At 39.4% G+C, this 143,572-nt stretch overlaps 9 protein-coding genes across 11 annotated transcripts in view; 3 read left to right on the top strand and 6 right to left on the bottom strand.

Annotated features, from left to right (window-relative positions):
• The first annotated feature begins 447 nt into the window (after window positions 1-447).
• On the top strand, window positions 448-9,046 carry LOC146483563 (collagen alpha-6(VI) chain-like). Its single transcript, XM_085105742.1, has 8 exons — window positions 448-502; window positions 1,909-2,003; window positions 2,404-2,822; window positions 4,268-4,427; window positions 5,814-6,226; window positions 6,517-6,667; window positions 7,537-7,688; window positions 8,751-9,046. The coding sequence occupies exons 2-7, from the start codon at window positions 1,940-1,942 to the stop codon at window positions 7,650-7,652; spliced, it is 1,323 nt and encodes a 440-aa protein (XP_084961868.1). The 5' UTR covers window positions 448-502; window positions 1,909-1,939; the 3' UTR covers window positions 7,653-7,688; window positions 8,751-9,046.
• A 3,316-nt stretch (window positions 9,047-12,362) lies between these two features.
• LOC146483564 (matrilin-1-like) lies at window positions 12,363-67,959 on the top strand. 2 transcript variants are annotated; one of them, XM_085105738.1, is made up of 10 exons: window positions 12,363-12,454; window positions 21,330-21,401; window positions 22,445-22,863; window positions 24,343-24,502; window positions 39,806-40,218; window positions 41,645-41,804; window positions 46,168-46,583; window positions 47,650-47,800; window positions 49,166-49,319; window positions 67,769-67,959. In XM_085105738.1, the coding sequence occupies exons 2-9, from the start codon at window positions 21,344-21,346 to the stop codon at window positions 49,288-49,290; spliced, it is 1,902 nt and encodes a 633-aa protein (XP_084961864.1). In that variant the 5' UTR covers window positions 12,363-12,454; window positions 21,330-21,343; the 3' UTR covers window positions 49,291-49,319; window positions 67,769-67,959. The 2 variants fall into 2 exon arrangements, with proteins under 2 accessions (XP_084961864.1, XP_084961865.1); XM_085105739.1 differs by lacking the exon at window positions 67,769-67,959 and adding an exon at window positions 50,436-50,629 and having other exon boundaries at window positions 49,166-49,320.
• LOC146483565 (matrilin-1-like) lies at window positions 54,836-84,969 on the top strand. The gene is made up of 7 exons (XM_085105741.1): window positions 54,836-54,906; window positions 56,011-56,082; window positions 57,388-57,806; window positions 59,221-59,380; window positions 63,017-63,429; window positions 64,487-64,637; window positions 84,808-84,969. The coding sequence occupies exons 2-7, from the start codon at window positions 56,025-56,027 to the stop codon at window positions 84,942-84,944; spliced, it is 1,338 nt and encodes a 445-aa protein (XP_084961867.1). The 5' UTR covers window positions 54,836-54,906; window positions 56,011-56,024; the 3' UTR covers window positions 84,945-84,969.
• LOC146483566 (dermatan-sulfate epimerase-like protein) lies at window positions 70,551-73,271 on the bottom strand. Its single transcript, XM_085105533.1, has one exon. The coding sequence runs from the start codon at window positions 73,245-73,247 to the stop codon at window positions 70,842-70,844; it is 2,406 nt and encodes an 801-aa protein (XP_084961659.1). The 5' UTR covers window positions 73,248-73,271; the 3' UTR covers window positions 70,551-70,841.
• On the bottom strand, window positions 80,773-83,201 carry LOC146483567 (dermatan-sulfate epimerase-like protein). The gene has a single exon (XM_085105586.1). The coding sequence runs from the start codon at window positions 83,199-83,201 to the stop codon at window positions 80,796-80,798; it is 2,406 nt and encodes an 801-aa protein (XP_084961712.1). The 3' UTR covers window positions 80,773-80,795.
• A 3,232-nt stretch (window positions 84,970-88,201) lies between the features above and the next one.
• On the bottom strand, window positions 88,202-90,667 carry LOC146483568 (dermatan-sulfate epimerase-like protein). The gene has a single exon (XM_085105534.1). It carries the CDS (start codon window positions 90,633-90,635, stop codon window positions 88,239-88,241), a length of 2,397 nt encoding a protein of 798 aa, XP_084961660.1. The 5' UTR covers window positions 90,636-90,667; the 3' UTR covers window positions 88,202-88,238.
• Window positions 90,668-98,021: 7,354 nt separating this feature from the next.
• Window positions 98,022-101,859, bottom strand: LOC146483569 (dermatan-sulfate epimerase-like protein). Its single transcript, XM_085105535.1, has one exon. It carries the CDS (start codon window positions 100,448-100,450, stop codon window positions 98,045-98,047), a length of 2,406 nt encoding a protein of 801 aa, XP_084961661.1. The 5' UTR covers window positions 100,451-101,859; the 3' UTR covers window positions 98,022-98,044.
• Window positions 101,860-110,029: 8,170 nt separating this feature from the next.
• LOC146483570 (matrilin-1-like) lies at window positions 110,030-116,625 on the bottom strand. 2 transcript variants are annotated; one of them, XM_085105537.1, is made up of 7 exons: window positions 116,402-116,625; window positions 114,474-114,889; window positions 113,468-113,627; window positions 112,063-112,478; window positions 111,736-111,883; window positions 111,137-111,341; window positions 110,030-110,190 (listed from the first exon to the last, which is right to left on the bottom strand). In XM_085105537.1, the coding sequence occupies exons 1-6, from the start codon at window positions 116,484-116,486 to the stop codon at window positions 111,154-111,156; spliced, it is 1,413 nt and encodes a 470-aa protein (XP_084961663.1). In that variant the 5' UTR covers window positions 116,487-116,625; the 3' UTR covers window positions 110,030-110,190; window positions 111,137-111,153. The 2 variants fall into 2 exon arrangements, with proteins under 2 accessions (XP_084961663.1, XP_084961662.1); XM_085105536.1 differs by having other exon boundaries at window positions 110,030-110,193.
• A 3,895-nt stretch (window positions 116,626-120,520) lies between these two features.
• The window catches only part of LOC146483571 (E3 ubiquitin-protein ligase listerin-like), a 26,248-nt gene continuing 3,196 nt past the window's right edge, over window positions 120,521-143,572 (bottom strand). The window contains exons 4-26 of the mRNA XM_085105736.1: window positions 142,772-143,002; window positions 142,043-142,095; window positions 140,645-140,825; window positions 140,113-140,286; window positions 139,239-139,373; window positions 138,330-138,533; window positions 137,463-137,708; window positions 135,114-135,731; window positions 134,655-134,696; window positions 133,752-133,947; window positions 132,717-132,859; window positions 131,468-131,549; window positions 131,218-131,374; window positions 129,613-129,772; window positions 128,862-129,146; window positions 128,289-128,664; window positions 126,988-127,301; window positions 125,987-126,293; window positions 125,148-125,397; window positions 124,176-124,247; window positions 122,685-123,134; window positions 122,081-122,363; window positions 120,521-121,458 (exon numbers count right to left, since the gene is read on the bottom strand). Of these exons, the coding sequence (XP_084961862.1) occupies window positions 121,231-121,458; window positions 122,081-122,363; window positions 122,685-123,134; window positions 124,176-124,247; window positions 125,148-125,397; window positions 125,987-126,293; window positions 126,988-127,301; window positions 128,289-128,664; window positions 128,862-129,146; window positions 129,613-129,772; window positions 131,218-131,374; window positions 131,468-131,549; window positions 132,717-132,859; window positions 133,752-133,947; window positions 134,655-134,696; window positions 135,114-135,731; window positions 137,463-137,708; window positions 138,330-138,533; window positions 139,239-139,373; window positions 140,113-140,286; window positions 140,645-140,825; window positions 142,043-142,095; window positions 142,772-143,002 (5,187 nt within the window). The 3' untranslated portion in view covers window positions 120,521-121,230. The remainder of the gene's footprint in view (window positions 121,459-122,080; window positions 122,364-122,684; window positions 123,135-124,175; window positions 124,248-125,147; window positions 125,398-125,986; window positions 126,294-126,987; window positions 127,302-128,288; window positions 128,665-128,861; window positions 129,147-129,612; window positions 129,773-131,217; window positions 131,375-131,467; window positions 131,550-132,716; window positions 132,860-133,751; window positions 133,948-134,654; window positions 134,697-135,113; window positions 135,732-137,462; window positions 137,709-138,329; window positions 138,534-139,238; window positions 139,374-140,112; window positions 140,287-140,644; window positions 140,826-142,042; window positions 142,096-142,771; window positions 143,003-143,572) is intronic.

Consider the following 143,572-nt stretch of genomic DNA (forward strand, 5'->3'; position numbering starts at 1 on the left):
CTGGGACATAAACTCAGTGGATTATTAAGATAAAAAACACCGCAAAGTACACACAGAAAAAGATATTTACAGTCGAGACTGAATAAAAGTGTGTTTCTTTGCCAATTTATGAAGTTGCCTCGCCTTTTCATTAAGGCAAGAACTCAAGAATCTTGAGTACATACCGTAGGGATAATAACAGTAAGTACCCCATATCTTTAAGGGGAATCCCGTTTCTATATCGCCATAAGTCCTATGGTGGCAAAAGCGTGTTTTAAAGCCATCTGTGTGAAAACAGACGTCTGCATGTATTTTTATGCACGCGTGCCTTCAATCATTGTCAAATAAGCATGAATAGGCTTGAAATCACTCTCTTTCACTTAGCGCTGATTGGCTGAAGTCTCAGTCAGTTAAGACATAAAACTACATAAATTGTCATCCGTGTGATCATTCCTTGATCAACTCTGTGCACTTGCGATTGAGAGCCTGGGCTCCTTTCAGTGGTACAGTTGAACTAAGAAAGGTAAGTTGAACATACACCTGTTTAGATTATTACTGCGAAGTGTTTCTGTATAGGTATATGGTAATTGATTTTTCTTTATTTCGTGTCACCGATGATGTTCCTGTTGCTCCAATGCACGAGCTACACCAGGGCAACTTTTGGCGCCAAATAATATTCGTCCCATCCCCAACAAACGATGTGGTCACTTATCCGCCCTACTGATAAAACCAAACATCGGATTTTATTTTCCCGTCGGCACTGAGCACAGTTTCTTAAAAAAAACCTCTTATCGATTTATAATAATATCGGATGTATGATGCAAACTTAAAAGTTTGAATCAATCAATGCGACGAGTGTGCATCACGACTATCGCATGTGAGAGTTTCCATTGCCGGCCTAACTGAGGAAAAGAAGGAAGAGTTTTTCTTACTCGTTCAGTGAGAGAACACTCAAATAGAGTGCGTGTAACCAAGATTGATTACATGTAAATTGCTAACCCCTACATTAAAGAGCATGAACACAAAACTCGTGTTACTTGAAAGAGATCTTCTGTTTGGCCAGCCTTAGCGAACGATGGTTGAGTGCACTTGGCAGCCTGTCAAAGGTTTGTGTCCTTCGCCAGCCCTGATACACTAGACACATTCTGGAGCGGCTCAGTTCGCAAACAACAAGGGTTTACCAAAAGAAAAACGAAAATTTTCTATGAAATGCAGCTAAGATGCTTTGTTGGAGATTACCTCACTTATTTATTTATTTATTTATTTATTTATTTATTTATTTATTTATTAACAACATAACAATTTTGATCGCCCATGCTTGAAAAGTTGTCTGATTTTTAATAATCTATTAAGCCACCCCTTGATAAAATTGGAGCTATTAGCATATGAATCAGATGAACTTGCGCGGCTAGGTGTGTTCAAATATTTTATCGTATTCTCGTCTCTGATTGTTTGATGAATTTCAAAACATTAGCTATGATGAACTGGCCTCTATCGCTCCTAAATTAACTGTTATCGATTTTCAAGTTCTCTACTGCAGATAGAGGTTTGCGTGGTATAAGCTGAGCGGAAATTACTGACTACATAATTAATTAAGGGAAGTTATTCCAACAATATGTCGAGATGGCACCTATGCCTTTGTGTTGTAACCTTTTGTATTTGTATGCATCTACAAGTTCAATTTGCAACACTAATTATTCAATCGGCTTTTCACGGTCGCAACGCACGATTACCTTCAAGAATATACATGTGGTGTTTACTTGCGTTTCTTTTGAGATAGGAGTTACTGTTTGCTTGAATGAGTGCAGAGATTTACACTTGGTGTACAGCAAGTAAATTGTAATTTTAGAAAGAGTGTAGCAAACGGAAAGAGAAACAAGAGCCAACGACGAGACAAGTGCTTTATTCTTTTTTGTCTATTATTTATAGATTGATTTACCAATCTAAGGGGGAGCGCAAGATGAATCCAACTGTGTTGTGTTTCTTGGGCTGTTTTGTTGGTATGCTGTCCATGGCAACTGCAGGTAAGTATTATTTGCTTCTGTAAAAGTTAAACACGCCCAGGTGTTTTTGTAGCATGAAGGAACTACAAATAATCCCACTACCCCCTGGTTGGAAATGTAAATAGCCCATCGTGGGGTCACCCCCAGCAGTATATCACCGTATTCCATTCACCTGGGTGAATAGGGACACTGTGGAGTCGAGATTCTGTTCTTTTTCCAAGGAAACTGCATGACCTCAGATTCTATGCCTCGAACTACTGCCCTTCATATCAAACGTCCAATTCGCTGACTTCGCCTCCACAGAGTTACCCTTTCAAAGAGAAAAATTTGGGCTGAGCTCGAAGCTCTTTAAAAAGCAGCTATACAAATCTGCCTCACTTCATGTAAAAGAGGGGACTTAAAACATTGTTTTCTCCATCAGGTGGTGCCTGGTGTAAACTGGACCTTGGTTTTGTGGTCGATACAACTCAAAGTATCAGAGAAGAGAACATCCCTAAACTGAAGACAGCTCTAAAACTTCTTCTCAAGCAGTTTGATGTATCCGAGTACGGAACCCAAGTGTCTCTTCAGACATTCGCCAAAGAAAGCACCCTCCACAAAAAATTCAATGATGTCAACTATCCTAGCCAAAAGGCCGTTCTTGAACTGATAGACAACATTGGTCTGCTGGGTAAGCCAACCCGTCTGGACCACGCTATAAAAATGGCTGACGAGGAAATGTTCACCAAGGAAAGTGGCGACAGACCAGGAGTACTGAGTGTGATGGTGTTGGTAACAGATGGGAAATCTCACCCTAATACTGATGTTGCAGAATACATGAAACATGTTAGAGCCATAAAGGTACGACAACGGTGTATTCACGGTGTGTAAGCGTGTTAAAAAAAAGGCGTGACTAAGGGTACGTCCGATTGACCTTATTCCGGAATAGGAATACCTACAATGATGACAAGAAATCCCTTACAAGAGGTTTTTGGAGTTACTGGAGTACAAAATGGCTCTTAAATTATCGTGTACCAGCGAACGTTTGCAGAAATTTCTTCCTAAACTTACTGAAAAAGAGAAATATAGCAGCTATTTCGCTTATTCTTATTCTAGAATACAGTCAATCGAACCCAACCTAAAATATCAAAGCAAGTTGGCCTAGTACTTGCCTTAATGTGTGTTGTATGAACAGGCCGTCCTGGCGCGGACGGCTTGAAGAACCTGGATCTGAGCGGCCTATATACGGTCATGTTTGGTCAGGGTCGTCGTGAATCGGTTTTCAGGCGTGACCTGAATTTCGCTTTGTTCTCAGTGCGAAACCTCCAGTGCGTATAAAACACAGTTCTAATTTCTGATTCCGTCGATGAAACCTTCATACAGTTCTTTGTCGCGCGGCGACTGGGTACTAAAGTGACGCAAACGCGCGCAGTTTTCTAACTGATAAGGGATTTTTCATTATGCTCGCGCACGAAGCAAGGCCAGTTTTAGGCTGAAAAGTAAGGCTATTTTAACGAGTTTTACACGGTGAATTTTTCTGAAAAATGGTTCAATGTAAGGATTTAGCTGGTATTTATACTCCAAAAAATCTTAAGAGAATTATACATGGACAACTGCAATAAATGGCAAAAAGGAAAATTGCAGAAATTGACAAAACGTGTGTACAGAATTTGTTTTGACTTTACGAGAAGATACTTTGGATTTTCTCTCTTCTTTACACAAAAAAATGCGAAATTTTACCGCGCGAAATTCGGACAAACCCGTTTTGAACCTAGCTAGGAGTGGAAGGAATCAAGAGAGGTATCACCTGCTGGTTGCCATGGAAATGGGGTTCACCAGTTGTCACGGTGTTTTTGGCAAAGCACAAGAACTCAGGTACTTGAGACTATGTTTAAACCAAGACATTTTCACAGGGCTGAAAGAACCAGAACATCAAGAAAAATATGTATCACCACCAGCGAAAACTGAAGAAATGGTATAGAGCCACCTTAAGTGAGCAGTACTTTAACAGGATTCCATTTTCGTATGGTGTTCTTTGTTTCCACTTTCAAAGGATGACAGGAAAAGGTGCGACTGTTTAGCCGTTCCGGTCATCTTTTGATATTCCTCTTGACAAGCAGAGGGTTCGTGATAATAATAATGATGATACGAGTAAGTTTAGTAAAGTCACCACCTCAGAAACACTTGTACATTGTACTTTGGCAAAATGCCATCAAATTCACAATACGGCTTCAGTTCTGGTTTACTAAAGAGGGTCACGTTACTTGGTAAAATTTTTGTTTTATCTTTAAATTTCTTTATTTCAGGCAAAAGGTGTCCGTATGATTGTTATTGCAATCGGCCCTGACGCAAAAAGGGGGAAATATCGAAAAGTACTGGACAAGATTGCAGGAAAGGAAGTGTTCTTTGTAGAAGACTATAACGAACTTCAAGACGTAGTCGACGACATCACTGCCTTGATCTGCCGTAAGTATCAGTAGCTCTACGTTTGGACGTAAAAAGAGTGTTCAGACGGGTATTATTAGCCAAGGAACAGTAAACTTATTATATGTTCATATAAACGTTTACAGATTATATTATATCATCAGAAAATCAACTCGATGATATGTTTAACAAAAATTCAAGAAGCTACGCCAAACAAGCTAACAACCCAGAATCCTCAACTATAAGGGTGTTAACTAGGGCAGCTGCCAAAAAGTTATTTTTGGTCCTAAAGATTCAGAATTCGTACCATGCTTAACTGGTTGCTAAGCCGAGCATGCCCACTTGAACTTATAAACAATTTTGATTTTGATTAATGAGCCAGTCGTAAAAGAAATGTTTTTTCCTGCTTTCAGAAACATTATCATAATGTAGAATGCCCCCGATGTGAATATGTATACGGTTTAATTGTTTCCTGCAGTTAGTCTATCAGCTGTGTTAGTGGTAATCTCCCCCTGGCATATTTTCCCTTGCTTGCAATTGGTCAAAATCGTATGGTGATATGACGCAATACATTCCAACAGTAAACCTGGGAAATATGGTAAATAAACCCCTTTAGGTGATTGGTATATAGACTGACTGGCCGAGAAGCGAAGTTTCGAGGGCATTACTGCAATATTCTGGGAACATTCTTTAAGCCGAGGGCATTGTCCTCCTTTATCAGCAGCAACCCTCTAATTAATCAGTCTTAAACGCGTACGCTTTAAGCCCCGTCTACACGAGCAATTTTTATGTGGCAACTGTATGTAGCATTTTCTATTTGCCCGTGTAGATGGCTCGACAAATATTTGTTGTTAATTTGCGTCAGTAATAATTTCGCACAGCGGAGATGACCATGGAAAGGCAAAAAGCAAGATGGCGAAAGTCAGAAGACGGGCCAGACGTTGAAAAAATTATCACATTTTATGTGGCATCTCGTCTACACGGACGATTTTTTTTATATGGCAATTTTTATTTCCCCATAAAAACTAACACGCCAGCTTTTCAGCAAATGCAGTTGTCACATAAACATTGGTCATTTCTTATCATCTACACGGGCAAATAGAAATTGCCACATAAAAATTGCCATATAAAAATTGCTCGTGTAGACGGGGCTTTACTGTGGAAAAGACGATGCAGCAAGTGATGGCCACGGCATGATTGTAGGTAAACACTTGCAAGCTGACTAGCTCGTTCTATTTTATTAAAGTGTGGTAAGATTACAACATCTAAGAACTAAAATCTAAAGCAGTGCTGGTCAAACATCCTTTACATGCAATCGGTCACCAAACTGCACGCGCTTCCAAGAAAAACTATTTGAAGTATTATTAACACAGTTAGTTCTTAGACAGTGAATTAGAATACGCCTTGTTTTATTTATTGCTATTTCAGCACCAAAGCCCTGCGATGTGGATTTGGCTTTCGTGGTGGATAGAACAGATAGTGTTGGAAAAGGCAATTTTACCTTGGTCAAAGGATTCCTTATCGAAGTCTCTAACGCTTTGATAATTGGCCCTGACGCTACCCACACTGCGATCATTCTGTTTGATAAATACCCAGAGGTGCTAAACAGTTTTGCTGACAGCGAATACTACTGCAGTGAAAACGTGCAGCATTTGATAGAGAGCATACCTCCCAAACTAGGCAGACGCACTTACATTGACCGAGCACTGAAAGCAGCCGCTGTACTGTACACTGTGCAAGGAGGGGACAGGTCGGACGTTCCGAATTTGCTGATTCTGTTGACAGATGGAAGGACAAATCCTGCTTCTGAATCCATCTCGAGTATAATGCCTTCCCTTAAGGTAACCCTTGAAGTGCCTACGACATCCCCCTGTTATGAGCTATATAGCTCCTCACAGAAATGTTAAAAAAGAGAAGACACATAACGAACTGACTCTCTTCTAATAATGAAGTTTAAATAGATGTATCCTACTGACATTAATAAGGAATGCAAAGATTCCTGGCACTACGAAAGCCTGTAGCTTGATTGCAATTTTTCTAGAAATGTTCGGTGCAACTTCCGATAACAAACACTTGTTTTTTCTCTCTTCTTTTACTCAAAAGTATACTGATTGCTAATTTTTTTTGTCAGGCTAAAAATGTGATGACTGTTGCTATCGGAGTTGGGGACTATAAGAAGTTTGAAGATCAGCTGGTAGCGATTGCTGGAGACCACGTCTACACTTTAGACGATTTTGATGACCTGTCGGATGTCTTCACTGACATTCTGAAGGAAACCTGCAGTAAGCCAGTAACCCAAATTATTTCCATTTTAAATAAATTAAGAGGGTTTCTCCTGGGAAGAACTAACTATAATCAGTTTAATTTTTTAGCAATTTCTGTAAACACGCTGGAAGAACTTTAAAAAAAACTTGGCCATTTTTTCAAGTTTCAATCCCCTTCAATCTTGGCCATCTGCGGCTAAAAATAACTAACACTATATGTTGTGACACTAACTCACAATATGACCAGCTCCCAGTTGAGACGATAGCTCAGTTGGTAGAGCACTGCACCGACATCGCAGAGGTCATGGGTTCGAATCCCGTTCAAGCCTGAATTTGTTTCATGCTTTCTTTTCGAAACTGCTTAAGTTGCGTAGTACTTAACTGCGAGGATCTTTCTTCTATTTGAACTAGTTTCTGTGTAGTAGTAAGGGTACTGCACATGCCAATAAAACTGAACATTAGTTTTAACGATTTCGTTGATGCAACCTTGTTTTTTGCCCATTCAAAGTAACATCACAAATAGGTGACATCGCTCCTTTAAAAGGGACGTGGGAAAAACTGAATTGTGAAAGTCAGAATAACCACAAACTATCAGCCAAAGCAGATGTTGCCACAAGCAATGTTTTTGAAACGTTTAGAACCGACTCAGTCTATTTTCGGTGATACCAAAAGACAGAATGACTTAACCTCGTAACCAGGACTTTCTCGACGTTGCTTTTCAAGATTGCGGCTGATAAGGAGAAGTTGTTGTCATACACTTGACTAGCAGGACAATATTTCCGCTAAGTGTAAGTGTCAAATCGAAAGGCGTGGAAAATTATGTTATTTTAATACCCATAATTGTTTCCGTTCTTCTTTAAATCTCATGTCATTTTCACGTGACCCAGGGTCGTTCCAAGCTAGGCGCCGACTGCCTCAACTGGCGAGGGACTGGAACCAAGGTTACTATCGGCACCGCAAGATTGCCCGCAAACTGTGGGGAAAGTATAATGCAATGGTGTGAACGAGCTTCGAGCTCACTGAATGGTTGATCTTGAAGGTACTGCTTTCTTCATTTCTTCACAAATTTTTGCCATTTTCGCACTTGACGAGTGCATGTACTGACGTCATAAAATAGGTATTTTTAGAAACCATGACGGCAACGACAACGAAAACGTCACTCGACAACTGAAGTACGCGTTACTTGTCCTACTTCGCGATTATTCCAATTTGGTCAAGTTGAACAATGTGGCCGAACTACCCAGTAACAGAACAGGTCTGAACGACGATCAAGTTCTCATTAAATGCTGTTGTTTTACGATGTTCTTGTTGGCATCGATCTCCGTAGTAGCTTCCTAAACTCACTAATATATACCATATGTGCCATGGAACTCATGAAACACATAGCACATTCACAATGGTTCCAAAATGGACCACAGTCTAAAAATACAGAGCCATACAGCGTGCTCCGTCAAACTTCGATCCTAGACAAAACCAATGGAGACAAACATTTTTCATCTGCTCCTTAACTGATGTGCACACTGCAGCAGCTGTCGGCTTTGAAACCAGCACCATGCCGGGCACAAAATGTGCGCGTGTTTTGCCGTTTTTTGAAGTAAAATAGAGACAACATCTCATGCATAATTTGCCCTTCCCCTTCCCTCGCTTTATGTTGTTTTGACGGTCTTGGCCTACCTTTCATCACCTTTCCATTTTCGTTGAGAAAAAGCAAAGATACGAGAAAAAGCTGTAGATGCCAAATGATTAAATCTATCTGATCAAGTGTCTCAGCAGTTTTGCCCCACAGTCCACGTGTATCCTGTATTGCAAGTAACATGAATGATTACTTAAAACAGACAAACAAACTCAGTTACGGACATCCGCTTGATACAGACCGCTCGCTATTACGGACAGCACAATACAAAGCCATACAAAAATCAACCTATCCTTTAATACGAACACTATTTGCTTGTTAAATAGTGGAGTTTGACCAAGGGATAGTGTACTAAGCCTAAAATGTTCGACGTTACATTAAAGTAGCTATCATGCAATTAGACTTTGTAATTAATGATTTTCTTCCGTTTAATTTCCCTTTTTGCTTTCTCACTGTTCTGTTTTCTAGGATTCCCCGATGTCATTTACAGTCTTCAAGTTACAGCAATAAAGTAAATAGTAGATAACTTGCACTCTCATGGTCACGCAGTTTTTTTGTTACTAACCAACCTGAACTTCTAAAACAGACGACGATCTCAGTCAAAACCAACTGCACTGCAATTTTGAATCGTTATTTTGCACTAAAATCTGCAACTGACGTTGCAGGTCACAGTTTTTGTTCAGCAAGGTAAATTGGTTTCTTTGTTCAATTGGTCCCGTTTATAATACTTTAGTTGTATTGTGACTAAATAAACAAACTGATTAAAACTGTGTTTATTGGTTGTACGTTGTTGTCGCTAATACCGTGAAAGCTGGCTAAGCATTTAGTTGGGAAATAAATCGGGGGCAGGAAGACCGGGAATTACAGTCGAACCTGTATTAGCGGCGCCTTATTAATCGGTCAGTTGTCAAAGTCCAGAAAATTACGTCCCTTAATTAGTCTGATTTGTGGGGGAATGTTAGAGAAGGAACAGGAAAAGAGTGGATATTTCCCCAGTTAATTTTTCGTGCGGTGGCATTGGTCACCGGATCAACAAAACGTCTGTCGTCTGTACGTTTTCGTTTAATTCGCAAGGATACATGATTACAACGACATAAAACCAGAATGGACATTAGACACGTAAAAATTTACTATTTTCGGCCCGCGAAATTTAAAATTTTATAATTTAAAGGTCCGTTAAAAAAGACAGTGAACCCAAAAGAAGGCAATTGATTCCAAGGATTAGATAGGCAAACCTGAGCAAATCGATATTCCTAAAAAGCCAGCAACACAAGTTACGCTTGCTGCTTTGTGAATGGCCATGCTGTACCAATAACGCAGGAGATTTTTTCCGTCTTTGCCTTGAGGTAGAAGGAAGGGGTTCAACACTTTGTTTTATGTATGTGAAAGAGACACCATTTCGGTAAACGTCGATCTATTTAAAAATGGTAAGGAATTGAACCTCCGAGCAATCCCTACGCCGCCCCCCTCGTATGAAACCTCATTGGCTACTCCCCGCCCCTCACCCCTCCGGCTCCCCATGCACGCTGCTGTCTTGAAATGAATTTCTTTCACTTGGCACACTATCACTACTACTAAGTCATATACTACTCTGAACATCTCAAACTCGAACTCCAAATGTGACTTTCTGTCACCAAAACAGTGTCACGACCAGGATCCATCGATTTGCATTGTAGTTGCGTTTTGGCAAAAAAAGATAATTTATTGGAAATAATGTGATGGAATATGTTAAGTCCGGTGAATAACTGAGAATGACGTATTAATCAGTAAATGACACAGGCATACGCGAAGGCCATTAAACTAGCTTCATGGTATTCCTAGGTTTCCGAGTATGCCTGTGTCATTTACTGATTAATACATCATTTGTCATTTATTCACCAGGCTTAACATATTCCATCACATTTCCATTGCGCATATGTCACACATGACATTCCAATCCTAGCAGTATGCAGGATGTTTGTCCCATGAACCTAGTTTAATTGCCTTAGCTCCCACGAATCTCCTGTAGCTCAGTGGTAGAGCATCCAAACTAGTAATCAAAAGGTCTTAGTTTCGACTACTGATAGGAGAACTCGGATTTTTTTTCCGGCTATGCCTGTCTCAATTAGTAATTAATACATCATTCTCAAGATAATTTATTGTTGTGTAGAGCTCTAAGATTAAAGATTTATGTGCCTGTGCCTGGAAAACTAATTCAATGACAAAAAATTCAAAAAATTCAGCCGGAGCCTGTATACCTGGGGATATGTTGTGGCAGCTTTCACGTTCAGTGAATAAAACGATGTCTTTTGGGCAGATAAAACCCCACAAATTTGCTCTTCAGTCAAATTCATTAACTTTCTGTTATTCTTTTGTATTTTGTTAGGTCAGCGCGGTAGATCTTGGTCAGATTCTCTTAAACATTGCTCACGTTCACAGTCAGCTTAGAAATGTGTTTCTTTTGTTTTACTACACATTTTGAATCATTAGTCACTAAACTGACGACGGCTTAACTGCAATTCAAAAACCAGTTTTTATTTCGTTAGAAAATAACAAGACGCTAGATAATGTTTTGGTGGGCACGCCTGACTAAGTTTGCGTTCGATTGACCGTATTCCGGAATAAGAATAAGCGAAATGGTTGTTAAATTTTCATTGTAAGTAAATTCTGGAGAACATTTCTACAAACGCTCTCTGACACATGATAATTTAAGAGCCATTTTGTACTCCAATAACTCCAAAAACCTCTCATGAGGTTTTCTGGAATAGAGTCAATCGAACGCACTCCCAGTCTTCAGTTAGCCCTCGTTTGTCAGGCTCTTGCCTTTAATAGATTCAGTGCAGTGAGTCTGTATTGTGTGTGCCATGTGTGTTAGTATTGCAGCCGAGTGTAAAAAGGACTAGGCCGTTTTCGTTTTTCAAGTGAGGACAGCTTGCACATTCCTTGTATTGGATCTCCATTGATTACATCATGCAGTAAATTATCATCTACTACATCTAGAACATTTCCACCAAATGCTTGTATCGTCTGTTCGGCCAAGCATGGCTGCGTTGGCTGAGGCCAATATTTATTTTCAAACGTCGTCAAATGTTTGTATCCTTCCGTTTAAATAAATTAACACTTCCGAATGGCCAAATAATGATTGAAAAACAGCTGGCATACTTTGCTGGAGGCTACTTTATTTATACATGCATTTCCAGCATAATAATACTGATCGTTGATGCTTGAAATGTTGTCCTCTTTTTCACCTTCATTAATTTCAGTGATCATGAGTGCTCATTAATCAGTGTAACGTTGAGCCGGAGTGAATGAATGAGTCAAAAGGACTTTAAAACCGCTAGCTGTCAATCAAATTGTTATTAAATCAAGTTCTGATTAAAGGTATTAGCTCTAATAACTTGGTCTTTGCATCAATCCTCGCTGTTATTGATTTTAAATTCTTCGATTGTGTGATATAGAGGATTGCATGATGTACATATATAACTTGAAATTATCCGACTGAATTAAGCAAGGCACTCACTTATGCCCACACTCCCTAGGCTCTGTAGTTGGTGTTTGTAGACGTTCGCTTATGTAAGCTCATCAGGCGTGTTTATTCATTCGGCTTTGGATGACCGTCAAGCACAATTATCAATATACTGGGTACGTTTTCACTACCTTCTGTTCATGAAAAATAATACAAAATAAATTGATAGCGTGTCTTTAGCTTTGCTGTTCGGTCAGGCATGCCCATACGATGTTTATCTTTACAAGTAGACCGAAAACTATCAGTGTGTTAATCAAAGACCTTACCGCATATACACTTTTTGGCTAGAAATCAACTACGAGACTATAAACTGCTTTATAATGCTAACAGTGAGTAAAACAAGATTGTTAAAGGGACATTCAAATTATGTAACAAGGCTGTTTCTGCAAGAGCATCATGACACTGATCACACGGGCGTGAAATGTTGCATTGCGGCGGCAAATCCTGATTAGGCTGGTCTCGTCAATAACATTTGCCTTACAAATATGAATCGAGAGCGCAAGTTGGTGTCAATCAATCTTCATTTCTGACGGCTGATTGGTCTATGAACAATTCAAAAATTAAAGGCGTAAACTAACATAAATAGGCGGCTCTGCATTCCCGTCGGTATTGATTGTAAAATCTCCCACAGACGTGCAGAAACTTGTTGGGTATCATATCAAGCACCGTAAGTTGTATTTACCGGCAATGTGTGCCTTTTAACTTAGCACCGATGATATGTGGTTTAATTTTATTGCAGTTAATATCATTCTTTGTTAATATATTAAGTTTTCCTTCCTGAAATACACAATCGCCGGGCTTTTTGTTTAGCTTTGCAAGACAGAATTTTCTCCAGAACGACCGATCCAAACTAAATGAAACTTGATATTAAGTAATTTCTTTTGTTCGAAAAGAATTTCCATAGTTTTTTTGGTTAAGCCATGTTCGAAAATAAGATGATTTCAACTAATATTTTGCAAATTCTCAAGTGGCCATTATTACCCTTTAGTTGTCTTGTTATTCAACTTACGACAACAGGGTATGATACTAAAAAAAAGCAACATTATGCAATTCGGGAGTCGACGCTGCGCTTATCGATGAGGTACATAAGGAAGCTTTTTAAACATGGCGACGTACGAAAGAATTGGCATGTGTTTCATCCAAAAATATTTGTGGAAGTGATAGAGCATTTGCTTAAATTGCCGACTGCATCTTGAGTATGTCGAACTCAGGCTGTTCGTGTTTACTCGATGGAAGTTTAGAAATCGTCTGGCTTGGTCAGGCATAAACACAATGGCCGTGTGAGCCAATTAGAAAGCGTTTTTCCATCACCAAATAAGAAGGTTTTCGAGGGAAAAAAAAGTTATTACAATATTAGTGAATACAGGTCAGTTAAACTGATAGTTTTTCAAGGCTTGTTCCATCCACGGTAAATACCACATAAGTACGTGATTATGGTGATACTTCAAGCTTGAAGACACACAAGAAATTTGAAAACATCGCAAGATCCTGATAATACATAATTCCCAACTGTGTAAATATGCCAAAGGGCTCAAAGAACCCACCTCAAGTTGTCCATCAAACTATCTTTAGTAACTTATGCACATCGCTGATTAGTTGATTCTCCAGTGGTTAAAGGTCTACTGAATTGGGCTTCTGCTGTGCGATGAAGTGGGACTTTGTCAGTGATTTCATTTCACATTGGCAGTTTCATTTCTTTGAAAAGAATTCTAAAACGTTTACGCCTCACTGACGTTTGATAATCAAGTTGTTTTTAACATATCAGTCATTGACTATTAGCAGAATAGACTGAGTGATTTCTCTTGTTATTCAGCTAAAATGTTGACCGAGTGTATAATGATAAGGAAAGAGCAGCACTATTTTAAATGGAATTCGTATGGCGGGTCTCTACTGCACACCGGTGGGTGTAAAACAACAAGAAGAAGAAGAAGAAGAAGAATTGGTATACATAATAGGCCTCAACCTAAAGTATTCGAAATAACGATTAAATATTTGCATTGTAGTCGATTTAAATTGCCAACTACATCTAACCTTTAATTACTCTGTGGAAATTGTCTCGGCTTGATCATGCATGTATAAAATCACCAATTCAAGAGTGTATTTTCAGCACCAAATAGGAACAATTTGGAAAAGCGAAAATGGCGAAAATAAATCGGGTTTATGACACATGGAGTAGGCACAACAACTGACCCTCAGAGTATGCGAACATGGACTTAGTTGGATGAGATGTGGAAAAAGAGAGATCTCTGGCGCTCTCGCGTGTGACCGTTGGGAGGAAAATTTAGAGGCCTCGTGCGCCGCTGGGCGCTAAGAAGACTGCAGAAAATTAAAATTTTAGAATCTATAAGGGTCGCAAAAGTAGACAGTGAAATCAAGGGGTCGCGACCAATTCCAAAGATTAGAAAGGATGGAAAAAGCTCAGCAGAAATTATTGGTGGAAAAAACAACATAAAGATTACCCTTGCCACCGGCCGTGGGTATGGCCATGCCCTACCAATATCGCAGGGGATATTCTTCTTTACTTTCTTATTTGTTGAGGTAGACGAAAGAGAGGATATTCGAACGAATGATTGAATATTCGTCTTTTTGATTGATTTGAATTTCCAGCTACATCTAGGATATATCAAACTGATGTTTACTTTGGTGGCTTGGTCAGGCATAACTACAATGTCTCTGTTGGTCAATTAAACATCTCTGATTAGTCCATCATTACATATAAAGAGCTTCGAGGGATAAGAAAGAAAATAAACGGAGTTTGTGGAATATTAGTAAAATGAAAGGTGAGCTAAGCTGATACTTTGGTGACTTTCTTATTCACTGCTGCATCCGCGCCAAATGCGACATGACTACAAGATTACTTCTTCAAGTTTGATGGGCTGTTCATTGAGGCATAAGTTAAAACTTGATAATGTCATGGATTTCTGATCTGGATGATACATGCAAACAACTTCAACCTTTGTCTGCATGCTAGGTGTGTCAAACAAGTACCGCAAGATGTCAATCAAACTATCTTCCACATTGCTAATTGGTTGATTCTCCATGCAATGGATTGAAGTTGCTAGGTCTTATAGATTGCACTTTGTATCACTCCTACTCGTAATTGATTTTAGAGACTTCCCCTGTGTGATTGGGAGTTGCTCATTTTCAGTGGAAATCAACAACTGAATTCAGGAAGGTGAGTTACGCAGACGATATCCCGGTTTTCTTCACAAGGCATTAATTTTTTCCTGTGTTTCATCAGTTACAGTTCGCACTTGTTCGTGTAGCCACATTTTACATTCTACGCAATTCTACGCACAATTTCCAACTCTAAATATCCCTCGTCGAGTTTCTAGTGACAATTAAAAAAGAAACAAAACCTTTTAAGTGGGACATAGCAAGTTCGGTTCAACAATGCTAATCCAGGCGCGGATCCAGGATTTTGAAATGGGGGGTGAATTTTTGTAATAATGTAATTTTTTATAGAGCCAAAGCCTGGTTGAGGTGTTTGAGGTCTGTGCAGCGAAGAGCTCTCAAGGAGCTTATTAACGTTAACAACAAAGAAATTATTCTCAAAAAAGCAGATAAAGGCAGAACAACCGTCGTTATGAACGGAGAAAACAAAATCAATGACGGACAGAAACAATTGGATGATAGAAATAACCGGCTGTCAGCCACTAGACGAACCAATGGTTAGAGACACATCCCAGAGAGTTAAACACCTCATTAATGCCCTTCATCAAGCAGGGTGCATAGACGAAATGACGGTTAAATGGTTTAACCTAACACCAAATCCGCCTCGAAGCCCAGTGTTTTATACCCTCACAAAAATTCACAAACCGACATTAGTCGGAAGTCAAGACCTATCATATCTGGGTGTGATGGCCCAACAGAACGCGTATCATCATTCGTAGACAAACTACTTCAGCCAATAGCACAAATACAGGACTCGTTTCTAAAAGATACGACACATTTCATAAGGTTTATTGAAAGCACTAGGGTGCCTAGAAACGCTTTTCTAGTCTCAATGGATGTCACTAGCCTTTACACGAATATCCCACAGGAGGACTGAAAGAATCACTATAGTATGCAACTCATACGAGAACTTTCATGCCAATAACCCTCCTATAGCTACAAATTTCCTCAGAGAAATGCTCAGCCTTATACTGAAGGAGAACTCCTTCCAAACACACGGAACTGCCATGGGCACTAAAATGGCAGTAGCTTTTGCCAACATCTTTATGGCATCTATAGAAAAGGAGATCTTAAGGCAGAGCGTTCACAAACCACTAATGTGGAGAAGATTCATTGACGATGTATTTTACTTGTGGGATACAAACAAAGGAGAAATAGAAAATTCATTCAGCAAGCAAATTCGTACCACCCTACCATAAAGTTTACCGCTGAAGTCTCACAATAAGAAACAACATTCTTGGATACAACAGTCTATAAGGGACAGAGATTCGAGAAAGAATCGATTCTCGACGTGCGCACACATTACAAACCTACTAAAACATTTCAGGCGCGGATCCAGGATTTTGAAATGGGGGGTGAATTTTTGTAATAATGTAATTTTTTATAGAGCCAAAGCCTGGTTGAGGTGTTTGAGGTCTGTGCAGCGAAGAGCTCTCAAGGAGCTTATTAACGTTAACAACAAAGAAATTATTCTCAAAAAAGCAGATAAAGGCAGAACAACCGTCGTTATGAACGGAGAAAACAAAATCAATGACGGACAGAAACAATTGGATGATAGAAATAACCGGCTGTCAGCCACTAGACGAACCAATGGTTAGAGACACATCCCAGAGAGTTAAACACCTCATTAATGCCCTTCATCAAGCAGGGTGCATAGACGAAATGACGGTTAAATGGTTTAACCTAACACCAAATCCGCCTCGAAGCCCAGTGTTTTATACCCTCACAAAAATTCACAAACCGACATTAGTCGGAAGTCAAGACCTATCATATCTGGGTGTGATGGCCCAACAGAACGCGTATCATCATTCGTAGACAAACTACTTCAGCCAATAGCACAAATACAGGACTCGTTTCTAAAAGATACGACACATTTCATAAGGTTTATTGAAAGCACTAGGGTGCCTAGAAACGCTTTTCTAGTCTCAATGGATGTCACTAGCCTTTACACGAATATCCCACAGGAGGACTGAAAGAATCACTATAGTATGCAACTCATACGAGAACTTTCATGCCAATAACCCTCCTATAGCTACAAATTTCCTCAGAGAAATGCTCAGCCTTATACTGAAGGAGAACTCCTTCCAAACACACGGAACTGCCATGGGCACTAAAATGGCAGTAGCTTTTGCCAACATCTTTATGGCATCTATAGAAAAGGAGATCTTAAGGCAGAGCGTTCACAAACCACTAATGTGGAGAAGATTCATTGACGATGTATTTTACTTGTGGGATACAAACAAAGGAGAAATAGAAAATTCATTCAGCAAGCAAATTCGTACCACCCTACCATAAAGTTTACCGCTGAAGTCTCACAATAAGAAACAACATTCTTGGATACAACAGTCTATAAGGGACAGAGATTCGAGAAAGAATCGATTCTCGACGTGCGCACACATTACAAACCTACTAAAACATTTCAGGCGCGGATCCAGGATTTTGAAATGGGGGGTGAATTTTTGTAATAATGTAATTTTTTATAGAGCCAAAGCCTGGTTGAGGTGTTTGAGGTCTGTGCAGCGAAGAGCTCTCAAGGAGCTTATTAACGTTAACAACAAAGAAATTATTCTCAAAAAAGCAGATAAAGGCAGAACAACCGTCGTTATGAACGGAGAAAACAAAATCAATGACGGACAGAAACAATTGGATGATAGAAATAACCGGCTGTCAGCCACTAGACGAACCAATGGTTAGAGACACATCCCAGAGAGTTAAACACCTCATTAATGCCCTTCATCAAGCAGGGTGCATAGACGAAATGACGGTTAAATGGTTTAACCTAACACCAAATCCGCCTCGAAGCCCAGTGTTTTATACCCTCACAAAAATTCACAAACCGACATTAGTCGGAAGTCAAGACCTATCATATCTGGGTGTGATGGCCCAACAGAACGCGTATCATCATTCGTAGACAAACTACTTCAGCCAATAGCACAAATACAGGACTCGTTTCTAAAAGATACGACACATTTCATAAGGTTTATTGAAAGCACTAGGGTGCCTAGAAACGCTTTTCTAGTCTCAATGGATGTCACTAGCCTTTACACGAATATCCCACAGGAGGACTGAAAGAATCACTATAGTATGCAACTCATACGAGAACTTTCATGCCAATAACCCTCCTATAGCTACAAATTTCCTCAGAGAAATGCTCAGCCTTATACTGAAGGAGAACTCCTTCCAAACACACGGAACTGCCATGGGCACTAAAATGGCAGTAGCTTTTGCCAACATCTTTATGGCATCTATAGAAAAGGAGATCTTAAGGCAGAGCGTTCACAAACCACTAATGTGGAGAAGATTCATTGACGATGTATTTTACTTGTGGGATACAAACAAAGGAGAAATAGAAAATTCATTCAGCAAGCAAATTCGTACCACCCTACCATAAAGTTTACCGCTGAAGTCTCACAATAAGAAACAACATTCTTGGATACAACCGTCTATAAGGGACAGAGATTCGAGAAAGAATCGATTCTCGACGTGCGCACACATTACAAACCTACTAAAACATTTTAGTACACAAACTACAACAGCTGCCACCCAGCAGGCACTTCTGAGGACAAACGCTTCTAAAGTAGTGTTTGACGAAAACATTAAAAACTTTAAAACACGCCTGGTATCGAGAGCTTATCCTAGTAACCTGGTGGACAAAATCCTCTCCGAAGTTAACTTCGCAGAAAGGAAGAACGCTCTTACACAAAAAGAGAAAGTGCACAAGAAAATTCTACCCTTCGTGACACAATTTCAACCATCACTGCCATGTTTGAAAAATATTCTAATGGACACTGAATGGCATTTAATACAAAACCAGCCGCTACTAAGAGAGATATATAAGGAACCTCCCTTTATCTATTATAGAAAAGGGAAATCGCTTAAAGACATGCTTATTAAAGAAAAATTATAAAGGCTTTTATCAACACAATGGGCACACAGCGGGAGTCGTGTAGGTCTGTCAACCCCATTTCAACAGGCTCAAAATGAATAAATTGATTGGTAGAACCAGTCATCGCTAATGCACATTCTCCACCTCAATTAGAGAAATCAAATATTATTTCAATATTTGACGGATAAGGTAAAAAAAAAAGGAAGGCGGCTCAAAAAAAGGGGGTGAAAATTCACTCATTTCACCTCCCCTGGATCCGCCCCTGTAATCAATTTTAAATTAACTAAAGGACAGCTTAAGTCGATTTAAATTCCATTTGGAACATAACGTGATGTTTTCCTGTAGAGAAGTTTGTTGTGGGCACGCTTGACTAAGTCATCAGCTTGCCAATGAAGGCGAGACCGATTCTGCACTTAATTGAAATTGTATTGTTTTTCTGATAAAGCATGATCGGATACGACAATTGCTTGGTGACTCACTAAAACTGGGTCTTTCATCGATCTAACAAAAAAAATTTAGCAGCTAAATTACTTGTTGTACAAAGTTCACTAGTTTTAACGAGCAAAACATGTGTTTTTTAGTTTGTCGTTATACCGTAAGGGTTTGTTGCGGTGCATGACCTAGACAGCTGTAGGCTACCTTCATTTGCCATTTGTGGCAAATGAAGTTGAAATTGTCATTTTGTTGAAGTAATTTCATTTCTTTGAAAATAATTCTAAAACGTTTGTGCCTCAGCTACGTTTGACTGAATTAAGTTGTACGATTGTTTTTAACATATTGTCATTGATTATAAGCAGAATAGACTAAGTGAGTTCTCTTGATATTCAAAATGTTGATTGCGGCGCGGAATAAAGATGAGAAAAAAAGCATCACTATATTTTAAGTAAAATTTATATGGAGAGTTTCTGTACTCCACACCGGATACAAGGAAAAGCGCGGGACCTGTTAAGTTCCCCTTCTCGACAACAAAGAAGCTTTAACAGCACTAACGTTCCCTCGAACATTTGGATCTTTAATTAACAGAGGTTGTTTAAAAGTTTTGCGAATCCTGTGATGCATGATAACTGACGAGCTCTAACGTTACATCCAACTGAATTTCGAGTCCGTCTTGCGTACAAGTGGTGATGTGAGGCTCAGGGACTCTTACAATTACAGAACAAACGAAGGGAAGATTTGGCCCAATGGTTGATGCAGTACTGTGGCACTGTTTTCATCAGACAGTTTTGAACAGGCCCGTAGCGGGGGGAGGGGCAGGGGGGGGCTTGAGCCCCCCCAGAATTTCTGGAAGTCAAAAAGCAATGTGCCCAAAAATATATATTCAAAACAAATTAATGTTGAATTCTGACGCTGCAAGTGCCTTTTCACAACCTTTAATAGTCTGTCTACTACCTGTCAGTTTCCTTCGCTAACAGGCACTCCTATCTTGTGAATCGGAAATAAGAATCAAAATAGATTCAAATCAACCAATCTGAAGCCGTGAAAGCTGTCGAAATAAACTACTTGTTTTCTAAGACATCCGCTCATTTTAAGCAATACAAATATCCTTAGTTTATAACAATTTAGTGTTCCCGCGTTGTCACACAAAAAAGCCACACAAATATGTCCTCAAGACCAGAGAAAAAAAATTCTCCTGCAGTCAGATTCTTACTGCCTGATTCCAAATTTAAAAGGAGAAAGAAAAATTTTTCGTCGTTTGTCTACGTCGTCCTTCAAACGTGAAATTAGGAAACTTCACGTAGTAGTCCACGTTAAAGAAAAGGCAAAAACATGACCTGAGAGTGTCATCCAGGTGCAAAGTTATTGTTTTACTTACTAAATCTACTAGGGTTTTTTGATGTGCTCGTTGCATCTTAAACTCCTAAGTCAGTCTGTTTTTGAGTGACAGTGGGGGGAGGGGGGGTGGTAGTTTTGTTTTACCATTTTGCTAAGCCCCCTCAGTTGTTTTAGCCTTGCTACGGGCCTGTTGAAGAAGGTACTTTAGGCACCAGGCTCGACCAGTTTTGGACAACTGACTGCAAGCAGAGATAAATCGGTTAGTGTTTCGCTTCACAACAAAAGAATTACAGCCTACGACATGTTCGGTCTACAGCCGGGGCATGTGGTTCTACTGGTACCCACTCTCCAGCGGTACAACAGTTTCTGGTTGAAAAGTACAAGCTATCGTGTCAGCTAATTATCACTACGAATGTGCCCGGCTAGGGCAAATCTTTCTTCTGAAATTGTAAGAGCGGGGCAGTCCCTGACCTTCTCATCACTATTTAAACGCCGGACGGCAACGTTGGTGATCGGCAGTTATTACGCGTCACAGGATTCACAAGACTTTCTAAAAACCTCTGTTAATAAAAGATCGTCCAAATGTTCGAGAGAGTATTGGCGACTGTTAAAACATTTCTGGAGGGTCGTGACCCCGCCTCGTCATAGTTCTGTACTATTTATTAAAATGGGACGTATGAGTGTCATTCCTTTTTTTCTCGCTTTTTAGTTAAGGAATTAAAGATGGTTTCATGGTGTACCTTGATTTGCCTTCTTGGTGTGCTGACCATTTCAGCTGCAGGTGAGAATCGTTTGTTGCTATTAGATGAAGCTATAGGTCACACAAACATTGAACCAAAATTGGAGACGCTGGCTTTCACCAGAGGAGTGTTTCATTCTTCGACATGTAGATTTCCGCTATCGCGTAAATTTTACGTGCGTAAGGACGTACTAAATTTAACTTGTTTTTTGCTCGTATATGAAATAAAAAGCAACGTATTCGTGAGCCACTTGCGGAAAACATAGAGCGCTGTTCGACCTTTTTACGTTCACGTAAGCGGATCTTTCACCCCCGCCTCGTATTTTATTTAACTACTGTACGCATAAAAGGCAGTTAAATTTACGTCTGTATGCGCGTAAAATCCTCACTTTTACTTTTAAAATCCAAAACCCTTATTTACAGAAATAATAGTTCCAATGCACTGAAAATTACCTCTTGTCTCAAGATACAAATGACAGAATGGAATTTACCCCACTGAAGTGTTTCAAGATCGCGATTGTTCGCGTACATGTATGCCGGAAAAGTCCCTCAAAATAGGCCTCATCACGGTTTTCGACACCATTTTGACAAGTAGGCAAACACATCTCGAAATAGCAGTGTTTGTATGGGAATCTGATGTCAACTAATTTTCATAAAACATCGCTTCTGAAAAATTCATGAACTGGAAGCAATGTTTTATGAAAATTAGTTGACGTCGGATTTCCATGCAAACACTGTTATTTCAAGACGTGTTTGCCTACTCGTCAAAATGGCGTCGAAACCGTGATGAAGCCTATTGATCGTGGTCTTTGTCCTCTTCGTTACACTTTTTTCCGGGATCAAATATGACTACCGGCCGGGTGGATTCCATATTTGACTCCGGACAAGTGTAGCGAAGACGAAAATCAAGCGTATGTGACGCGACTCGTGGAGTATTTTGCAGCGTTTCCCAGGGTTTTCGCAGACGGCCGTTGGCCATTTTGAATCGAGATGATTGTTTCTGCTCGATTACGATCAGATTTCTGATTTCTGATCGTTTACTGTTTACGTGTGTAACTTTCTCAAAACACTGGTCTGTCTTTCAGATGCAGGTTGTAAACTTGACCTTGGTTTTGTGGTCGATACAACGAAGAGTATCAAGGAAGTGAACATCCCGAAACTGAAAAGAACTCTGAAACTTCTAGTTCAGCAGTTTGACGTTTCTGAGGATGGAACACATGTGTCCCTCGAGACATTCGCCAAAGAAAGCACCCTTCACAACAAATTCAGCGATTCCAAATATCACAGTGAGGAAGCCTTTTTCACGCTGATAGAAAAAAGCATTAGCAAGCTGACAAAGCCAACCCGTCTGGACCATGCTATACAAATGGCTGACGACGATATGTTCACCGAGGAAAGTGGCGACAGACCAGGAGTACTGAGTGTGATGGTGTTGCTAACAGATGGGAAATCGCACCCTAATACGGATGTTGCACAATACATGGAAGATATAAAGGACATAAAGGTAAGGCAGTCATTAAAGGGACTATGTCAGTTGGAACACATGCGCAGTAGAGTCCGGTTGAGCTGATTTGCATACAACTCGTCGTGGGATTTTTGCTTTTAGGCCATTGTAAAAGATTTCAAAAATAACGTAACAAACAGCTTCTGTGATTGCTAAAAAACGTTTGTAAATAAAAATTTCAGCTAACTTTCCGACGATGAACGCGATTCAAACATATGCATGAATACAGCTTCCTGAACTCTCCGACGGTATTTGAAAAAGTTGGGCCAATGATTTCAAAGTACTTCTCTTCAACGCGCGCAAACGCCTGGGGTGACATATTCCTTTTAAGTCGCGTTTTTCTTTTGTTTTGAGTCATCCTGGCTTCAGTTTAAATTAAAGCAGTAAGCTGTGTTAATAATGGCCTTGTTATTGAAGCATATCTTTCGTTGTTTCTAAATAACATTTAAATTACTGTCAAAGTCAAACCTCAGTTGCCCATCAGATGTCGCTCTCACGGTTAACTTTTGTCCCCCAAAAACTTGAAAGTATACTATTGAGCAGTTTCGTTTGTCTTTCGCTGCATTTCCAAAAATGTTTTGAATATTCATGATTTTTTATGAACGGAACTTTGGGGGGAAATACTCTCAGCTACTCTCTTTTCTTTCTTTCTTTTTTTTTTGGTTACTTTTTGGACGGGCTTATAGAATGTCTTTCAAAAGCTACAAAGTCTTCGTTAAAATTCAACCAAAATGCTTACACGATAGAGGGGTTTTCAGTTGAGTGTCGAAAGTAATTTGGCGTTTGCTTTGGTCTTGTATTACTACCCTCTGTGATTGGTTAATAAAACTTGCGCCACTTTCTCAACCAATGGAATTCTAAACCGAAAGCAATCGTGTTTTGATCGTACGCACATTTTCCCGTGCTTAACGCCAGTTAGATGTATTTTCTACGAATTTTGAATGGCCAGAGTAATTACTTTGGGTTTGGTTTTACGACACTCAATTGGAAACCGCTCTGTTGTTGAGGTGGGTTAATAAGTACGTACCAATTTACGAAACTTGCACAGCGACTCGGCCGTAATGGGTTCATTGTACCATCAACCACTTCGACAGATGTTTAATGATAAGCAAGTACTTATATAGCGCAACACATCCTAACAGTTCATGGCGCTTTACAATACATAAAATGAGAAAAATAGAAAAAAATACAAATTAAATTTATAGGACATTGACAAAAAAAGAAGGTAAGTATCAAAAGGCTTCATAAAAACATTTATTCGAAATAGTTCGTGAACTAACAATTATGAAATTATTATTACAATCAAACATTAATTATAATTACACAGTTTTGAAAGAGGAGATTAAAAATTTCTAAGAAATTGGTTCTTTGTCGAAGGTAGAATGTATGGATTTCTCGCGAACGTAAAGAGCGTTACTTACTTAAGCGCATGTCTGGAAAACAAGTATGATGTTTCAGTTTGTTGCTTGTGTTGTTAAGTCCAAAGGTGTCCGTTTAGTCGTCATTGCAATTGGTCCTAAAGCTATGGAGGATGAATACCGCAAGGTGTTAGAGGCGATTGCAGGGGAGGAATTGTTCTTTGTACAAGACTATGATGAACTTCAGGAAATGGTCACCAACATCACTGCCTTTATCTGTCGTAAGTATTACTCAACTGCAAAAGAGTAAAAAAAACCCAGTAGAACCCGACTACAACCGCCAGAGGACATAATGTAATCGCGACAACAAATTCTCTCCTTTACTGGCCAAGAATCGTTATACTGACAACTAGTGTAAACGTAGCTGGAATTTAGATGGGATAAACAGTTTTTTTTGGAGATCAAAAAGGACATTAAGAAGATCTGAACTATTTCATTTCTATTACATTTAATTATTAAGCAGTTACTCGGAGAATCAAGTGACAAGTGTTAAAAAGCAAGGTTTGCGACTGATTTAAACTTCTTAATGCAAACAGTCGACATTACAATACGCCTACCGCCTTTGGTACCACCAAAGGTTAGCTTGGTAACAACACAGGAGTAGTAAGTCTACACTCTCTTTTTGTGTACTAAAGAAAGACAGTTATCCAGAATGAAAAACTTTCAGCTAAGGCTGATTATGTCGTGGTCGTTTTTAGATGCCCTCTCTTTATTTTTCACCTTTTTATATCCCTTTTGTTTATCCCTTTGTAATTGAGGTCTTGTAAAACATACTACTTTGACTACTCTGTCTGTCATGTTGTATAACAGTCATTACGTACACCACCCCCCGTCATTTCCCCCATTTCACCTCCCATGCTTCGGCTATCCTTGCTACTTTGGGTCCCGGGGGATCTACTCCTCGGAACATTTTGGTGAGGCTGTGTGGCTCAGTCATTCAAACCCTGGCCATTGTTTAGACCAAAATATTGAATTTTCCCGTACTACTTTTTTAGACGTTAGTTTCTAGAATTCATACCCGTTTCTGCAAAATCCATCCCCGTTTTCAGAGTTCCAAACCAAAATGGTAAAGATCTACACCCTATAGAGAATAGAATAGAATAGAAAAACTTTATTTTACAAACTTGTCCAGTCATCAGCGAGGCCTTGTGTATTTTTGTGTATTTCATCCCAAAACGGCTCAAGAACTACGCCTTTGGCGCCGCAAATACAGTCAACTCCCTTTATTGCGGACACCCTCGGGACCGCGAGTTAGTGTCCTTAATAGCGAGAGTCCATAATAGCGGAAATTTATTTTCGTGAAACGTCTATACTCTATTTTTTTTTCCGGGGATTTAACTGCTGACCGTATTATCAGCTTTGCAGAAATTAGAGTCACTTATAGTTTTGGCTGATTAGATCTTTTACAGATCCTGCGTATACTTGCAGCATTTTCGTTTGCGGTCCCTTGCTTATTGTTTCCTTTTTATCGAGATATCCGTAATAGCGAGGTGTCTTCAAGGCGAGCGTTGAAAGTACCTATATGGTTATATAGGGAAGCACGAGCCAACCACCCCCCCCCCCCCTTCACCACCACCACCACCACCACCACCCCCGTCGCCCCTGCGTACTCGTTGTGTGAAATCTCTTTATAGATTATTTAAATAGCGTATTAATGAGACAGATATCTGCTATCTGTAAAGTATACCCTTCTTTATGTCATTTTATTTTAGCACCAAAACCTTGCGAGGTGGACTTGGCATTTTTGGTGGACAAAACAAATAGTGTTGGAGAAGAAAATTTTGAGTTGGAAAAAGGATTCCTAATGGAGGTCTCTAATGCTCTGGCAATCGGCCCCGACGCTACCCACGCTGCATACATTCTCTTTGCCAAAAACGCAGAGGTCCTGAATACTTTTGCAGAGAGTGAATACTACAGCAGCGAGAACGTGCAGCATTTGATAGAGGGTATACCGATCAAGTTAGGTAGTCGTACCTTTATTGACCGAGCACTGAAAGCAGCCGATGAGCAACTGTACACTGTGGAGGGAGGGGACAGGTCGGACTTTCCGAATTTGCTGATTCTGATGACGGATGGAAAAACGAATTCTGATTCCGAACCCTACTCGAGTATACTTCCTTCTCTTCAGGTATAACCGAGACGAAGCCTTGTGATAATGAATTTGAACGGATGTATATCATTTAAATGAACAGGAATTGGAAAGGAGTGCAAAAATTGCTAGCCACGCTGTCCAGAAAAGTTGTTACCCTAAACTACCTTTTCGCAATCATGAACGAGAGTAAAACATGGCAGGATGCTAGAACTATTAGTTTTGCAAGCAAATGTGTGATTTGTTTCAGTAAAAGTTTTTGTAAGAAAGCGTAAAGTTTTAAGAGTAATGGCTTATTTTAATTTTGTCCTTTTGACCCAAATAATCATGTAAAAAGAAGAAGGATAGTTTGAGATTTCCAAGGTGAAAATATGTTCACATTGAAGTTGGCTTTTATTAAACTTATTTCAATTTTTTTTCGAACCTTCTTTGCTTGTCTCGTGATATTTTGTTTCAACAACGTATACAATTGAAATTTTCCGTAAAGTTGCGCATTTAGCGCCAAAAATAGGTAATATTGTCAAAGATCAGCTTAAATCCACAAAAGCTCACGAAAAGAACCACAGTGTGTGAATGTGCAAAATTGCGTCCCAAACGTCCCTTTTAAACTCTTTGGCAACCCCGAAGTAAAATCTGCTGAAGGTGACACCTCAGACCATTTTCACTAATAATGCTTTACTAAAGTAACAGACGTGGAATTTGAGCTCGAAGCCTGATAAAAACTTTTGCGAATATTTTCGGAGCAAAAAAGATATTACAGATACTTTTAGATACTATCAGATACTATGTACTGTTGATCATTTTATTAGTGAATTATTACTCGATATAATATATATATATATATTTAACAATTATTCCACGAGCGCGCGTTGGATATGAGATGATAGATAGCCAACGAGGCGCGTAGCGCCGAGTTGGCTATAATCATCTCATATCCAACAAGCGCAAGTGGAATAATTGTTTTATTAAAAACAACTGAGAAATATTGCTAGATCTTACTGATTTCGCTGTGCAAGAACGACCAGAAGGCAACTTAATGGTCGCCATTTCTCGGCCATGGTATAATTGCTCATATACCATGGCCGCTAAGCCAATCAAATCCCTCGAATTGCATTATACAATGATGCAGTTTTTAATAAAATATAATATACTGTTTTATTACACATAAATTTTATATCATATTATAGAGTATTTTAATACATTAAGATTCTGTTGTTGTATTTTTTTTAATTTTTGAATTTTTCTTTGTAAATTTAGGGATACAACTTCAATATGGGGATTTGGTTCTGCTTTGTTGTAATCCATTTGACGTTTTTCGTTTTTTTTTTGTTTTTCGATAAAGTTTTTATATATAAATAATTCAAAAAAATAACGCTCTTTTTTTCCTCATTTGTCTGAACGGCAGACTGACAAACCACTTCCAATTTTTGCAGGAAAAAGAAGTAAGGATCGTTGCAATCGGAATTGGCAATTATGAAGAGTTTCTAGATCAGCTGAAAGAGATTGCAGGCGAGAATGTTTACACTTTGGAAGACTTTGGTGACCTATCGGATATGTTCACTAAAATACTGGAGGAGACATGCAGTAAGTTATCAACAAGCTAAGTATCAGCTAAGTTCTAATACATCTAAAATGGAAAGTGGGTGCTGAGAGCTCTAGTCTGGCATAGTGCAATAAGTCAGAGAAGTATGACTGTTTCGAAAGCAATCTAGGAAATTCCTTCCTCTTCTTCTTCTTCTAGATGCGCAATGAAACTTTTCTATTACCTTTAGTAAATAAATTTTGAGATAAAAGAAAACAATGGATAGATTAATAGATCTTGCTGATTTCGCTTTGCAAGAACAACTAGAAGACAATTTAGTGGTCGCTATTCCTCGGGCATGGTATGATGACTCATAAACCATGGCTGCTAATTCAGATTTTTAATAATCTACATTAGTGCAGCTAACGTTTATCAGAATGCTATTTTGTCAGATCCAAATAAACTGCACTCTGAAGGGCTAGGATAACATGTCTTACTAGAGAAAAATAGAAAAAGAAATTTGTGATTTGCTCTTTGTCTATAGCTAAATGTCGCGACTTTACCGACTTAATTAAATGTAGATGTAGATGTAGGTTTAAACGGCTGCCGTACGCGCGTTTGGACGATAATTTCCCTGCAGAATATTTCTAGGGAGATCTCTTGTTTTGATGTTAGAAATGCAAAACTATGACTTAAATCATTTGGCCCATCGATCATGACATCATGTAAAAAGTTAAATGTTACAATCTTCTCATAACATATCTAAAAAGGAAAAGGACATAAGATTTAACTAGCACAATTTTGAACCAAAGGCGTGGAAAACAAAGCTTTTAACAACGGGTTCTATCTTTTTTCCTCCGTTCTTGTTGTCTAATTGGATGTAATAATATAATTTTTTTTCAGAGCCGTACGAACAAGTCAAGCGCCGGTTGCCTCATCTGAGGAGGAAGTGGAACCGTGGCTACTTCCAGGGCCATCATACTAAAGTTGTCCGCAAACTGCACAAAAAGTATGATGTAATGAAGTGAACGAGCTTAGAGCTCGAAGACTGATTGATCATCTTTCAAGGTATTTTTTTCATTAAAATTTAGCCTGCGTGAGATAACTAATTAGTTATTTCTCTTCACTCTGTACGAACGAACATGACTGCAAATGTTGATCATATGCTCTGCAAAATTCTTTACCTAGGTCCTAAATCTTGGAATTTTCTTAGTTCTCTTCCAACACATATCACAGATTCATTTAGATTCCCCACCTTAACGAAACAAATGTACAAGTTTTTATTGAAATAATTCTGATTTTTTCATGTCCCACATACGCAGCACTATTTTGTATTTATTGTGTTTGGAGGTGACGATGGCCCGGGGGCTGGGGGGGTACTAAATTCAGTTTTGCTGGGTATGTGCCGCTGGCCTCTCAGAGCCCCTGCCCCATTATAGTCTATTTTGTAGCCAGTTATACACCCCATCTTAGGCACTTTTGAGAAAATATAATTTTTGCGATCCCAACTAAATTCCTTTCTATTTATGCATCTCGCTTTATCAATCCTTTAAATAGGCCATTCTAAAATGAATTGACACATTTTTTAAATTGAATGAAGAACACTTTACTTTTTACATACAGTACGACAAGCATTCTGGTACGTTTGCTGACCGCAAATCTTTATAAACGTACCGTCATAAATAGTTGAAAATGAAAACATTCTTCTTCAAACGGGAACGTTATAATAGAGTTTTAAATATGGATAAAAGCAATTTGATTATAAGGAATTATAGATGAGAAGATTCCTAACTCCAATGAACATGTATGGGCAATACCGTTTTATCAGCAATTGTACAACTGTTTAAATATTATTGTTAAAACACTCGTCCAAAATTTTATGCAAATTATTGAAGGAAGTTTAGAAAAGGATCAAGCGAAGAAACCTATTGTCCAATCTAATTTTACAAACTTTTTAACTGAGACCGTTTTGAATCCCTACTTAATAGCATTTTCTTACCCCAAAATTCCGAAAATGTGCGACCCCATTCTGGTAACTCTATTGAAAATGCAACCCCATTCTAGTCAACCCAGTCGTGAAAATGCGACCCCATCCAGCGGCACATCCCCATTAGCCTCTTATAAGAAAGTGCTCCCCCCCCCCCCCCAGGGACGATGGTTTCTTGATTTCTCCTCGCCATATCTTTATCGCTACTTTCGCTACTTTTGTATTAGATTATTGTGTTTTATGGCAAAGAAAGAGGAATAGCATCATTCAGTCTTCCGTTAAGCTTCTCAACTTGCATGTGAAGCACACCAGTAGCCCCTTCACAGTGTTCTCAAGTAGTGGATAACAGTCTACTGAAACAAAATAGAAAGCTTCAGTGCTACTTTTAAATCTGCCACACTGGACAGACTGGAGCGACCTGTACCGCTTGCAACGTTTTACATGATTGGTCGAGAGGACAAAAGAACGAAATTGAATCCAATGTTCCCAGCCCTAACAAACAAGGCAGCTGCAGGTTGTCACCTTTCAAAAGCTCTATTTTCACTGGACCCTGTAGGTCTACTGAACAAGCTCAGCATGTCGAGAAAAAAACCTAAAAGCTCGATGAAGACGCGCGTCTTTTCAATGTTTGTCCAGTTTTCTGAATGAAACAAAAAAAAAACAGATAAGATGGCAGTGAATTAATTTAAGGGTCTGGCGTTTCACGAGTATTCGTGAGTTATCGGAATAAAACAACACTGATTTGGGGCCCAGAGGAGATTAATATTATCATTCTTTCGCTGGTTAACGTCTGAGCATTTAATTTCCCAGAGGTACAAGCAGTGGGGCGACTTGCACCATTTGCAACGTCTGACGTGGTTGGTCAAAAGGACAAAAGATTGAGCAAGATAACAATGCTCCCAACCCTAAAAGACAATGCAGCTGCAGGTTATCAGGGTCCAGTGAAAATAGAGCTTTTCAAAGGTGTAGGTCTACTTACAAGAATATTGGAAGACATATTGAAAAATTTTGTGCCCTTTCTGGTTTTTATTTTCTAGGATTAATTAAACGATGTCAGTTACAGTCTCCAGGATACCGGCAATAAAGAAGCACTCAAATTAGAATCTGTACTGCAACCACACAAGGAAACAATAATAAGTAATTTGCACTTTCAGGAAAGCGCAATTGCATTTGTAAAATTTTTAACAGTATGAGAGACAGGTCATAATTAAATCAATAAACATCCGTTTAAACTTTGCTGTTTGTCTTTGTTTATGACACCCGCATACTGAAATGAACACATAAGAAAGGGAAAAGACAAAAACAACGTTTCCTCTAATACGAAAATGAGCCAATGAAAATGTCTGGAAATGAACAACCTAGCTACACTTCTAAGACTCTTCAACGGCTTCGATTCGTCGAGACCAAGCCAGTTCCCGCACAGCCGTTAAATGGGATTCAGTAACAAATTCCTTCCCCACAAAAGTTTACTCCAGGGGAGCACGAGCAGAATGTTTGAGTAAAGAGGAAATTAAGAATCTCAATTGTTATTTCGGTCAGTTGTGAACGGATAATGATTATCAACAACCAGAGCGTGCGCTAATCCCAACTGATGCTGAGGCATCATGCTTAAGCGAACTGCAGGTATGGAGATCGCTTCTGAACCTGAAAAAAACTGCCACAGGAGCAGATCAGAAACCTTTTCGGATATGGAAAGACCATGCTGAAATTCTCACTCCAGTAGTTACCAAGATTTGGAACCTGTCCCTTAAAACCCACGCATGGCCTCGTTCATGGAAGAGTGCTAATATCAACCCCATACCAAAAGTTGAGGTTTCCCAGGGAAATGGTGACTTCAGAGGAGTTAATGTTACAAATGTTATTGCAAGAGAATTCGAAAAGGTTATCTACAAGCATCATGTTAACAAAATTGTCGAAAGCAGATTAAGCCCCACTCATTTTTCTTATAGAGAAGGTAGAAGCTGCACGGACGCCTTGCTAACAATGCAACATCAAATTCTTAAGCTTATGGACCACAAGGAATGCAATGCTGTAAGGCTGTTTGCTATGGATTTCAGTAAGGCCTTTGATACCGTGAAACACTCTCTTCTGTTTTCCAAACTTAAACTTCTATCACTCAATCCCTATATTTTAAATTGGTATCCTACTTTTCTTACTGATAGGAGACACCGGGTCGTCTGCGATGGTCTTTCCTGTGATTGGATTAACGTTAACAAAGGTACCCCCAGGGGAGTTTTAGTGGCCCTTATTTATTCAATATATTTATAAACGATCTGAAAATAGATCCTGTGTATGAATCTTCCTTGTTCAAATATGCCGATGATCACATCCTAATTATTCCTGTATGGAAGCAAAATAATAACACTACCTCAGTTGATGTAGAAAATTCCTACTTGAAATGGACTGACGATAATCGCATGAAATGCAATCTTTTCAAATGCAAAGAGTTGATTTTTCGAAAGATCGGCTTCCACACAGAACTGGAGAGTGTACAGGATATTCCACAATTTTCCGAACTTACCATCTTAGGGGTCACTTTTCAGGAGAACTGTAGGTTTTCTGTCCATGTCAAAAATACGCTGATCGCAGCAAATAAATGTCTATATGTTTTACACACCCTCAGGAGGGAAGGGTATAGCCAGCCAGAAATAGACAAACCGTTCAGCGCCTTGGTGGTGACTAAGGGAGTGTTCATTATTTATGGAGACGGGGGCTTGCAAATGGGAGAGGGGGACAAGCGAGCGCTTTAAAAACTCTTTTATTAATAGACTTAGTTTCAATTATAATCAAGCTATTATTAACTGATAGACAAAAAAATGTTAATTTTTGCTCCTTTGATTTTTTATTCACCATGTAACTTTTGATATGTATCAGTGAAATAAAGAGTATTATTTATTTATTTATTTATTTATTTATTTATTTATTTATTTATTTATTTATTTATTATTTGTGTAGTCATGATAGCTTGCGCGAAGCTAATGTTTCTGAGAGTTTTGGAGGTTTCAAGGTTTTAAGTAATGTTTTGGCTTGTTATTTTAGCTTTCCGAAATTGCCGGCTGAAGGCCTGGCCATGTTGATTGCAACATCATCCAACATTGTTGGCCGAATGCAACATGTTTGATGATATGCAACACTTGAACTCAAGGGTCTGGGACCAAAATCTACCCACGATCCTTAGAAAACAAGCCCGCGCTATATTGGTTTGCCAAAAAGATTACGTAAGACTGATCGACTAACACGTCGGATCATCTTCTCGCTCTTCCTGGTACTAGTCTTACAGTTTCGCTTACTCCTTTGCTCTTTTTTTTCTATTTGAAGAGAGATTGCTTGTATTTAAGTTTCCCTCGATGAGACTTTCAAAACTGTAGTCTTCCTCATATACGGAACACTCACGCGACAACGCGCGAAGCACGTAATAAAGATATCCGCAAAGTCAGCTTAGTGGGCATGCGCGCGTTCAACAATGTTGGACACGATGGCCGAACGAATGCAACATCGTTGTTCATACCCGCGAACAAAAGAAATATTGGACAATGTTGAAGACGGTGTATCCAAACGAGTGCAACATGTTGGACCTAACAAGGTTGGACGGTGTTGCATCAACAATGTTGCATAACTGGCGAGACCTATTTTCTGTTCTATAATAGGTGTTTCAATATAGTCACTTTCGTTTACCAAAATATTTATTTCCCCACTAAATGTTTAGCCAGCTTTCACGGTTTTAGCGACTACAAAGCCGACAAACAATAAACACAGTTTTAACCAAAATTTTTTTTATTTATTTTTAATGCAACTATTGCAAACATGACCAATTGAACCAATCAACCTAGCCTGCGAACGCAGACGTATTTCCGGCTGTCGCTTCTCTCCGCCGAAAAATAACGTCTGCGTACCCGAGCGGCCAAACGATTTCCGTGACGTAGCGACTTTTGTTTTCTCGTTGGCCAATCAGATTACATGATAGATTGAAACTCGAGTGGTCCACGCGACGGGACAAACGCCACAAAGCTAGCATATACAATGGCATATCGAAAATTAATCCTAACGGCTCAGAATGATCAGTAAGAAAACCTCCATTCGGTTTATTTGAGTATTTCCCTTCATGATCAAGATAAACATCATTAAGCAGAGCTAGGCTATGAATGCTTTATTATCAATTTATTTGCGAACTGCAGGAGTCGTACGTGGAGCCGGGCCGGCCCGTCAACATTTTTTAACGCCCGATGCGCGCTAAGCCACAAAACAATGGAGATACAAGCATGAAATCACGAGTAACGAAATCACGGATCCTATATGTCTTCACAGATAACATTTATTAAGCGCTGCCTGAAATCTTGCAGTTAATCCGAGCCGATAAAGCTAAACAAATGCCACAGAACTAGCATACACAATTGCATATCGAAGATTAATCCTAAAGGCTCAGAATGATCATTTGAGCAAGCTATGAATGCTTCTGATACCAATTTATATGCGAACTGAAGGAGTCTTGTAGGTCCGACAACACACTTTTGAACTTGGTAAGGCCACTAACTTGATTTTTCATCTTGCTTGTCAATGGAGAAATCACGACCACGATATTTTTCGCACAAGTGGACTGCACAGACGAAAACACTATGGGCAACGCTTGATAAATCAACAACTTGCTAAACCCCGTCGGCAAATTGACAAAAATATCCTTTTCTTTTCTACAACATACTTGATTGAATCCTCCTGGTACTTATTTAACTTTTCAATACCGAAAACCTCGCAATGCAAACTTTGCTAAACGCGTCCTCCATACTGTCCGCCATTGTTTTTCATGAGTTAACGTGTACACCACACACGATTCTCGTGTGGTGGTTCTGTGATTTTATGAGCTAAACGGTGATTGGCTTAGAATTTCTACGTCACGGAAATCGTTTTGCCGCTCGGGTACGCTAGCCTGTTCCAGGCTCCTAGAGAGAAGCGCGAAGGAGAGGGCGAGGGAACGAAAACGAGGGGGGCTGGGGAGAGAAAAAGAGGGAAAGAAGAGGAGCCTGTAATCATTCTCTTAAACACCTCATGCCGGTATACCAGCTCCCGGTATACCCTCTGATTGGTCAGTTTTGACAGTTAAGACATCACTCAAAAGATATCGCGAAAGAATCTGAAAGAGTTCAAAGTGGCGAGTGTGTCACGCGCGTGGTTTTGATGAGACTGAGTTTAACCCAGTTTTAGAGAATTGTCTTCGAGATTTTCCGCAAGTTAAAGTACTCAGGAAGGAGCAAAAAGCGTGCCTCTCAATCTAGCCCGTGGGAAAGACGTTTTCGCCATTCTGCCCACCGGTTTCGGGAAGAGATTGATATTTCAACTGTTTCCTCGAGTCTCGAGTGCTTTGTGCTCAAGTGAAGTCAAGCCGTTGTCAACCATTATAGTGGTTTCTCCGTTAGTTTCAGTGATGAGAGATCAGGTCGAGCAGTTAAAACAACTAGGGATCTCGGCCGCAGCAATAGGAATTGGCGACGAATGTATAACAAATGCTATAGCTCTTGAAAGCAAGAGACAACAATGATAAGTTTTGAAAGACGAGGATCTGTTAGACACTTGTATCCGTGATAAACAAACATCCTGCGGCAGTTTCAATCTTCCCGCAGTGATATGCAATAGCATAAGCATGAATTCACGAGTAAAGAAACCCACGGATCCTGTATCTTCACAGATAAAATTTATTTAGCGCTACCTGAAATCTTGCAGTTAATCCTAGCCGCTTAACTTTAACAAATGCCACAGAGCTAGCATACACAATGGCATATCAAAATCTAATCCTAACGGCTCAGAATGATCAGTAAGAAACTCTCCATTCAGTATATATGAGAATTCCCCCTCACGATCAAGATAAACACCATTAAGCAGAGCGGTCGCATCACGTTTTGATCAAAAAGGAAGAAGCTCTTATACAAAAGGAAAATCGCTTAAAGACATGCTTGCATTGTAAAAGCTTTTATCAAAACAACGCACACACAGTGGGAGTCGTGCAGGTCTGTCAACCGCATTTTAACATATTTAAACGTGCCATAAATTCTGGCCAGGATCCTCGCACAAATGAGGCAGCTGACGCTGGAAAGCTCTTCGTTTCTTAAAAGCTTGCGAAGATACAACCAAGCGAAGACACAACATCTGCCAACACTTGAGTCTCGTCGCTCGATAGCGTCGCGTTAATAAGTTCCTTATTTCGAATGGCGTTGAACAAGTACACCCGGGGAACTTTCGTTCCAAGACACGTCAAATTTTTTTGGCAAAATCTACAGGATTTTGAGGGTTGAAATCTCAAACCCGGAGAACCTTTCGGTGTCCGCGACATCGAAGCGATGTAAGAACAACCGCGCGAACTCGAGAACTCGCGTGAGTAATAGAAACCCGGACAATGAAAAGTTTGACATTTTGACATGTTGACGCATTTTGGAAAAAGTGGGCGGCATGAGGTGTTTAAGAGAATGATTACAGGCTTCTTCTTTCCCTCTTTTCCTCTCCCCCACCCCCGTCGTTTTCGTCCCCTCGCCCTCTCCTTCGCGCGTCTCTCTAGGAGCCTGGAACAGGCTAGGGTACGCAGACGTTATTTTTCGGCGGAGAGAAGTGACAGCCGGAAATACGTCTGCGTTCGCAGGCTACAATCAACCTTGCTGGTTAAAAACTGAACTCCAACTTCAGTTGCAGATTTAAGTCAAATATAACGATTCAAAATAGCAGTTTAGTTGTTTTTGGCTGAGATTGCCGTCTGTTCTAGTATTTCAGATTGCATAGATTGCCCCCCGTTGCCCTCTTACAATTATTGGTTAGTAATTAAATAATGCGTGTATGTGACAGTGCAAATTATCTACTATTTGCTTTTTTGGTGTAACTTGAAGCCTGTAGATGACATCGGGGAATCCTAGAAAACAGAACAGAGAGAAAACAAAAAGGGAATTTATAAACGGAAGAAATTCTGGCATGGTGTCATGAAAGCTATTTCTACTTTAACCTCTGCATGCTCGTCGGTATTGGTTGTAAAATCTCCCACTGACTTGCAGAAACTTGTTGGGTATCATCTCAAGTACCGTAAGTTGTTTATACAATGTGTGCTTTTTAGCTTAGCACCGATGATATGTGGTTTAATTTTTCTTTGTTAATATATCAAGTTTTCCTTCGTGAAACACACAGTCGCCGGGCTTCTTGTTTAGCATTGTGCACAAGACAATATTTTCTCTAGAACGACCGTTCCAAACTAAATGAAACTTGACATTAAGTAATTTCTTTTATGTCTTCTCTCTGCAGTTGCGAGCAACATTTAAAGAGATCAATTTTGATTGCTAACAGCCGATTTTCTTGAAATCTGAAGTTTAAGGCTTGCAGACTGAGAGGGCGAACTAATGGATACGCCCTCTTATAAAGGGTCTTTGCCTAACTATGAAAGCGAGGCTAAGTATTTTTACTGTGAGTGAACATTTGGCCAAAAGCCTCGTGATGTTGCGAAAAGGTTATTGTCCGGAGAGTCTCGTGATAATCATACGATGGTGACCTGTTTTAGTACAGATCCAAGGTTCAAACGAGGAACCATGAGCCATTGTCTCACAACCAACTCATCCCTGTCACCTGTGACAAACCTAATAGAGAAGGCACCCTGGAGGGAGACATAAAAGCTTTTATTTGGTCGAAATAAAATCCATTTGTTCGAAACGAATTTCAAAAGAATAATTATTTTAAGTAAAAAATTTATATGGCGAGTTTCTGTACTCACCGGATACAAGAAAAAGCGAGGGACCTGCTAAGTCCCCCCAGTCACGATAACAAAGAACCTTTAAGAGTCACTAGCACACCCTCGAACAGTTGGATCTTTAATTAACAGAGGTTGTTTGAAAGTTTTGCGAATCCTGTGATGCATGGTAACTGCCGAGCTCTAACGTTACATCCAAATTTCGAGTCTGTCTTGCGTACAAGTGGCGATGTGAGGCTCAGGGACTCTTACAATTTCAGAACAAACGAAGGAAAGATTTGGCCCACTGGTTGATGCAGCACTCGGGCACTATTTTCATCAGACAGTTTAGGCACCAAGCTCGACGACTTTTAGACAATTGACCACAAGTGGAGATAAATCGGCTAGTGCCGGCTGTTCGCTTCACAACACAAGAATTTCCGGCTACGACATGTTCGGCCTACAGCTGGGGCATGTGGTTCTACTGGTACACTCTCTCTAACGGTAGAACAGTTTCTGGTTGAAAAGTCTAAGCTATCGTTTCAGCTAATTGTCACTAGGAATGTGCTCGGGTAGGGCAAATCTTTCTTCTAAAATTGTAAGAGTCTCTGAGCTACACATCGTTACTTAAACGCCGATTCGGACGGAGTCAACGTTGGAGCTCGGCAGCTACCACGCATCGCAGGATTCCTTTCTAAAACCCTCTGTTAATAAAAGATCGTCCAACTGTTAAAGAGAGCCGTTGGCGACTGTTAAAACATTTCTGGAGGGTCTCAACGGGTACCTCGTCGTTGTTCTGTAATAGTTATTAAAATGGGACGTATGAGTCATTCTTTGTTTCTCGCTTTCACTGTTAGTAGAGGAATTTAAGATGGTTTCATGGTGTACTTTGGTTTGCCTTCTTGGTGTACTGACCATTACAGCTGCAGGTGAGAATCGTTTGTTGCTATTAGATGAAGCTATAGGTCACACAAACAAAAATTTTGCACCAACATTGGAGACGCTGGCTTTCACCAGAAGAGTGTTTCATTCTTCGACTTGTAGATTTCCGCTATCGCGTAAATTTTACATGCATAAGGACGTATTAAATATAACTTGTTTTTTTGCACGTAAATGAAATAAAAAGCGATGTATTCGTAAACCACTTGCGGAAAAAGTAGGGCGCTGTTCGACTTTTTACGTTTACGCAAGCGACTCTTCCACCCCGGCTCGTATTTTATTTAACTACTGTATGCATAAAAGGCAATTAAATTTACGTCTGTACGCGCGTAAAATCCTTACTTTTACTTTTAAAATCCAAAAGCCTTATTTACAAGAAATAATAGTTCCAATGCACTGAAAATTACCTCTCGCCCAAGATACAAATGACAGAATGGAATTTACCCCATTGAAGTGTTTCAAGATCGTGATTGTTTGCATACATGTATGTCGGAGAAATCGCTTAAAATAGGCATCATCACGGTTTTCGACGCCATTTTGACGAGTAGGCAAACACGTCTTGAAAAAACAGTGTTTGAATGGAAATCGGATGTCAAATAATTTTCATAAAACATCGCTTCTGAAAAATTCATGAATTGGAAACTTTTTCACCAGGAAAACGATTTTAAGAAAAAAATCTTGGAGGAATGTATCTGTGCCAGAAAACGTCCAATCGTGTTTTAAACTTACCATACAATTCCCTGTATTTTTTCCCCGCGAACTATTTTTAGCAGCAGTTCACGACTGGTTTTCTACACAGACAAACGGTATGGAAAGTTCAAAACACGACTGGACACTTTCTGGCACAGCTACATCCCTCAATTTTTTTTTCGTCAAATTATTTTCCTAGTGCCAAAAGCTTCCAATTCATGAATTTTTCAGACGCGATGTTTTATGAAAATTATTCGACATCGGACATTTCATTCGACTTTTCAAGACATGTTTGCCTACTCGTCAAAATGGCGTCGAAAACCGTGATAAGGCCTATTGATCGTGGTTTGTTGCCTCTTCGTTACATTTTCTTTCCGTTATCAAATATGGCTGCAGAGTGGATTCTATATTTGATTCCGGACAAGTGTAGCGAAGACGAAAATCAAGCGTATGTGACGTGACTCGTGGAGTATTTTGCCCCGTTTCCCAGGGTCTTCGCAGACGACTGTTCGCCATTTTGAATTGGGATGAATGTTTACATCGATTACAATTATTTTGTTTGCTGTTCGAGGCAGCTTTCTCAAAACACTGGTCTGTCTTTTAGATGCAGGTTGTAAACTTGACCTTGGTTTTGTGGTCGATACAACGAAGAGTATCAAGAAAGTGAACATCCCGAAACTGAAAAGAACTCTGAAACTTCTAGTTCAGCAGTTTGACGTTTCTGAGGATGGAACACATGTGTCGCTTGGGACATTCGCCAAAGAAAGCACCCTTCACAACAAATTCAGCGATTCCAAATATCACAGTAAGGAAGCCTTTTCCACGCTGATAGAAGAAAGTATAAACAAGCTGAGAATGCCAACCCGTCTGGACAAGGCGATACAAATGGCCAACGATGAAATGTTCACCAAGGAAAGTGGCGACCGACCAGGAGTACTAAGTGTGATGGTGTTGCTAACGGATGGGAAATCGCACCCTGATACGGATGTTGCACAATACATGGAAGATGTAAAGGACATAAAGGTAGGGTAGCCGTTAAAATGACTAAGTAAGTTGGAGCACATGCGCAGTAGAGTCTGGTTGAGACTGATTTGCATACAACTCGTCGCAGGATTTTTGCTTTTAGGCCATTGCAAATTCAAAACAACATCGTAACAAACAGCTTCCGTGATTGCTAAAGAACGTTTGTAAATAAAAATATCACAGCTAACTTTCCGAAGATGAACGCGATTCAAAAACAACATGATACAGCTTCCTGAACTCTCCGACGGTATTTGAAAAAGTTGGGCCAAGGATTTCAAAGTACTTCTCTTCAACGCGCGCAAACGCCTGGGATGACATACTCCCTTTAACTCGCGTTTTTCTTTTGTTTTGAGTCATCCTGGCTTCAGTTTAAATTAAAGCATTAAGCTGTGTTAATAATGGCCCTGTTATGGAAGCATATCGTTCGTTGTTTCTAAATAACATTTAAATTACTATCAAAGTCAAACTTCAGTTGCCCATAAGATGCATATGTCGCTCCCACGGCTAACTTTTGTCCCCCAAAAAACTTGGAAGTATACTTTGAGGTAGTGTCGTTTGCCTTTCGATGCTTTTCCAAAACTGTTTTAAACATTCATGATTTTTTATGAAAGGAACTTTGGGGGGAAAACTCTCAGCTAGTCGCGTTTGCTTTGGTTTCGCATTACTACGCTCTGCGTTTCTTTAATAAAGCTCGCGCCGCTTTCTCAACCAATAGGAATCCAAACCAAAACCAATCCTGTTTTGGACCCCCGCGTTTTCCCGCGCTTGGCGCCAGTTGCGTGTATTTATTTTTGAATTCTGATTGGCTCGTTGTGTTGTTTACATCTGTTGCGATTGGCCGAAGTAATTACTTTTGTTTTGGTTTTGCGACACTCAATTGGAAACCGCTCCAAATGTTCAGGTAGGTTAATAAGTACGTACCATTTACGAAACTTGTACAGCGACTCGGCCGTAATGAGTTCATTGCACCATCAAAGTCAAACTTCGACACATCGGTTTAATAATAAGCAAGTCCTTATATAACGTAACATACCCTAACAGTTCATGGCACTTTAAAATACTTAAAATTAGAAAAATAGAAAAAATCAGTTACAAATTAAATTAATAGGACATTGATAAAAATGAAGATAAGTATCAAAAGGTTTCATAAAAACATCTATCCGAAATACTTCGTGAACTAACAATAATGACATTATAATTACAATCATACATTAATTATAATTGCACAATTTTCAAAGATGAGATTAAGAACTTCTAAGAAATTGGTTGAAAAGACAAGTCTTAAGGGATTTCTTAAACACGTCTATTGAAGTTAGAATGTATGGATTTCTCGCAAAGTAAAGAGCATTACTTATGGTCACTTTAATTTTAAGCGCATGTCTGGAAAACAAGTATGATGTTTCAGTTTGTTGCTTGTGTTGTTAAGTCCAAAGGTGTCCGTTTAGTCGTCATTGCAATTGGTCCTAAAGCTATGGAGGATGAATACCGCAAGGTGTTAGAGGCGATTGCAGGAGAGGAATTATTCTTTGTACAAGACTATGATGAACTTAAGGAAATGGTCACCAGCATCACTGCCTTTATCTGTCGTAAGTATTACTTAAAGAGACACAGTCAGCTGGTGTACATGCGCATTAGATACCATTTCTTGGCTGATCTGCATATCGCACTTCATCACAAGTCTCGCGCTGAGAAGCGCATCCTTTGAAAATTTAAGCAAACCTTGTCGAGTCGAAGTATTTACCAGTCAAAATAGTGATTATAGACCTAATGTCGTATTACAACATTCATTTGGGAAAGCCAAACGTCAACGAATACCTCTGAAGTCGAAGAATCATTTAATCATTAAATTCTGCTTTCAATCAGATATTTTGTTTTTATAATTTCATTTCTACAACTTCTCCGCTATCTAAATTTAGGAACCAAACCTATGTCATTGCAAGAGCGCTTGCTTGAGCCGTAGAAAACAAGGTTCTACTGTACTATAGCTAGAGGTTGTCCTTGTCGAGGAGATAATAGACTCAAAGCTTGTCTTCGTCTGAGCTCCAAACCAATTGCAAGCAGCCATGACGCGAAGTTCGAATCGTTTACGAAGGTTCCCTCCACACGAACCTTTCGCCACGTTGAGAAAATGCGATTTTCCAAATATATATAATGGTGATTTGCTGTCCAATGTTTTTGATTGATTTCTCTCGTTATTTAAGTCAACGTAGGCGATTTCTTCTGCCCGGCGCCTTCACGTTTCCCACTCCTTACAATACAATACAATATCTTTATTCTACGTGGTAAATGTTCTTAGCTCATCAGCTACTTTACAGACATACCACGAAAAAAAATTCATGTTCCTTTGGAGACGCGACCCATACTGTTTTAACCAAATATGATAAAAAAATGCCATAGAATGAACAAAAGCATACTCAGAAACAGGTTTTCAGTAAAAAATTGAAAATCCAATAAAACACTGGGAAGATTGAGGTGGATATCTAGATGTATTCGGCAAGTACCTTTGATTTCAGGCTGAGATAGACGTTTTTCAAACTGACAAAACTATTGTCCAGGTCGGCGCGGTCACAAAGCTGACTGTGTCCCTTTAACTACAACGGAATAAAAACAGGTTCAGTAGGCATGTACTAATACCAGGAACACCGGAACACTCCGGAACACCGAATTTGACGGTGTTGTTTTTTTTCCCATTACAGACCATGTAAAAAATAAAATGTCAATGTAATTTGTTTACCCACGTAACACGAAAGAGCTTAGAAGCAGGCTCTAAAAATATTGCAAAAAAGTAAAAAGGAAGACAGCAAGAAAGAAAGAAAGAAAGAAAGAAAGAATAAATAAAAAAGAAATAAATAAAGAAATAAGTAAATAAAGAAATAAGCAGGTAAAGAGGTCAAAGAGGTAAAGAAAGGAACAAATAAAGAAACGAAAAGGAAGCCACCCCCCCCCCCCCCCCCCAATCTCAGACGCAAAATTCCACTCCCGTAGAAGGAAGTTGTAGCTTTTAAAGAAATATTTAACTTTTTCCAATTACAAGCCCCTATTGTCAGGCTTTTTTGTTACTGTTTTGAGAAGCCAAAGGGGACGTTGAATTTGACGGTGTTGTTTTGTTTTCCCATTAAAGACCATGTTAAAAATAAAATGTCAATGTAATTTGTTTACCCACGTAACACGAAAGAACTTAGAAGCAGGCGCTAAAAATATAGAAAAAAAAAGGAAGACAGAAAGAAAGAACGAATAAACAAAAAATAAATAAAGAAAGAAATAAGTAAATAAAGAAATAAGAAGGTAAAGAGGTAAAAAAAAGGAACAAATAAAGAAAAAGATCCCCCCCTCCCCCACACCCAATCTCAGACGCAAAATTCCACTCCCGTGGAATGAAGTTGTAACTTTTAAAGAAATATTTAACTTTTTCCAATTACAAGCCCCTATTGTCAGGCTTTTTTTATTTTTTTTACTGTTTTAAGAAGCCAAAGGAGACGTTAAATTAGACGGTGTTGTTTTGTTTTCCCATTACAGACCATGTTAAAAATAAAATGTCAATGTAATTTGTTTACCCACGTAACGCGAAAGAGCGTAGAAGCAGGCGCTAAAAATATAGAAAAAAAAATAAAAAGGAAGACAGAAAGAAGAACGAATAAACAAAAAATAAATAAAGAAAGAAATAAGTAAATAAAGATATAAGAAGGTAAAGAGGTAATAACTTTTTCCAATTACAAGCCCCTATTGTTAGGCTTTTTTACTGTTTTAAGAAACCAAAGGGGACGTTGAACAAATTAACAAGTTTATTGCTTACCGTTATAAACGCAATACAGATTTCAGCGGTTATACACCAAAATGACCGTCGTGCATTTCGGGTAGCTTTAATTGTAATTTTAGCTTTTTAAAATCATTGTAATTTACTATTAATTGTAATTTTAGTTTTTTAGTTTTTTCATTCCTTTTTTAATCTTGTCATGCGCATTTCAACATTTTATGAAATTTGCGCATTAGAAATGTTATTATTATTATTATTATTATTATTATTATTATTATTATTATTATTATTATTATTATTATTATTAACGCAACATGGCGGCAATCCGCAATGCATAGTTATAGTTGATACTTAAAGTTACGTACTGGCCGGTTACAAGTTATCGCCCTTTTTTCGCTTGGTCTTTGTTTTCCCATTACAGACCGCGTGTTATTCTCTGGAGAAAAAAAATTATTCATTCATATTCACGCGACTATTTGAAAATTTATTAAGACTATGATCACATAGTGGGAGCTGGAATGGTGGAATGGCACTCACCTCCCACCAATTTGACTCGGGTTTGCTCCCCGGACCCGCCGTCATATGAAGGTAGAGTTTGTTGTTTGTTTTTCTCCGGGTTCCCCGGTTTTCCTCCCTAACCTTAAAACTAACACTTCTAAACTCTAATTCGACCTCATGCACGCACACTTTATAACGAGCTCTAAGCTCTTTCGTTATACGTGGGTAAACAAATTACATTGACATTTTATTTTTTTACATGGTCTGTAATGGGAAACCAAAGCAACACCGTCAAATTCGGTATTCCGGGGTGTTCCGGGGTGTTCCGGTGTTCCTGGCTTTAGTACATGCCAGTCCAGTAGCACCCGACTTAGATTTTTAATGTAGTATTGACGACTACAAACGCTGGAAGACATAAAATGTGATCTCGACTACAAATTCTCTCCTTTACTGGCCAAGAATCGTTATACTGACTACTAGTGTAAGCATAGCCGGAATTTAGATGGGATAAACAGTTTTGTTTGGCCAAAAGGCGATCAGCTCAAGAACATTAAGAAGATCTGAAATATTTTGTTTCGATTATATTTAATTATTAAGCAGTTACTCGCAGAATCAAGTGGTAACTGAAAAATTTTGTCGAGCGTACATTTAATCAGTATGTTAAAAAACAAGGTTTGCGACTGATTTAAACTTCTTAATGCAAACAGTCGACATTACAACACGCCTACCGCCTTTGGTACCCCCAGAGGTTAGCTTGGTAACAACACAGGAGTAGTTAGTCTACCCTCTCTTTTTGTGCACTAAAGATAGACAGTACTCCACAGGGAAAAACTTTCAGCTAACGCTGATCACGTCGTGGTCGTTTTTATATAGACGCCCTCTCTTTTATTTTCACCTTTTTATATCCTTTGTTTATCCTTTTCGTAATTGACGTCTTGTGCTACTTTGACAACTGTGTCTGTCATGTTGTATGCCAGTCATTACGTACTCCCCCCGCCCCGTCGTTTCCCCCACGTCGGCAATCATTACTACTTTACGTCCGGGGGGGAGCTACTCGTCGGAACATTTGGTGGGGCGGTGTGGCTCAGTCATTCAAACCCTGACCATAGTTTAGATCAAAATATTGAATTTTTCCGTACTCTTTTTTAGACGTTGGTTTCTAGAATTCATACCCGTTTCTGCAAAATCCATCGCCGTTTTCAGAGTTCCAAGCCAAAATGGTAAAGATCTACACCCTATTCCGAATAGAATAGAAAAATTTATTTTAAAAGACTCGTCCAGTCAGCAGCGAGGCCCTGTGTATTTTTGTGTATTTTATCTCAAAACGGCTCAAAAACCAGGCCTTTGGCGCTGCAAATACAGTCAACTCCCTTTATTGTGCACACCCTCGGGACCGCGAGTTAGTGTCCTTAAAATAGCGGGAGTATATTTCAGGGAAACGTCTGTACTCTGATTTTACCGGGGATTTAGCTGCTGTCCGTATTATCGAGACGTCCGTAATAGCGAGGTGTCCGCAAGGTAAGAGTTGAAAGTACCTATATAGCTTACATGGGGAAGCACGCCCCCCCGCCCCCTCCCCTACTCCCCACTCCCCGCCCCAGCGTTCGCGTTGTGTGAAATCTCCGTACATATTATTTAAATAGCGTATTAATGAGCTATCTGTAAAGTATACCCTTCTTTATGTCATTTTATTTTAGCACCAAAACCTTGCGAGGTGGACTTGGCATTTTTGGTGGACAAAACAGAGAGTGTTGGAAAGGAAAATTTTGAGTTGGAAAAAGGATTCCTTATGGAGGTCTCTAATGCTCTGACAATCGGCCCCGACGCTACCCACGCCGCATTTATTCTCTTTGCCAAAGACGCAGAGGTGCTAAATACTTTTGCAGAGAGTGAATACTACAGCAACGAGAAAGTGCAGAATTTGATAGAGGGTATACCGGTCAAGTTAGGTAGTCGTACCTTTATTGACCGAGCACTGAAAGCAGCTGATGAGCAACTGTACACTGTGGAGGGAGGGGATAGGCCGGATTTTCCGAATTTGCTGTTTCTGATGACGGATGGAAAAACGAATCCTCTTTCCGAACCCTTCTCGAGTGTAATTCCTTCTCTTCAGGTATAAAAGAGATTAAGTTTTGTGATAATGAAATTTTAACGGAGGGATATCATTTAAATGAACAGGAATTGGAAAGGAGTGCAAATATTGCTAGCCACGCTGTCCAAAAAATTGTCACTCTTAACTACCTTTTCGCAATCATGAACGAGAGTAAAACATGGCAGGATGAAAGAACTGTTAGTCTTGCGAGCAAATGTGTGATTTTTTTTTCAGTTAACAGTTTTGGAGGGAAAAACCCGTTTTGTTTTAACCTGTAATGGCTAATTACAGTTTTCTCCTTTTGACCCAAATAATCATGTGAATTGAAAAAGGATAGTTGAAGATTTCCAAGGTGAAAATATGTTCATATTGAAGTTGGCTTTTATTAAACTTATTTCAAATATTTTTTAGGACCTTCTTTGCTTGTCTCGTGATATCTTGTTCCAAGAACGTATGAAATTGAAATTTTCTGTAAAGTTGCGCATTTAGCGCCAAAAAGGGTAATATTGTCAAAGATCAGCTACAAAATACACAAAAGCTCACGAAAACAACCACAGTGTGTGAATGTGCTAAAGTTGCGTCTCAAACGTCCCTTGCAAACTCCTTGGCATTGCCATGACAACCCCGAAGTTAAATCTTGAAGTAGCTGAAGGTGACACCTCAGACACCATTATAATTTTAACCAAGAGAGGATTAATGCTTCACTAAAAGTAACAGACGTGGAATTTGAGCTCAAAGCTAGATAAAAGTTTTTGCAAACATTTTCGTTACCAAGATACCAAAGATAACATAGATACTACCAGATACTATCAGATATGATGTAACGTTGATCATTTCATTAGTAAATTATTACTCCATATAATATCCATAATATAATATAGTATTTTTGGATTCTTTAATTTTTCTTTGTAAATTTAGAGGTACAACTTCAATATGGGGATTTGGTTCTTCTTTGTTGTAACCCATTTGAAGTTTTTGTTTTCTTCTTCAATAAAGTTTTATAAATAACTAATTAAAAAAAAGATTATGCTATTTTTTTCTCATTAATCTGAAAGGTAGACTGACAAACCACTTCGAATTTTTGCAGGAAAAAGACGTAAGGATCATTGCTATCGCAATTGGAAATTATGTAGAGTTTCAAGATCAGCTGAAAGAGATTGCAGGCGAGAATGTTTACACTTTGGAAGACTTTGGCGAGCTATCGGATATGTTCACTAAAATACTGGAGGAGACCTGTAGTGAGTTATCAACAAGCTAAGTATCACCCCTTAGTTTTAATATATCGAAAATGGAAAGTGGGTGCTGAGATCGCTCAGGGTAAGGCATAGCGTAATAGTATGACTGTTTCAAATGCAATGTAGGAAATCCCTTCCTCTTCTTCTTTTTCTTCTTCTTCTTCTAGATGCGCAAATGAAACTTTTCTATTACTTATAGGCGATAAATTTTGAGAAAAAAGAAAAAAAATGTGGTAGATCAATAGATCTTGCTGATTTCGCTTTGCAAGAACAACTAGAAGACAATTTAGTGGTCACCATTTCTCTGGCATGGTATAAATAAACAATAGCCTCCATTTGGCGCGAAAATATGCTCAGATATTTGTCCGCGGTGATTATCTGTTCCGAGAAGCGAACAGTTTTCCGAGAGCGAAGCTCGAGGAAAACTGTGAGCTTCGAAGAGCAGATAATAACCAAGGACAAAGATCTGAGCATATTTTTAAAGCCAAATGGGGGCTATTGTGGTTATTATCCTTCAAATACTTTTCGCAACATGTAGCAACGAGCTTGAGTATTTGAACATTTCGTTTAAGAAAAGTTTATCGTCAAAAACGTTTAGAGCCTATGTTGTTTTCTGATACTGCTTTATCGACCAGCAGGTTTATCTCTCCTTCTGTCACAAAAGCAAACCGTTCCCCAATCTTGACATTAATCTTAATTGTAAACAAGACACGCCTTGAAGTTTTTGAAATTGGGGAATATCACTTGAGGAATATCATTGGATATTCCCCAGTTTTAGCTGGGGTTTATTCGGTCACATGAGGCGTTTAGACCAATCGCGCGCGAGCGAAAATATTTAATGGATTATAATGGCCCATATACCATGGCCGCTAATTCAAATTTTAATAATCTACATTAGCGCAGCTAACGCTTATAAGAATGCTATTTTGTCAGATCCAAATAAATTGCACTGTGATGGGCTAGGATAACATGCCTTATTAGAGAATAATAGAAAAAGGATTTGCTGTTTGTCTAAATGTCGCAACTTTACCGACTTAATTAAATGTAGATGTAGATGTAGATGTAGATGTAGATGTAGCTTTAAACAGCTGCCGTTTTGACGATATTCCCTGCAGAATATTTCTAGGGAGATCTCTTGTTTTAATGTTAGAAAATTAATGCAAAACTATGACTTTAATCATTTGGCCCACCGATCATGTAAAAAGTCAAATGTTACAATCTTCGCATAACATATTTAAAAAGGACATGGGATTTAACTAGCACAATTTTGAACCAAAGGGCGTGGAAAACAAAGCTTTTGACAACGAGCTCTATCTTTCTTCCTCCCTTCTTGTTGTCTAATTGGACGTTATAATACAACTTTTTCAGAGCCGCACGAACAAGTCAAGCGACGGCTGCCTCATCTGAGGAGGAAGTGGAACCGTGGCTTCTTCCAGGACCATCATCCTAAAATTGTCCGCAAACTGCACGAAAAGTATGATGCAATGGAGTGAACGAGCTTAGAGCTCGCCGACCGGTCAAGGTAATTTTATTCATTAAAATTTAGCCTGCGTGAGACAAGTAATCACACTTTACGAACGAACATGACTGCAAATGTTGATCATATCCTCTGAAAAATTCTTTATCTAGGTCCTAAGGCTTGAAACTCTCTTAGGTCTCTTCTAACACATATCACAGATTCATTTAGATATCCTACCTTCACGAAACAAATGTACAAGTTTTTATTAAGATAATTCTGATATGTTCATGCCGCACATACGCAGCACCATTTTGTATTTATTGTGTTTCGAGGTGACTCCTTTAAATAAGCCCGATCGTTTCTACCGCCATATCTTTATTGCTACTTTTGTATTAGATTATTGTGTTTTATCGCAAATAAAGAAGAAGAAGCATCATTCAGTCTTCTGTGAAGCACACCAGTAGCCCATTCACAGTGTTCTCAAGTAGTGGATAAGTCTACTGAAACAAAATAGAGGGATGCAGTGCTACTTTTAAATCTGCCACACTGGACAGACTGGGGCGACCTATACCGCTTGCAACGTTTTACATGATTTGGTAAAGAACGAGATACAGAACAATGTTCCCAGCTCTAACAAACAATGCAGCTGCAGGTTATGAGGGTCCAGTTAAAATAGAGCTTTTGAAAGGTGTAGGTCTCTTGAACAAACTAAGCATGTTGAGGAAACGTAAAATCTTGATGAAGACGCGCGTCTTTTCAATGTTTGTCCAGTTTTCTGAATGAAACAAAAAAAACAACAGATAAGATGTCAGTGAATAAATTAAAGGTTCTGACGTTTCATGAGTATTCGTGAGTTACCGGAATAAAACAACACTGATTTGGGGCCCTGAGGAGATTAAAATTATCATTCTTTCGCGGGTAATCGTCTGAGCATTTAATTTCCGAATGATACAAGCAGTGGGGGGGACTTGCACCATTTGCAACGTCTGACGTGGTTGGTCAAAAGAACAAAAGATTGAGCAAGAGAACAATGTTCCCAACCCTAAAAAACAATGCAGCTGCAGGTTATCAGGGTCCAGTGAAAATAGAGCTTTTGAAAAGGGAAGGTCTACTTACAAGAATATTGGAAGACATATTGTAAAATTTTGTGCCCTTTCTGGTTTTTATTTTCTAGGATTAATTAAACGATGTCAGTTACAGTCTCCAGGATACCGGCAATAAAGAAGCGCTCAAATTAGAATCTGTACTGCAACCACACAAGGAAACAATAATAAGTAATTTGCACTTTCAGGATAGCGCAATTGCGTTTGTAAAATTTTTAAGAGTATGAGAGACCGGTCATAATTAAATCAATAAACATTCGTTTAAACTTTGCTGTTTGTCTTTGTTTATGAAGAGCTGTTAAAAGTCGGAAAAACTGGTTAGACACCCGCATACTAAAATGAACACATAAGAAAGGGAAAAGACAAAAACAACGTTTCCATCTAATACGAAAATGAGCCAATGAAAATGTCCAGAAATAGTCAACCTACACTTCTAAAACTCAACGGCCTCGATTCGTCCAGACCAAGCCAGTTCCCGCACAGCCGTTTTATGGGCTTCAGTAACAAATTCCCTCCCCACAAAAGTTTACTCCAAGGGGGCACGAACAGAATGTCTGAGAAAAGAGAAAATTAGGAATCTCAATTGTTTTTCGGTCAGTTGTGTACGGATAATGATTATCAGCAACCAGAGCCTGCGCCAATCCCAACTGATGCTGAGGCATCGTGCTTAAGCGAACTGCAGGTATGGAGATCGCTAATGAACCTGAAAACTGAAAGACTGCCACAGGACCAGATCAGAAATCTTTTCGGATATGGAAAGACCATGCTGAAATACAACATTTGGAACCTGTCCGTTAAAACCCACACATGGCCTCGTTCACGGAAGAGTGCTAATATCAACCCCATCCCAAAAGTTGAGGTTCCCCAGGAAAATGGCCGGTGGCTTCAGAGGAGTTAATGTTACCCCTGTTATTGCAAGAGCATTCAAAAAGGTTATCTACAAGCATCATGTTAAGAAAATTGTCGAAAGCAGATTAAGCCCCACTCATTTTTCTTATAGAGAAGGTAGAAGCTGCACGGACGCCTTGCTAACAATGCAACATCAAATTCTTAAGCTTATGGACCACAAGGAATGCAATGCCGTAAGGCTGTTTACCATGGATTTCAGTAAGGCCTTTGATACCGTGAAACACTCTCTTCTGTTCTCCAAACTTAAACTTCTATCACTCAATCCCTATATTTTAAATTGGTATCCTACTTTTCTTACTGATAGGAGACACCGGGTCGTCTGCGATGGTCTTTCCTGTGATTGGATTAACGTTAACAAAGGTACCCCCAGGGGAGCTTTAGTGGCCCTTATTTATTCAATATATTTATAATCGATCTGAAAATAGATCCTGTGTATGAATCTTTCTTGTTCAAATATGCCGATGATTCCATCCTAATTATTCCTGTATGGAAGCAAAATAATAACACTACCTCAGTTGATGTAGAAAATTCCTACATGAAATGGACTGATGATAATCGCATGAAATGCAATCTTTCCAAATGCAAATAGTTGATTATTCGAAAGATCGGCTTCCACACAGAACTGGAGAGTGTACAGGATATTCCACAATTTTCAGAACTTGCCATCTTAGGGGTCACTTTTCAGGAGAACTGTATGTTTTCTGTCCATGTCAAAAATACGCTGATCGTAGCAAATAAATGTCTATATGTTCTACGCACCCTCAGGAGGGAAGGTTATAGCCAGCCAGAGATAGACAAACTGTTCAGCACCTTGGTGATGACTAAGGTAGTGTTCATTATTTATGGGGAGGGGGGGCAAGCGAAGTTTACTCGTTTACTCTCCTATCTAGGGGGGTCAGAAAGGTTTAACTCTGGATCTGGGGAAGAGGGGGGGGGGGGGGGGACAAAAAAGGTTTGAAGGTTGATATCATTAGTTTTGGGTTTTTTTTTTCTACTAGAACCGCATGACATTTAATGTACTTGTACCACAGTAAATCAAACCATATTTTTATTTGTCCATTACATTATAAATACAATCAAATAGAATCTTATGACTGCTAACTTAGATATAATGGCAGGAGATCTTAGCAAGCTCAATGAGCTTTTCTATGAAGATCCCTTTATTCACGCTTAGACTAATTACAGAGCAGATGGTGATTTATTATAATTCTAGATAGATTACTTCTAAAGAGTATTTCCAAATGTAATCTCACACCAATAGTTTACACAGCAAATGGGTTCCATTCTATGGATTTGCTAGTCAGATATGTTTGGATTTCACTGGCTGCACCAACAGATAGGCCGCCCTCAGAAATAAGTTGATCTAGGCCTTTCACCAGAACGGTTGGGTGAAGGCTGTCAGTGTTTTGCAGGCAGATCATGTCATCTGACAGTGGCAATATAACTTCTTCTGCACTTTCCTCAGTCAAGGACTCCACAACTGCAGCTTGGCACAGTCTTTTTTTTTCTCTTTTCTTTCCTCTGCTTTGCCTTTCTCTTGGCCTTTTTTCTGCCTCCTAGTCACTCCTTTTTTTTTTTTCTTAATGTCTGCCCGTTGCACAAACACCCTCTTTCGCTGCCTTGTGGTATTTTCCAGACTAGTGATTACACTCTGTATCACTTCAACCTGTACATTAACATACGTAATAGTTTCCGCTACTGCTAGTGGAGCAAGCAAAAGGCAGGCGAATAAAGCGCTAAGTGGAGGATGAGAGTATGGTTTGATAATAAATGCATCATTTTGGGGAGGGGGGAGGGGTCAAAAACGTTTACATGTTCTAGCTGGGGGTGTCCAAAAAGTTCCAAACCTTCCGTTTCCCCATTTGCCAGCCCCCCCCCCCCCCTCCCCATAAATAATGGACACTCCCTAAGCTTGAGTAAGGTATCAGTCTATGGAGCATCTCCACAAGAAATCACCTCTATACAGTGTTTTTGGATCGTTGCCATAAAAGGGGGGAAAACCTCTTTGCCCTTTTCCATTTTAAATTGGTGGAAAAGTCAGATAAGCGCTTTTTTAACAAATTAAGCAAGGACAAAGATCACCCCTTACTTCAATCACTTCCTAGAATCAATCCAGCTACACTTAGGCTTAGAAGGGTCAAACCTATACTTTTCCATACTGCATTACTGAGAGCTTTAAAAACTCTTTTATTAATAGACTTAATTTTAATTATTATCAAGCTATTAGTAAATGTTGATTTTTGCGCCTTTGGTTTTTCATTCACTATGTAACACTTGATACGTATCTTTATCAGTGAAATAAAGATTATTATTTATTATTTTATTTATTTATTATTTATTTATTTGTGTAGTTATAGCTTGCGCGAAGCTAATGTTTCTGAGAGTTTTGGAGGTTTCAAGGTTTCAAGTAATGTTTTGGCTTGTTATTTTAGCTTTCTGAAATTGCCGGCTGAAGGCCTGGCCAGATGATTGCATCATCATCCAACATTGTTGGCCGAATGCAACATGTTTGATGATATGCAACACTTGAACTCAAGGGTCTGGGACCAAAATCTACCCACAATCCTTAGAAAACAAGCCCGCGCCATATTGGATTGCCAAAAAAGATCACGTAAGACCGATCGACTAACGCGTTGGATCATCTTCTCGCTCTTCCTGGTACCAGTCTTACAGTTTCACTTACTCCTTTGCTCTTTTTTTTTTTTCTATTTGAAGAGAGATTGCTTGTATTTAAGTTTCCCTCGATGAGACTTTCAAAACTTTAGTCTTCCTCATATACGGAACACTCACGCGACAACGCGCGAAGCAAGTAATATAGATATCCGCAAAGTCAGCTTAGTGGGCATGCGCGCGTTCAACAATGTTGAACACGATGGCCGAACGAATGCAACATTGTTGTTCATACCCGCGAACAAAAGAAATATTGGACAATGTTGAACACGATGTATCCAAACGAGTGCAACATGTTGGATCTAACAATGTTGGACGGTGTTGCATCAACAATGTTGCATAACTGGCGAGACCTATTTTCTGTACTATAATAGGCGTTTCAATATAGTCATTTTCGTTTACCAAATATTTATTTCCCCACTAAATGTTTAGCCAGCTTTCACGGTTTTAGCGACAACAAAGCACAACCAATAAATACAGTTTTAGCCAGGATTTTTTTATTTATTTATAATGCAACCATTGCAAACGGGACCAATTAGACTAAGAAAACCAATCAACCTTGCTGGTTAAAAACAGTGAAGTCCAACTTCAGTTGCAGATTTTAGTCAAATATAACGATTGTTGTTTTTGGCTGGGATTGCCGTCTGTTCTAGTATTTCAGATTGCATAGATTGCCCCCCGTTGCCCTCTTACAATTATTGGTTAGTAATTAAATAATGCGTGTATGTGACAGTTCAAATTATCTACTATTTGCTTTTTTGTGGAACTTGAAGACGTTAAATGACATCGGGGAATCCTAGAAAACAGAACAGAGGAAACACAAAAAGGGAATTTATAAACGGAAGAAATTCTGGCATGGTGTCATGAAAGCTACTTTTACTTTAACCTCTGCATGCTCGTCGGTATTGATTGTGAAATCGTCCACTGACGTGCAGAAACTTGTTGGGTATCATCTCAAGTACGGAACCGTAAGTTGTATATACAATGTGTGCCTTTTAGCTTAGCACCGATGATAATTATGTGGTTTAATTTTTATTGCAGTTAATATCATTCTTTGTTAATATATCAAGTTTTCCTTCGTGAAACACACAATCGCCTGGCTTTTCGTTTAGCATTGTGCACAAGACAATATTTTCTGTAGAACGACCGTTCCAAACTAAATGAAACTTGACATTAAGTAATTTCTTTTGTTCGAGACGAATTTCAAAAGAATCACTATTTTAAGTAAAAAATTTATATGGCGAGTTTCTGTACTCACCGCCGGGATACAAGGAAAAGCGAAGGACCTGTTAAGTCCCCCCAGTCACGATAACAAAGAACCTTTAAGAGTCACTAGCACTCCGTCGAACAGTTGGATCTTTAATTAACAGAGGTTGTTTGAAAGTTTTGCGAATCCTGTGATGCATGGTAACTGCCGAGCTCTAACGTTACATCCAAATTTCGAGTCCGTCTTGCGTACAAGTGGCGATGTGAGGCTCAGGTACTCTTACAATTTCAGAACAAACGAAGGAAAGATTTGGCCCACTGGTTGATGCAGCACTGTGGCACTGTTTTCATCAGACAGTTTAGGCACCAAGCTCGACGACTTTTAGACAATTGACCACAAGTGGAGATAAATCGGCTAGTGCCGGTTTCGCTTCACAACACAAGAATTTCCGGCTACGACATGTTCGGTCTACAGCTGGGGCATGTGGTTCTACTGGTACACTCTCTCTAACAGTAGAACAGTTTCTGGTTGAAAAGTCTAAGCTATCGTTTCAGCTTATTGTCACTAGGAATGTGCTCGGGAAGGGCAAATCTTTCTTCTAAAATTGTAAGAGTCTCTGAGCTACACATTGTTACTTAAACGCCGGTTCGGACGGAGTCAACGTTGGAGCTCGGCAGCTACCACGCATCACAGGATTCGTTTCTAAAACCCTCTGTTAATAAAAGATCGTCCAACTGTTCGAAAGAGCCGTTGGTGACTGTTAAAACATTTCTGGAGGGTCCTAACGGGTACCTCGTCGTAGTTCTGTAATAGCTATTAAAATGAGACGTATGAGTCATTCTTTGTTTCTCGCTTTCACTGTTAGTAGAGGAATTTAAGATGGTTTCATGGTGTACCTTGGTTTGCCTTCTTGGTGTGTTGACCATTACAACCGCAGGTGAGAATCGTTTGTTGCTATTAGATGAAGCTATAGGTCACACAAACAAAAAATTCGAACCAACATTGGAGACGCTGGCTTTCACCAGAGGAGTGTTTCATTCCTCGACATGTAGATTTCCGCTATGGCGTAAATTTTATTTGCGTAAGGACGTGTTAAATTTAACTTGTTTTTTGCACGTAAATGAAATACAAAGCGATGTATTCGTGAGCCACTTGAAGAAAAATAGAGCGCTGTTCGACTTTTTACGTTTACGCAAGCAGCTCTTTCACCACGCCTCGTATTTTATTTCACTACTGTACGCATAAAAGGCAATTAAATTCACGTCTGTATGCGCGTAAAATCCTTACTTTTACTTTTAAAATCCAAAAGCCTTATTTACAGAAATAATAGTTCCAAGGCACTGAAAATTACCTCTCGCCCAAGATACAAATGACAGAATGGAATTTACCCCATTGAAGTGTTTCAAGATCGTGATTGTTTGCATACATGTATGTCGGAGAAATCGCTTGAAATAGGCATCATCACGGTTTTCGACGCCATTTTGACGAGTAGGCAAACACGTCTTGAAAAAACAGTGTTTGAATGGAAATCGGATGTCAAATAATTTTCATAAAACATCGCTTCTGAAAAATTCATGAATTGGAAACTTTTTCACCAGGAAAACGATTTTAAGAAAAAAATCTTGGAGGAATGTATCTGTGCCAGAAAGCGTCCAATCGTGTTTTAAACTTACCATACAATTCCCTGTATTTTTTCCCCGCGAACTATTTTTAGCAGCAGTTCACGACTGGTTTTCTACACAGACAAACGGTATGGGAAGTTCAAAACACGACTGGACACTTTCTGGCACAGCTACATCCCTCAATTTTTTTTTCGTCAAATTATTCAGTTTCCTAGTGCCAAAAGCTTCCAATTCATGAATTTTTCAGACGCGATGTTTTATGAAAATTATTCGACATCAGACATTTCATTCGACTTTTCAAGACATGTTTGCCTACTCGTCAAAATGGCGTCGAAAACCGTGATCAGGCCTATTGATCGTGGTTTGTTGCCTCTTCGTTACATTTTCTTTCCGGTATCAAATATGGCTGCAGGGTGGATTCTATATTTGATTCCGGACAAGTGTAGCGAAGACGAAAATCAAGCGTATGTGACGTGACTCGTGGAGTATTTTGCCCCGTTTCCCAGGGTCTTCGCAGACGACTGTTCGCCATTTTGAATTGGGATGAATGTTTACATCGATTACAATTATTTTGTTTGCTGTTCAAGGCAGCTTTCTCAAACCACTGGTCTGTCTTTCAGATGCAGGTTGTAAACTTGACCTTGGTTTTGTGGTGGATACAACGAAGAGTATCAAGAAAGTGAACATCCCGAAACTGAAAAGAACTCTGAAACTTCTAGTTCAGCAATTTGACGTTTCCGAGGATGGAACACATGTGTCCCTTGGGACATTCGACAGTGAAAGCACCCTTCACAACAAATTCAGCGATTCCAAATATCACAGTGAGGAAGCCTTTTCCACGCTGATAGAAGAAAGTATAAACAAGCTGAGAATGCCAACCCGTCTGGACAAGGCGATACAAATGGCCGACGATGAAATGTTCACCAAGGAAAGTGGCGACCGACCAGGAGTACTAAGTGTGATGGTGTTGCTAACGGATGGGAAATCGCACCCTGATACGGATGTGGCACAATACATGGAAGATATAAAGGACATAAAGGTAAGGTAGCCGTTAAAATGACTAGGTAAGTTGGAGCACATGCGCAGTAGAGTCTGGTTGAGACTGATTTGCATACAACTCGTCGCAGGATTTTTGCTTTTAGGCCATTGCAAATTCAAAACAACATCGTAACGAACAGCTTCCGTGATTGCTAAAGAACGTTTGTAAATAAAAATATCACAGCTAACTTTCCGAAGATGAACGCGATTCAAAAACAACATGATACAGCTTCCTGAACTCTCCGACGGTATTTGAAAAAGTTGGGCCAAGGATTTCAAAGTACTTCTCTTCAACGCGCGCAAACGCCTGGGATGACATACTCCCTTTAACTCGCGTTTTTCTTTTGTTTTGAGTCATCCTGGCTTCAGTTTAAATTAAAGCATTAAGCTGTGTTAATAATGGCCCTGTTATGGAAGCATATCGTTCGTTGTTTCTAAATAACATTTATTTATTACTATCAAAGTCAAACTTCAGTTGCCCATAAGATGCATATGTCGCTCCCACGGCTAACTTTTGTCCCCCAAAAAACTTGGAAGTATACTTTTAAGTAGTGTCGTTTGCCTTTCGATGCTTTTCCAAAACTGTTTTAAACATTCATGATTTTTTATGAAAGGAACTTTGGGGGGAAAACTCTCAGCCAGTCGCGTTTGCTTTGGTTTCGCATTACTACGCTCTGCGTTTCTTTAATAAAGCTCGCGCCACTTTCTCAACCAATAGGAATCCAAACCAAAACCAATCCTGTTTTGGCCCCACGCGTTTTCCCGCGCTTGGCGCCAGTTGCATGTATTTATTTTGAATTCTGATTGGCTCGTTGTGTTGTTTACATCTGTTGCGATTGGCCGAAGTAATTACTTTGGTTTTGGTTTTGTAACACTCAATTGTAAACCGCTCTAAATGTTCAGGTAGGTTAATAAGTACGTACCATTTACGACACTTGTACAGCGGCTTGGCCGTAATGAGTTCATTGCACCATCAAAGTCAAACTTCGACACATCGGTTTAATAATAAGCAAGTCCTTATATATATAACGTAACATACCCTAACAGTTCATGGCGCTTTAAAATACTTAAAATTACAAATTAAATTTATAGGATATTGATAAAAATGAAGATAACGGTATCAAAAGGTTTCATAAAAACATCTATCCGAAATACTTCGTGAACTAACAATAATGACATTATAATTGCAATCATACATTAGTTATAATATTGCACAATTTTCAAAGATGAGATTAAGAACTTCTAAGAAATTTGGTTGAAAAGACAAGTCTTAAGAGATTTCTTAAACACGTCTATCGAAGTTAGAATGTATGGATTTCTCGCAAAGTAAAAAGCATTACTTATGGTCACTTTAATTTTAAGCGCGTGTCTGGAAAACAAGTATGATGTTTCAGTTTGTTGCTTGTGTTGTTAAGTCCAAAGGTGTCCGTTTAGTCGTCATTGCAATTGGTCCTAAAGCTATGGAGGATGAATACCGCAAGGTGTTAGAGGCGATTGCAGGAGAGGAATTATTCTTTGTACAAGACTATGATGAACTTAAGGAAATGGTCACCAGCATCACTTCCTTTATCTGTCGTAAGTATTACTTAAAGGGACACAGTCAGCTGGTGCACATGCGCATTAGATACCATTTCTTAGCTGATTTGCATATCACACTTCATCACAAGTCTCGCGTTGAGAAGCGCATCCTTTGAAAATTTAAACAAACCTTGTCGAGTCGAAGTATTTACTAGTCAAAATAGTGATTATAGACCTGATGTCGTATTACAACATTCATTTGGGAAAGCCAAACGTCAACGAATACCTCTGAAGTCGAAGAATCATTTAATCATTAAATTCTGCTTTTAATCAGATATTTTGTTTTTATGATTTCATTTCTACAACTTCTTCGCTATCTAAATTTAGGAACCAAACCTATGTCATTGCAAGAGCGCTTGCTTGAGCCGTAGAAAACAAGGTTCTACTATAGCTAGAGGTTGTCCTTGTCGAGGAGATAATAGACTCAAGGCTTGTCATCGTCTGAGCTCCAAACCAATTGCAAGCAGCCATGATGCGAAGTTCGAATCGTTTACGAAGGTTCCCTCCGCACGAACCTTTCGCCAATTTGAGAAAATGCGATTTTCCAAATATATATAATGGCGATTTGATGTCCAATGTTTTTGATTGATTTCTCTCGTTATTTAAGTCAACGTAGGCGATTTCTTCTGCCCGGCACTTTCACGTTTCTCACTTCTTACAATACAACACAATATCTTTATTCTACGTGGTAAATGTTCTTAGCTCATCAGCTACTTTACAGACATACCACGAAAAAAATTCATGTTCCTTTGGACACGCGATCCATACTGCTTTAACCAAATATGATAAAATAATACCATAGAATGAACAAAAGCATACTCAGAAACAGGTTTTCTGTAAAAAATTGAAAATCCAATAAAACACTGGGAAGATTGAGGCGGATATCTAGATGTATTCGGCGAGTACCTTTGATTTCAGGTTGAGATAGACGTTTTTCAAACTGACAAAACTAGTGTCCAGGTCGGCGCAGTCACAAAGCTGACCGTGTCCCTTTAACTACAACGGAATAAAAACAGGTTCAGTAGGCATCTACTAAAACCAGGAACACCGGAACACCCCGGAACACCGAATTTGACGGTGTTGTTTTTTTCCCATTAGAGACCATGTAAAAAATAAAATGTCAATGTAATTTGTCTACCCACGTAACACGAAAGAGCTTCAGAAGCAGGCGCTAAAAATATAGAAAAAAGTAAAAAAGAAGACAGAAAGAAAGAAAGAATAAATAAAAAAGAAATAAACAAATAAACAAATAAGCAGGTAAAGAGGTAAAGAAAGGAACAAATAAAGAAACAAAAAGGAAGCCCCCCCCCCCCCCCCCCCTTTAATCTCAGACACAAAATTCCACTCCCGTAGAAGGAAGTGGTAGCTTTTAAAGAAATATTTAACTTTTTCCAATTACAAGCCCCTACTGTTAGGCTTTTTTACTGTTTTAAGAAGCCAAAGGGGACGTTGAACAAATTAACAAGCTTACTGCTTACATTATAAACGCTTACATTATAAACGCAATACAGATTTCAGCGGTTATACACCAAAATGACCATCGTGCATTTTGGGTAGCTTTTAATTGTAATTTTAGCTTTTTAAAATCATTGTAAGTTTACTGTTAATTGTAATTTTAGTTTTTTAGCTTTTTTATTCCTTTTTTAATCTTGTCATGCGCTTTTCAACATTTCATGAAATTTGCGCATTAGAAATGTTATTATTATTATTATTATTATTATTATTATTATTATTATTATTATTATTATTATTATTATTAACGCAACATGGCGGCAATCCGCAATGCATAGTTATAGTTGATACTTAAAGTTACGTACTGGCCGGTTACAAGTTATCGACCTTTTTCGCTTGGTCGTTGTTTACCCGTTACAGACCGCGTGATATTCTCTGGAGAAAATAAATTATCCATTCATATTCACGCGACTATTTGAAAATTTCTTAAGACTACGATCACATAGTGGGAGCTGGAATGGTGGAATGGCACTCACCTCCCACCAATGTGACCCGGGTTTGCTCCCCGGACCCGCCTTCATATGAAGGTAGAGTTTGTTGTTTGTTTTTCTCCGGGTTCCCCAGTTTTCCTCCCTAACCCTAAAACTAACATATCTAAACTCTAATTCGCCCTCATACACGCACACTTTATAACGAGCTCTAAGCTCTTTCGTTATACGTGGGTAAACAAATTACATTGACATTTTATTTTTTTACATGGTCTGTAATGGGAAAACAAAACAACACCGTCAAATTCGGTGTTCCGGGGTGTTCCGGTGTTCCTGGCTTTAGTACATGCCAGTCCAGTAGCACCCGACTTAGATTTTGAATGTAGTATTGACGACTACAAACGCTGGAAGACATAAAATGTGATCTCGACTACAAATTCTCTCCTTTACTGGCCAAGAATCGTTATACTGACTACTAGTGTAAGCATAGCTGGAATTTAGATGGGATAAACAGTTTTGTTTGGCCAAAAGGCGATCAGCTTAAGAACATTAAGAAGATCAGAAATATTTCGTTTCGATTATATTTAATTATTAAGCAGTTACTCGCAGAATCAAGTGGTAACTGAAAAATTTTGTCGAGCGTACATTTAATCAGTATGTTAAAAAACAAGGTTTGCGACTGATTTAAACTTCTTAATGCAAACAGTCGACATTACAACACGCCTACCGCCTTTGGTACCCCCAGAGGTTAGCTTGGTAACAACACAGGAGTAGTTAGTCTACCCTCTCTTTTTGTGCACTAAAGACAGACAGTACTCCACAGGGAAAAACTTTCAGCTAACGCTGATCACGTCGTGGTCGTTTTTATATAGACGCCCTCTCTTTATATTTTCACCTTTTTATATCCTTTGTTTATCCTTTTCGTAATTGACGTCTTGTACTACTTTGACAACTGTGTCTGTCATGTTGAATGCCAATCATTACGTACTCCCCCCGCCCCGTCGTTTCCCCCAACTTCGGCAATATTACTACTTTACGTCCGGGGGGGAGCTACTCGTCGGAACATTTGGTGGGGCGGTGTGGCTCAGTCATTCAAACCCTGACCATCGTTTAGATCAAAATATTGAATTTTTCCGTACTCTTTTTTAGACGTTGGTTTCTAGAATTCATACCCGTTTCTGCAAAATCCATTGCCGTTTTCAGAGTTCCAAGCCAAAATGGTAAAGATCTACACCCTATAGAGAATAGAATAGAAAAATTTAGTTTAACAGACTGGGTCAGTCAGCAGTGAGGCCCTGTGTATTTTTGTGTATTTTTTCTCAAAACGGCCCAAAAACCAGGCCTTTGGCGCTGCAAATACAGTCAACACCCTTTATTGCGCACACCCTCGGGACCGCTAGTTAGTGACCTTAAAATAGCGGGAGTTTATTTCAGGGAAACGTCTGTACTCTGATTTTTCTTGGGATTTAGCTGCTGTCCGTATTATCGAGGTGTCCGTAATAGCGAGGTGTCCGCAAGGTGAGGGTTGAAAGTATTTATATATCTTACATGGGGAAGCACGCCCCCCCCCCCCCTACCCCCCACGCTCCCGCCCCCGCGTTCGCGTTGTGTGAAATCTCCGTACAGATTATGTAAATAGCGTATTAATGAGCTATCTGTAAAGTATACCCTTCTTTATGTCATTTTATTTTAGCACCAAAACCTTGCGAAGTGGACTTGGCATTTTTGGTGGACAAAACAGAGAGCGTTGGAAAGGAAAATTTTAAGTTGGAAAAAGGATTCCTTATGGAGGTCTCTAATGCTCTGACAATCGGCCCCGACGCTACCCACGCCGCATTTATTCTCTTTGCCAAAGACGCAGAGGTGCTAAATACTTTTGCAGAGAGTGAATACTACAGCAGCGAGAACGTGCAGCATTTAATAGAGGGTATACCAGTCAAACTTGGTAACCTTACCTTTATTGACCGAGCACTGAAGGCCGCTGATGAACTGTACACTGTGGAGGGAGGGGACAGGCCGGATTTTCCGAATTTGCTGTTTCTGATGACGGATGGAAAAACGAATCCTCTTTCCGAACCCTTCCCAAGTATAATTCCTTCTCTTCAGGTATAAAAGAGATTAAGTTTTGTGATAATGAAATTTTAACGGAGGGATATCATTTAAATGAAGAGGAATTGGAAAGGAGTGCAAATATCGCTGGCCACGCTGTCCAGAAAAAATGGTTGTTACTCTTAACTACCTTTTCGCAATCATGAACGAGAGTAAAACATGGCAGGATGAAAGAACTGTTAGTTTTGCGAGCAAATGTGTGTTTTTTTTTTTTTTTTTTTTTTCAGTTTTCAGTTTTGGAGGGAAGAACCCGTTTTGTTTTAACCTGTAATGGCTAATTACAGTTTTCTCCTTTTGACCCAAATAATCATGTGAATTGAAAAAGGATAGTTGAAGATTTTCAAGGTGAAAATATGTTCATATTGAAGTTGGCTTTTATTAAACTTATTTCAAATTTTTTTGGAACCTTCTTTGCTTGTCTCGTGATAACTTGTTCCAAGAACGTATAAAATTGAAATTTTCTGTAAAGTTGCGCATTTAGCGCCAAAAAGGGTAACATTGTCAAAGATCAGCTAAATTACAAAAGAGCTCACGAAAACAACTACAGTGTGCGAATGTGCTAAAGTTGCGCCCCAAACGTCCCTTGCAAACTCCTTGGCATTGCCATGACAACCCCGAAGTTAAATCTTGAAGTAGCTAAAGGTGACACCTCAGACACCATTATAATTTTAACTAATAAATGCTTCACTAAAAGTAACAGACGTGGAATTTGAGCTCAAAGCTTGATAAAAGTTTTTGCGAACATTTTCGTTAACAAAAAGATAACATAGATACTACCAGATACTATCAGATATGATGTAACGTTGATCATTTCATTAAGAAATTATTACTCCATATAATAGTATTTTTGGATTCTTTAATTTTTCTTTGTAAATTTAGGGGTACAACTTCAATATGGGGATTTGGTTCTTATTTGTTGTAACCCATTTGAAGTTTTTGTTTTCTTCTTCAATAAATGATTAAAATATAAATAAATGGTTAAAAAAAAGATTATGCTATTTTTTTCTCATTAATCTGAAAGGTAGACTGACAAACCACTTCGATTTTTTTTCAGGAAAAAGACGTAAGGATCATTGCTATCGCAATTGGTAATTATGAAGAGTTTCAAGATCAGCTGAAAGAGATTGCAGGCGAGAATGTTTACACCTTGGAAGACTTTGGCGAGCTATCGGATATGTTCACTAAAATACTGGAGGAGACCTGCAGTAAGCTATCAACAAGCTAAGTATCACCTTAGTTTTAATATATCGAAAATGGAAAGTGGGTGCTGAGATCTCTAGTAAAGCATAGCGTAATAACTCAGAGAAGTATGACTGTCTCAAATGCAATCTAGGAAATCCCTTCCTCTTCTTCTTCTTCTTCTTTTTCTAGATGCGCAAATGAAACTTTTCTATTACCTATAGGCGATAAATTTTGAGAGAAAAGAAAAAAAAATGTGGTAGATCAATAGATCTTACTGATTTCGCTTTGCAAGAACAACTAGAAGACAATTTAGTGGTCACTATTTCTCTGGCATGGTATGAATTAACAATAGCCTCCATTTGGCGCGAAAATATGCTCAGATATTTGTCCGCGGTGATTATCTGTTCCGAGAAGCGAACAGTTGCTCGAGGAAAACTGTGAGCTTCGAGGAGCAGATAATAACCAAGGACAAATATCTGAGCATATTTTAAAAGTCAAATGGGGGCTATTGTGGTTATTATCCTTCAAATATTTTTCGCAACATGTAGCAACGAGCTTGAGTATTTGAACATTTCGTTTAACCCTTTCCCGACCAAGAGTGCCATATGGCACAAGATGCAATTATGAGCTCAGTATTTGGTTAATTTGTGTGAAATTTGCACAACCAAAAGATCTTTGAAAGATCTACAAATTGAAGGCATAAAATCATGCCCCCCTCCTATATGAGACTTGATTTACCACCCCTCAAACTTTTGGATTTTTTTTCCTTTGTGCGTTAAGGGTCCAGTTGATATCTTACAACAAGCAGTGCTCTGAGAGCTGTACATTAAGCTATAGTTTAGGGGGATACCCAGTATGTACAACGAATAAGAAAATTTTCAATGTTTTTCTTCTTTCGTTTTGGACTTTTCTCACTCTAATATGTGACCTCCTCCATCTTTGTTGGTGTGATTTATAGCACACTCCAGAAAATACTTTTTAAATGGTATATCACATGTAGTCTACCAGTTCATAGTTAGCGATTTAGAAAAATTCGCCATTTCCCTCGGACGGGAAAGGTTACCGTCAAAAACGTTTAGAGCCTATGTTGTTTTCTGACCAGGAGGTTTATCTCTCTTTCTGTCACAAAAGCAAACCGTTCCCCAATCTTGACATTAATTTTAATTGTAAACAAGACACGCCTTGAAGTTTTTGAAATTGGGGAATATCACTTGAGGAATATCATCGGATATTCCCCAGTTTTAGCTGGGGTTTATTCGGTCACGTGAGGCGTTTAGACCAATCGCGCGCAAGCGAAAATATTTAATGGATTATAATGGCCCATATACCATAGCCGCTAATTCAGATTTCAATAATCTACATTAGCGCAGCTAACGCTTATAAGAATGCTATTTTGTCAGATCCAAATAAATTGCACTCTGATGGGCTAGGATAACATGCCTTATTAGAGAATAATAGAAAAAGGCTTTGCTGTTTGTCTAAATGTCGCGACTTTACCGACTTAATTAAATGTAGATGTAGATGTAGAGGTAGCTTTAAACAGCTGCCGTTTTGACGATAATTCCCTGCAGAATATTTCTAGGGAGATCTCTTGTTTTAATGTTAGAAAATTAATGCAAAACTATGACTTTAATCATTTGGCCCACCGATCATGTAAAAAGTTAAATGTTACAATCTTCGCATAACATATTTAAAAAGGACATGGGATTTAACTAGCACAATTTTGAACCAAAGGGCGTGGAAAACAAAGCTTTTGAGAACAAGCTCTATCTTTCTTCCTCCCTTCTTGTTGTCTAATTGGACGTTATAATATAACTTTTTCAGAGCCGCACGAACAAGTCAAGCGACGACTGCCTCATCTGAGGAGGAAGTGGAACCATGGCTTCTTCCAGGACCATCATCCTAAAATTGTCCGCAAACTGCACGAAAAGTATGATGCAATGGAGTGAGCTTAGAGCTCGCCGACCGTCTTTCAAGGTAATTTTATTCTTTAAAATTTAACCTGCGTGAGATAACTAACTAGTTATTTCTCTTCACACTTTATTATTATTTTTAATTACAAACGAAGATTACTGCAAATGTTGATCATATCCTCCGAAAAATTCTTTATCTAGGTCCTAAAGCCTGAAATTCTCTTAGGTCTCTTCTAACACATATCACAGATTCATTTAGATATCCTACCTTCACGAAACAAATGTACAAGTTTTTATTAGAATAATTCTGATATGTTCATGCCGCACATACGCAGCACTATTTTGTATTTATTGTGTTTCGAGGTGACTTCTTTATATAAGCCCGATCGATTTTACCGCCATATCTTTATTGCTACTTTTGTATTCGATTATTGTGTTTTATCGCAAATAAAGAAGAAGAAGCATCGATCATTCAGTCTTCTGTTAAACGTCTTAACCTGTGAAGCACACCAGTAGCCCCTTCACAGTGTTCTCGAGTAGTGGATAAGTCTACTGAAACAAAATAGAGGGCTGCAGTGCTACTTTTAAATCTGCCACACTGGACAGACTGGAGCGACCAGTACCGCTTGCAACGTTTTACATGATTTGGTCGAGAGGACAAAAGAACGAAATAAAGAACAATGTTCCCAGCCCTAACAAACAATGCAGCTGCAGGTTATGAGGGTCCAGTTAATTAAAAATAGAGCTTTTGAAAGGTGTAGGTCTCTTGAACAAACTAAGCATGTTGAGGAAACGTAAAAGCTTGACGAAGACGGGCGTCTTTTCAATGCTTGTCCAGTTTTCTGAATGAAACAAAAAAAACAACAGATAAGATGGCAGTGAGTAAATTTAAGGTTCTGACGTTTCATGAGTATCACGGCGTGAGTGATCGGCATTAAGCAACATTTGTTTGGGTCCCAGAGGGGATTTACATTATCATTCTTTCGCGGGTAATCGTCTGAGCATTTAATTTCCCAGAGTTACAAGCAGTGGAGCGACCTGCACCATTTGCAACGTCTGACGTGGTTGGTCGAAAGGACAAAAGATTGAGCAACAGAACAATGCTCCCAATCCTAAAAAACAATTCAGCTGCAGGTTATCAGGGTCCAGTGAAAATAGAGCTTTTGAAAAGGGAAGGTCTACTAACAAGAATATTGGAAGTAATAATAATATATCTTTTCCCCCTTCTGATTTTTTTCTAGGATTAAACGATGTCAGTTACAGTCTCCAGGATACCGGCAATAAAGAAGCACTGAAATTAGAATCTGTACTGCAACCACACGATTAAACAATTATAAGTAATTTGCACTTTCCTAATAGCACAATTGTGTTTGTAAAATTTTTAAAAGTATGAGAGACCGGTCATAATTAATTCAACAATCGTTCATTTAAACTTTGCAGTTTGTCTTTGTTATTGAAGACTCGTTAAAAATCGGAAAAACTGTTTAGACACCCGCATGATAAAATGAACACATATATAAGCGAGGGAAAAGACAAAACCCTTGTTTCCTCCAATACGAAAATGAGCTGAATGAAAATGTCTGGAAATGGTCAACCCACACTTCCAAGACTTTTCATTGGCTTCGATCCGTCCGGACCAAGCCAGTTCCCTCACAGCCGTTTTTGGGCTTCAGTAACAAATTCCTTCCCCATAAACTTTTGCTTCTGGGAAGCTCGGGCGGAATGTAGTTATAGCTTGCTCGAAACTAGTTGTTCTGAGAGTTTTGGAGGTTTCTGGACAAAAGAAAGAATGCCAAGACCTTTTTCATTAGGAATTAAATTGTTTTGTTTTTGCCCGAGGCACACGCAAAATAATTGCATCACGTATTCGCTATAAATTTCATTGTTTTGTTAGTCGGATCAGATCTTGTTGTTTCTCTCGTGTTGTACGAGATGTTTTTTTGGTAAATTCAAAGAGGAGTTTTACGGACAATACTGAAATACAAATCCTGTACGTAGTGGAGTCTTGTGGACAGTTTCAAGGTTTTAAGTAATGTTTTGGCTTGTTATCGGTAAGCTTTCTGACATTTCCAGCTAAAGGCCTGGCCAGATGATTGCAACATAATCCAACATTGTTGAATCCAAAATTTTTGGCTTAACGAATGCGACATGTTTGATGCAGCACTTGAATTCAAGGGTCTGGGACCAAAATCTACCCAGAATCCTTGTTGAACGTGTGCACAGCCAGGCCTTAACAGTTTTCCATTACGATATTTTGTTCATATTTTTAGCGTCCTTAGAGCGTTTACTTCTCGTGGTGGAAATCTCGGGATTAACTAAGGAAAAAATGTTCTCAAAGAAAAGTTTCGGGGTTTTAAATCACCCTTAATCTATAATAAAAGGCGTTGAAAGTAAAAATTATAGCTCATCCCGAATCCCACCACTGCCAAACTGTCAGTTTCGTCCTGCATCCCTTACGTTCTTAAAGTTCACAGCAACTCTAATCCAATCTCGGTCGCGTGGTTAGGGCAACGGAATTGGAATCCAGAGAAGGGTGTTCCGGGTTCAACTACCTGGCCGCCATAGTTATATGTAAAAGTTGTATGCCCCCTGAAAGTTAGGAGATTTTCACCACTTTCATTTTTAATTTGAATTATTCGTGTATCATGTTTGAATAAGTGGTTCCCGTTTGTGCTTTGCTCTGTACTCACAGCCAGCCCAAGCTCAACATAACAGAACCGTTGAATTATAAGGATTTGTATAGGAATGCAACGGATTTGTGTAAAATGGCCGAAACTAACAAAGTTTTGTCTATAAAGTCCACTTAACTTGCTGCTTCTTATATTCTTTGTCATTTACTATACCCGCTTTTCAAGCCCATTCGAAGCGATTTCAGCGAGTTAGCGTCATCGGTCTCCACTGCTAAGTGTAACGAAAGGCCATATTCTGACTCAGTTGTAGCCGTAACGCGTTTGCTAAAAAGATTTTCGCCATGGACACGTTAAACGTTCGTAGCACGCTGGGTAACAAAGAATACAAGAAGCAGCAGGGCAAGTTGACTGTATTGACAAAACAATGTTAGTTTCTACCGTTCTACACAAATCTGTTGCATTCTAATACAAATCCTTATAATTCAAAGGTTCTCTAATATTGAGATTGGGTTGCCTGTGCTATATTCAGTTTCCAAGGGTGAACAAAAGACTTTTATGTATATGTCTTTTTCATTACGATATTTATCATTTAAGTGACCCATCCGACAAACTTACGTTCCTTGACTCTCGTTAGTAAACTGTAAGCGTTGTTTGAGACTATGCCGGAAATAGAATACGCGGAATATTCGGTATTCGTGTTCTTTTGGGACCAATTCTGTTTTCGAAATAAACACCGTGACATTAGTATTCCCTTCATTCCATTCTGCTCCAAATATCAGATTTAACGGAATGAACAGAATCCGGTTTACCCGGGATGTGCAGAATATGCATTGTTTTAAGAAAGTTTTGGGTGGGAAAATTGTTCGCGGCCGGCCAGGGGTCTCCTCCACAAACTCTCAGGATTGGAACTTGTTTTCCGCGGCTTCTTGAGTAGTTTAAAAGCATAAAAAAGCTACCTTCTAGCGCTTTTAATTTCATCCTACGCTCTTCACATTAAAGTTAAATTGATTGAAACACGTGCGCATGTGTTTTACCCTGGCATTTCTGCCTGGGTCATTAAAAGACCCACTTATGACACTACTGTCAGTTTCGTCTTCGATAGGCTACAGCACGAACAAGCTTTCAACAAAACGGATAAAGACTACCCCGGCGCCAATGTTTAATAATTAAAGGACTTTCTCCAAAATAGGCGGTTTGCATTGCCGCCATGTTGTTGGACAATACAAAGAAAATTTGTTAACATAGTTTGCATAAAAATGGAAGTTAAGTGCAAGAGAAGAAAAATTATGTTTATCCTGTACAACGACATGGCCGCCATGACGTCACATGCGAACCATCAATTCTTGTAAAATTTATTTACGATCCGTAACTCGCAACATAACCCAAGGGAGACGAAATGAAACTAGCAAACTAGCTAAAAAGCTATCTCAAACAAAGTTTTAGCTAAAACAGGTGATTTTCTGGAACAGCTTGCCCGAAAACCTGCACACAATAGACTCACTTGGGAAATCGACATGTTTTACGACGATGGTCAAACAAGCTCCCACACGGCAACCTTGTTTTTATTTTCCCCACGTATGAATAACAAGAACTATACCGTTGTTATAAATTTACTGGAAGGTTGTAGAGTAAAAATAAACGAAAAATATATTTTATAGTCACCTGTTAAAACAATCATATTTAATTAACAGTTTTGGCAAGTAAATAAACGAATAAACAACATGTTCGAGACATGTATTTTCTTTAGTATGACAATCATGAGCACCAACAATGCTATCCATAACAAAGTGTTCCATCTTACTCGTTTTGGTGCTGAAAAGTAAGTTAGTGCCTTAAAACGTCTGTTATTGCGTTTACAGGCGAAAAAGAGCACGAGCAAGCCACTTGCCCAAACAAACAGTATCAGTATATTGATGGCTGATATATGCAATGTATGTTTAGTTGTCTTTGGGACGCCATCGTCTCGTAAGGGAAATAATATCTCACTGCTGCCGCTCACTTGAACCTTTGCAAATCCGTCAAAACCGAGAAAACGCCTCCTTGCTTCGGGTGTTTTGTAATTGGTTGTTATGGAAACAAGATGCCTAATGCTGTTTATTCTAAGAGATACTTGCAAGCCTTCACTTTGGTCATTCAACTGGGGTGAGGTAACGTCGATTCCTGGTGCTATAAAGACATATGCAAATCTGGTCTGCGTTGCCGTTAGGTTTGATGTGATGTTCAGGTAATAAGTCTTTCGTTTTTTATATTCGGCTGGGTACTCGGCGCTTTGGGATCTCGCTATGCTTTGTTGGTTACCTGAGTTAGACCATAACACCGTATACGTTTGTCCGTGTAATACAATCTCGCCAATCTCTTGTCCGTGTCGTCCTTGTTTCAACGAAAAAGCTGCATCTCTATTGTGAAAAAACGCACCAACATAATGAGTACGACTCTTCGGCGATTTTGCCACGTGATCCACGACAAGCAGCACTCCCGGATGTAAGAGAATCACAGCCCGATACACGCTTGTCAATCCAAGAGCTGGACTGTACCACTTGGAAAACTCACCACTCATTAAAACCATTCCTCCACTGTCAAAAGCAGCAATAATCTCAGCGTTAGCAAGCCAGATTTCTTTGTTTTGATAACGTAGCCACTTCTCGCATTCTCCTAGTTGGCCTTTATAGGGAGCAGAACAAGACAGGTTGGTTGTGGGTCCAAACAACAGGACGTTATTTAGCCACGTATACTTTGGGCCATAATAGGCTTCGGTGATAAAGGGTACTCCGTAAGGAGCAAAAACAAAGGAACCTTGATCCGGGTGCTCGTGGCCTGGATTAAAGTTCGAACGGCCATTTGTCCCGCTGTAAGTCTTTTTCCTTACAATCTGGTTCACTGCTTTGCCATGAAGAACGCTCGATTTGAATGACAAAAATGTACTTCTTTCGCCGTTCATGTCTAAGGTTCCCCCTCCGAAAGTGGCGACACCCCAGTCGCTAAAAACATGTAAATGAGGTGTGTGCGCATTAGGGGGCTCTTTCTCTGGAATGCTAGCATCATAAAAAAGGAATTCGGTGTGTAGCGTACAGTAACGCGGGGCAGTTGCCGTTAAAGGTTCATCATTCAGTCTTCTAATCTTACCCGCGAGCCAGTTGCCATAACCATTTCGCATGACAAATTTATCCAAAAAGACAAGTTGGCTTTCGGGTCCGAACATCCAGTTAAAGTTTGAGTCGGCGATACCAACTGTGTCACGAAATCCCGGAAGGATGGTGCGGTACATGAACCAAAAGTGTTGATGCAGCCACAAATTATTTGTGTGGTCAATTCCAAGATGTCTCTTAGCCAAGAAGATGTACTGCGTTAGAGACCTCGTAGTGTAGGATCCATAAGCGACACCTTCATTCATTGACCCATCTTTGACTAGGCTTAAAATGAACATCGTTCTATTAAGAACCTCGTTGGCCTTCTCTTTCCACTGGTTGGCCTCCTTTCTATTGTCGTGTTTTTCAACAACCAGTGCACTTGTGAGAAGTGCAACAAAAATAGTCGGCACGTGATTATGAATGTAATAGTTCACTCTAGCCTTTTCTTGGTCGTAGATTTCTCTTGAAACTGCAGTAATATTGGCCAGAATTTGCACTCGGCGCTTGGAATCTAGATACTGATACAAAAAGTCGTAGACTGTTGCCAAACCTACCAGACTATGAGCCACAGGCACGTTAGCGCTCCAAATCTTTCGTACGCGCCAGTTGGGTAACGAGATGAAAGCGTCAATAATTTGAATTGCGATCCCTCTAGCTTCAACGTCGCGATCTTCTAGCACGCAGTACATGGCTAACACCGCAAGATTGTTTCCATATTTTTCATTCCATCTGCTGGAGAATTTAAACCAATCTCTCGGAGGTATGTAGTTCAATGGCGTCTTCTTAATCAGTGCGGCTGCATTTGTGATGCGAGCAAAAATTTCTTGGTGAGTCGTTTTCGACTGTTGCTTTAAACCGTCCACGTCGCTGCCTGAAAAATACAAGAACGGGTGCAAGTCCTGTTCTTTTGACATCCGGACGCAGATAAGAAGAATTGCTAGCATGAGTTTGTTGCCGTCCATGTTAAAGCAGTGTTTCGTGTTGTTAGCTTAGGAAAAATGCTAATTTTAACCTGATAAAACACCGCATACTAATAAGGAGAAGGTTTACCAATAGAAATTCACTGCGTGTTATGTATATTGTCGAGCTTTTTTTTTTTTTTTTTTTGCGAACCTTCTTTGCTTGTCTCGCGATATTTTGTTCCAAAAACGCATAAAAATTTCAACCTTGATGAAAATTTTTGCGAACATTTTCGTTGCAAAAAGATATTATAGATATCAGATTTTATGTAACGTTAGCCATTTGTTTAGTGAACTATTACTTTATAAAATATATTTGTATTTAATATAATACATGTATGGTAATTTATTACGTATAGATTTTATATTATATAATAGAGTATTTTTTTTACATTTAGATTCTAGTCTAAGATTTTTTTGGAATTTTTTTTTTTTTTGTAAATAGTTTAGGGATACAACTTCAATATGGGGATTTGCTTCTGCTTTGTTGTGACCCATTTGAAGTTTTTTTTGTTGTTGTTGTTCTTCAATAAAGTTGTTATAAATATATAATTCAAAAAAAAAATTATGCTCTTTTTTTCTCATCTGTCTGAAAGGCAGACTGACAAACCACTTCGATTTTTTGCAGGATAAAAAAGTAAGCAGAGTTGCTATCGGAATTGGCGAACATGAAGAGTTTCTAGACCAGCTAAAAGAGATTTCAGGCGAGAATGTTTACACTTTGAAAGACTTTCCGAGGCTATCGGATATGTTCACTAAAATACTGCAGAAGACCTGCAGTAAGTTATCAAAATGGAAAGTGGGTGCTGAGATCTCTAGTAAGGCATAGTGCAATAAGTCAGAGAAGTGTGACTGTTTCAAAAGCAATCTAGGAAATTCCTTCCTCTTCTTCTTTTTCTAGATGCGCAAATGAAGAAACTTTTTTATTACACATAGGTGATAGATCGTAATACATTTTGAGAGAAAAAATGATAGATCAATAGATCTTGCTGATTTCGCTTTGCAAGGAAAACTAGAAGACAATTCAGTTGTTGGTATTTCTCTGGCATGGTATAATGGCTCTTATAATCCATCAAATATTTTCGCTCGCGGGCGATTGGTCTAAACGCCTCACGTGACCGAATATACCCCAGCTAAAACTGGGGAATATCCGAGGATATTCCCCAAGTGATATTCCCCAATTTCAAAAAGTTCAAGGCGCGTCTTGTTTACAATTAAAATGAATGTCAAGATGGGGGAACGGTTTGCTTTTGTGACAGAACAAGAGATAAACCTGCTGGTCGATAAACCAGTACCAGAAAATAACATAGTTACGCTCTAAACGTTTTTATTAAAAACTGGATCATTGTATAATGCAAGTCAAGGGATTTGATTGGCTGAGCGGCCATGGTATATGAGCAATTATGCCATAGCCAAGAAATGGCGGCCATTAAATTGTCTGCTGGTTCTTCTCTCACAGTGAAATCAGTTAGATCTAGCAATATTTCTTGATTGTTTTTAATAAAACAATTATTCCACTTGCGCTTGTCGGATATGAGATGATTATAGCCAACTCGGCGCTACGCGCCTCGTTGGCTATCTATCATCTCATATTCAACGCGCGCTCGTGGAATAATTGTTAATGACGGTAAGCTGTTCGTAAACGAAATGTTGAAATACTCAAGCTCGTATTTGCGACATTTTCTCTTGGTTTGAACTCTGTTTAACAGTCCTTGGATTAAAAATGTGGTAAAACTGAAAAATATGAAAGGCGAAAAGTTTTAGCCCATCTCATTTAAGAGTATTTATGGTTTTCTTTCAGTCTGGCGAAATGAGAAAGCCATCAACAAGCTATTTTAATAAAATTTTAAAAACCAGTTTTATTAATAAGCTCGAAGCTCGCTCACACGACGGCAAATATTACAGTTGTAATTCAATGAGAGCAATTCGTGCTGGCCTGGATATAAGGAATTTAAATAACGAAAACATAAATTTCAGTACCATTACTGACAGAGTTCAAACAGGTAAATGATGCTATCTATGCTCACCTGGTCGAGATCGCTCGCGAACATAAAATTTTGTCCACGAAACAAAAACCAGCCATGATACCCCGAGATGTCGAAATTCTCTACGAAGAGAAGCAGCTTGTCCTACTCTCGAGCAACAAGTTTAATCCTCAGCCCGGGTCCTCAGCGATGGTGAGCGACTTCGTTGCTGGCTCCATTCAATGTCAAGTTAGCAAAGAAAGCGCTTTGACGGAATCCAGCAAAAACAACCGGTGGCGTCGTATTCGACTGCAGGTTCAGCTTCGATTTCTTCGCAGGTCGTTTTCGGCTAGCAAATTCCACAATTGTATTTTCGATATAAAGTGCTGCTCCAATTGAACACGAGATAAAGGAAGAGAACGACAAAGAGCCGGCTGTTTCGTTGACGGCAGTTTACACTTTTTACGGAATGCGATGCTTTACAGTTTTTCGCTTTCAGTGATCTTTACCTTGTTTTTGAGAGGTAGTTAGATTCCCTGTAGCCTTATCCGCCACTTGTATCTTGCTTTTGTCTTTCACGGAATTAAACAAGTTTACTTTCCTTTCAAATGTTTTACCTTTTCCCCAAACAAACGCTTTCGACCTGAAGCGAAATCTGACGTGGAGATTTTGGAAGCCAACTGACAAACTTTGACGTGATTGACATATGACAGAATGGCAGATCCTGCCGATTCCCGCGAGATTCCCGCATGTTGCGAAAAATATTTGAAGGATAATAAACACAATAGCCTCCATTTGACTTTAAAAATATGCTCAGATAGATATTTGTTCTTGGACATTATCTGCTCCTTGAAGCTCACAGTTTTCCGAGAGCAACTGTTCGCTTCGCGGAACAGATAATGTCCGCGGACAAATATCTGAGCATATTTTCGCGCCAAATGGAGGCTATTGTTTATTTATAATCCATCAGATATTTTCGCTCGCGCGCGATTGGTCTAAACGCCTCACGTGACCGAATATACCCCAGCTAAAACTGGGGAATATCCGAGGATATTCCCCAAGCGATATTCTCCAATTTCAAAAACTTCAAGGAGCGTCAAGTTTGCAATTAAAATGAATGTCAAGATGGGGAACGGTTTGCTTTTGTGAGATAAACCTGCTGGTCAATAAACCAGTACCAGAAAACAACATACGCTCTAAACGTTTTTGACGGTAAACTGTTCGTAAACGAAATGTTGAAATACTCAAGCTCGTATTTGCAACATTTTCTCTTGGTTTGAACTCTGTTTAACAGTCCTTGAACTAAAAATGTGGTAAAACTAGAAATATGAAAGGCAAAAAGTTTTAGCCCATCTCATTTAACGCTTATAAGGATGCTATTTTGTCAGATCCAAATAAATTGCACTCTGATGGGCTAGGATAACATGTCTTAGTAGAGAAAAAAAAGAAAAAAATATATAATAGAAAAAAAATATGTGATTTGCTGTTTGTCTAAATATCACGACTTTACCGACTTAATTAAACTAGATGTAGATGTACCTTTCAACGGCTGCCGTTTGGACGATAATTTCCTTGCAGAATGTTTCTAGGGAGATCTTTTGTTTTAATGTTATAAATGCAAAACTACTGTGACTTAAATCATTTGGCCCGTCGATCATGATATCATGTAAAAAGTTAAACGTTACAATCTTCTCATAACATTGACTTAATCTTTAAAACGGACATAGGATTTAACTAGCACAATTTGAACCAAAAGGCGTGGAAAACTAAGCTTTTGACAACGGGTATGTTTCTTCCTCCTCTTCTTGTTGTCTAATTGGATGTTATAATATAATTTTTCCAGAGCCACACGAACAAGTCAAGCGATGGCTGCCTCATCGGAGGAGGAAGTGGAACAGTGGCTACTTTCAGGACCGCCATCCTAAAATTGTCCGCAAACAGAGCACGAAAAGTATGATACAATGGAGTGAACGAACTTAGAGCTCGCCGACTGGTTGACTTTCTTTCAAGGTCAAGGTATATATATTCATTAAAATTTACCCTGCGTGAGATAACTAATTATAGTTATTTCTCTTCACACTGTGCGAACTAACATGACTGCTGATATTGATCAATAAAAATTCAAAAAAATTCTTTATCTTGTAGGTCCTAAAGCTTGGAATTCTCTTAGTTCTGTTCCAACACATATCACAGATTCATTTAGATTTCCTACCTTCACGAAACAAATGTACAAGTTTTTATTAAAATAATTCTGATATGTCCATGCCGCACATACGCAGCACTAATTTGTATTTATTGTGTTTCGAGGTGACTTCTTTATATAAGAGCGATGGTTTCTTGATGTCTCCTCGCCATGTCTTTATTGCTACTTTTGTATTAGATTATTGTTTTATCGCAAATAAAGAAGAAGAAGCATCATTCAGTCTTCTGTTAAGCTTCTTCACCTATGAAGCACACCAGTAGCCCATTCACAGTGTTCTCGAGTAGTGGATAACAGTCTACTGAAACAAAATAGAAAGCTGCAGTGCTAATTTAAAATCTACCACACTGGACAGACTGGAGCGACCTGTACCGCTTGCAACGTTTTACATGATTTGGTCGAGAGGACAAAAGAACAAAATACAGAACAATGTTCCCAGTGCTAAAAGACAATGCAGTTGCAGCCGTAAGTTATAAGGGTCCAGTGAAAATAGAGCTGTTGAAGGGTGCAGGTCTACTAAATAAACTGAGCATGTCGAGAAAAACGTAAAAGCCCGATGAAGGCGGGCGTCTTTTCAATATTTATCCAGTTTTGTGAATGAAACAAAAAAAAAACAGATAAGATAGCAGTGAATTAATTTAAGGGTCTGGCGTTTCACGAGTATTCGTGAGTTATCGGCATAAAACAACACTGATTTGGGGCTCAGAGGGGAATAACATTATCATTCTTTCGCGGGTAATCGTCTGAGTATTTAATTTCCCAGAGGTACAAGCAGTGGAGCGACCTGCACCATTTGCAACGTCTAACGTGGTTGGTCAAAAGAACAAAAGATTGAGCAAGAGAATGATGTTCCCAACCTTAAAAAACAATGCAGCTGCAGGTTATCAGGGTCCAGTGAAAATAGAGCTTTTGAAAAGGGAAGGTCTACTAACAAGAATATTGGAAGTCATAATAATATATTTTATGCCCTTTCTGTTTTTTTTTTCTAGGATTGAACGATGTCAGTTACAGTCTCCAGGATACCGGCAATAAAGAAGCACTCAAATTAGAATCTGTACTGCAACCACACGAGGAAACAATAATAAGTAATTTGCACTTTCCTGATAGCGCAATTGCGTTTGTAAAATGTTTAACAGTGTATGAGTCCGGTCATAATTAAATCAATAATCATTCGCTTAAACTTTGCTGCTTGGAATCGGAAAAACTGGTTAGACATCCGCATGATGAAATGAACACATAAGAAAGGGAAAAGACAAAAACCATGTTTCCTCCAATACGAAAATGAGCTGAATGAAAATGTCTGGACATGGTCAACCTACACTTCTAATAAGACTTTTCAAAGACTTCGATTCGTTTAGACCAAGCCAGTTCCCTCAAAGCCGTTTCTGGGCTTTAGTAACAATTTCCTTCTCCACAAACGTTCGCTCCTGGGCATCTCAAGCGGAGTATAGTTATAGCTTGCGCGAAACTAGTTGTTCTGAGAGTGTTGGAGGTTTCAAGCTTTGAACTAATCTTTTGGCTTGTTATCGGTAAGCCAGTTCTGAAATTTAAAGGCCTATCCAGATGATTGCAAGATAATCCAACATTGTGGAATCCAACATTTTTGATGCAGCCCTTGAACTCAACGGTCTGGCACCAAAATCTACCCAGAATCCTTAAGTCCTGTTCAACATTGTTGAATGCGCGCATGCCCGCTAAGCTGACTTTGCGGGTATCTTTATAACTTGCTTCGCGCGTTGTCGCGTGAGTGTTGAATCTATATGGCGAAGAAACAGTTTTGAATCTCTCAACAAGGGAACCTTAAATACAATCAATCTCTCTTCAAATAGAAAAAAAGTGAGAGCAAGGAAATATCATCATGCAACATCGTGCTACATGATGGCCAAACGAGTGCGACATGTTGGACTCAACAATGTTGGACAATGTTGCATCAACATGTTGCATCTGTTTGGCCATCGTGTTCAACATTGTTGAAAGCGCGGACGGCCGGGCCTTAACAGTTTTCCATTACGATATTTTGTCCATAATTTTAGCGTCTTTAGAGCCTTAACTTCTCGTAGTGGAAATCTCGGGATTAACTGAGGAAAAAAGTGTTCTCAAAGCAAAGCTTCGGGGGGTTAAGGCACCCTTAATCTATAAAAAAAAGGCATTGAAAGTAAAATTTATAGCTCATCTCGAATCCTACCACTCTGTCAGTTTCTTCCTACATCCCGTACGTTCTTAAAATTCACAGTACCTATACTCCCATCTCAGGCACGCGGTTGGGGCAACGGAATCGAATTCCGGAGAAGGGTGTTTCCGGTGCAACTACCTGGCCTCATCAAGCTGGTCTTCAGTGTTTGAATGCGTGGTTCCCGTATGCGCTTTCTTCTGTACTCTTTTGCCAAGGGTGAACAAAGGACTTTTATGTATATCTCTTTTAATATCGAAATGAACGCAATAGTACTCCCTTCATTCCATTCTTCTCCAAATAGCAGATTTAACGGAATGAACAGAATCCGGTTTACGCGGCATACGCAGAATAAGCATTCTTTTGCAAAAAGAGGGAACGTTTTTGGTGGAAAAATCATTCGCGGCCGGCCAGGGGTCTCCTTCGGCGGCCTCTTCAGTAGTTTCAAAGCTTGAAAAAGCTACCTTCTCGCGCGTTTAATTTCATCCTACGCTCTTCACATTAAAGTTAAATTGATTGAAACACGTGTGCATGGGTTTGCAAAATCCAAAGAATTTCTGCCAGGGTCATTAAAAGACCCACTTATGACGCTAGTACCAGTTTCGTCCTCGATAGGCTATAGCACGGACAAGCTTTCAACAAAACGGAAAAAGCCTACCGTGGTGCAAATGTTCAATAATAAAACGACTTTCTCCGAAATAGGTGGTTTGCATTGCCGCCACGTTGCTGGACAAAACAAAGAAAATTTGTTCACATAGTTTGCATAAAAATAGAAGTTAAGTCCAAGAGAAGAAAAATTATATTTATCCTGTACACCGACATGGCCGCCATGACGTCACATGCAAACCATCAATCCTTGCAAAATTTATTTACGATCCGTAACTCTCGCAACATAACCTAAGGGAAACGAAATTGAACTTAGCAAACCCGATAAAAAGCTATCTCAAATGAAGTTTTAGCTAAAACAGGGGATTTTATGGAACAGCTTGTCCGAAAACCTGCACACAATAGACTCACTTGGGAAATTGACTGATTTTATGACTATGGTCAAACAAGCTCCCACATGGTAACCTTGCTTCTAAACCAGTATTGTTACTATTTACCCCACGCATGAATAACAAGAACTATACCGTTGATATATATTTACTGGAAGGTTGTAGAGTAAAAATAAACGAAAAATATATTTCATAGTCACCTGTTAAAACAATAATATTTAATTAACAGTTTTGGCAAGTATATAAACGAATAAACAACATGTTCGAGACATATATTTTCTTTAGTATGACAATCATGAGCACCAACAATGCTATCCATAACAAAGTGTTCCATCTTACTCGCTTTAGTCCTGAAAAGTAAGTTAGTGCCTTAAAACGTCTGTTATTGCGTTTATAGGCGAAAAAGAGCACGAGCAAGCCACTTACCCAAACAAACAGTATCAGTATATTGATGGCTGATATATGCAATGTATGTTTAGTTGTCTTTGGGACGCCATCGTCTCGTAAGGGAAATAATATCTCACTGCTGCCGCTCACTTGAACCTTTGCAAATCCGTCAAAACCGAGAAAACGCTTTCTTGCTTCGGGTGTTTTGTAATTGGTTGTTACGGAAACAAGATGCCTAACGTTGTTTACTCTAAGAGATACTTGCAAGCCTTCACTTTGGTCATTCAACTGGGGTGAGGTAACGTCGATTCCTGGTGCTATGAAGACATATGCAAATCTGGTCTGCATTGCCGTTAGGTTTGATGTGATGTTCAGGTAATAAGTCTTTCTTGTTCCATATTCGGCTGGGTACTCGGCGCTTTGGGAAGTCGCTATGCTTTGTTGGCTACCTGAGTTAGACAATAACACCGTATACGTTTGTCCGTGTAATACAATCTCGCCAATCTCTTGTCCGTGTTGTCCTTGTTTCAACAAAAAAGCTGCATCTCTATTGTGAAAAAACGCACCAACATAATGAGTACGACTCTTCGGCGATTTTGCCACGTGATCCACGACAAGCAGCACTCCCGGATGTAAGAGAATCACAGCCCGATACACGCTTGTCAATCCAAGAGCTGGACTGTACCACTTGGAAAACTCACCACTCATTAAAACCATTCCTCCAATGTCAAAAGCAGCAATAATCTCAGCGTTAGCAAGCCAGATTTCTTTGTTTTGATAACGTAGCCACTTCTCGCATTCTCCTAGTTGGCCTTTATAGGGAGCAGAACAAGACGGGTTGGTTGTGGGTCCAAACAACAGGACGTTATTCAGCCACGTATACTTTGGGCCATAATAGGCTTCGGTGATAAAGGGTACTCCGTAAGGAGCAAAAACAAAGGAACCTTGATCCGGGTGCTCGTGGCCTGGATTAAAGTTCCAACGCCCATTTGTCCCGCTATAAGTCTTTTTCCTCACAATCTGGTTCACTGCTTTGCCATGAAGAACGCTCGACTTGAATGACAAAAATGTACTTCTTTGGCCGTTCACGTCTAAGGTTCCTCCTCCGTAAGTGGCGACACCCCAGTCGCTAAAAATATGTAAATGAGGTGTGTGCGCATTAGGGGGCTCTTTCTCTGGAATGCTAGCATCATAAAAAAGGAATTCGGTGTGTAGCGTACAGTAACGCGGGGCAGTTGCCATTAAAGGTTCATCATTCAGTTTTCTAATCTTACCCGCGAGCCAGTTGCCATAACCATTTCGCATGACAAATTTATCCAAAAAGACAAGTTGGCTTTCGGGTCCGAACATCCAGTTAAAGTTTGAGTCGGCGATACCAACTGTGTCACGAAATCCCGGAAGGATGGTCCGGTACATGAACCAAAAGTGTTGATGCAGCCACGAATTATTTGTGAGGTCAATTCCAAGATGTCTCTTAGCCAAGAAGATGTACTGCGTGAGAGACCTCGTAGTGTAGGATCCATAACCGACACCTTCATTCATTGAACCATCTTTGACTAGGCTTAAAAGGAACATCGTTCTATTAAGAACCTCGTTGGCTTTCTCTTTCCACTGGTTGGCGTTCTTTCTATTGCCGTGTTTTTCAACAACCAATGCACTTGTGAGAAGTGCAACAAAAATAGTCGGCACGTGATTATGAATGTAATAGTTCACTCTAGCCTTTTCTTGGTCATAGATTTCTTTTGAAACTGCAGTAATATTGGCCAGAATTTGCACTCGGCGCTTGGAATCTAGAAACTGATACAAAAAGTCGTAGGCTGTTGCCAAACCTACCAAACTATGAGCCACAGGCACGTTAGCGCTCCAAATCTTTCGTACGCGCCAGTTGGGTAACGAGATGAAAGCGTCAATAATTTGAATTGCGATCCCTCTAGCTTCAACGTCGCGATTTTCTAGCACGCAGTACATGGCTAACACCGCAAGATTGTTTCCATATTTTTCATTCCATCTGCTGGAGAATTTGAACCAATCTCTCGGAGGTATGTAGTTCAATGGCGTCTTCTTAATCAGGGCCGCTGCATTTGTGATGCGAGCAAAAATTTCTTGGTGAGTCGTTTTCGACTGTTGCTTTAAACCGTCCACGTCGCTGCCTGAAAAATACAAGAACGGGTGCAAGTCTTGTTCTTTTGACATCCGAACGCAGATAAGAAGAATTGCTAGCATGAGTTTGTTGCCGTCCATGTTAAGGCAGTGTTTCGTGTTGTTAGCTTAGGAAAAATGCTAATTATCACCTGATAAAACACCGCATACTAATAAGGAGAGGGTTTACCAATAGAAATTCACTGCGTGTTATGTATATTGTCGAGCTTTTTTTCTTTTTTGCGAACCTTCTTTGCTTGTCTCGCGATACTTTGTTCCAAAAACGCATAAAAATTTCAACCTTGATGAAAATTTTTGCGAACATTTTCGTTATAAAAAGATATTATAGATATCAGATTTTATGTAACGTTAGCCATTTGTTTAGTGAACTATTACTTTATAAAATATATTTGTATTTAATATAATACATGTATGGTAATTTATTACGTATAGATTTTATATTATATATTAGTCAAAAGAGTATTTTTTTACATTTAGATTCTAGTCTTAGATTTTTTTGGAATTTTTAATTTTTCTTTGTAAATAGTTTAGGGATACAACTTCAATATGGGGATTTGCTTCTGCTTTGTTGTAACCCATTTGAAGTTTTTTTTGTTGTTGTTGTTCTTCAATAAAGTTGTTATAAATAAAAAATTCAAAAAAAATTATGCTCTTTTTTTCTCATTTGTCCGAAAGGCAGACTGACAAACCACTTCGATTTTTTGCAGGATAAAGAAGTAAGCAGAGTTGCTATCGGAATTGGCGAACATGAAGAGCTTCTAGACCAGCTAAAAGAGATTGCAGGCGAGAATGTTTACACTTTGAAAGACTTTCCGAGACTATCGGATATGTGCACTAAAATACTGCAGGAGACCTGCAGTAAGTTATCAACAAGCTAGGTATCAGCTAAGTTTTAATATATCGAAAATGGAAAGATCTCTAGTAAGGCATAGTGCAATATAATAAGTCAGAGAAGTGTGACTGTTTCAAAAGCAATCTAGGAAATTCCTTCCTCTTCTTCTTTTTCTAGATGCGCAAATGAAGAAACTTTTTTATTACATATAGGTGATAGGTCGTGATACATTTTGAGAGAAAAAAATGATAGATCAATAGATCTTGCTGATTTCGCTTTGCAAGGACAACTAGAAGACAATTCAGTGGTCGGTATTTCTCTGGCATGGTATAATGGCTCATATACCATGGCTGCTAATTCAGATTTTAATAATCTACATTAGTGCAGCTAACGCTTATAAGGTTGCTATTTTGTCAGATCCAAATAAATTGCACTCTGATGGGCTAGGATAACATGTCTTAGTAGAGAATAATAGAAAAAAATATGTGATTTGCTGTTTGTCTAAATATCACGACTTTACCGACTTAATTAAACTAGATGTAGATGTACCTTTCAACGGCTGCCGTTTGGACGATAATTTCCCTGCAGAATGTTTCTAGGGAGATCTTTTGTTTTAATGTTATAAATGCAAAACTACTGTGACTTAAATCATTTGGCCCGTCGATCATGATATCATGTAAAAAGTTAAACGTTACAATCTTCTCATAACATTTACTTAATCTTTAAAACGGACATATAGGATTTAACTAGTACAATTTGAACCAAAAGGCGTGGAAAACTAAGCTTTTGACAACGGGTATGTTTCTTCTTCCTCTTCTTGTTGTCTAATTGGATGTTATAATATAATTTTTCCAGAGCCACACGAACAAGTCAAGCGACGGCTGCCTCATCGGAGGAGGAAGTGGAACAGTGGCTACTTTCAGGAGCACCATCCTAAAATTGTCCGCAAACAGAGCATGAAAAGTATGATACAATGGAGTGAACGAACTTAGAGCTCGCCGACTGATTGACCTTCTTTCAAGGTCAAGGTATATTTATTCATTAAAATTTACCCTACGTGTGATAACTAATTATAGTTATTTCTATTCACACTGTGCGAACTAACATGACTGCTGATATTGATCAATAAAAATTCAAAAAAATTCTTTATCTTGTAGGTCCTAAAGCTTGGAATTCTCTTAGTTCTGTTCCAACACATATCACAGATTCATTTAGATTTCCTACCTTCACGAAACAAATGTACAAGTTTTCATTAAAATAATTCTGGTATGTTCATGCCGCACATACGCAGCACTAATTTGTATTTATTGTGTTTCGAGGTGACTTCTATATATGACCGATGGTTTCTTGATGTCTTCTCGCCATATCTTTACCGCTACTTTTGTATTAGATTATTGTGTTTTATGACAAATAAAGAAGAAGAAGCATCATTCAGTCTTCTGTTAAGCTTCTTCACCTGTGAAGCACACCAGTAGCCCATTCACAGTGTTCTCGAGTAGTGGATAACAGTCTACTGAAACAAAATAGAAAGCTGCAGTGCTAATTTAAAATCTACCACACTGGACAGACTGGAGCGACCTATACCGCTTGCAACGTTTTACATGATTTGGTCGAGAGGACAAAAGAACGAAATACAGAACAATGTTCCAAGTGCTAAAAAACAATGCGGTTACAGCCGTAAGTTATAAGGGTCCAGTGAAAATAGAGCTGTTGAAGGGTCCAGGTCTACTAATTAAAATAAACTAAGCATGTCGAGAAAAACGTAAAAGCCCGATGAAGGCGGGCGTCTTTTCAATGTTTATCCAGTTTTGTGAATGAAACAAAAAAAAAAACAGATAAGATGGCAGTGAGTAAATTTAAGGTTCTGACGTTTCATGAGTATTCGTGAGTGATCGGCACAAAGCAACATTTATTTGGGTCCCAGAGGGGATTTATATTATCATTCTTTCGCGGGTAATCGTCTGAGTATTTAATTTCCGAGAGGTACAAGCAGTGGGGTGACCTGCACCATTTGCAACGTCTGACGTGGTTGGTCAAAAGAACAAAAGATTGAGCAAGAGAACAATGCTCCCAACCCTAAAAAACAATGCAGCTGCAGGTTATCAGGGTCCAGTGAAAATAGAGCTTTTGAAAAGGGAAGGTCTACTAACAAGAATATTGGAAGTAATAATAATATATTTTATGCCCTTTCTGTTTTTTCCTTGGATTGAACGATATCAGTTACAGTCTCCAGGATACCGGCAATAAAGAAGCACTCAAATTAGAATCTGTACTGCAACCACACGAGGAAACAATAATAAGTAATTTGCACTTTCCTGATAGTGCAATTGCGTTTGTAAAATGTTTAACAGTGTATGAGTCCGGTCATTATTAAATCAATAATCATTCGCTTAACCTTTGCTGCTTGGAATCGGAAAAACTGGTTAGACACCCGCATGATGAAATGAACACATAAGAAAGGGAAAAGACAAAAACCATGTTTCCTCCAATACGAAAATGAGCTGAATGAAAACGGTCTGGAAATGGTCAACCTACACTTCTAATAAGACTTTTCAAAGACTTCGATTCGTTCAGACCAAGCCAGTTCCCTCACAGCCGTTTCTGAGCTTTAGTAACAATTTCCTTCTCCACAAACGTTCGCTCCTGGGCATCTCAAGCGGAGTGTAGTTATAGCTTGCGCGAAACTAGTTGTTCTGAGAGTGTTGGAGGTTTCAAGCTTTTAACTAATGTTTTGGCTTGTTATCGGTAAGCCAGTTCTGATATTTAAAGGCCTATCCAGATAATTGCAACATAATCCAACATTGTTGAATCCAACATTTTTGATGCAGCACTTGAACTCAACGGTCTGGCACCAAAATCTACCCAGAATCCTTAAGTCCTTGGTTCAACATTGCTGAATGCGCGCATGCCCACTAAGCTGACTTTGCGGGTATCTTTATTACTTGCTTCGCGCGTTGTCGCATGAGTGTTCAATCTATATGGCGAAGAAACAGTTTTGAATCTCTCAACAAGGGAACCTTAAATACAAGCAATCCCTCTTCAAATAGAAAAAAATTTGAGCGCCTAAGGAAATAACAGCATGCAACATCGTGCTACATGGTGGCCAAACGAGTGCAACATGTTGGACTCAACAATGTTGGACAATGTTGCATCAACATGTTGCATCTGTTTGGCCATCGTGTTCAACATTGTTGAACGCGCGCGCGGCTGGGCCTTAACAGTTTTCCATTACGATATTTTGTTCATAATTTTAGCGTCTTTAGAGCCTCTACTTCTCGTGGTGGAAATCTCGGGATTAACTGAGGGAAAAAAAGTGTTCTCAAAGCAAAGCTTCGGGGTTGAAGGCACCTTTAATCTATAAAAAAGGCATTGAAAGTAAAAATTATAGCTCATCTCGAATCCTACCACTCTGTCAGTTTCTTCCTGCATCCCGTACGTTCTTAAAATTCACAGTACCTCTACTTCCATCTCAGGCGCGCGGTTGAGGCAACGGAATTGAAATCCGGAGAAGGGTGTTCGCGGTGCAACTGCCTGGTCTCATCAAACTGGTCTACCCCTGGAAGTTGGGAGTTTTTTCGCCACTGTTATTTTTAACTTTAGTGTTTGAATGCATGGTTCCCGTATGCACTTTGTTCTGCACTCTTTTACCAAAGCTGAACTAACTAAGGACTTTTATGTATATCTCTTTTAATATTTTAAGTGAGTCAACAAAACGGAAGAAGCCTACCGTGGTGCAAATGTTCAATAATTAAAGGACTTTCTCCGAAATAGGTGGTTTGCATTGCCGCCACGTTGCTGGACAAAACAAAGAAAATTTGTTCACATAGTTTGCATAAAAATAGAAGTTAAGTCCAAGAGAAGAAAAATTATATTTATCCTGTACACCGACATGGCCGCCATGACGTCACATGCAAACCATCAATCCTTGCAAAATTTATTTACGATCCGTAACTCTCGCAACATAACCTAAGGGAAACGAAATTGAACTTAGCAAACCCGATAAAAAGCTATCTCAAATGAAGTTTTAGCTAAAACAGGGGATTTTATGGAACAGCTTGTCCGAAAACCTGCACACAATAGACTCACTTGGGAAATTGACTGATTTTATGACTATGGTCAAACAAGCTCCCACATGGTAACCTTGCTTCTAAACCAGTATTGTTACTATTTACCCCACGCATGAATAACAAGAACTATACCGTTGATATATATTTACTGGAAGGTTGTAGAGTAAAAATAAACGAAAAATATATTTCATAGTCACCTGTTAAAACAATCATATTTAATTAACAGTTTTGGCAAGTAAATAAACGAATAAACAACATGTTCGAGACATGTATTTTCTTTAGTATGACAATCATAAGCACCAACAATGCTATCCATAACAAAGTGTTCCATCTTACTCGTTTTGGTGCTGAAAAGTAAGTTAGTGCCTTAAAACGTCTGTTATTGCGTTTATAGGCGAAAAAGAGCACGAGCAAGCCACTTGCCCAAACAAACAGTATCAGTATATTGATGGCTGATATATGCAATGTATGTTTAGTTGTCTTTGGGACGCCATCGTCTCGTAAGGGAAATAATATCTCACTGCTGCCGCTCACTTGAACCTTTGCAAATCCGTCAAAACCGAGAAAACGCTTTCTTGCTTCGGGTGTTTTGTAATTGGTCGTTATGGAAACAAGATGCCTAATGCTGTTTATTCTAAGAGATACTTGCAAGCCTTCACTTTGGTCATTCAACTGGGGTGAGGTAACGTCGATTCCTGGTGCTATGAAGACATATGCAAATCTGGTCTGCGTTGCCGTTAGGTTTGATGTGATGTTCAGGTAATAAGTCTTTCTTGTTCCATATTCGGCTGGGTACTCGGCGCTTTCGGACCTCGCTATGCTTTGTTGGTTACCTGAGTTTGACCATAACACCGTATACGTTTGTCCGTGTAATACAATCTCGCCAATCTCTTGTCCGTGTTGTCCTTGTTTCAACGAAAAAGCTGCATCTCTATTGTGAAAAAACGCACCAACATAATGAGTACGACTCTTCGGCGATTTTGCCACGTGATCCACGACAAGCAGCACTCCCGGATGTAAGAGAATCACAGCCCGATACACGCTTGTCAACCCAAGAGCTGGACTGTACCACTCACCACTCATTAAAACCATTCCTCCACTGTCAAAAGCAGCAATAATCTCAGCGTTAGCAAGCCAGATTTCTTTGTTTTGATAACGTAGCCACTTCTCGCATTCTCCTAGTTGGCCTTTATAGGGAGCAGAACAAGACGGGTTGGTTGTGGGTCCAAACAACAGGACGTTATTCAGCCACGTATACTTTGGGCCATAATAGGCTTCGGTGATAAAGGGTACTCCGTAAGGAGCAAAAACAAAGGAGCCTTGATCCGGGTGCTCGTGGCCTGGATTAAAGTTCCAACGCCCATTTATCCAGCTGTAAGTCTTTTTCCTCACAATTTGGTTCACTGCTTTGCCATGAAGAATGCTCGATTTGAATGACAAAAATATACTTTTTTGGCCGTTCATGTCTAAGGTTCCCCCTCCGTAAGTGGCGACACCCCAGTCGCTAAAAATATGTAAATGAGGTGTGTGCGCATTAGGGGGCTCTTTCTCTGGAATGCTAGCATCATAAAAAAGGAATTCGGTGTATAGCGTACAGTAACGCGGGGCAGTTGCCGTTAAAGGTTCATCATTCAGTCTTCTAATCTTGCCCGCGAGCCAGTTGCCATAACCATTTCGCATGACAAATTTATCCAAAAAGACAAGTTGGCTTTCGGGTCCGAACATCCAGTTAAAGTTTGAGTCGGCGATACCAACTGTGTCACGAAATCCCGGAAGGATGGTCCGGTACATGAACCAAAAGTGTTGATGCAGCCACAAATTATTTGTGAGGTCAATTCCAAGATGTCTCTTAGCCAAGAAGACGTACTGCGTGAGAGATCTCGTAGTGTAGGATCCATAAGCGACACCTTCATTCATTGAACCATCTTTGACTAGGCTTAAAAGGAACATCGTTCTGTTAAGGACCTCGTTGGCCTTCTCTTTCCACTGGTTGGCCTCCTTTATATTGCCGTGTCTTTCAACAACCAGTGCACTTGTGAGAAGTGCAACAAAAATAGTCGGCACGTGATTATGAATGTAATAGTTCACTCTAGCCTTTTCTTGGTCATAGATTTCTTTTGAAACTGCAGTAATATTGGCCAGAATTTGCATTCGGCGCTTGGAATCTAGATACTGATACAAAAAGTCGTAGGCTGTTGCCAAACCTACCAGACTATGAGCCACAGGCACGTTAGCGCTCCAAATCTTTCGTACGCGCCAGTTGGGTAACGAGATGAAAGCGTCAATAATTTGAATTGCAATCCCTCTAGCTTCAACGTCGCGATTTTCTAGCACGCAGTACATGGCTAACACCGCAAGATTGTTTCCATATTTTTCATTCCATCTGCTGGAGAATTTAAACCAATCTCTCGGAGGTATGTAGTTCAATGGCGTCTTCTTAATCAGTGCCGCTGCATTTGTGATGCGAGCAAAAATTTCTTGGTGAGTCGTTTTCGACTGTTGCTTTAAACCGTCCACGTCGCTGCCTGAAAAATACAAGAACGGGTGCAAGTCCTGTTCTCTTGACATCCGGACGCAGATAAGAAGAATTGCTAGCATGAGTTTGTTGCCGTCCATGTTAAGGCAGTGTTTCGTGTTGTTAGCTTAGGAAAAATGCTAATTATCACCTGATAAAACACCGCATACTAATAAGGAGAGGGTTTACCAATGGAAATTCACTGCGTGTTATGTATATTGTCGAGCTTTTTTTTTTTTGTTTTGCGAACCTTCTTTGCTTGTCTCGCGATATTTTGTTCCAAAAACGCATAAAAATTTCAACCTTGATGAAAATTTTTGCGAACATCTTCGTTATAAAAAGATATTATAAATATCAGATTTTATGTAACGTTAGCCATTTGTTTAGTGAACTATTACTTTATAAAATATATTTGTATTTAATATAATACATGTATGGTAATTTATTACGTATAGATTTTATATTATATAATAGAGTATTTTTTTACATTTAGATTCTAGTCTAAGATTTTTTTGGAATTTTTATTTGTTTTTGTAAATAGTTCAGGGAACCAACTTCAATATGGGGATTTGCTTCTGCTTTGTTGTAACCCATTTGAAGTTTTTTTTTTTGTTGTTGTTCTTCAAAAAGGTTGTTATAAATATATAACTAAAAAAAAATTATGCTCTTTTTTTCTCATTTGCCTGAAGGGCAGACTGACAAACCACTTCGATTTTTTGCAGGATAAAGAAGTAAGCAGAGTTGCTATCGGAATTGGCGAACATGAAGAGTTTCTAGACCAGCTAAAGGAGATTGCAGAAGAGAATGTTTACACTTTGAAAGACTTTCCGAGGCTATCGGATGTGTTTACTAAAATACTGCAGGAGACCTGCAGTAAGTTATCAAAATGGAAAGTGGGTGCTGAGATCTCTAGTAAGGCATAGTGCAATAAGTCAGAGAAGTGTGACTGTTTCAAAAGCAATCTAGGAAATTCCTTCCTCTTCTTCTTTTTCTAGATGCGCAAGTGAAGAAACTTTTTTATTACACATAGGTGATAGGTCGTAATATATTTTAAGAGAAAAAATGATAGATCAATAGATCTTGCTGATTTCGCTTTGCAAGGACAACTAGAAGACAATTCAGTTGTTGGTATTTCTCTGGCATGGTATAATGGCTTTTATAATCCATCAAATATTTTCGCTCGCGGGCGATTGGTCTAAACGCCTCACGTGACCGAATATACCCCAGCTAAAACTGGGGAATATCCGAGGATATTCCCCAAGTGATATTCCCCAATTTCAAAAACTTCAAGGCGCGTCTTGTTGACAATTAAAATGAATGTCAAGATGGGGGAACGGTTTGCTTTTGTGACAGAACAAGAGATAAACCTGCTGGTCGATAAACCAGTACCAGAAAATAACATAGTTACGCTCTAAACGTTTTTGACGGTAAGCTGTTCGTAAACGAAATGTTGAAATACTCAAGCTCGTATTTGCGACATTTTCTCTTGGTTTGAACTCTGTTTAACAGTCCTTGGATTAAAAATGTGGTAAGACTGAAAAATATGACAGACGAAAAGTTTTAGCCCATCTCATTTAAGAGTATTTATGGTTTTCTTTCAGTCTGGCGAAATGAGAAAGCCATCAACAAGCTATTAAACGAGTTTTATTAATAAGCTCGAAGCTCGCTCACACGACGGCAAATATTACAGTTGTAATTCAATGAGAGCAATTCGTGCTGGCCTAATATAAGGAATTTAAATAACGAAAACATAAATTTCAGTACCATTACTGACAGAGTTCAAACAGGTAAATGATGCTATCAATGCTCACCTGGTCGAGATCGCTCGCGAACATAAAATTTCGTCCACGAAACAAAAACCAGCCATGATACCCCGAGATGTCGAAATTCTCTATGAAGAGAAGCAGCTTGTCCTACTCTCGAGCAACAAGTTTAATCCTCAGCCCGGGTCCTCAGCGATGGTGAGCAACTTCGTTGCTGGCTCCATTCAATGTGAAGTTAGCAAAGAAAGCGCTTTGACGGAATCCAGCAAAAACAACCGGTGGCGTCGTATTCGACTGCAGGTTCAGCTTCGATTTCTTCACAGGTCGTTTTCGGCTAGCAAATTCCACAATTGTATTTTCGATATAAAGTGCTACTCCAATTGAACACGAGATAAAGGAAGAGAACGACAAAGAGCCGGCTGTTTCGTTGACGGCAGTTTACACTTTTTACGGAATGCGATACTTTACAGTTTTTCGCTTTCAGTGATCTTTACCTTGTTTTTAAGAGGTAGTTAGATTCCCTGTAGCCTTATCCGCCACTTGTATCTTGCTTTTGTCTTTCACGGAATTAAACAAGTTTACTTTCCTTTCAAATGTTTTACCTTTTCCCCAAACAAACGCTTTCGACCTGAAGCGAAATCTGACGTGGAGATTTTGGAAGCCAACTGACAAACTTTGACGTGATTGACATATGACAGAATGGCAGATCCTGCCGATTCCCGCGAGATTCCCGCATGTTGCGAAAAATATTTGAAGGATAATAAACACAATAGCCTCCATTTGACTTTAAAAATATGCTCAGATATTTGTTCTTGGACATTATCTGCTCCTTGAAGCTCACAGTTTTCCGAGAGCTACTGTTCGCTTCGCGGAACAGATAATGTCCGCGGCCAAATATCTGAGCATATTTTCGCGCCAAATGGAGGCTATTGTTTATTTATAATCCATCAGATATTTTCACTCGCGCGCGATTGGTCTAAACGCCTCACGTGACCGAATATACCCCAGCTAAAACTGGGGAATATCCGAGGATATTCCCCAAGCGATATTCTCCAATTTCAAAAACTTCAAGGAGCGTCAAGTTTGCAATTAAAATGAATGTCAAGATGGGGGAACGGTTTGCTTTTGTGACAGAACAAGAGATAAACCTGCTGGTAGATAAACTAGTACCAGAAAACAACATACGCTCTAAACGCTTTTGACGGTAAGCTGTTCGTAAACGAAATGTTGAAATACTCAAGCTCGTATTTGCGACATTTTCTCTTGGTTTGAACTCTGTTTAACAGTCCTTGAACTAAAAATGTGGTAAAACTGAAAAAAATGAAAGGCAAAAAGTTTTAGCCCATCTCATTTAACGCTTATAAGGATGCTATTTTGTCAGATCCAAATAAATTACACTCTGATGGGCTAGGATAACATGTCTTAGTAGAGGATAATAGAAAAAAATATGTGATTTGCTGTTTGTCTAAATATCACGACTTTACCGACTTAATTAAACTAGATGTAGATGTACCTTTCAACGGCTGCCGTTTGGACGATAATTTCCCTGCAGAATGTTTCTAGGGAGATCTTTTGTTTTAATGTTATAAATGCAAAACTACTGTGACTTAAATCATTTGGCCCGTCGATCATGATATCATGTAAAAAGTTAAACGTTACAACCTTCTCATAACATTTACTTAATCTTTAAAACGGACATAGGATTTAACTAGCACAATTTGAACCAAAAGGCGTGGAAAACTAAGCTTTTGACAACGGGTATGTTTCTTCCTCCTCTACTTGTTGTCTAATTGGATGTTATAATATAATTTTTCCAGAGCCACACGAACAAGTCAAGCGACGGCTGGCTCATCGGAGGAGGAAGTGGAACAGTGGCTACTTTCAGGAGCACCATCCTAAAATTGTCCGCAAACAGAGCACGAAAAGTATCTGATACAATGGAGTGAACGAACTTAGAGCTCGCCGACTGGTTGACCTTCTTTCAAGGTCAAGGTATATATATTCATTAAAATTTACCCTGCGTGAGATAACTAATTATAGTTATTTCTCTTCACACTGTGCGAACTAACATGACTGCTGATATTGATCAATAAAAATTCAAAAAAATTCTTTATCTTGTAGGTCCTAAAGCTTGGAATTCTCTTAGTTCTGTTCCAACACATATCACAGATTCATTTAGATTTCCTACCTTCACGAAACAAATGTACAAGTTTTTATTAAAATAATTCGGATATGTTCATGCCGCACATACGCAGCACTAATATGTATTTATTGTGTTTCGAGGTGACTTCTATATATGACCGATGGTTTCTTGATGTCTTCTCGCCATATCTTTATCGCTACTTTTGTATTAGATTATTGTGTTTTATGACAAATAAAGAAGAAGAAGCATCATTCAGTCTTCTGTTAAGCTTCTTCACCTGTGAAGCACACCAGTAGCCCATTCACAGTGTTCTCGAGTGGTGGATAACAGTCTACTGAAACAAAATAGAAAGCTGCAGTGCTAATTTAAAATCTACCACACTGGACAGACTGGGGCGACCTATACCGCTTGCAGCGTTTTACATGATTTTGTCGAGAGGACAAAAGAACGAAATACAGAACAATGTTCCCAGTGCTAAACGACAATGCAGTTGCAGCCGTAAGTTATAAGGGTCCAGTGAAAATAGAGCTGTTGAAGGGTGCAGGTCTACTAAATAAACTAAGCATGTCGAGAAAAACGTAAAAGCCCGATGAAGGCGGGCGTCTTTTCAATGTTTATCCAGTTTTGTGAATGAAACAAAAAAAAAAACAGATAAGATGGCAGTGAGTAAATTTAAGGGTCTGGCGTTTCATGAGTATTCGTGAGTTATCGGCATAAAACAACGCTAATTTGGGGCTCAGAGGGAAATAATATTATCATTCTTTCGCGGGTAATCGTCTGAGTATTTAATTTCCCATAGGTACAAGCAGTAAGGCGATCTGCACCATTTGCAACGTCTGACGTGGTTGGTCAAAAGAACAAAAGATTGAGCAAGAGAATGATGTTTCCAACCTTAAAAAACAATGCAGCTGCAGGTTATCAGGATCCGGTGAAAAAAGAGCTTTTGAAAAGGGAAGGTCCACTAACAAGAATATTGGAAGTCTTAATAATATATTTTATGCCCTTTCTGTTTTTTTTTTCCTTGCATTGAACGATGTCAGTTACAGTCTCCAGGATACCGGCAATAAAGAAGCACTCAAATTAGAATCTGTACTGCAACCGCACGAGGAAACAATAATAAGTAATTTGCACTTTCCTGATAGCGCAATTCCGTTTGTAAAATGTTTAACAGTGTAAGAGTCCGGTCATAATTAAATCAATAATCATTCGTTTAAACTTTGCTGCTTGGAATCGGAAAAACTGGTTAGACACCCGCATGATGAAATGAACACATAAGAAAGGGAAAAGACAAAAACCATGTTTCCTCTAATACGAAAATGAGCTGAGTGAAAACGGTCTGGAAATGGTCAACCTACACTTCTAATAAGACTTTTCAAAGACTTCGATTCGTTCAGACCAAGCCAGTTCCCTCACAGCCGTTTCTGAGCTTTAGTAACAATTTCCTTCTCCACAAACGTTCGCTCCTGGGCATCTCAAGCGGAGTGTAGTTATAGCTTGCGCGAAACTAGTTGTTCTGAGAGTGTTGGAGGTTTCAAGCTTTTAACTAATGTTTTGGCTTGTTATCGGTAAGCCAGTTCTGATATTTAAAGGCCTATCCAGATAATTGCAACATAATCCAACATTGTTGAATCCAACATTTTTGATGCAGCACTTGAACTCAACGGTCTGGCACCAAAATCTACCCAGAATCCTTAAGTCCTTGGTTCAACATTGTTGAATGGGCGCATGCCCGCTAAGCTGACTTTGCGGGTATCTTTATTACTTGCTTCGCGCGTTGTCGCATGAGTGTTCAATCTATATGGCGAAGAAACAGTTTTGAATCTCTCAACTAGGGAACCTTAAATACAAGCAATCCCTCTTCTAATAGAAAAAAATTTGAGCGCCTGAGGAAATAACATCATGCAACCGCCGCATCGTGCTACATGGTGGCCAAACGAGTGCAACATGTTGGACTCAACAATGTTGGACAATGTTCCATCAACATGTTGCATCTGTTTGGCCATCGTGTTCAACATTGTTGAACGCGCGCGCGGCTGGGCCTTAACAGTTTTCCATTACGATATTTTGTTCATAATTTTAGCGTCCTTAGAGCCTTTACTTCTCGTGGTGGAAATCTCAGGATTAACTGAGGAAAAAAAAGTGTTCTCAAAGCAAAGCTTCGGGGTTTAAGGCACCCTTAATCTATAAAAAAGGCATTGAAAGTAAAAATTATAGCTCATCTCGAATCCTACCACTCTGTCAGTTTCTTCCTGCATCCCGTACGTTCTTAAAATTCACAGTACCTCTACTTCCATCTCAGGCGCACGGTTGGGGCAACGGAATTGAAATCCGGAGAAGGGTGTTCCCGGTGCAACTACCTGGTCTCATCAATCTGGTCTACCCCCTGGAAGTTGGGAGTTTTTTCGCCACTGTTATTTTTAACTTCAGTGTTTGAATGCGTGGTTCCCGTATGCACTTTGGTCTGTACTCTTTTACCAAGGGTGAACAAAGGACTTTTATGTATATCCCTTTTAATATTTTAAGTGAGCCACCCGACAAACTTATGTTCCCAGGCACTTGTTAGTAAACTGCAAGTGTTCTTTGGGACTATGCCGGAAAAGGTGTTCTTCTGGGACCAATTCTGTTTTCGAAATGAATGCAATAGTATTCCTTTCATTCCATTCTGCTCCAAATAGCAGATTTAACGGAATGTTTACCCGGGATACGCAGAATATGCATTCTACTGCAAAAAGAGGGAACGTTTTTGGTGGAAAAATCATTCGCAGCCGGCCAGGGGTCTCCTCGGCAAACCCTTGTATTGGAGCTTCCTTTCGGCGGCCTCTTCAGTAGTTTCAAAGCTTGAAAAAGCTACCTTCTCGCGCATTTAATTTCATCCTACGCTCTTCACATTAAGGTTAAATTGATTCAAACACATGTGCATGGGTTTGCAAAATCCAAAGCATTTCTGCCAGGGTCATTAAAAGACCCACTTATGACGCTAGTGCCAGTTTCGTCTTCGATAGGCTACAGCACGGACAAGCTTTCAACAAAACGGAAAAAGCCTACCGTGGTGCAAATGTTCAATAATTAAAGGACTTTCTCCGAAATAGGTGGTTTGCATTGCCGCCACGTTGCTGGACAAAACAAAGAAAATTTGTTCACATAGTTTGCATAAAAATAGAAGTTAAGTCCAAGAGAAGAAAAATTATATTTATCCTGTACACCGACATGGCCGCCATGACGTCACATGCAAACCATCAATCCTTGCAAAATTTATTTACGATCCGTAACTCTCGCAACACAACCCAAGGGAAACGAAATTGAACTTAGCAAACCCGATAAAAAGCTATCTCAAATGAAGTTTTAGCTAAAACAGGGGATTTTACGGAACAGCTTGTCCGAAAACCTGCACACAATAGACTCACTTGGGAAATCGACTGATTTTATGACTATGGTCAAACAAGCTCCCACATGGCAACCTTGCTTCTAAACCAGTATTGTTACTATTTACTCCACGCATGAATAACAAGAACTATACCGTTGATATATATTTACTGGAAGGTTGAAGAGTAAAAATAAACGAAAAATATATTTCATAGTCACCTGTTAAAACAATCATATTTAATTAACAGTTTTGGCAAGTATATAAACGAATAAACAACATGTTCGAGACATGTATTTTCTTTAGTATGACAATCATGAGCACCAACAATGCTATCCATAACAAAGTGTTCCATCTTACTCGTTTTGGTGCTGAAAAGTAAGTTAGTGCCTTAAAACGTCTGTTATTGCGTTTACAGGCGAAAAAGAGCACGAGCAAGCCACTTGCCCAAACAAACAGTATCAGTATATTGGTGGCTGATATATGCAATGTATGTTTAGTTGTCTTTGGGACGCCATCCTCTCGTGAGGGAAATAATATCTCACTGCTGCCGCTCACTTGAACCTTTGCAAATCCGTCAAAACCGAAAAAACGCTTTCTTGCTTCGGATGTTTTGTAATTGGTTGTTATGGAAACAAGATGCCTAACGTTGTTTACTCTAAGAGATACTTGCAAGCCTTCACTTTGGTCATTCAACTGGGGTGAGGTAACGTCGATTCCTGGTGCTATGAAGACATATGCAAATCTGGTCTGCGTTGCCGTTAGGTTTGATGTGATGTTCAGGTAATAAGTCATTCTTTTTTTATATTCGGCTGGGTACTCGGTGCTTTGGGACCTCGCTATGCTCTGCTGGTTACCTGAGTTTGACCATAACACCGTATACGTTTGTCCGTGTAAAAATATCTCGCCAAACTCTTGTCCGTGTCGTCCTTGTTTCAACGAAAAAGCTGCATCTCTATTGTGAAAAAACGCACTAACATAATGAGTACAACTCTTCGGCGATTTTGCCACGTGATCCACGACAAGCAGCACTCCCGGATGTAAGAGAATCACAGCCCGATACACGCTTGTCAATCCAAGAGCTGGACCGTACCACTTGGAAAACTCACCACTCATTAAAACCATTCCTCCAATGTCAAAAGCAGCAATAACCTCAGCGTTAGCAAGCCAGATTTCTTCGTTTTCAAATCGTAGCCACTTCTCGCATTCTCCTAGTTGGCCTTTATAGGGAGCAGAACAAGACGGGTTGGTTGTGGGTCCAAACAACAGGACGTTATTCAGCCACGTATACTTTGGGCCATAATAGGCTTCGGTGATAAAGGGTACTCCGTAAGGAGCAAAAACAAAGGAGCCTTGATCTGGGTGCTCGTGGCCTGGATTAAAGTTCAAACGGCCATTTATCCAGCTGTAAGTCTTTTTCCTTACAATCTGGTTCACTGCTTTGCCATGAAGAACGCTCGATTTGAATGACAAAAATGTACTTCTTTGGCCGTTCATGTCTAAGGTTCCCCCTCCGTAAGTGGCGACACCCCAGTCGTTAAAAGTATGTAATTGAGGTGTGTGCGCATTAGGGGGCTCTTTCTCTGGAATGCTAGCATCATAAAAAAGGAATTCGGTGTATAGCGTACAGTAACGCGGGGCAGTTGCCGTTAAAGGTTCATCACTCAGTTTTCTAATCTTGCCCGCGAGCCAGTTGCCATAACCATTTCGCATGACAAATTTATCCAGAAAGACAAGTTGGCTTTCGGGTCCGTACATCCAGTTAAAGTTTGAGTCGGCGATACCAACTGTGTCACGAAATCCCGGAAGGATGGTCCGGTACATGAACCAAAAGTGCTGATGCAGCCACAAATTATTTGTGAGGTCAATTCCAAGATGTCTCTTAGCCAAGAAAACGTACTGCGTGAGAGACCTCGTAGTGTAGGATCCATAAGCGACACCTTCATTCATTGAACCATCTTTGACTAGGCTTAAAAGGAACATCGTTCTATTAAGAACCTCGTTGGCCTTCTCTTTCCACTGGTTGGCCTCCTTTCTATTGTCGTGTTTTTCAACAACCAATGCACTTGTGAGAAGTGCAACAAAAATAGTCGGCACGTGATTATGAATGTAGCGGTTCACCCTAGCCTTTTCGTGGTCATAGATTTCTCTTGAAACTGCAGTAATATTGGCCAGAATTTGCACTCGGCGCTTGGAATCTAGATACTGATACAAAAAGTCGTAGGCTGTTGCCAAACCTACCAGACTATGAGCCACAGGTACATTGTCACTCCACATATTTCGTACGCGCCAGTTGGGTAACGAGATGAAAGCGTCAATAATTTGAATTGCAATCCCTCTAGCTTCAACGTCGCGATTTTCTAGCACACAGTACATGGCTAACAACGCAAGATTGTTTCCATATTTTTCATTCCATCTGCTGGAGAATTTAAACCAATCTCTCGGAGGTATGTAGTTCAATGGCGTCTTCTTAATCAGTGCGGCTGCATTTGTAATGCGAGCAAAGATTTCTCGGTGAGTCGTTTTCGACTGTTGCTTTAAACCGTCCACGTCGCTGCCTGAAAAATACAAGAACGGGTGCAAGTCCTGTTCTTTTGACATCCGGACACAGATAAGAAGAATTGCTAGCATGAGTTTGTTGCCGTCCATGTTAAAGCAGTGTTTCGTGTTGTTAGCTTAGGAAAGATAAAAAATGCTAATTTTTAGGTTCGAGCTCAAAACCATATTTACATGCACCGTGAAAATTCCTTAGGGAGAACATAAAAGTTGTCAAGTGCATGTAAATACGATAGCTCTACCCTCAAACTTAGCATTTTTTTATAATTCATGGCAGTCGAAGAAATTCGCGACAAGGACAATTTCGGCAATTTCATGAAAACAAAAGTAATATTAGTCCATAATTTTACGAGGAAAGATTCTTTTACTAATTAATAACATAGAGGGCAATATTTTTTTTTCGCCTGAGCGCGCTGATGCGTGATTTCTTAGGAAACCGACAGCGGTATTTTGCATAACGCCAAACGCCGAATCCGTAGAAGTCCTTTTCTGCAATGGCTGCCATAACAACTTAAAGCTAACCGTCTGTATAGTCAGTGCTCAACCCTAAACAGTATAAGTTCTAGTATAGAACGGCGTAAAATGTGACGTTCGGCGTTCTGCAAAACACCTCTGCCGTTTAATACGAGACCGTTTTTAAGGCTCAACCAACCGTAAACAGCGTAAACGCACCATAGAATCTTAGTGTTTTGAATCCGTATGCAAATACTAGAAAAATGTCATTTATGTCAAATTATGGGAATAATAAGAAATTTAACAGGAGCGAAAACAGCTGAAAAAACGTCGAAAACCAACGTCAAAGCCGTAGGCGCAGCCATTGTGACGAACTGAACTTGAAATAAAAACCACAATCACAAATAAATAACAATAGTCCTTTTCACGGTTGATTTTTTCATTTGCATTACAATGTTATCCAACGTGGATGCGAGACAATTTCGGGCTAAAACTACAAAATAGCCCGAAACTGCCTCTCAGACATGCTAGATTTCATTGTAATTCAAATCAGCAGAGTTAACCGCGAAAAGGGCTATTATAACTAAAAATACAGTTTACACTACACACTGCCCCTGCTGTTAAGACTAATCAGGAGATCGGAGGCATGAAGGTTTCCGTTATTTAAAAAAAGACATGGTGGCTTTTCGCATTTTTACAGTAATATGAAAGGCGACAAGATTCGTCATTCGTGTGGTAATTAGCGTCTTTGTCTAAACTCCCTACTAACCACCAAACCCGTGCGTGACCACAGGCAGCCCAAGCGCGGAATAAGAGGAATAAATGACACGTACGCGAACGTGACTCTTGCCTTCAAACGGTGTTGTGTTACAAAGATTCGATGTACAAAGGTTTGTATGGGAACTTTACGGGTTTGATTTAAATATCTAAAATGTAATGTTCTGTGAATAAAACTGCCTTACCTTGTATCCGTGTTGTACTCTTTGTTGTTTCCCGGCGTTTGAGGCCGTTTTGAAGCGTTTTCAGCGAGTTAGCGCTGGTGGTAGATCACCACCCACCAGGCGAAAATTGAGGGTAACCACACATTTTTTAGAGATAATTAAGAAACAATTATTCCAGAAAGCAGCAAAATACAAAGCAATGTATGGCGCTTTTTTTTTTTTCCAAATTGAAGCTTTATTATAAGTACGTAAATTATGATCATTCGGGTGAGTGTAGTCCTGAGAAGGACTGTTTGTGGTGACTTTGACTGACGTTTCGACAACCTGAGCGGAAGTCATCTTCAGAGTCAAGTGAATTGTGGAACGTCAGTTACTACTGTAAAATGCATGGGCCCCCAATTTTCTTTTTGGTTACCAAAATCAATTGCTAAGTTCTGCTTTCTCCGCATAGTTTTAAAGCGCGCTAAAATATCCCTGTATTAGTAGGTACCACCCATAGGAACCCGAGTATCTCGAGATGCGCAGAACGTATGCGCAGTAACAATAGTAGGCACCGTCCATAAATCAAACCCGTACAGTCAAACCTTTGTAAATCGAATCTTTGTAACACAACACCGCTCGAAGTCAAGAGTTACGTTCGCGTACGTGTCATTTATTCCTCTTATTTCGCGCTTGGGACGCCTGTGGCGTGACAACAACAATGACACCCTATTTGCTCACTGGAGGCCGCACATTTCTTGAGTAAATTAAAGCAACAACTACAAAGGTGAATACGATGATAATAGCTTATGAAACAAAAAAGGGAAACTGAACTTGGGAGAGTTCGAACGAGCATCCAGAGGATGAAAAGACCTCGCCGCGCTCGTTGCGGCAAAAACTGAGGAATAGAATCCTCCAGACCTGCCGGGCACGGTTCAGGAAACAATAAAAAATAACAACAATAATATTAGAGTTCCTAAAGACTTCATGACTGATAGGCGAGAATAAAAAATCGTCCTTAACGTAGTCATCCTTGGTGTTTTCGCTCGCCCAACGGCCATGGCGCTTGAAAAGTCTATCAGGGATACCGGCCTTAGCTGCAGAGGTGGCTCCTCCAGCCCTAAGGCTATATGAACGCTAATCTTTGAAACGTCAGTAACATCTTTAAAGGCGTCCTTAACGAGTTCTCTAGTTCTTGTATGGATAATCCCTTGGCCTCGTACTTCATCTTTTGACCGAGGGGTAGCAAGGGCCCTGAACAGCGGTAAAGCCTCGAGAAGTTGATTTGAGCCGCCGAGATGTAGTCCTCCAAGGCCTTGACAGGACAAGTCGGCAGGTCTGACCTCGCGATAACGGTCCATGCCCCGTCTCGGAATTGATCACACTTCGATGATTCTGGGAAAAATGACACATTAAAGGGAAAAAACTTAACATCGAAGGCCTTTATACGACATAACTCGCTAAAGCGGAAAAACCCCGCGTAACCAATAAGGCATAGGGCAACGGATCTAAGATCCGAAAGAGAAGGAGACTTATCTGTTATCTTCGATTCCACGAGGACTTATAACATCTCAGAAGTCACAGGATCTTTTTGACCTTTGGCTTGCCCAAAATCCTTTGAGATGCACTGACCATTGTAGAAACCAGGGGATGATTGAAGATTTTTGATGAGCCAACCATCTAGCTGTTGCGCCCAATCAATGCAGTAGACCGACTAGAGAAGGAGAATGAGCTTCATTAAGCAAGCACTGCACTGTAGACTGCGACCTGAAACGGATTTGCAGAAAGTGGCAGACGTAATTGGATGAGGCCCAACGTTTCCATCTTTTAAAACCTCCAAGGTAGGTACGCACAGTACCATCCGCTTTAGATGCAAGAACGGTGCTCTTAACCAAGGAGGCATGCAGAGGATTGAAAATCCTCGAGTATTGAGGAGAAAAATCCTGACCACATTTCAGACTGGAACACATCTACAAAGAGACTAAACTAACAAACACCAAAAAAAGGGAAAATACAATAAACCATCCGCCCAACAAACAAAAAACTAACAAGCTAAATAAACCATTCAATAAAATGAACAAATCAATTAATTAATCAAATAACAATGAAAGAAGATATAAAAGCAAATAACACAGGTGACCCCGAAAATGAATTAAATTATGGAATAAAGATAACAAGAATGAGAAACTAATAAACAACATTTAAAGGTAACTAGACGGAAATCAAATTGTAAGTCAAGACATGATGGCACCGTAAGAACCATGTTCTTGCGCACAGATGGTTCTAGATCTTGTAAAAGAAGTAAAAGAAAACAGATAGTCCCTTAGCCAGGGCTTAACCACAAATCTGAAACGTGTAAAATAAACATACGAAACGGTCGACACTTCAAATTAAATAAATGAAAAATTATTCGTCCAAGTACAAGACAAAAGGGGCACAACTTGGCCCCATAGGGACAACAAGAGACCCTGTCAAAGCTTTGCAATTACGCATATGAAGCAAAACGCACAGAAAGAGGCAGATAGGCAAACAAACATAGTTATTTTTCCCGGCCCATACCATAACAAAAGCAGCAATGCCTTCAGCACCCGGATCCCAAAATCTGGAATTTAAACGCGGGTGTTTAGCGTTCAAATGATTCGCGAAACGATCTATGCCGGAATAAGGACCCCAAGCTAAGTCAATAATGTGGAAAGAATGAGGTGAAAGGCCCAAATCGTCCGCGTCATAAATACGACTAAGAAAGTCTGCCTGATCATTCTGAGATCTCGGGATCCATTCCATCTCAACCAAAATGCCATGATTACAGTAGATGTTAAATATCGACAAAGCTTCGCACTGCAAATGGTCTTTACTACTTCCAGATGAAGTAATTCGAGGTACATTCTGATTGTCTGTGAACCATTTAACAGTCATGCCCGATAGCTGGTTAAGTAACGAAAGTAGAAATTTAACCGCCAATATCTCCCTGAATGTAGAGCTAGAACGGACCACCAATCCTGGAAGCATTATTTCGCAAAGAAACAGAAGTTGAAAATTTGGCGCTAGATTTCCTCCTTTTCTCTTGCAAAGATTTAAACTTAGCTGCGGCTATTTTCTCAGCCTTTTTAATATTTGAGGCGTCTGCGTCATCGTCGGCCAAATCGTCACATACATATTCTTGAACAGTGGCCCAACAAAATTCAGATTTGTCCGCTAATTTAATTATTTTGTGCCTGTTATTCAGTAAGGAAAGACCTTCATTCAGTTCCTCCTTCGCTTTGCCAATGTTTCCACTCTCCAAAGCTTTTACCGCGGCGCGGCAGTACTCGTCCTGATCACCTTTCGCTTGAATTTAAAATGACGTTCATTTCCTTTCTTCTTGAAGACGTGGTTTTCTGGTTGTACCTCCGAAGCTCTTTGCGACGCCAAGTCAGTCTGCACTTTAAGCAAGTTGCTTTGAAGACCTTGAATTTGCGTATATACGGCGGATAAGATAGCGTTCTTCTGTGCCTCCAAGATGGCATTCACATCGGGACGAATGGAAGAAGACGATGAAAAGTTCTGCTTGCCCATAAATCTACAAAATCAGAAAGAACATATTAAAAAGAAAGCGCGATAGTTCATAACATCGAGAGCAAATTCTTCCGCTAATTTTTGAAAAAGGCGGAAAAATCCGAATTTTGTCGCCAAAGGCGATGGGGGTGGGCGGAGCGGGCTTATTCAAAGACGATCACTTAGTCGAGGAGGGAGGCCTTATTAAGTTATTCTTTCAACGAACTGGGACTTTATTTTGGCTAAATCTTTATATGGAAAAAGGTCTAACACGTTATCCGGTGTAAACGCAAGTACACGGAGATAGAAGTGATCTATCGGTCTCATATTGATTCCGGTGTACTTGAAGTTTAAAAGATCATAAAGAAAGTGACAATAGACGAGAGGCTGTCGGAAATAGGACAGGCGTTCGTAAGCTCAATTTTTCGGTTAGACAATACTAACCTTCTTCAGGGGCGGCAAAAAGCTAAGTAAAAATTGGAAATAAACGGTTACAATATTTAAAGATGATACAAATGAAAAGTTGAGATGTGATTGGCTGATAAATAAAGAAAGTTGAACCGTGTACAGTAGACAGATTAAGTTTCATCGCGTCTGTTTATTTCATAGGGTTCAAGAGTCTTGCCCTTGGAAATTAGAATTGCTTCTCTGGCTTTCCGAATGCCGTCTCTGTTACAGTTAATGAGTTCTAGGGGAATGAGTTCTATGTTTTTAATTGAATGGCCAGGAAGAGTGAAGTGATCTGAAACGGCGGTAGGTTGATCTATGTGACGTTGTTGAAGGGCTTTTTCGATTGCGCGTCTGTGTTCGCCAAATCTGTCGCTTAGATGTCGCTTAGTCTCTCCTATGTATTGTACCTTGCATTTGGAGCGCTGTATCATGTATATGAGATTTGAAGATGAGCACGTGGTGTGATGTCGTATGGATCTGTGTTCGTTTGTAGAGAAAAAGGCGTAAAATGCGGTTCCCTCCGTAATGAAGGGACACGTTTTGCATCTATTTCTGTTACAACGGAAAGCTCCCGGTAAGATAATGAGCTCGACATTTCTATCGCGTGATAGTTAATGAGGGCGAAGCCCGCAGAAATTGAGAGCGAATAATCTAATTGTTTTAGTATAAATCTACTACTCGTTTAAAACTTAACAACAAGTCATTTTTATTGAATAATGATATAAATAGGTCACGACAAGCACTACTCACTATACTCACTGTATATAACAGAATACATAGTGAGTAGCGTAGCCAATAAGAGAACAGCATTGCTGATAGAGCGCCTGGCAAAGTCTGTTAATCATCGTTACGTATTTATCATTCCTTCCCTCGTTGTGACAAATTACAATCAAACCGTTATTTAATTTTCATAACCTCAGTATATACATACATGCATACATCACGTTTATTTAAACCTCGGATTTACAGAGTAGCTGTAGAAGCTAATTTCTCCGACTAAAGAAAAAGTAGCTTGTCTTAATACATCTCGCTCTTCTGATGTGGTGCTGGCCACAAAAGAAAACTTAAATAGGCAACGGCCTTTATTCGAAAGCGTTCAGACGACACAGAGAATACAGAAGAATCAGTAGCGTTAGTATCTAAAATCTTGGCTCACGGCGTCTTACAAAAATATTCGGCTAAACAAAAGAAAACAACTGAAAATTTCACACTAGCATTCAATTGTTCGCTTAAAATGTCGCAGAAATTTTATAATTGCATTATCTGGGGCAACTTTTACTAGTTTTCTACTTTATTCTATTATCTAAGTCGCTTGTAGTAAAATAAAAATATATTTCATTTTTTTATTTTTTTGTTATTTCCCAAACTTGGATTTTCTAATGCTAATAGCTTAATTTTTGAGTTTAACTTCCGTTGAAGGAGAAGTACTTTCTAATGGTCCCAATGAAATTTCGAAAATCCCCTTTGTAATATTGTGAATTTTGGCACCTAAGGCCGGGGAGAGAAAGGGAAAGAAAAAAATCTAGGGAAGAAAAGGCAACGGACGAGTATCCACTTCATTAAATAGAAGAAAGATCCTCGCAATTAGTACGCAACTTAGGCAGTTGCGAAAAGAAAGCCTTTTTTCAGGCTTTTTTTTTTCGGAACTGCTTAAGTTGCGTACTAACTACGAGGATCTTCCTTCTATTAAATCTTTCATATATGTTTTATATATCTGAGCTGATTTTCCAAAAAGTGACCACAAAGTGAAAGGACCTACATCTAGCAGTTACTCCTTCCCTGACACCCACCGCTGGCTGGACTGCTGCTTCTGCTACTTCCAGAATACACTGGACTGTGACAGGCTGCGTGAGATTAATCTTTTACCCTAAAAGAAACCGGCATGTTGTTTAAAGACCTCGAAAAGAAGTCTCTTTGGCTGGAGATCAGAAAGAGTGAAAAAATTCAGTCGGGACAACATGACCAGCCATTTTCTCCCCACCCCTTATCCCTCCCACTTTAGACTCCTGACCCCTCTATTGCCATCGGTCATAAAGGCCAGTCCCTGACCAGTGTGCTGTTCTATCAGGTGACGCAGCCCCACCTCAAGTTTAACCCAGCGCAAGGCGTTGAACGTCTTGGCTGTTTTCAACTCAAAGGTAGACGAAGTCCGCCTTTGAGCAAAAAATCTCTAGCTACCTTGTGGAAAATCAGCTCAGATAATATCCACTTCACTGCCGCAAACAGAAACATAATGCGAGCGAGTCATGTAAGGTTAAGGTGGTCGCACACAGTTTGCGCGAGCTTGACAGGTTCATTTAATGATGCTAGTAAGCGCACGCAAGGATTGTGGTCAGCAAATATGGCTTCGATAAAGCGATCCCCCAATTTTATATCAAATGGATCACAAAGTTGAGTTTTGTTTATAACGGAGTCAAGAAATGGAAAAAATCTAACGATTGCATTTTCTAAAAAAAAATAAGGAAACTATTATTTGTGAACAGTTAATAGCCCGCTGCGCTACCATGGCAACGGCACCTAGCTCAACAACAAGTATGAAAATTTATTTTTTCTAACTGTAATCTTGCACCATGCTAATTTCGGACACCCAGAGGTGCGTAGTTTGCAAATAACGTTTACTAACACCTGTATACTAGAAAACTGTGTTCGGCCAACTTAATGTATTACCTTTATATGATTGGACATAAAGTTCTTGTCACTTGTTATATCTAAAGTTAATGAGGAAGTAAGAATTGATCGTCGCAAGTCGTAAGTCCTCTTTTAGGTCTTTAAAATACTGAAAAAGCGATTTTTTCCCTCTTAGCAACTACTTCGTCATCAATCGAAGAATTGTTTTATTCTACCACTCATGCATTTCCAATGTTTCCAAAAAGAGATATAGTTCGGGTCGATACACTCACATGCATGCATATAAAATTTCCTTAACAACTACTTCGTCATCAATCGAAGAATTGTTTTATTCTACCACTCATGCATTTCCAGTGTTTCCAAAAAGAGATATAGTTCGGGTCGATACACTCACATGCATGCATATAAAATTCCCTCAAGTAATGTAGATGTCCAAATGCTTTCGCCTGTTCGCTATATGTTACTTCTGTGCGTTTAAGTTATGCACTTCTTTATTTCCTTTCCAGAATTGAAACCAAGATGAAGATAATTAAATCAGTCACAAACTTTATTTCCATGCTTTTCTGAGACCGAACATATTAATAGCAAACTTTGAAATAATTTAAATTTATACACACTTCAGAGAGTAAATTTACCCAAGGCGAGGCGAATTTAGAATAATCAGAAGCTCAGAGCGACAAAGTCCTCTCTTATTCGATCGGAATATAATTGAACTTCCTATAAGCAACCCCCCAAAATGCTTAAGTGGTATCACACGGTAGGTGATCGCTTACAAGAAGCTAGAGCACAACTGGTCTAAGTTTTGAGTCGTTATCCTGTAGCAGTTGCATGGGAAGAAATACTTGTATAACGTGGGAGATAACCTAAACGTCAATGGAGTATCATTTTCGGCTGTCTCAAAAACCAGTCACGGTGGTGATTGTGATGATCAGGGTGGTGGTAATGGTAATGGCGACGATGACGATGGTTTTTTGTGATGGTGATAAAGATGGTGACCGTGACAGTGGCAATAATGGTGATGACAAAGTCGATGGCAACGATAACGGTGATTGTAGTGGTGGTGATAATGGTGGTTTTGGCGATGGTGATGATGATGATGATGGTTTTAGCAATGGCCATAGTCATGGTCGTGGTCATGGTCATGGTCATGGTGAAGGGTTAGGTGATGGTCATGGTGGTGGTGGTGGTGATGTTGGTGGTGGTCATGATGTGATGACGATGGCAATGGCGATGGTGATTGTAGTGGTGGAGATGATGATGGTGTTAGCGATGGCCATGGTCATAGTCATGGTGGTGGTGGTGGTGGTGATGTTGGAGGTGGTCATGATGTGATGGCGATGGTGATTGTAGTGATGGATGATGGTGTTAGCGATGGTGATGGAGATAGTGATAATGATGGTGATGGTGATGATGATGGTGGTCATTATCACGGTAATGGAGATGACGATGACGGTGGTATTGGCGATGCTGATAAGACGATGATGACAATGGCGATGCTGATGCTGATGGTGAAGGTAATGGTTATCGTGGTGGTGGTGGTAGTGGTGATGGCGATGGCGATGATGATAGCGGTGACAATGACATTGGTGATTATTATGGCGATTGGCGACGGTGGGTTTAATGGGGATGGTGATGGTGATTGCGTAGCAATAAAATAACTTATGCAACACAGAAATTCAAAACAGCCTGTCACCCAGCATTTTATAGTTTATTTTTCATTCACTGCAAGATATGTTTTAACATTTCTGATAACCGCAAGTACTATCAATACTTCACTTATCCCTATTTCTGTCATATCTAGAAGGTTCTTTCATCACTTTATTGCTGAGCAATCCACCAATGACAGGTCTGCTATATCAGAAAAAGAAAAAAATAACATCTGAATTCATAAAAGATAACAGTATTTTCACTGATCCTGAAAGTTGGGCTTTCGTTTTAACCACTGAGATTCTAAAGGTCTCTGATATGGTAACTTTTTTTCACTACATCTTTCAAATGATATGCTATCCATCATTTTAGAGGTACCGGTTGTTTGATTTATATTTGGGTTTCAAAATTTGTAAAGAGCTTCCATAAATTGTTTTTGAATATAGACCTAGAACCAAATCACACCGAGAATTTCTTATCAGCCACATAACAGGCGTTACTTAAGCCAAGCACAAAAGGAGAGGGAAAGAAAAATAACGATGTTCGCCAGTTTATTGTTCTAGCTCTTCGCCCTATCGAGCCAGCCACCAACATTTTCTGACAGTACGCTTCTGAATAAAACTGACCAATGAAAGGGAAATATGCCAGATTTGTGTCGCCAAGCGTGTCTGCATATCAGACCCGGTGAAGAACGACGAGTTTCAGTAATGGTTCGAAAAGTTTGAAATTTTTTGTGGATTTTGTAGAAGCCCTTTTCTGTCAAATTCTGCGTGACTCCTAACTTATGTAAGCCGATTTCCATCTCGTACTTTTGACCAATTCAGCTTCGTGCGTTTGTGTATTGTCTTCGCTTTCATTTGGATGAAAAGCCCGTGTTTAACCATCGCATGCTTCCCGTTTTGATCTCAAAGGTCGTTTCTGTATTCGAGTTTCGTGGCTTTTGCCTATTTAATCTCTTCATTTTGAGTTTGAAGGAAAAATCAAAAGCATATTTGATCGCTTCCTCGAAACGCCTGAGTAATTGCTACCTTGTTTTACGATCACCAGATAATCAGCTGGAAGAGCTAGACCTTATTCAGTCTCGTCTCCGGCGCACTCCCCTCCCGGCTTAATAAAACCAGTTACGCAGCCTTCGCAATAATCTCACCCACATTCCTTGCAGTTTTACACTGGGGTGCATGAGTGTACATTGCAGCTCCTGGCCTCAGACATCTCATCATCTGCACATTGTTCTCCATGCGGCCCCTTGGGAGGAGGGTTAGTACAGGTTCTAATCCGCTTCTGTTTTCCACCACCACAAGTCGCAGAGCAGGGAGAGAATTGCGTCCATTCGGAGAACCCACCATCAACACCTAAGTAAATACAAAGAACCAGGTTATTAAAATCAGAGCACTTTTATATACCTTTATAAACGTGGTCAACGTCAATATACCACTTGGTGTCCGTTCCAAGCTTTACTCTGAAGGCGGTGTTATGTTTTGTGTAACCTGATACCTTTTTTTGTCCTTTGCCACACAACGGATGAATAGCATGTCATTGTGATGTTGATTTTGACCTATAACGTTTAGTTTTAAACGTTATCTGTTTGTATCTGTCGTCTTTCGACCATCTGCACTCCTTTACTATTTCTGTTGTTTTATGTTTTAAATCATTTTAGAAAATATTCAGAAGGATTCATTGATTAAATGAAATTTTTTGCGTTTTCTACCCGGCCCTCGCACACTCATTTCTTAGTTTACAACGTACTGCAGATTTCCTCCATTAATATTGTATACAGGTTCGACAAATCATCAAAGTCGTCCGCCAAGTACACCCTGTCCCCTGCAATTTTCTTCAACTCTTCTTCAAAGACTTCCTTTCCAATTCCAACTGCAATGGTACGAACGTTCTTCGCCTGGGATATGTCAAGGATTAAAATAGAATTAATACAATGAATAGCATGTCATCGTAAGTTGGTGTTAAAACTTCGTCTCGTTTATAATACTAATGTAATAATATTAAAAATATGATAATGATATAACCATTCCAATGATAGTGATAACAGTGAATCTACCAACTGATACCAATTCCTACCTCCAGAAGAGGGACGATCTGATCATAAGGTGTGGAGTCAGGATGGGTCCTTCCGTCCGTGAACAGAACCAAAGAGTTTGGAAATTGAGGCCTATCCCCTCCCTCCGTGGTAAAAAGTTGATCATTAGCCGCCTTCAAGGCCCTGTCCGTTCTGGTTGGACTGTTTAGATTGTCGTTAATGCCTTCTATGAGCATATGCATGGCCTCGTTACTGTGGTATTGGTTGTCACCAAATGTGTTAAGTACTTTTGAGTTATTGGCAAATGTAATCACGGCTTCATGGGTAGTTTTAGGAGAGATATCCATCGAACCGGTTATTTGAAGAAGAAAACCTTTCAGGAGTTGAAAGTTATCTTTCCCAATACTTTTCGTTTTGTCCGCAACCAGTGCTAAATCCACTGCACAGGATTCTTCAGCTGTAAAACGAACAGAAAGACACTGATTTCGCTTTGATTGTCTAAAGGTAGTAAAATTCTGTTTCTAAGACCGGTTTCTATATATGATGGTCAATGAGGCTCAGCCACTGTAAGGCTTACAAAATTGATAGTGAACAACGATTGTAACATTGTAACAATCACATGGAAACATGATGCAGCGTTAAGCCAGATCGCATACATACAGACGTTTGTGTAGCATGACTAAAAATTAGCAAAATGGTACCGAATACATTGGATTAGAGTTGATCATTCAGGAAATCGCGACGTGCTTATTCTCCCGGGGAAGCTCGTCGTATCGCTTAGTGGTGTAACTTTCCGATTTTGGTGTCACTTAGGGTGTTCAGGACGGAGTAGTAATATTTTCAACCATCCAGGTATCTCCCGTGAGGGCCGCAAGTGAAGAATTAGTTTTCTGTCTTTTCTGGAATGGCATTTTCTAGGGTTGAGTAAAGCTAGTCCACGCCCAGATTGGAGGGGTTTGACTGAAATTTTCCGACAAACATCCCCGTACTTTTTACAAGCGAGTTCCCCAGGATAATTCTGCATCTTTCTAATTGATGAGGAAGCGCAAAGTGCTCTGCGGCTCCCGACAGCTCAGTGAATTGAGCGTGCATCCAACCGGTACACGAAGGTTAGGGGTTCCATGTCCGTTAAAATATAAAAATAAGATTTGTTCCACGTTCGTGGCATGTTGAGTGCCACATCCTTCATAACCGATCTTAAAATTTGCTTTCGTTTTTTTAATTAACTGTCCAGGCTTTGCAAAACATTAAGGAATTAGTACAGAAAAGTACAGAATAATCGCTTTTGTTTACTAATTCACATTATGAGATCTCACAGATCGATCAATGGCGCACAAGCCACAGGCTCAAAAGCTACACCATATAATCTGCGACCGGCATCCTAGTCTAAGATTCCTTGGAGGTAATCGCACAAAAGATACACTGCAAGAGAAATAAATTACTTACGACAAATCACTGTTGCCAGGCCATCAAACAAGGCTTCAAGATCTTCATAATCTGAAGAATAATAAACGTCGTCACCACCGATGCTTCTCAGTACCTCTTGATATTCTGGTTTCGAAGATTTCGGACCATATGCAACCACTAACAAACGCACACCTTTGGCCTGAAATATGAAAATACATGTTTAAATGATCACGCATACTGCTCGAGGAAGATACTCATATTGATAAGACCGATAATAGTCCATTGCATAGTTTGGGTGTTTTTGATATTGAAATCGATTGAAAATATAAACATCAAGTTGAAAAGGGTGACAATAGAACATAAATACAGTCAGCCTTCTCGACAACAACCATTCTCAAGATCAAACACCCCCAAAGAGATTGCTCGCCGTATTTACTGTAAATGTGGAATCCATTAAGCTGTCACCTCTCTCTCTCTCTCTCTCTCTCTCTCTCTCTCTCTCTCTCTCTCTCTCTCTCTCTCTCTCTCTCTCTCTCTCTCTCTCTCTCTCTCTCTAAATTTAACGGCTGTGGTCACCTTTACAAAGTCCAATGGGGGGAATTTTCATTTTCTTTGCATATATTAATTTAGTGTAGACAAACTGGTGACTAAATTCCACAATTTCTCTTGACAATTGAATCGTAACAGAGGTATTAATAAAAGGCTGAGTGTATTTTCAATCGCCTTTATTCATTAGATGTTTCTCTCGTTGAAAGTTCAGAAATCAAACCAGTTGTACTAATGTATTTAGCATCGAGCATTGAGGGATCGTTTTGACTTTACTACAAAACTGCAGCAGAGAAAGAACCGATAGTTGGCCCAAAGTAGAGAAAATGGCGAAAGTGCTCCAGTGGCTAACTCAACCCTTGTGCGGCTTATGTCGACCATTTTGGGTTAAATAGTCCTGCATTGTAGTCACAGAAATGGTTAATTACAGTCTTCAACAGATCTCTTAAATTCAGTGTCACAGCGAGTCACAAACAAAGATTAAAACGAGAAGGTTAACCTTTAATGAATTCACAGCAGACGAAAAATCCTCTGTGTTCGGATGCGATTTTCCATCGGTCATCAACACCATTACACTTTGCACACCAGGTCTGTGGCCACTCTCTCGGGTAAACATTTGTTGATCGGCAGTGAAAAGAGCTCTGTCCAGACGAGTGGGTTTGGAAAGTCCATTCAGAGAGCCATCTATCAAGTCCAACACGGCCTGCTCGGAATGGTAGGCTGGGTCATTAAACTTATTGTGAAGCGTGCTCACTTTCGCAAACGATTCCAAGGACACGTGGGTGGCCGGTGGCGCGATGATGAATTTTTGCACAAAGTGCTTAAGGGATGCCTTCATTATTGCAAGGTTAGCGGAACCAATACTTTTAGTCAAGTCTACCACTATGCCAAGGTCTAATCTGCAAGGGAGTTTATCTGAGGAAAATATAAAATGTTATCAGTGTAGAACAAGGATTATGGTGCTAAACAGGTATTCCAATGTTTGTCTTTCCAGGGCCGTACATAGCGCGGGGGCAGAGGGGGCAGCTGCCCCCGCCAGAAAAACTCATTTTTTTTTTCTAACATAGTGTTTGAGTTTGCTGAGCTATTTCTTGTAGCTATACTGCTCCGAAATCACACGAAAATCGACTAATTTGGCTGAAAACAATCTTTCTTCAATTTGAATTCCAAAGATTTATTTTGGAAAATCTTCCGAAGTAAAAGCCAGTACGAGTTTTCTTATGAAAATAATGATTTTGTAATTTGGGCTCGGCCTGTGGTATAGAATATGGCGTGCAAATAATGACTGACGCTACGCGACTCCCTGGCGCGTGTTTTAGCCTTTTTGCATCTAGCTTATACGAGTATGTTTTTTCAGAGCTAAATTGGTCTTTAAGGCCTGTGCTACTCTCAAATATTTGTAGCGGTTTTGGAGGATTTGATAGAGCCTTGGATTTAACCATCGTTTATTCAACAAACAAAAACTTCCAACTAGAAACCTTCTCTGTAAACGGGAGAACCCTGTGAGGGGTGTGCAGAGTTTGCCCCCTCAGACAAAAAATCCTACGTACGGCCCTGCTTTCTCTCAAAAAGCTGGCGTGAAGTAAGTCGGTTTCCAAAGTTTTAGTCTGGAAAAAAAATGTTAAGACGTCTTTTGGGTGCACATGGCACATTGCACACTCAATGTTTTGCGAAATAAATCTGCTGAAAAATCTCAAAGACTAAATACAGAAAAAAAAAATACCACCACGCTATCAAATAACATTATAGAGATAACAGTCGATGAGTGAGATGATGCAAAATCAAATAACTGGTCGACTGGCGATATTCTTGCAAATCATGCAAATTGGGATATCTTCCCTTGGCCAAGATCAAACCTTAAAAGACCGGTAATTATTTACTACCCGGGGAAGGGGACAGGATTAAGGGGAAGCACAGATTTTTCAGAAGAACGAGAAGGGGCATCACAACCACCGGGACCACCAAAGAGGTAAGGGGCGGGGTTGGAGGCGGTTATTTACTAGTTTGTCCGAGGGGTTGGGCGCTTATTCGGGGATGGCGCTTATAAGAGCCTGTGTGCTTACTCGAGGAAATACGGTAATACGTTATGAGGGACTAGGTGAATGTTATGGTGTCGCAGCAAAATATCAGGCGATAAATAATGACCAGCCCTAATATGCTTATAAAAATACCAAATGAAGATAGATGAGCAAATGGCACTTAGTAACTGCATAATGAAAGACTTTGGAATCATTTGGAGAGTTTCGATACAATGGCGTTTATTGGAATTAAGGCATCCAATGAAAAAATCGAGCAGGAAACCTTAGGCAAGAACTAGTTAAGAAATCAGGAGAGTCGCGAAATATCTATATTTATCTTCCTCACCCATTATTTTGAGAAAAGGATATTGTCTATTTATGTATATTATTATCGGATTCTAGCTCTTACCGCCCGGACCAATACCACTTGTTTCCATAGCAGATCCTGACAAAATTCCAAGTGTGAACGCAAAAAACCACAGTGAAAAAGTCATGTTGTTACCTGCAAAGAATCAGTGTGTTAAAACATGCTTTAGTAACAGGTATCATCTCGGTACTTAAAAGTTGATAAGCTCAAGTGACGTGAAGTTCATGTCTTGAATATTTTACCGTTGGCCATGGTCGAATTTTCCTTCAAAATTGATTAAAAAAAATCTGGTAATGAAGACCAATAGAAGAGCACTAAAATGATCTAAACACATGGAAATTATTACGTGGAAGTTTATTTCTGTTCGTTAACAACAGGAATATTCCTAGTAGTATCCAACAAACCTAAGAAACCTTCTATATTAAGGAATATTCTTCAATGGAATAAATGTGATGGTATATTTTGCAATGTTCCTATTTCTCAACACTGCCAGTCAAAGTTTGGTTACCGTGGTAACAAAAAAGTCTCTCAGCACTTGCCTAATACACCAAATTGTTCCCAAATAAAATTATAACCAAAAAGGGTCCACAATATTCGATGCCGTTTGCTCAATTATGAGCGTTCAAACTCGGCGCGAGAATAATCAGGTGTTCACCGTCAAACAATCCAAAACCAGCTTACTACAAATTACGATCCTGAAAACAAAATATTTGTTGCTTCCCATGGCAAGCAAATACATTGTAAAGCTCACCTTTAATTTAGGGTGCACGACCTGACCACGTGGGAGTCTAAAGTTAAAGTTATTATTTCCCTGGAAGTTTTGGAACATAGCACGTGATTCGCTCTCGGAAGTTGGTTGAGGTGAAAACTTTCCTTGTTCAGATTGTTCCACAAAATGATTTTTTCCATTTTAATGATACTGGTAAATGCTATCCTATCATTTTCCGTGTTTACTGTGTCCAAATGCGATTGTCATTTCAAAATTTTAGGCAAGAGCTAATCAATATGCGCTTAAAAATATGTAAACAGACTAAAATATAGTTTCTAAAATTACCTCCAAATATCATGCTACACCAGTAGCTCAGAATAGAAGGAGATACTTCTCGCAAGCTAGGGATGATCGATCTATTTACACCTACAATCGTCGTCAAAATTTGTTGGAAGGCTTTGATAAAATAGACGATTGGAAAAATCGTCTAAAATAAAAAAAATAAAATAGCAGACAACGACATTTTGACTATGGCTCCCTGGTCGTCTTAATTTTGGAGTTTCTGGGGACAACATCGGCTTAGCAAGAGTTTTTCGAAATCACAACTTGTTAAATGGCCAGAGGGGAACTTCTGTCCAAGATTGAAGAAACACTAATCAATGGTAGGTTCAACATGTAGTTCATTTATCGTTTGATAAGCGCGTTGTTCGAACTTTTTATTATCGAGTTTGTTGGACGCTTATTTTTTAGGAAATCTATATAATCTTTTAACGGTCAGAATTTCTTTTACTTCTATAGTGAGTCGTTTACTGAGGAGTTACATCGCAAGTGTTTATTAAATGATCCAAAAACGTCTCATTTCATTTTACCAATGATACAAGATCAAGATGATTAAAAGACGTTGTTGTTGTATTTCAAATATGTAATTTAAAAAGTTCATTTTTCGAATTTTTCTTTCTTTCTCTGTAAATGCAACATAGAGAGAGTAAATTGACACGAGTCAAGTTCCAGTAAGATTAAAACAGTGAGAAAAATTCCAGCTTCTCGACTATTGTTTTTTTTTTTTTTTTTTTTTTTTTTGTTTCAGTTTTTTGGTGTGTTCATTCCGAGGTACGTATGGATTGTCTTCTGTCGATGAATTGGAGACGACTCAGAAAAAATAAATCTTTTTACAACCCTTGTACTTTAAACGCTAGTCATTCTCGTAAGAGTGGCCTCTTCACTTATTGACGCATTTAAGTTAAAAATTGCTAACTACTTTTAAGATCAAGAGTTCAAAGCAAGAGCTCAGTTTCTTGCCGACGTTACGTTGCTGACAAGTTTTTACCCCAACCCTTTTATAAATGATATGTACAACGACATTTTAACTTACCAACGTTTACCCGAATGGATCCAGCAATGTGGGGCTGAAAAGTGATGGATTGGAAAACTACACGAGCCGATATTATGGAATCTATTCAACGAATCCCATTTGAAGTTTACCCAGCTGGAAAAATTGATTGACTTACCAAAGTTTGGCTTCAGTAATTTAGAGCAATAATTTGCACGCAATAAGATTCTAGAACGCTTTATTTTAAACATTGTCGTGTTCGAAAATAGGTAAGCTTCGGAGTGTTGCTTAAAATAAATACTTGTAGGACAGCATATCAGAATTCTCGTGGAAACGATAGAACAGTGCCTAAAATAAATTTGGAAGGCCTTGTTGTAGAACTGTACTATTTCAAGATACATTGAACGAAGTTTTAAACTGTTAGCCCTGCAAGGAGTAGTTGTTAGACAAGGTTAGAGTGATAACTCACAATTTGAAAAGAACAGGCAATAAATTCAGTTATTTATCAATGACACTGTCAAACGGACGAAGCTAAAGAAAAAAAAACGAAAGATACTATCGTTTGTTTAGCTGTTTAGTTTAACATGTTAAAAGGATTTCTTGTCGGAGAAGTTTAAACAACGCGTTCAGTTTTGCATGTCAAGCTGTCAATCAGTCAGAAATGTCCACACAGCTGAGCTAAAAGGTTAACAGTAACTGTTTAATTAACCACTTAAAAAACACGGAGTCGAATAGTCTTAAAATTGGACACCGTGAATCTCGTGATCAATACATGAATTTTTCTGGAAAGAATTTTCACTAACTTTTCTCGAGTAAGTACTTCCAAAAATCGGCAAAACGACAATCCAGTTTTCTATCTCCACGGATTTGGCCACTTGTACTTAAGACCTACAAAATGTAAATTGTCCTTAAATATTCACATTTTTCAATAAATATCGATCCCAAACGCTCTATATACGCCCGAGGGTTGTCTTTCTTTTCGAGGCCTTACAAGGCGCAATTATGGATTTTAGGGTATGTTACACTGAACTCAGCCTGGGCTTAGATTGTTCTCTTGTTGTTGTAAATAGACAATCACATGCTCAGCCAAACCCCACCTCCACCACAACAAATATGTTACTGGATCATCGTATAATGCAATTCCAGGGATTTGATTGGCTTAGCAGACATGGTATATGAGCCATTATACCATGCCCGAGAAAAAGCGACCATTAAATTGTCTTCTGGTTGTTCTTGCAAACCGAAAGTAGCAAGATCTTGCTATACTTTTTATTGATTTTAACAATTGAAAATAATTATTCCACTCACGCTTGTTGGATATGATATCATTAAAGCCAACGAGGCGCGTAGCTAGGGAGCTTAAGCAACGACGATGGCGACGGCAACGACAACGCCGCAAAACAATAGGTTTAATGAGTAAAAACAATCGTTCTGCATGCACGTGCGTTTTAAATTTTGCTACATTTCTTTGCCATCCTCTGGAAAACATTAACGTTAAATGACCAAATTCATGGTTTTTTGGAGAACGTGAACCGCACACGACCGTGAATTTTTCATTCTCTCTGGTAACTTAAAAGCCACTCCTACCAATTTGGTTCCTGGGTAGTTCGCCGTTTCTGTAGAAGTTGAACGAGTTGAAATAATAGCAAAGTAGTACGAATGAAGTATAGATATTTTCAGGTGACGTTTTCGCTGGCGTTGCCGTTGTCGCTGCTTAAGTTCCATATCCAACGCGCGCGCGCTCGTGGAATAATTGTTAATTAGCCTAGCATGTCTTGTTACGTTTGGCAATGACCGAAATCTTGCGATACTTACACGTTACAAGTTTGCAAGATGTTTTTCGGAGTCAATTTATCAATTTGTCAATTTACATCTTTTGTGACATCTTTATTGGGAACATATTGGCAAAGTTATATCTTCTACAGGTTTGCATAAATTTCATACTATGCCTGTGCTTGCAATTTGCATTTAGGTCATTCGATATACACCAATGAAACACTCAAAAACGTTAGAATAAAGTTAACATAACTGGAAACAGCTGTTCAGTCCTACTTTTGACTCATATTTTCTGAGCTTTTTCGTTTTTCAAAACCTTAATTTAACTTAACCACAAGAACACGGGCCGGACGAAGAGTTTTTTATTTGTTCTTTAACCACCCTGTAAACGTGTTGCCAGTTGTCCCAAATGTCACCTCGTGTTTTGTGTGTGTGTGTGTGTTTTCGTGTTTCCAGCGGAGCGCTACACGTGATATGGCAAGTACTGAATAAATCAATTTTACATCACAAGATGATTTCCTGTGCTTTTTTTTAATTATTATTATTACTATTTAGACAACGAATAATTGTCTAAAACTATGATATTGAAATCGAAGACGGCTCGTATTGCGGTTGGCATCCTACATGTCACCATTCCACCGAGGTGGTGTTTGTTTATATGCGGCTCAAACCGGTTAAAACGTTTGAGTCTATGGACAGAATCACATTCTAAAAGTGTGATTATAAAATGAAAGCGAATGAGCAGAGTGATGCTCTGTGTTGCCCTACATCTTCATACAGACACGTTCTACACAGAAATGAATGAGACGATTTTATTTTCTTCTTCATTAATTTGGGCATGCACTTGAGTGTGAAGACCTTAAAACCCTCCAATATCAAAATGCAGATTCTTCTCAGTATTCTCTATGTACTTCTTATGGCACTAGTTGAGAGAATCTGTTTAATCATCAAGACGTTTTACCCTTGGTGGTCATTCCCTTGGTGACGTTTGATTTTAGCAATGGTATTGCAAGGAGAAAATTACATCTTGGTCACCATTGTGGCTTTAAGGGGTCATCAAAAGAGATTTCGACACAGAGGACATGTCGCATTGTTGCTGGTGCTAAACCACTTGTACAAACACGCCGAGTGGAATTTCTTCTTGCAGGTTTTGCAGCTCAGTTTCGGAAGAGAATAGTTACTGCCGTGAATCACGGAGAAGCAAATCATGCAGTCCTCTACACCCTCAAAGCGCTTGTCGACATTTCGCTTCCACAGAATAAGCCCATCCATTATGCTTCCATTCTGAAATGAAAGGGGAAAAAAGAGGTCAATCAATGTTTCTTCCCCCGCGTTTGAGGCGTATAAGAATTTCACTTCTGGTTGGGTTCAATGCCGCTCAAGAAAGGAGATTTTACATTTATATTTACATTTACACGTTATTTGGTCGGTAAAATCATTAGATATCACAGCAACCGTAAAAATAAATAAAAGGGCTGTGACATCAATACAGGAACGCTTGTCTCGTGATTTCTCAATTCCTCAGTTGTTTTAGCGTGCAGAGGAAGAAAGCTGTGTGGACGAAAGTGTGAATGGGATTGTTGAATACTCAGAATGAAACAATTGAGGAAGAGAGAAACAGCGAGACTAAGCATTCCTGCAATGACGCCTTAAACGCGGGAAGAAAAAATTGAGAAGGATTTTCTACTACTATTCGATACACTGGTCTGTAAATTCCAAGGGAAAAATTTACGGACCAATACATTTGATTCATATCGCATATTTTAATGTTTTCAGAAATTGATTCATACGGAAGTATCTGTCACCTGGATTCTCACGCGAATACTGTCCTTTGCGCTATGTTTTGACAAATTCAGAATGCCAGCCAATTCGCTATTATCGTCGGCTTAAAGAGTTTGCTTCGAACCTGATGTGTGAGGAATGTTGTCATCTGAAGCATCCAGCTCCTCCATTGCGCTGCCGCCACCCCTATCTTCCTTCCACTTTCAACCGAAACCACCCCCAGAGGGTGGTTTGGCGCCAGTTTGACCACCAGCTCCATAGACATATCTTCAACAGTGTACACTGCAGCAACCTCACGGGCACTTCGACGAGTCTTGACTTGCATGTTGTCAAACCGGACTGACGAGTTTTGAACCAGTTCCATTTCTCTCTGGCATAACTGAGGAGTGATGCTGGAAGTTGTGAATCTGAGTGAAACAAGTGGGTGCGGTGTATTAAACAAACAGGTCAAACTGGTTCTAAGTATACCTAAACTGACCGTGCAGCACACAGCTGCTAATTCTTAGTTCATACAGGGCGAACAAAACTGAATCAAACTGCGTTCCTTTGAAACTTACCCCTACTATCGGTACAATTTGTTATATGTACACTGTGCAAAGTTGTTGTTCCTTTTAAATCTGAAGATTAAATACCAAAGTGTGCACACTCGAGTAAAAACTCAGTATCGAGACGGATTTTCCACCTTTCGATTTTCGTTCTTACAAAAGAACAAAAGAAATCCTCCTTACTTGTCTACTATAGCAGACTGACGTTTATCCAGACCATTCCACCACTGCCTAACAATGGCAGGCATCCACTGCAACAAGGAATAACACACACCGCATGCCAGCTCATGGATAGTACGCTGACCAACAAAGCGTCCGATCTCTGGCTCGCAATCGATCACAGTCCCTATTGTCCTGAGCGGAATCAATCGAAACAGCACACCAAGAAGAACGTCCACCATCTTGTTTTGCCTAATGTACTTAGCATATTCAACGCGCTTTTCTTGAGTTAAGCCTCTAAAGAACTTTAGTAGGAGTTTCCAGGCAAGCATGAGAGCCATGCTGACAGTTTGTGCCTCTGTGTCCCCTGTCATGTCCAGGTGCTCGCCAAACGGCACCTTAGCTTCACTCACCATCTCGGCCATATGTGCGCATGTCAAATTTATCAGTTCTATCAGAGGGGTGGGTGGGGACCTGTAAATATAAAAGTCAAACGCTTGAACGCCTCCTACAACAGAAACAGTAGTACACCTACTGACAAGACAAACACACAACTTTATCTAACGACAAAATAACTTGTTAACCCGATATAGTTTCCATTCGTGCGTCCAGTATTTCTTCCCAGAGGCGGATGTCAAAAAAATACATAAATGGCAACACAGTTAGGCTCGATTTCCGCCGCTCTCTTGAGTCCGGTCTTCGTTCCTCCCCGAGAGAGACTTTTCGGGGGAGGAGCGCGGGCTCGTTTCCCGAACAGCGGCTGGAAATCGAGCCTACAACAAAGTTTGGTTTGACGGAATTAAATGTAAGTTATTTAATCTTTTCAACCTCATATTCTAAGGCGAAAAATGAAAATACAATCTCTTGTTTACGAAAACTGCCGAGCACTAAAATTACAATGAAAACAATGAAACATCTAATATTTTTCAGCATGGTTTCAACAACAAGACGAATTTGAAGAAATGACACTGTAGGAATTAAACAATTGTCTCCAAAAGTTTTATTTGTCTGCAAGAAAGCGAGACGGAACTTTCTACAATAAGAAATCGCTTACCGCCTGGCACGCGAGATTTTAAAATTTCATACCATTTGTCGGTACATTGTCAGAAATAAAATAATTTTTTTGGTCCGCTAGTTATTCAGCTTGTGTGTTATATACTAAAAATATCCATCACTATTCACCTCCACTTCGGTGAATAATTGTTAAATATTAAAGGGAAAAATTTGAGGCTGATCACTGTTAGAGCTTAAAGGGTTCAACAGAACACGAACATAAGACGACCGTATAACTGATGAATGCAACTCGTGGTACTGTCTCTGGATACAAGTCAGCGTTGTTTTCTTTCTTTCTTTATTCTTTTATTTGTTCATTTATTTTTCCTGTTTACATTCGCAATCATCTGTTTGCCTCTTTTCCAGAACCTGCATGTCGACTAGTTTAAGATTCAGAGCCGAAACATGGAAAATATTTCACATAAAAGATTATTTGTGAGGTTAACGTTTACAACCAATTACCTGACTGGTTCGTCTTCACTTTCCTCAGAATCAGCGTCCTTGTCACTCAGCAGAGTGAACTCCTCCATTACTCTGCGAAAAGGCAACGGCAAAATCATTAATAAGTAAGCTAACGCCGTTATTTTCACGAAATTTACGAGTCGTTGTTTTAAGATGGCGTTATGTAAATCCAGAGATGCTTATTTCGGGGTAATCGATGGATTTACGAACTTCTACTGCAAGTTTGTGTAAGACTGTCACATGCAAATAAAAAAGGAAAAAAAGAAAGACTCTTCTTTAGTCCATTATCTATGAGACAAAATTAAAAACAATTCTTTTTTCACATCATATACCGAGTAGTTTCCTGTGTCACTTAAAGTCTTGCTCCTATTTATAATTACGAAAGACTATAGGGCGCCACCGGAGTCCATAGTAGCCTTAAATAACTTCCACTGACTTAGATCGACAACTTGGTTGTACCGCGTAGAAGGTCGCACTTGCTAATGACTGTGTTTGACGCCGTTTTTCTCGACGAATAAACATGCTAAGTTTATACAAAGTTTCAGAGGCTGTACTTGTAATGTGTAAATGTAAATGCATTGTAATTTATTTACCCACGAAGCACCAAAGAGCTTTAGGAACTCGTTCAAAGGTGTCCGTGCGTTTAGGTTGAATTGGAATTTGGAAATGTTGGTTTTTGTGGAGGGAGGAAAACCAGAGTACCCGGAGAAAAACCCTCGGAGCAGGGACGAGAACCAACAACAAACTCAACCCACATATGACGTCGTGACCGGGAGATGATAGGCTTGAAGATGATAGGAAAGAATCACAAGAAAAAAGGGGGAAAGGGGGGGGGGATTGAAGCTGCCTTTGGGCTCTCTTCTCGATTGTGATTGTTAGCAGCATCCCCCTCCCCTCCTCCCTCCCTTCTACCCCGCGAGGCAAGCTGCCAAGGCTGCATTGTGACACACTGTGTAACAGTTATTAACTTACTTCGAAAGCAAGTGATACGCAGCAAACTGAAGTCCATGCACGCTGCATTTCAAAAGAGGTAAGCAATACTCCATGAGATCCCCCATCCACTGGGGCACGTTTGAGGATCCTCTTGAGCTTGCAAGTGGTAGTCCCTCAAACTTATGCTCCTTCAATAAAGCCACCGGAGTGTAGACCACCGCTGACCCCAGTGACACGCTGACGCGATTGGACCAAAGGGAGGCTTCAAAATGGACGCTTTGACACTTAGCTGAAATGAGAAAAGGTAATGCATGTTGCTATTGAGAGGACGATGAAGAACAAAATGACTCATCTACCATCATTAAAGAACGGAGAGGTTCCAGTGATCAACCCGACATCCGTAAAGAGCATTACAGTCAACCTTCGTCAAGCTGACTGGTATTTTTGAAATTTGAACGGAGTTTTGAAACTTTCGTGTTAGTTTTGAACATCGCCTGCGATATTTGAGAGTTCCCGTAGAATTTGCCCTAGTTTATTGACGGCATAAGGCTAGGAATTTTTCTTTTCATTACAGCATTAAGTACAAATGTTTCCCGAATATTTGACTTTCAGTTAATGTGTCTTTTTTCAGAAAGATTTCCGGAAAAATGTTCAAGATTCCATTCAAATGTCGGACATTACAAAGAGGAATTCGAATTTTTCATTCTCGGGAATATCGGTCATTCGTGACGTAGGTTGACCGTAATATCGCTGAAGATCAATAATCCGGTATTCCGTAAAGGTAACAAGCAAGATAAAATTTAAGAAAAAAAGAGACACGACAAATTTAAGGTTTCCAAAACATGGTTGTCGTGGGTGCTGATAAACGCGTTTGTTACCTGCATGACATACGAACAGTTGTAACACCGTGTTAAACAGCGTTCCACTGAAGAACTCCAACCATTCAGCATAAAGATTTGGAGGGAAGTCGGCCACATCACCAGTCAAACTCGATGAAGTTTCTGAGGATGCACTTTCTGCTTCAGGTGACGCATCACTGGAGTGTTCCTCACTAACAAGTTTGGGAAGTTTAGAAGCGTTCTCTTCAAAGAAGCGTGCCACTGTACAAAAGAGGGAACAAACTTGGCAGCAGAGAGCCACGCATTTCAACGAAGTTGTCAGGTTTGAACGATTTTCTTCACAGGTCTGTTGAAAGGCAACGAATGAATGGATGAGCATGGTGCACGGTTTAATATCAACTGAGATGTTCACATGTTTGTCTTAAGGTCTTAACCTTGTCTCGTCCTGAAGACTTACTAGTAAAAGTTTTTGGCAAGCCCTGGTGCTAGCAGCTGTTTGGGCGTGACCTAGCCCGCCTTATAAGATGATGCAACTGGAAGTATTTCTATCCTTCCCTACATAAGTGTCATGCCGGTCCACCGTAGGGTTCTCCCTGTACCATTTTCCCTGAAAATGTTTTTGCTATAAACCTGGGCGAGGCAGTGCAGAGTAAAGTTTCTAATCTCAGGGAACACGGTGACACAGGTGAGGCAGGCTAAGCATCACCGAATGTATAATAAAGGGAAACTTTGGTTGGAAAATCAAATGGAACTCAAATCCTCTCGAAGCTGGTTTTCATCAAGAAATATTGCTAGATTTTGCTGATTTCGCTTTGCAAGAACAATTAGAAGACAACTTAATGGTATCTGTTTCTCGGGTATACCATGGCCGCCAAGCTAATCAAATCGCTCGAATTGCATTATACAACGATCCAGTTTTTGATAATGAACAATATACTGCTTGATTTCATCTTTCCCATGTTGTCCTCATGATAATAACCTGAGTTTTCACGATACAACTGTACGTTGACATCGCTAGTCAAGAACACTCTTGGAATTACCTGCAACCAACCAGCCAAACTACAGAGCACAAAATCCCAATGCTTGCTGTTCATTTTGTCCGGACAGTGAAGAACAGCCATCTGCAGAATCCTAACAAGTGACAAGTTTACGGTCAACACGCTCATGGAAGCACTGTCATCTAGCGGACTGTTTATGAGGATAATGCTGTCATGAGTCTTGTTCCACTCTACCAGCTCGTCTAGGATCTCTGTTACAGTCAACTGATACTCCAGCAGTGCTTCTTCAATGCCTTTGGCCTGTTTGAACCACTGCTGCAGAGAGCCGCAAATGATAGCAAACACGCGAGCGAACCCTGGTCAGATAAATAAATAAATAAATAAATAAATAACGAATAAATTTCTAAAACACTAAAACTTTTTAAAAATTCCAAAGCGCTACCTTATTTACGTAATGTTTAAAAAGCGAGCAGGAGTGTTTTATCGGGTTTTAGACCCGATAAAACACGTGCTGCGAGTTTTTTGAACGGCTTCAAGAAAAAAACATTCCTGGAAAAGCGTGTGTCAATAGAGTACATAACAGTTATGCTTTTGCGAACAGTTAGCATACGAGAGAAACACCGCATACTAATAAGGAGGAGGTTTATCGATATAAAGTCACTGCACGTGATGTATTATGTATTGATAGCAAACACGCGAGCGAACCCTGGTCAGATAAATAAATAAATAAATAAATAAATAAATAACGAATAAATTTCTAAAACACTAAAACTTTTTAAAAATTCCAAAGCGCTACCTTATTTACGTAATGTTTAAAAAGCGAGCAGGAGTGTTTTATCGGGTTTTAGACCCGATAAAACACGTGCTGCGAGTTTTTTGAACGGCTTCAAGAAAAAAACATTCCTGGAAAAGCGTGTGTCAATAGAGTACATAACAGTTATGCTTTTGCGAACAGTTAGCATACGAGAGAAACACCGCATACTAATAAGGAGGAGGTTTATCGATATAAAGTCACTGCACGTGATGTATTATCGACCATTTGATAGGTCAATGGGCTTATGAATTATTAACGTATTTTAAAAATCTAATCATTCAGTTCTAAAAGCTTTCTCATTAAGGTAAGTTTAAGGTAAGGCATTCCATATCGATGGCTCTGAATTCTGTTTTCGGGGCTTGCAGCAATCTCTGGTTGTCTGATCTTATAGTATACCTTCTAGCATCTTTAGGTTTAAGGAGATCTCAAACAAACACAGTATCATTGACAGAGATTCATAAATTGTTGCCATTATTTGTGTACCCATTGACGAACGTTCGCCAAATTCGTCAAAAGGAACACAACTCACCACTTTCGTCCTTCTCTGCGGATAACAGTCCAGCGTACTGTTCAGTGATGACTTTTAGTTCGTAAATTCCATCCACATGAGGTAATAAGGAATTAAGCGTCTGGCATTCCTTTTCCTCTAGGGCAGCTGATGCTTGTACTTCGGTTAGCAGCAAAGTAGAGTCGCAAGAGACGCTGAGCTGTTGCAAGTCCTGTAAGATGCCTTCCAACACTTGACACCACAAGAAGCCTTCAGTTCTGGAACGTGTGAGTGCGTCTGTGAGAAGAGCCCCACACCAGTCTTTGTTTTTGATGTATTCCAGCAGATGACTACTTGTCTTTTGAAGTTTCAGTAGAAGATTGTAAATAGCCTGGTCAGAGATGTCCGTGCCAAATTCCTAAGAAAACATCAAAATAACTTTACCAACCCTAAGTACAATCTGGCGACGGGATCACTGGTCAAACATCTTTCCATACAAGTCCTCACATGTATCACTAAAATACCCAATTCAAGACAGCGACAGCTAACAACCATTCGCGAAGTGATTGTATTCAATAATAATTGTTGAGATAATTGCTTTCTTCATTCACTAACCTCTGTGATGTCACTGCTTCCGAAGACACAGGTACACCAATGTCGCAGCCAACTCATCTCCAGCCATAGTCTAACTAAGAAATCCCTTGTCACGATTACACTGTTAGCAAGAGGTGATTCATCAGAATCTGAGAGGACTTCTTTGAGCAAAGTCGAGGAAAACAAAATCGTTTTCTGGTGATTTGTAAGAGTGTTCAGTGTGGTCTGACATTCATCGAGCTGATCATCAACGATTGACGTGACTGGTAGGTTTCTTTCTAACAGCGGAGGCAACAACCACTGACTCTGTGAAAGGGAAAATGGTCACGAATGTTAGTTGTACAACTACTATCTTTCGTGTCGACTGGGTCGCCGGTCGGACGCCCTTCCATTGTGACCGTCTCAAGTCTCAAAGTCTCTCTCCCTTTGTATTTCCAGACATTTTCCTTGTCAAACGACCAATCTCCTTCACGCCTAGTGGCATGACAGTAAATATTGTTATACAATATATCGAACACGAGGAATAGTGTCATCCGATTTCCAAACACCGAGGTACTTGTTCGACAGAGCTTCTCAAACCACTAATAACACTTGGAGAAATTTAAAGCAAAAGCCCACCAAATTTTATGATAATAAAGATCACATTTCCAAACCTTCTTCACGGTAGGGATTTCGTTTGTTTTCCCTTTATGAATTACCTTTTTTTTTTTTAGACATAGAGAGCATGGGACACAATAAAAAAGGCGCGGAATGCTGCTCTTTAAAGACTCACCGTGGAACATTCATCTCTAAGAAAATTTAGTTCCTGTTCATTTGGTGCTAAGGAGTCAAAAACTCGCTGTGATAAGGGCTCGTGTACTGATTCATCTGCGTCATTCGCGAGGTTCGCATCCTTCAGTAGACAAACAGCTTTAACCACCATGTTCTCCACTCTAAAGGGAATAAAATTAACAATGCCGTTCAGACACAAAATTGCAATCAGGCCAGTGTGAATGATTTTGAGACACTTAACCTACAATTAAGTTGCGTAAAAACTGCGAGGATCTTTCTTCTATTTGATTAACCTACAATTGTAGTACTAATTTATAAATAACTAACTGGCTTTATAAGGACCCAGTTTTGTACAATAGAGAGATTTAGCATCGCGTTTACGGCAAGCGGCAAACGCCAGGATGAAATTTTCTCTTTGATGAAAAACAAGGAAGCTTTTTTGGTTTAAGCTTATCTCCACCCAGTCGGCGACAGCTATCGAGCAAACACAAAAAAGAGAGAAGTGAGCACGAGAAACACAAGTTTATGCACTTTAGAACAAACAGCGGCTTGACGTTTCCCGTTTGGCGTTAGCCGTAAACGCGACGCTAAATCTCTCTAATAAGATATTTAAGCGCTGAAGGAATCGGCTACCATTTTCTTCATGTTGAAGAATTCAGGTAGGGTTTGTGTCACTACGAAATCCGCTGCATGAGCGCTGTCTCTCGTTGGACGTTGCCCTTAGTGGTGCACTCAGTCATGTGGACAATTTAGCAGGCCACAGTTCTGTTTGTGTTTCTAGAGATTCCTATAATCCTAAACATTTTCTAAAACTAACACTTTTAAATTTTTTCTAGATTCAGATAGGAAGCAACACAAATGTAGATTGCAGTTTATTTTTCACATAGTTAGCAACACAATTTTAATACTTTTATCCTGTAAATACATTTTATTTACCAGTAATAACCAAACATTAGGGAGTGCGTTTCGATTATCTCGATCCCAGGCTCTCTCTCCTTTGCCAAGTTGGTGATGATGTCATCCGCCCCTGCAAAATCTGCCGGGGATGCCAGATACGCGTCCCAACATCCATTTATTCGTTGATTGATTGTCCCATACAATCTCGACTCTACGTTCTTTCTACGTCGAACGCAATTATTATTTTTTATGGTTGACCACCGGTTGATACCAGTGCTTTTTCTTTACATTTGCTGATCGATATTTATCAGGTTAAATAAAGCTTTCCTTTAACGTTTAAGCTGTTTACTGGTCATAGGAAATGCGAATAAAGATGTGAGTAAGAGGAGATAACGGCTGGCTGAGCTCTGTCATTTTTCAGCTCGGTCAAGTACAAGTAAACTATACGCATTTACAAAACTATAGTTTCCAAGAAGTTATTCTCAGTTGAAAATGATGTATTATTCAGTGAGTGACACCGGCATACTCGGAAAAAGGAAATCCAAGTTCACCCAATAGGAGTCGAACCTATGACCTTCAGTTATTCACGAAAATTATGACTAGAATTGTCTGAGACTGTAAGATCGTTCTTAACATCTCTAGTTACGTAAGACATTCTTCTAGAATGATTATGCTCAAATGGAAACAATACAAGTCAATTGAGGAATACCTCTCAAGTGTATCAACCTTTCTCAACTTGTCATGACAAACTGCAGCTGCTTTTATCAAAAGGGTCTGACACGGTTTTAAATCCACATCACAAGGCAAAAGTCTGAACACCTTCAATCCTGCTTGCCACGTTTTTGTCAAAGACTGCGATACATTTCCTGCAAAAACAAAACACTCAACCGTGATCGGTGATCTTATATAACTGGAGTTTCAGCCAACATTATGAGCTGCTGGAAAAAGAAACGACTTACCAGAAATATGAAGCGCGTCAGACAACTGTAATTGAAAGACAGCAAGAAGAAGATCCTGTGTACAGGGTACAAGATCGCCAGGCTGAAAAGTAGAAACAGATTACAGATAAGTACGTGTACCACAACCATAGGACTATCACGAAACAATTCTTATTCCGTGGCGGGACAACACATGTCGGTTGGATACTCTAACCACTGAGCCACAGGGACACCCACTGTATATCGGGGCATTTACTAGGGGGTTCTTCCATTTGTCAGAATTGGCTTGCCAGACTGGTCGCTCCGTAAATGGAGTGTGCAAATTTGAAGGACTGATTCTTCGAATTCTTCAAAATGGCACATTCTGAGAACAGTGTGTGTTATTGTGAAGGAATTCCAAAAAATTGCATATAAACTGTCGTTCAAATAGACCCTTCCCCAAAATGGTGGCAACAGATTTGAATGAGTTAAAATTAAACTGAATGAAAAACTGATAGCAGCACTGGAAAGAGCACCTTTACTTTAGTAATCTTGCAAAGTTTCAGTATATTGGGTGTTATGTCAGCTTGGGAAATGTAAGATGAAATTGACAAATTTACAGACGTTTGTATGACTGGGGGTATACGTCAAACCCCAGTCATGCAAACGTCTGTAAATTTTTCATTTTTCAACTTACATTTTCTCAGCTGATATTACACCTGATATGCTGAAACTCTACAGGGTTATTAAAGTAAAAGTGCTCTTTCTAGTGCTGGTAAACGTTTTTAATTCTAACTCATTTGAATTTTCGGCTGCCATTTTGGAGAAGGGTCTATTGGTGCATTCCGTTTGGAAAATGATCGATCAGGCAGGCCAGTTCTGAAAAATGGAAAACGCCTTAGGTTCATGTTTGACACACCTGCATACTTCCAAAGGTAACTAAGGTTGGGGGTCTTGGGAGTGTCTGGTCAATTTAATTTTGATGAGAACGTGAGAAGAAATCACAATGGTTGATGCATTCATTATCTGAGAATGGTTCTGTGCTTACTGGTTCCTACGGACCAATGCTTTTTATTAAGTCGTCTGGCGACAGAAAGCTTCTGGCAAGGCGAAAACTAACAACCCAACCCACATAAGGCAATGGATCTGGGACTTGGACCAGAGACACACTGGTGGGAGCTCTGCCTCTCATTTTGAAACCCTCATCCTAAAGCAGCTTGAGGTGTTCAGGTCTCTGCTGGGATAGAATGTTGTTCCAACTTATACTAGCTAAGGACAACCTAGGACTTACATTTGTTTCACAATTAGAAAGGAACGTCTCCAATATGTCCAACAGCAGCAACAATTCTTGTTCACTTCCTGGATCTGACTGTCTAAGAATCCTCAGGAAATGCTGAAAAATCTTCTCAACTAAGTCGGTCTCCAACATCAGAACTGCAAATACAACACTGAAAGGTCAAACATTATCGAAAATGCACCAGCCAATAAATGTCTTGTAGTTTGAATGACACTTTCTGTCCTCTTCAAAGGCAGCCCCAGGGTAAGAATACTTGATTGTGGGCTGTGATTGGCTGTCTACGGTAGGCTATCAGCTAAAACCGTACAAGAATAGAAGTCGCCCAAGTATGTAGTGATAACAATTGATTCATAAACAAGAGATGGTTTTCTTCATTGCTAAGTAAAGTTTCTCACAATCCGCTGCTTATTCAGTAAGCAATCATTTTACTCAGCTGTGTTGTAAATGAGTTGGGCTACTGTAATCGCCAACAGAACATTACAGGAAAGAGGAAAGACAGTAGCAAACTTTATAGCAATGACAATGAATAGTCTCCACCTCACATGCTACAAAATATAGAAAAATATCAGTGTAACTACAGGCGAAGTTCTCGTAAGCGACCACCACGAGAATTGGAAAAAGCGGTCGTAACTAGAGCTGGTCGCTTACGAGAATGCAATCTCGTAAGAGACCAAAAGCTGAAACAATAGAAGCTGGTCACTAACCAGAGCTTTTAGCATAAAGCTTTCTACCTCGGTCTCAGGCCGACGCTCTTGATCCAGAAGTAAATCATCTATTAATACGTATCAGAATCTTTGAGTGGTCGCTTACGAGAGCTTAAAAATAAAGGAAAAGACCAGTTGGGAATTCCCAAAATTGGTCGCAGTCGCTTATGGGAGCGGTCGTTTACGACAGCTTTTGATTACAGAGTTTTAGTGAGAATTCAAACGGGAAACGAGAATTCAATAGTGGTCGTAGCTAGAGCTGGTCGCTTACGAAAGTGGTTGCAAGGAGAGCTTCGACTGTAGTACATTTATCAACTGAACTGACCACTTCTTGTTGTTACAAGACACAATTTAAGCAGTTTCCAAACAACTCTACGGTCTTCTAAAGGAAGGGCTGCTGTGATGTTTGAGGCATCATGTCCAACATGAAGAACTAAACGTCTTGACAAGTCAAGCAGTTTTTCATTTCCTTCTGCACACTGAAGCCACCTGATGACACCAGAGACGTCAGCGAGAAGACCCTAAAGTAAGCAGAAACAATTGCACCACATTTGAGAAATACTGACATAACCCTGGTGTCTATCGTAAGTTCGTTCATTCACAATCATAAAAAGGGGTGGGACCAACAAATGTACTGATAGCAGCCATCGACGCCTATCTAAGCTGACGTCTGGTCCTATTTCCCAGTAATGGAGATGTATGTTGCCCATTCATCCAGACCATCATCATCATCATCATCATCATCATCATCATCATCATCACCAACAACCCTCAGAATTGTCAGAATAATTATAATGGGAACTATTATCACTAAATCTATTTTTAATCAAACGGCTCACAGCCTACACTCCATTTATTGCATAACTGTAAGTGCCTTGAATCCCTCCCACTAGAATCCTTGGGTGAATTGCAAAGAAGTCAATTAATAAGGGGAAGTTAATATTAGGAACAAATGCCCTCCACTATGATCAAACATCAAGTCCGGCATTAGCAGCTGCACACAGCATTAAGTTCTATGCAATACTTTACGTCAAGGCTGTTATATGTGGCTATATAATTTTCTCGCGCCCTACAGCTGAGTGCTCCACAAGAGCATGCAAGAAATACCAATAGTACACAGGGGCCAATTGTATAACACCTCCAAAATTGCGGTTGTTCTGTTCAACCAGTCACTGGGTTTTCCTTATAAACTGGTAAATTTGGTCATTATGGTATCTAATGGTCTTACCTGATGCACAAGTTTGTACACGAAACTGACTCCTGAGTTTTGCTGTTTGGAAAAATACCCATATACATGATGTGTTAGTCACTGAACTATCACTAAACATGTACTAGTTTATTGCATGGTGCCTCTATCAAAATAATTGTTTCCTTTCACTCACTTATCTATTTTAATACAGACAAACCTCCTTGAGCAACCACCTGTTGTAAGGGATTTCTTCTCTTAAACAACCATTTCTTTTGCTCAGCTATCTAGTTATATTATATTCGGAATTTCCACAAGGGACAACTTCTCCAAAAGGCAGAAAAAAGTCTAAGTCAAAACTGAAGGGTAAAATCTTAGTTTATTCATTAGTAACTAAACTGGAATCAAAGGTCATACTAACCCTGGATTAGCTTAATCATGCTTTAAACAAACTGGCCCAGAACAATTTCAAGTTATTCTAGACTAGACAATTAAACTCACCTGAAGAGCTCTTGAAACCAGACCTTCCTGTTTCTCAACTGGTAGTGTTGTTATGATTCCACAGAAAATAGCGATAACATATTCAGCAGATTTGCTCTCTGTAAAGACACTACTCACATCATCCTTGCTCTGATCACAAGAGGAAAACTGTTCAGACGATAACTTCATCCAAGGGAACAAGGTATGAGAAAGAAACTGTCCACTAAGTGTATAGTAACTATTGTCATCCATTGAAAGTGAAATTGAAGACTCTTCTCTGGTTTGAATTAAGGTCTTGAGAAGTTTTGTTGATGTAAAATGAGGAATGAGCAATGAGAGGAGGCTTAGATGCATCAGCGAATTCTCTTGTGTTATCTCATCTATACACAAAGTACAAACATTGCAAACCAAGTCCAACAGACAACCGTTATAAAGTTTTTCCACATCGTCAGGCCTTGGTGATAAACTACTCAAAGAATGGCATTTTTCACTTGGTAAAACACTTTCAAATGAACTCCTGCTAAACTGTTCAGACAAAGATTCCATAAATGCAACCTTCTGTTGCCTTTTGTTCTTTGTAGTTGGGCTTTTAAGAGTAATCAAACAATGTGAAACAGCAGAAATATGTTCCATGTCAACCTATGGGGAAAAATACAAACATTGTAATTAATATTATAATATTCACTACAACACCACAAGGGCCTATCTTTCAGATGGATATATATGACCACTTCATACATTCAGGTTCTTTCAATCATTTACTTTAATTATATAATACGTTTCTCTGTATTCTTAATGAGGCCCGGGCCATTGGAGAAGTAAGAGAAAGATCAAACTTGCATTGTTCTTCAGAACGTGACTGGTGCATTACAAAAACCAAAGGGAATCACACAGAAAGATCCCTCAAGGGTGCCCTTTTTAACTCGTGAATGCGCGCATGCGCAATGAACGAGTTATAGCGATAGCTGGCTTTTTTTTTTGACTTGGTCGATCAGTCGGTCGGTTTTGTCGTTAACTTTCGGGCGTGCGCAGTGAGTGAGTTTCAAATTCAATTAGTGGGAAAAACACGCGAACATTTATTGTTCACGGCGCATCAGGAAATTCTTATTCAATATGTAGAGAATAATTTGACGATCATTTAGTGCAAGAATGGAGATTTTTCGTTCAATCTGAGCAAAGTTACAAGTTTTTTCAGTTTTTCAGAAAGTCCGGGGTCGTAAACTCAATTAGTGAAAAAAAAAAACGTGAAATTTTTTTTTCACGACGCGTCAGAATTCTCTCATTCATTCTGTAGTGAATAATTTGACAATCATTTCAGTGTAAGAATGGAGATTTTTCGTTGAATCTGAGCAAAGTTATAGGTTTTTTTCGTTTTTTTCTACAAAGTGCGGTTTCTTTTAAGAATTAAAAATAATTTAATTTAGAAATAATTTAATTAAAAATAATTTAATTTGTCAGTTTTCACGCGAAAGCGGAACGTGCCATGTCACGCATCATTGACGTCGTAAACAAAATTATGCAAATTTCTGGTGAAATGAACACTTTAAGATCTTGTCAGCTTTCATAGAGGTTTCACAGGGGAAAAATGTTTCATTTTCGAAATTTACAACTGGTAATTTATGGGAAAGCAAAAGGACGCGGTCGATAAATAATCCTTATTTAGCAAGAGCTTGTCATAGTTCATTATTTTTACTTGAGGATTGCGTGGACTGAACTTTGAATAAAAAAAACACGTGATTTTTTTTAATCGGCGCATCAGAATAATCGGCTTATTCAATCTGTACAGAATAATTTGACAATCATTTTAATAGTACAAGAATGGTCATTTTTCGTTACATAATCGGGCAAAGATATAATTTCTTTTAGCTTTTGAGGAAGTTTCCGTAGCCGTCTAAATTTCAATTACTATGTGTCATCTGCATTCACGAGTTGGCTCACAGGAGCCTTTGATTGAAGTGAGGGTGTAAGCGAAGTTTGAACTACATGTTAATATCAAGACAGAGTGCTGTCTTTAAAAGGCGAAAAGGAGTCCTTTCCAATGATGTTATTTAGCTTCTAAAAATCCACACAAAAACGCAGTCATCTGTCTTACCTAGACGAATCTAAGAGAGCCTTGTGCCGAAATATGGTCCAACCACCCCTTTACTACATATATCTCTCCTCCCACTTTTTTACATTTGGGTATAAAAACGCTCAATTCCACTTTATTTGTTAATACAATTTCTTGCTTTTTTAGATAACCGGTTGACTGTACTTGCAACTGCCTGCATTTTTGGACATGGATGAAAGTAAGGGACCAACTTTTTGTTTCGTTTCACACACTGATTATAGACAAATGAAAGCAGAGAGAATACTGCAATTATTTCCTACCTTCTGACCAGCTGATTTGAGATTTTTCAAGCAGAGACAACTCAGACCTTCCCAGAACCAGTTTAGCATTTCCCTAAATTGCTGTGGCGTTTTATGCTCTTCTTGTTCACAATCCTCCACTGGCTTGCAATCAGTTTCGGACTTGACTGACAAGTACGTCAGTAGATCAGCAACAACAACATAAAGACTGGACTGCACAGTTTTGCTCGCATGCTTTTCTAAGGAGGTTTTCATCAGTGCGAGCAGCTAAGAGAACACAAAAATAGTTACTCTTAATCTTATGGCCACATACATAATCCTGCACACGTACATTGTAGCAGTAGCCTTGATTAAAATGTAGCCCTTACTTCTCCCCTATCCTATAATATATTTATTTCACTTAATTGATATCTTGTATTAAATGCATGAGTGGGGCAGTACAAAAAAATCTTATTCTTATTCTTCTCAAGCTGGGCATGAGAAAAGGCTTCTTACCGTACATTGAAATTTCCTTTCTGGGCATTGCTTTCAAGCTGAATCTTAACCTAGTCGATCCTATCATTACAGGTATGGCTACAGTATGGACATTTATCACATTAGATAGTTCATCTGTTCCCAAGGACTCCCCATTAAAGAGGAAGGTAAAAGAGGCATATTATGGATGTCCTTTGGAAGTAATTCCAACTTGATGGCTGTATTTTTCAGGGATTGAAAAAAGGCATACTCAGAAAAAGAAAATGCAAGTTCTTCCAACTTCTCATTTACAATGGAAAGAAATGGGTGACAATCATTGAGAGGAAGTTAAAATATTTATGTTTTCTGCTAATCAGGATTGAATGAGTTAAAACAAAAATGAATCCTAGTTATAGTCTGTCACAGTTCCTTTACCTGTTCCTTGATCAAGTATTCTTGAACCATGGCATGTGGCTCTTTATCATCAAACTCGTGTAGAAGACAAAACCTCATACACTCCATAAATGCAGAAACCACTGCAGAACATTCACTTGGGCTGCTCTGTACACGCTCCTTAGACAAGCCCTCCTGCAGACTAGTAAAGAGTTCTTGGTAGAATCCTAGTCCACTACCAACTACCTGTAAATAATGAGCTGTTTATTTAATTGGGTGTTCTACTGTATAACTCTAACTACAATAAATTGCGCTGAAATACAAGTTTTCTTAACAGATAATGTATTTGGGCATCCACTAACATGTAAACTTTAGATCTGAAGCTCAAAACTTACACAATGGTGCATTTTATATTGTTTTAGGAAAAACCTTTCAAGAAACAACATTAAAGTAAAGTAAAGTAAAGTAATACTATTTAATGTCAATAAAACAGGGAGTGCTTGCACAATCTCCAGAGCCAGAGGCTCATGAGAAAGTGCTTGACAATAATCCAGATCAAATTGGAATTTGCAAATGTTGGTTTTTGAGGAGAGGGAAAAACTGAAGTACCCAAAGAAAGAACCTCTCGGAGCAAGGACGAGAACCAACAAAAAAACTCATCCCACATATGACGCCAAGTCCAGGAATCAAACCCGGGCCACATCGGTGGGAGGCGAGTGCTCTCATTACTGTGCCATCACTGCTGCCCTCGTAAACGTTTTTTTTTTAATAATTTAATTATCTTGGGTGAATTTTCTTCCCCTTATTTGATTCTGTTTTCATGGGGACAGTGGATTGAAAATTAAATCATAATTATGACTAACAATAACAAAGTCAGTGAAATACAATATGTTTAAACTTTAGAGTTTGTATTGAAACATGTGTAATACATATGCACTTTATTTCACAAACCTCTGAAGGAACTTTGCTCAAGAAAGGAAGCAGGTTTGGAAAGATAACTGTAGCATTGCCACTGCCTCCATCTTTTAAGACAGACCACAATTTTGGTAAAACAGCTTTGCGGACATTGACTTGCTTCCAACAGTCCTGATAAGAAAGAAAATTCAGACTAAAAGAACATGATAAAAAACAGAGCATACTTGCCATTCCAGTGACAGATTGCTTTGATATTTTAGACATTAATAATGTGATGGAACAACCTTAGCTCCCAGCTTTTAAATGCATTTATTTCAATTAGTTTAGTCAAAAATCTGTACGTGACTTTGCAAATGCCAGGTAATGTGGTCGCCTGGGAGAGGTCTCAGATATGATGATGGAAAAAAGAAATTATTATTAAGCTTCTAGGGAGGCGTTCACTTCTTAGTCAAAAAAGCAATGTGACATAAGGAGTTTGGACTGTGTCAGAAAATCCCTGTTTATCAGACAACATTAAAATGACACACTGAACCTCTCAACTGAAAAAAGGATAAAAAAGCTCACTTTACAATGGTTTGCTAATTTAAGCCAGAGGTCAACATGCTTGACAGATTGACACTGAGATTGAAAAGAGATTGCAAGCAGCAGTAGCTTGTAAGCATGAGAAGCAACATTTTTTGTATTTTATTCATTTTTTCACTTCTTGAAGTTACAACATGAAGCATTATGGATATCCCACTTTTCCAGTCAACATGTTACAAAGGGCGCAATTTTTTAATGATATAATAAAGCCGTCTAGTCTACTATTTTCACAAAAGAACACTCCAGGTATAAAGTCCAGGCGAAAAAGCAACAGGTCGCTACCAGTAATTAGAATTAGCCCATTTAGATAAAAAAAAACTCTCCTTACTGTGATATTCCTCAGCACAGATAAAACAGCATTCCACACGTGTTGACACACAGCAGGATCTGAATCATCCAGTGCTGACAGCACAGTCGGGGACACTTGGCAGCTCAAGGAACTCATCATAGAGGGAAGAGTTTCACAGGCAATGCTAACCATGGAAAACACTGCTCCTCGTACCTAAAGCACACATGTAGTGTGACAGAAATAAATGACAAAACAACAGAGAGGTCAAGGTAAGGTGGCACTTGGACCACAGAGGTTTGCATGTCTGCTATCCTGGTTTATCAGCATCAGGTGGGTATGGCTGTAGGAACACTACTACTATTTTTTTCTTCTTGGGCGCATATTCTTCCTTTCCTTAACCTACGAATGTAACATCTGATAGGTACTTTTATCTGATGAATTAAAGACTTATTTATTTATTTATTTATTTACTTATTCATTTATTTACAGCTGTAAGATGTTATTTGTTTGTTTAACATTGAATAGCACTCTTGAAATACACATGTCCCTAGCTAAAACACGGTATACTTACATTTGGAGATTTGTGTCTGGCATATTTCCAAAACTTCTTTTCCCTTAATAAGTGCAGGTAAAGCTCTTCCATCTCTTCTCTGGCCTTGTCTGATGTTACAGATATGAGCTTTCCAAGAGCCAGGATTGACGACGAAAGGACCCTGTTGTACTTGGCCTCCCTTTCCTCTTCTGGAACAAATCTAGGTAAAGAAAGGTTGTCACACATAACAAAGCCAATGGAGGCCATGCTGTGGTCAGTCAGTTTCAAATAAACAGCATCTGCCATGGCAGTACAGTTTGAGTCTGGTGCAGCAGACAAAAAGGCTAGGCTATTGATATATGTACATGAACTAGGTTGTAAATCCAATCCAGATAATACAGACTTAATCTTACACATTAGTACGGTTGGTAGGGCTGTCTTGCAAGTGAAAACCAGAAAGAAGGAAAGAAGGGGTGGATACAGAGGAGAAATGTTTTTTGATGGGATTTAAATGTTTTGCCCTTCATGTCTAAGTTATGCTCTTTAAATGGAATTCTGGGGAGGAGGATGGGGTTGGCCAGCCTTGTGATTAAATTACATTGACCTGTGTCCTTACACACCCTTCCCTACCACTCTAGTTAGGAAACTAACCCAACACAGGTCATCTTCAACACAATTTGCCTTTATATTTTTTTCAAAAATTCATTAATAATTCATAAGCCCATTGACCTATCAAATGTTCAATAAAACACATGTGCAGGGGTTTTAAAACCCGATAAAACCTCCTCCTTATTAGTATGCGGTGCTTAATGTTTTTCTCATATGCTAATTTCCAACGTTCAAAAGCATCATTGTTGTGAACTCACTTAACACATGCTTTTCCAGGAATGTTTTTGAAGCCATTCAAAAAACTTGCAGCATGTGTTTTATTGGGTCTTATAAAACCACTGGGCAAATCCCAATAAAACACTGAGCACTGCTCGTGTTTTAAACATTACTTAATATGGTTAGTAGAGCTGTCTTGCAAGTAAAAACCAGAAAGAAGGAAAGCAGGGGTGGAGGAAGAGGGAAAATGTTTTTTGATGGGATTTAAATGTTTTGCCCTTCATGCCTAAGTTATGCTCTTTAAATGGAATTCTGGGGAGGGGGGATGGGGTTGGCAAGCCTCGTGATTTTACCTGTATCCACTTTATATTCACACACGCTCTTCCCTACAACTTTAGTTAGGAAACTAACCCAAAAGGGGCTATCTACAACATAATTTGCCTTTATTTATATTTGCTTATCTGGGTTTAATTTGAAATATATTCTCTTAACCACAGACCTGTTGAAGTTTTTTTAAACAAATTATGTTCACTTTATTAAATTAATCATCCACAACCTTTACGTGTATGAATTAACTGGTGAATGAAATCATTTACAAAGTGGTTCACTTACTTTGGATCAGAGAGGGTTGAAGGTGTTTGTGTCAATATGTTGTCCTGTAAGAACTGTGGATGTCAGAGAAATGAAAAATGATCTCAGAATGCTTTCTAAAAGTTCGCATGCATGCACATTTATATTGTTAGCTTGTTTACTGGCACTCCACTGAAGTAAAGAAATACATTTTTGTCCCAAAATGTGCCATTAATAAAAAGCCCTAGCTGAGAGGCCAAAAGCCAACCAGCTTTGCAAATTGGCTATTTCAAGAAAGTGAATAATGAATTGAACACACTGGATTGCAGGGTTGCAATTAATCAAATTTGGTAGATAGTAGGACTTGAACTACATTGTAAGGACCTACAGATTCTATAGTCAATTTGCCCACTTGAATGAGGCTAACACTGTGGAAAATTATACCCCATAAAATACCGGGTATAAAAGGGTAACACTTTCACAGAAAAGGAACTAATCCTCATGATCAGCCACAATATGCAATATAGAGTCAAACAATTTCTATTTCCACTTGGTCTCAATCGGCTGTACTTGAAAACGGACGTGTCAATATCATGATTTTGAAGAAATATGACAGTATCAATTATATCAAAAATTTTTGTTGTCAATATTGGCCTCAGGTCTCTTTACAGGCTGTGCCAATTAAAATTTTGATTTTGCTTCATCCAAAATCCACTTCACTTTCAACTAAACTGACATGCATCTGTAATTATGAAACATTTGACAACAAACCTCAAACAACTCCTTTCTACAAAACATGATGACTTCAACTTGCTTTTCTTCTGAGAATGCCGCCTGAAATGACTTTATTCCTGATGATGCCACCACAGCATAAGTATCAAATTGAGAACACAGCCATGGGCCAATGATATAACGAAGATGGGGGGCAAGATTACGACCAACTCTCAGAACTAGCTGTTCCATGGCCTGCTGAGTAGCTTCTCGCACTCTGTGATCAACATCCTGTAGAAAAATCAACAAATTTCACATCAATGTACTCTGACTAAAAGCTATGTTTATGTGATCTCCAGTAATCTATCACTGTACGATATACTTGTGCCATCAATACAGCACAGAAGAATAAAAATAGGGGAGCAGGGGTGGCGAGTGGTGAAAGCGCTCGCCTCCCATCAATGTGCCCCGGGAATGATTCCCAGGCTCCCCATAATATCTGGGTTGAGTTTGTTGTTTGTTCTCGTCCTTGCTCCAAGAGGTTTTATGCTGGGTTCTCTGGTTTTCCCCTCTCCTCAAAAACTGACATTTCCAAATTCCAATTCAATCTGGAATCTGAGGGCCACAGGTTTGTCAGTTGTAAACAGACTGTTAAATGTCACCCTCATTAAACAAAGTTGATTTTGATTTATTATAGAGGTGTGCTTGTGACCATTACAATATTCAACAATAGAACAGAATAGAACCATTCTCTTTTCACACCAAGGCAGTTATTCCTAACAATGTGTAGTTCCAGAACACATCCATACCCCCAACCCCCCCCCCCCCCCACTACCAATTCTTGGAAATTCCAAGGCTAGG

Source organism: Pavona decussata, unplaced genomic scaffold (genome assembly GCF_977016875.1).
Source record: "Pavona decussata unplaced genomic scaffold, jaPavDecu1.1 SCAFFOLD_38, whole genome shotgun sequence".
Taxonomy (NCBI): Eukaryota; Metazoa; Cnidaria; class Anthozoa; order Scleractinia; family Agariciidae; genus Pavona; species Pavona decussata.

Bases quoted from the DNA above. Each gene is read 5' to 3' on its own strand.
- LOC146483564 (XM_085105738.1), top strand. From the start codon at position 21,344: ATGGTTTCATGGTGTACCTTGATTTGCCTTCTTGGTGTGCTGACCATT. The intron at 41,805-46,167 runs GTAAGTATTACT...ATTTTATTTTAG, and splicing joins CATCACTGCCTTTATCTGTC to CACCAAAACCTTGCGAGGTG. The intron at 47,801-49,165 runs GTGAGTTATCAA...CAACTTTTTCAG, and splicing joins AATACTGGAGGAGACCTGTA to AGCCGCACGAACAAGTCAAG.
- LOC146483570 (XM_085105537.1), bottom strand. From the start codon at position 116,486: ATGACTTTTTCACTGTGGTTTTTTGCGTTCACACTTGGAATTTTGTCA. The intron at 113,628-114,473 runs GTTAACCTTCTC...TTCATATTTCAG, and splicing joins CTGCTGTGAATTCATTAAAG to GCCAAAGGTGTGCGTTTGTT. The intron at 111,884-112,062 runs GTAGGAATTGGT...GACATATCCCAG, and splicing joins AGATCGTCCCTCTTCTGGAG to GCGAAGAACGTTCGTACCAT.
- LOC146483569 (XM_085105535.1), bottom strand. From the start codon at position 100,450: ATGGACGGCAACAAACTCATGCTAGCAATTCTTCTTATCTGTGTCCGG.
- LOC146483568 (XM_085105534.1), bottom strand. From the start codon at position 90,635: ATGGACGGCAACAAACTCATGCTAGCAATTCTTCTTATCTGCGTCCGG.
- LOC146483566 (XM_085105533.1), bottom strand. From the start codon at position 73,247: ATGGACGGCAACAAACTCATGCTAGCAATTCTTCTTATCTGCGTCCGG.
- LOC146483565 (XM_085105741.1), top strand. From the start codon at position 56,025: ATGGTTTCATGGTGTACCTTGGTTTGCCTTCTTGGTGTGTTGACCATT. The intron at 56,083-57,387 runs GTGAGAATCGTT...TCTGTCTTTCAG, and splicing joins GTTGACCATTACAACCGCAG to ATGCAGGTTGTAAACTTGAC. The intron at 57,807-59,220 runs GTAAGGTAGCCG...TGTGTTGTTAAG, and splicing joins AAGATATAAAGGACATAAAG to TCCAAAGGTGTCCGTTTAGT.
- LOC146483567 (XM_085105586.1), bottom strand. From the start codon at position 83,201: ATGGACGGCAACAAACTCATGCTAGCAATTCTTCTTATCTGCGTTCGG.
- LOC146483563 (XM_085105742.1), top strand. From the start codon at position 1,940: ATGAATCCAACTGTGTTGTGTTTCTTGGGCTGTTTTGTTGGTATGCTG. The intron at 2,823-4,267 runs GTACGACAACGG...TCTTTATTTCAG, and splicing joins AACATGTTAGAGCCATAAAG to GCAAAAGGTGTCCGTATGAT. The intron at 6,227-6,516 runs GTAACCCTTGAA...TTTTTTTGTCAG, and splicing joins GTATAATGCCTTCCCTTAAG to GCTAAAAATGTGATGACTGT.